This window comes from Haliotis rufescens, unplaced genomic scaffold (assembly GCF_023055435.1).
Source record: "Haliotis rufescens isolate VD_foot unplaced genomic scaffold, xgHalRufe1.0.p SCAF_5, whole genome shotgun sequence".
Taxonomy (NCBI): Eukaryota; Metazoa; Mollusca; class Gastropoda; order Lepetellida; family Haliotidae; genus Haliotis; species Haliotis rufescens.
This window is the reverse complement of record NW_025964223.1, coordinates 437,357-581,535: the sequence shown is the minus strand read 5'-3', so window position 1 is coordinate 581,535 and position 144,179 is coordinate 437,357. Positions and strand designations below refer to the sequence as shown.

Sequence of the window (144,179 nt, the reverse complement as noted above, 5' to 3'; positions counted from 1 at the left end):
GTGTCCATGGAAACAGTGACAGATGTGACCAATAGAGGCCACACTGACAAAGGTCCAAGATGTTGATGTAGAACTCTTGGAAAGATCAAATAAGTGCAAATAAGTGCAAATAAGTGCAGATACAAAGAAAGTCTACATTAAATACAGCAGGACATGATGTAAACATTGAAATATGTCTGTGCCCACACAGAACTTGGCTCTAAGGATTAGCTGGCCCAGGGATAGAAGTCAGCAAGCCTGACCACCCGACCCTGTTAGTTGCCTCTTACGACAAGCATAGTCACATTTTATGGCAAGCACAATCAATAATGAATGCAATTACTAATTCTACTCGATCTATATGTTTTGACTGTTTCTTAATATTTTAAAGTATTTATGGTACATTAAAGACATTTTGAAAGTTTTCTTATTTCATAAGGACCAGTAACCCCATTAGCCGTCAGGGGTTGTTTGGGTCTTGAGTTTCATCCCTGTCACTAGGCAGAACAAAATGAAGCTCATCTCATGACTAATGATTCAAGAAACAGAGGAAGAGAAATCCTGGACAACGTCTGTAGGGAATTGACAAAGGGAAATCTGGAATTCATCCCCGGAACCAAAGGGAGCTAAGGGAGACAACTGCGTAGGTTAAGCTTTGACACGTCTATGTACTTACAACAATAGTTCTGCCAATGATTGATTTGTCCCCAGTCAAACTTATGATCTTGTCCGCGATGTCGATTTTTGCCTCTCCTGATGGGTCAGCAGTAATGTTGCCAAGGTCACCAGCATGTCTGTGTCAACACAAGTAAAATATGAGACAAGCTCTACAGCTTATCTAGAAACAGGATTAGATTAAAACAAAATCACTGGCACTGGAATGCCAGATAATCATATGGTTTATTTTGTTTGTTTGATGTTTAACGCCGCACTCAGCAATATTTCAGCTATATGACGGCGGTCTGTAAATACAAAACAATCCAGTGATTGATATCATGAGCATCGAACAAGGCATTTGGTATACGATGACATGCACCAACCAAATCAGCATGTCTGACAGTCTGATCCCGTGGTCAGCGAATCGCGGCGCCTTAGACGACTGGGCCACCCGTGCCCCCCTACCCAACAGCCCAATACAAGTGTCTAAAGTAGTCTGATTATAGACAACTGTATCAAGTATTTCCAAATCCATCACTCAACCTCGCTTTCAAAGATCAAATCCAAATACTGTTGGAAGTCCTGAACTCGTCCTGTGGCTACTGGCCAAGAGACCAGCTGTCAAGTCGATCCATAGTGATTCATTTGAAAATGCTCAAACTTACATAACAAAACAGTGAGAACTGTTTACATATCAATAACCATCTCCTGGCATACAACCAAGGGATATTTCATACAAACTCAGTATTTGATCAAATGGCTCGTCCCGAGCAAACCCCAAACCAGGTGTTGTGATTCTGATTCCTAGTTCACTGTAAAGTAGACAAGTAGGTCAACTTTCTTCATTGCTTCACTCATTTTACTTTGTTTTTCAAAACCATTATTTTTCCTGAAAACTTCTGGGGCCCTGTTCTACAAAGCGATCTTAGCCCATTGTTGAAGCGATAATTGTCTTAGCACTAAGATTGCTTCCTTTGAGGTGAGGTGAGGTGAGGTGAGGTGAGGTGAGGTGAGGTGAAATGGGGTTTAACGTTGCGTCCAAGATTATTGCACTTACATAGTGACGTGCATGCACATGTGTGTAAGGCTGCTTGTACTAGTCCGGACTGATGCCGATTTATAGTGCTAGCCCACTGAGATACCATGCCGCAGTTTAACATGGATACCCCACTCAGACACAGTATACTGACGCCGAGCCGACCAGTCATTGTTTAAGTCCCTTAAAAAACGCCAAACGGTAAAAACAAGTACCATAATTGAACGTCTTTTGGCCTAAATATTCTTCGAGTGCTGCAGAAGTCATGATGTAAGCGCCAGTCCCTGGTTACCTGATTTCGTCTTCTGGCGCTCCATGGGTCTTGCCGAAAGGGTTGAAGTGGGACCCGGCACTGGTACAGCCTGTCATTAAGTCACAATATCAGTTCACCAAATACCACAAAACATTTTCCACATACTGTTTTCATGTAAATAAGTGCCATGGTCACTTAGAAAATACACAAAAGAGGGCACTTACTAAAACTATGCAAAGCGAGTTAAATCTGTTTTCAGAGACAGTGAATGTATATACTTAGTCGATGAAATTAATACATTTTCAATGATAATTATATACCCCTTCTGCGCTGCTATTTTCTGTACAACAATCTGTTATACCAGCATGCATAAGAAAGTAAGGACCGTCTAGAGTTGTCAAAAAAAACCCTGTAAATATTTCTTTGGAGGTGGATCATAAATTTAAGGGTACTCATAAATTTTGTCTCACAACAGCATGTGACATACAAATTGTACCGATACATCTATATCAAGATCATTAATGACATCCAAAACAATTACCATTTGTGTTGTCCCCGAACTGATGAACGTGGAAGCCATGTTTGCCCTCTGTCAGGCCCGTGATGGAGCCCGTCACTTTCACTGGACTGTCTGCATCCTGAAAATACCATCACTTGTCACAGAAAGGTCAAGGTCATTTATCTTTCATATAGTTTTGTTTTGTTGTTTGTTTGTTGTTTAACGCCGCACTCAACGATATTCCAGCTATATGACAGCGGTCTGTAAATAATAGAGTCTGGACCTGACAATCCAGTGATTAACATCATGAACAACGATCCACGCAATTGGGATATGATGACATGCATCAACCAAGCCAGCGAGCCCGACCACCCGATCCTGTATGTCGCCTTTTACGACAAGTAGTCTCTTTTTACGACAAGCATGGGTTGCTGAAGACCTATTCTACCCCGGATTTCATATAATTTAGGACCCGTGAAGATCCGGGGTGGAATAGATCTACAGCAACCCATGCTTGCCGATTCAAATACTACACTAACCGCCAAAAAAAACACGAACCATAGAAACATATAGAGAAGTCTGTATGTTAAGAAGTGGTGTTTCCAATGTGTACCACTTGATGACTAAACTAACAATCAGTCAAGTGTAACCACAGAGTGTCTTTATCCTTATAACAATATGTGGCATGTGATTTCCGAACTCTACACGCTAATCCTGCACGAGACAAACGGTTATCTTCAGTCATGGATCTATGACATCACATCTGATGTGTTCATGGGCATCGGTTCACGCAAAATACCAGTATGTTCGTTTGTGCATCAAACCAATCTGTTATCTCTTGAATATGAGTAAGTCTTCATATATTAACCAACATGTAAGGTATTCACGTTTCTTTCGGCGGTGAGTATATAAGAGCAAACATCAAGGACCCACCCATTATTTCAAACAGTGAAGCATCGCTAATTCACACTTGACGACACAATATATGACATGTCTATGCATGAATTGTTTTAATTATGTCTTGGTTTTCAAAATGTAATGATTACTCTTCAGACAAAACATGGCTAAGAAAAGGTCTTCATCAACCCATGCTTGCCATAAGAGGCGACTATGCTCGTCATAAAATGATCGGGTGGTCAGGCTCGCTGACTTGGTTGATGCATGTCATCATATCCCAATTGCATGGATTGATGCTCATGATGTCAATTACTGGATTGTCTGGTCCAGACTTGATTATTTACATATCTCTGCATATGGCTCTAATATTGCTGAATGCGGCGTTAAACAACACACAAAGAAAGAAAGACATAACTTGGCCTAATGATAACTTTTTGGGATACTAAGCATTTACTTTCTGTATCTGACTGCATAGTATTATGAGAACAAACTCACATGAACCAGTCATGCAAGTTCAGCATTTACTGGCTGATTGCAGCATCTCACTCGTCATGCCACATGGAACATGGAGAATTTCATGCAAAAAACCCCATAAATTGGGAGTCCTCATACAAATGGTTTTGTGATTTCAGTTTTGTGTTTTGTATTGATTACGAGGAAGGAATATCGTGTGATCCCTAATGATACTGATTGCATCGCTCCAGAACTTTTAAAAGACTAATGCTAAGGTCTCATAAATGAAAGTTTTTGTCAGCTATATTCCCCAATGTTTTAACCCGTGAAGATTCCATGTAAGAGTATAGGTCCCCGAGAACCAACACTTGTCGAAAGAAGCGATTAAGTGGACCTGGGTGGTCAGACTCAGCCACTTTGTTGATTGCATGTCATCGTATCCCAATCGCGTGGATCAGTGCTCATGACATCAATCACTGGATTGTCTGGTCCAGATTATTCACAGACCGCCGTCATATAGTTGGAATATTGCTGAGTGCCGCGTTAAACAACAAACAATGTTGTATCAGTGCCAACCTACCTACTTCAGTTAACTATTAACATGGTGGTGTGGCCCACAATAATATGCGTAATGACAGTCTGAATGACAGTTTGTACAGGCAATGACTCAGCATTAATCATGTTAATCTGCACTGTAATGTATCTGCTGTTCAATGCCACATTCGGCAATATTCCAGAAACATGACGACAGCCTGTTAGTGACAATAATCAAGTCTGGAACAGACAATCCAGTGATTGATATTGTTATTGATTTTGGAATCCCCATGAGGCTGGAGATTTTGTAACAACCTGCATGTGGCTGCACCTGGTGAACTACATTCTTGACAAAACACCATAGTGGCCTCAGCTCGACTGAACTAAACTAAATGTAGATTTGTGTGTCCTTGCCAGACATGTCTCACATGACAAACAATCAATGTAACTGCTGATCACTGAAATTACTGTAAACAGATGGCGTTGAAACATTGTTGAGGAGCATATTTTTACAACACTATCAGCAACATTCCAGCAATATACCTGCAATAACCCAGCAATATTAACAGTAATATTCCTGCAATGACCCAGCAAAATTAACAGCAATATTCCTGCAATAACCCAGCAATATTGACAGCAATGACCCAGCAATATTAACATCAATAACCCAGCAATATTCCTGCAATGACCCAGCAATATTAACAGCAATATTCCTGCAATAACCCAGCAATATTAACAGCAATATTCCTGCAATAACCCAGCAATATTAACAGCAATATTCCTGCAATGACCCAGCAATATTAACAGCAATATTCCTACAATGACCCAGCAATATCAACAGCAATATTCCTGCAATGACCCTGCAATATTAACAGCAATATTCCTGCAATAACCCAGCAATATTCCTGCAATGACCCAGCAATATCAACAGCAATATTCCTGCAATAACCCAGCAATATAACAGCAATATTCCTGCAATAACCCAGCAATATTCCTGCAATGACCCAGCAATATTAACAGCAATATTCCTGCAATGACCCAGCAATATTAACAGCAATATTCCTTTAATAACCCAGCAATATTAACAGCAATATTCCTGCAGTGACCCAGCAATATTAACAGCAATATTGCTGCAATGACCCAGCAATATTAACAGCAATATTCCTGCAATGACCCAGCAATATTAACAGCAATGACCCAGCAATATTCCTGCAATGACCCAGCAATATTAACAGCAATATTCCTGCAATGACCCAGCAATATTAACAGCAACATTCCTGCAATGACCCAGCAATATTAACAGCAATAACCCAGCAATATTCCTGCAATGACCCAGCAATATTCCTGCAATGACCCAGCAATATCCCTGCAAAAACCCATCAATATCACGATGATGGAAGACTAGATGTGTGTGACAATCCCAGTCCTTCAATCTAACTCTGATTTGAACAGTATTTCTGTTATGTCATCGTTTGTCAGCTTGAAGTGGGAGGAAAGCCCTAAGTGATGCAGGTCTTAGACGTTTACCACTTTGGTTGGAGTGGGGGTGGGGGTGGGGGTGGGGGTGGGGGTGGGGGTGGAGTCATTAAACTAGTAAGAAATTTATTGAAGCAAGTGTATCGTCTTGTATCAATACAAAGTATCTGGTATCATATCGTCTCATGAAAACTCACGATGCATCAGGGAGGTATTGTTTCACTCCTAACAGGTTTCTAGCATGTTTAATGGCGACAACTCTCTACAGTGAATTCTGGGGCCTTAGACAACTTGGTAACCCGTGCCTTCTCCCCAAACCAGATGACATGGTGCATGCATGGCACTTTCTCCGATGGTTGTTGGGAATGCAAGGGATTTTTTTTAAGTATTTAGATACGCAGCACATATTGGCTTACGAATATCATAGCTGTTTACATCCTACAATTCTATCCACACCTGCTACTCCTCTGCCACTTAGTGGTTGGATCAGCTTGCATTTTGTCACAACAAAATATGTCCCTTCCATGCAGTGAGTCACCATGTATACAGTCAGCATAGTTTCTTCGGTGAGGTTGTTGAAACAGGTTGACTCCTCTTACTCTTAAAGATGTAAACATTACATTTTGTATAAATGCAATCTGGCATAATCTTATAAAATGCCTACTCCAGTCCTGTAATGCAGATGTTGGCTAGTGTAACAATATAGGATAATGTCAAATATGTTTCGTTATAAAGCATGAGATTGATCACCAGCAGCGAGGTCAATGTTTGTGATTGTAGTCAAGGATGTTTATGAAATAGCATATCCAGGCATATATCTAGACCAGCTAGATCAATCCATTGTTTTCTGTATCGATACAAGACCATACACTTGCTGAAATAAATTACTTACTACTTGTTAAATGACCCCTGGCAATTTTTTCAGTCGGATATAACAAAATATGTTTCAAGTTCACTACTAAAAATAGCCGCTACAAACATGTGTCTACAGCTAGCTTTTCCTTTTGAACCTGCTCTGAAATATTTATTGTCAAGTTTCCATGCGATTTAACGTAAATATGCGTATCGTGATACGTATCAAATCGTGACCTACGTACATGTATCGTGATCTTGCTGTATCGTTTCACCCCTAAAGTAAAAAGGAATTGATATTCCTGAGTGAGTGAGTGAGTAGTAAATTTGGACATGCCCCAGCCCTCTTGTCTAGCCCCAGCCCTTTACATTCAGGGTGCATTATGGGACTGGGCAGCCTACATTCACACTTGCTTTGCAGTTTCTCTTGGGAACAAGTTGTATTATCATTGTTGGATTTATTCATATTTATCACAGGTTAGTTTATGTGTGAACTGTGGCCATTTCTCGAGATATGGTTGGAATATTTCTAAAATCAGTGTAAAATTGATTTGAAATACTGAAATTAAGTAGGGTATAATTATTAACAATTATTAAACACCATTTTGTTTTATTTATCATGTTTATAACATGTTTATACTATTTATCACAGGTTAGTTTATGTGTGAACTGTGGTCATTTCTCGAGATATGGTTGGAATATTTCTAAAATCAGTGTAAAATTGATTTGAAATACTGAAATTAAGTAGGGTATAATTATTAACAATTATTAAACGCCATTTTGTTTTATTTATCATGTAGAGGCAGCATCAAAGGTCCACTGACCATGCAGATATATATCACATCAGGGTTTTACTGGACACAACATTTTGCATCCGATACGCATATAAACTGTGAATGGACAGAAAAACGTTTCACTGTTTGAATCATTAAAACCAAAAAAGATAGTAGACTGCATGTTACAGACAACAGACATTTTTATTTAGCATACACCCAAAGGTAAGAGGGTCACTGGTTAAGTTTCTTCAGTCTAATATTGAACACATCACCACCTAAAATACACTTGGGGTTTCAGAACATGTGCCATGATAACAGTATTTTGGAAGGAAATGTAGAGAAGCGTGTCACGTCGCCATGTTCACGCCTTACACCCTTGAAATCATAACTGACTACAACCGACACACCCAGCTTGGTAAATAACAAACATATCAATAAAAGACGGATCTCATAATATGTAATGATGTTCCTTTAGAGTAAGATATGTTCAAATATTCAAAAATAATTAAAAACCTGACTGGATTGTGCTGGTAAAACACCAGGACTAAATGCATTTTGGAAGGTTGGAGCAAAATTAGCATTTCTCTGTACAAAATTTTTAATTAATACCCAAAATTGATACCCACACACAAGACAAATTACGCTATCTACAATTTGATCTAGACTCATGTCCTGTTCTGATTGCTCACGAACGAACACTTTATACGTAAATGCCTAGCCTAGTAGATAGCGTAATTTGTCTATGTTGCTTAATAGATTTAGACAAACCCAAATATCACACTCGATCATGTTTGAGGCAGACAAACTTACCAAAATCATTGTTAATGGTGACATGTCCCATAAAGTATTAATTTGGTTGATCAAAAATGAATCAAGGTTGATTTAACGTTGCGAATGCGGCCTTGTTCGGCCCAGTTTCTCGGTCAAGATTATAGGCCTAAGTTCACATGGCTCGCCAGTGCACGCTGACATTTGCTTAGATTCTAGACAAATACAATACTAAGCAAGAAATACAAATTGTCATACTCCCTGTGAGAAGTATACTGTTCCCTTGACTTCCGAATCACCTCTCAGCACACAAACTGCTTTGATAGACATGTTTCAACAGCTGAATATTTCACCGGAAAGTGCTTGTTGTAGCAGAGATCGCCGAGAATTGCACTGTAATGGTTGCCGAGGTGTCGTGTGCAAATCAAACACGCATGGGATGAACCCTATCCAGTAATTTTGATCCGCTATAACGCGTAGCTTCTAGATCAACATAACAGCTTCTGTGAGAATCATATATCATTGAAAAATATTTATTCATTTCTCAATCACACCAATAAAACGCTAAATCATAGTTATGTCCCCTTACTGCGAGGCATATTGCCTCCCTTTGCCTATGAACATTAAAATAGATCTATATTTACCAAACTGACATTGCTAAGAATAATCGGTCGTGAGAAACCATCAATTACAAAAAAATAATGAAACCGAAAATTAAAAGAAAATGCATTAGTTTATTGTCACATCCTCCTCGATTATTCAAATAAATATTGCTCCATTCTTTTGTATACATGCATACACTGGACCACATAAATACGCACCTGATCATATAGCCTATTAAATTAAAAAACATATATCATACGAGTCGGTCTCGTTTATTCATGGATGAAAACATATATTATTTTTTTCATGTTCAGTAAGTATTCCTGTGGATGGATCTATTCGCCACTGTAGTTTCGTATTGTACCGGGTTTGAATCGCACGACGCTAAAGTAGCCGTCTGATATCTAAAATTACTGTCACGAACGAGAAAATTGAGTTAGCCGGTGACGTCACTTGCGAAACGAAGCGAATGGGTCTATTTCATAATCGAGGAAGCTGTCACCTTGGCCGATAAATTTATGCAACACAATTCACATTTTCCTGGGAGTGCGCCAGCTCTTGTAATTTAAAAATGCCATGTCATACCTGATGATAGATATAGTATGATAGATGGGAAACTGTCATATTAAGAAAATAAGCTTCCTGTTGATTTTTTACAGCTGAATAGATTGAGTTGGCATATTTTTGTCATTTCTGGAGGGTGTGGTGGGTAGTCTAGTGGTTAAAGCGTTCGCCCGTCACGCCGAAGGCCCGGGTTCGATTCCCCACATGGATACACGGTGTGAAGGCAATTTCTGGTGTCCTCCGCCTTAATATTCTGCTGGAATATTCCTCAAAGCGGCGTAAAACCATACTCAGTCAATCAATCATTTTTGGAGATTAGAACTTGCCCTCGAAACTTACCCATCACCGATGGGCCCCGTCTCTTCATAAATTTATCCCAATATATAACTTGCGTGACTTGTCGACGTGCAGACAGATCCGGGAACCAGCGTGTTCCTAGTGAAAACAATCAGATGACGTCATAGTGTAGCATTGTTGTCATTTGACACGCGTGACGTAATGCATAGTGATCCTGACGTCACAAATGTGTATTTCCTGTTTGTTAACAGTTGTATGTTGAGCTAATGATGAGTAAGACTCATCGCGGAATGAAATGAGTGTAGTTTTTCCGTGCAGGAAGAGAGAATTCTTGGCTCCTTCAAAAACCCTTCAAGATCTGAAAGTAAAACTCGGTCCTGTTTATTTTGATGCTAAATTGATTGAATGTCCCCAAAATGCAGTTGAACTCGTAAAGCTCCTACAGAAGTTGGAAGAGCTTGATAAACAGAAATTCAAGAAGTTGTCGGAAAAGTCCAGGGAACAAAGAGTTTTACAGAATTCTTTATCGTCAAGGTTTGTGAGGCTACCATGTTGAAACAGTTGATACAAACGATTTACACTGGTTTGATACTTGCGTACCCCAGTACCTTATGTGTACCTGACCCGTGAAGACCCGGTTAGAATAGGTCTTCACCAACCCTTGCTTGCCGTAGAAAAACGACTGTGCTGTCATAAGAGGCGACATACGGGATCGGGTGGTCAGACTCGCTGACTTGGTCGATGCATGTCATCGTATCTGAATTGCGTGAATCGATGTTCATGATGTCAAAAACACACACACATACACACATACACACACACGCACGCACGCACGCACAACAAATTATGTGTACCTTAGTTTGTTACAGGGAGACGTACCGGTTACTGTCATGTCGGCCACTGTCCTTGATAACCATCCTTCATGTCATTCATGCCCCCTTTGACCCCCTCACATCCCCTATAAGTCTTGTAACGCAAATACACGATCATTTGAAGACGAATATACCGGTCCAATATACCGACCCTGGCCTGTTCCCCTGACACACAACGTTGGGACCCTTCGTGTCCAAAATTATAGAAGTAAAATATTCTTAGACCATCTTCTCAATGCTTATCTATCTTGTGAAACTTAAACACGATCAATTGCAAACGTAATTGACGCGTAGTGTATTTGATTTCAACAACCCAATCACTATTTATGCAATGCAGAATGCAGAAGTTATCAATACAGACCCCCGTATGATGTGTTCCCCTCTTTTTAACCCTTACTTTGAAGTCGAAAAAATCAAAATACACCAGACACACAAATATACTTCTTAGTTTTGAATTCTGCGGGAAATTATCTGTTCTGTGATATCATCCGCTGTCATTTAAGGCACCCCATGCTTATCGTAAGAGTCGACTAACGGGATCGGGTGGAACGCTGACTTACATCCCATCGTATCAACCTTTTTCTTGTTGATACTGATGAGCAACGATCTCCGCCGTCGGGGTCCGATGACACGCAATCTGCCAAGTCACTAAGTCTGACCACCTAATCCATTCAGTCGACAAGCTTCAAAAGGACCAGTCCTCACCCGGAATCCCAAGGTTCATGGATACATCATATATAATAGTGATTTGAGAATCACTATTCATAATAATTACATATTTTGGTTGGATTTAAGATGAACGTGTAGGGTTAGTAAATATGAATGTGGAATTCTCTCATGCAACCCTATGTCCTTGTGAGAGAAGATACACAATTCGCATTGAAGTAATAGTTATGCTCGATGCTAGCACATCAACCCGCTTGACTTAATTTGTTTCTTCACGTACGGCGGAGTGAGACATCGGCATATAATTATGTACAACCTGTGATTCTCTTTACGTTATGTGGGGAATCAGTTGTTTGTGTTCTATAGAAGATATTAGTGTCATGTATCAGTGGGCATGTGTAAAATAAAACCATAAATTCATAAAACACAAGAAACATACCAGTTCACATACAAATCCAATCACTCCAGCAGCTTCAAAAGAAGTAACTGGACTTTAGATGTCATGTCAGTTGCCGTGTTCATGTGATTCCCTCCATCACCATTAAATGTGCTTTCGTTCATTCATTGAACGTCAAAAACACCTCACTGTGAGAATATATTAATTTCATCATTAATCCGAATACTGAACTTTCCTCTATGCTTATAAAGCTCCCTCAGAATGCATTTCCAATTGTGTTCATATTCTACAAGGGCGGTCGGGTAGCTTAGTGGTTAAAGCGTTCGCTCTTCACGCCGAAGACCCGGGTTCGATTCCCGACATGGGTACAATGTGTGAAGCCCATTTCTGGTGTCCCCCGCCGTGATATTGCTTGGATATTGCTAAAACCATACTCATCCATCATCATCATATTCTACAAGGTCTTGTTAGGCAGCACTATTCCGGCCACACGTATGTCAGTGAGGACTGCAAATAATCATGTCTGGACCAGGCAAACACAATCACGTATCAAGCCTATCAAATATAATACTAACAGAGCATTGCAATTATATACTGTGATTACATTATTATCATGTCAGGAGAACTCGCCTGTGATATTCAAATAAATATTACACTTTGTTTTAACATTTCATTACTTCAATATTTGTGACACAAGACGTGTCTCAGTTTTGTCTGACCCTCAATTTCAAAACATAAAACATCTTTGACAATGTAGTGTATATCTTTTCCCATCAGGTATGTCAACATTAAGGACCCGTCATGTTCCTCCTTATTATCCACCTCCTCATCCGTCAAGAGTTTCTCCGAGGTCATCGACCAGAAGAAGCTGCCACCTGGCTTCCGGTTCCATGCAAATGGCGATCCGAAGTCGGGGGTCATGGCGCCCGACAGGGACGTCGTAGACTCCAGGACATCCGTGACGTCGCGGCTCTCAGCTACAGACAGGAGGGACGGCAGGTGGAGAGATGATGACGGCGGCAACGTCGATGATGACAAACTGGAAGATGAAATAACTGAAGAGAACACTCCCCGTGACCCGGGGTATGAAGAGGTAGGGTTGTCTCCCCGTGTTATTGCATGACTAAACCGAACACCTGGTGTCATATCACTGATCTTCAGTGATCCATTCATATAAATTTCACCGCTACTTTGCGGTTTACACCCATTGAAATATTTTGGGCGGATAATCGAGACTGGTTATTCTCTGGCGTTGACGTTTTGTATTGGCCTGGAATAGCAGGTAGCCCTCTGATAGTCGATGTTGCGTGAGGTTTGTTAAGAGATGCATTTTGCATTTCCTCATGAATATCTAAGAAATTGTATATCCATGCGACTGCATGGTGTGTGTCAGAGTACCGACCGGTTATGTTAAGATTGTGCTCATTGTTATTGAGGATAACAGAAATATGTCGTTTAGTTATAATATCAACCACAATATAGCTCTGAAAAAGGACAGAAAGAAAAGCATTTGGACACTGTCAGTGTTAGGAAAAAGAATGAACCTTTCTTCAAAATATATGTCGACGTAGTAAAATGGTTTGTTTCAACCACAACATAGCGGTACCAGTGCAGCCACTCTCTTTTAACACGACAGGACCTAACGAAGAGGATTTACGGATGTCAACTTCTTTATATGAGGAACACAACGTTTCGGAGGTTATACTCACTCCTTCATCAGCGGAATGACCTTAATTCACCCGATGAAGGCGTAAGTATATACTTCGATACGTTGTGTTCCTCACGATAAAGAGGGGCGGTCGGGTAGCCTAGTGGTTAAAGCGTTCGCTCGTCACGCCGAAGACCCGGGTTCGATTCCCGACATGGGTACATTGTGTGAAGCCCATTTCTGGTGTCCCCCGCCGTGATATTGCTGGAATATTGCTAAAAGCGGCGTAAAACCATACTCACTCACTCACTCACGATAAAGAAGTTGACATCCATATATTCTCTTCCTTACGTGTATCACTTCTAAATGCCTTTCAGGATTTAACACCTTACCTTGTAAAACCAACACTGTGTACTGTGCTACAGACGGAATTCAGGTCCATGTGAGTATGGTTTCACGTCGCCTCGAACACTATTTCAGTGTACACCGAAGTGTCAGCTTTACGTGAGAGTGAGTGAGTTGGATTTAACGCCGCTTTTAACTGTATATCACGGCGTGTCTGTTTCGAAGTGATGCAGGTCTCAGACGTTTACCACTTTGGTTAAACCCACGAGCACGGGTATGGTGCTGACAAACCTAGAAACATATTCGGGGCGAACCGGGATTCAAACCCACAATCATAGTTTCTGGCGTGCCCAAGGGACGCAACTCTGCACAGCGAATCGCGGCTCCTTGGACGACTGGGCCACCCGTGCCCCCTTTATGTGAGAAGAAGTCCAAACTGATGCTGGTCCTTGGTGTTTATGCCACTTTGGTGAACCCAAAGAGCACAGATGTGGCGCTGTCTATCCAATGATGACAATAATGGCGAGGTTGTTTATTGTACTTCCAGATTGATTACAGCCATGAAATAGAAGAGCTGGAAAGGGTAATAATGCAGCTTGAGGCCCAGCTCATCTCTCAGTCGGACAAGTCCACAATCTCTGACGACGAAACTGTTTCGTCTAAACACAATTTCCTCCGGGCCCACTCACACTCCGGCGAAATCTTCGAGTCGTGTCTGAACCGGACGTCGGCAAACTACGCTTACGACCCAGAACAGCAGTACAGACTGGAAAAACTGCCTGGCAGTCAGTTCCTTGGCTCCCGATTCAAACCGACAGTGTCGAAAAATTCAAAATGCCTTGCGTGTCAGTTTAAGCTGAGGCATGTCGGAAACGAGTTCCTCAAATCCAATGGCAAGGGCATCACGAAGGAAAGATGGCATATCGCACCTTCAGGCTGCTTTGTCGCGAGCCCCACCATCTCCGCCAAGTCCAGCCTCAGACTCATAGAACAGACCCAGCAAAGTAGAGAGTCAATGGTCAGAGATTGGTCTGGCGGGTTGCCAGGAGATTCCAGCAGAGGGTCCGCCAAAACACTTCCCAGGCGACATGGGAGCTCCATCGTGTTCAAGAACAGCAGCAGCTTGACGTCCAACACGTCACCAAGGAGGCGCCGAGACGGAACCCAGTCTCACACAAGCAGCATGACGTCCAACGTATCAGGGAGGCACTTAGACGGAACCCAGTCCCACGCAAGCGGCATGACGCCCAGGGTGTTATCGGGGAGGCGTTTAGACGGAACCCAGTCTCACACAACCGGCAGGGCGTCCAGCAAGTTACAGGAGAGTCGTCAGGACGGAACCCAGTCCAATACTAGCAGAAGGGTTGTCTCATCTACCGTGGGTTCCACGTCAAGTCTACGTAGATTCTTGTCACCACTACAGAAGGACTCGAGAATGCAGATGCTCAGATCTCAAGTGGTTTGTATAAACAGTTTGTATGTAGCAAGTATGCATTGGTACCGACCATTAACTATTCTGGTGTCCGCGCCAATCTTTCGACTTAACTCTGGCCGAAATAGTGCATGTCGTTTGTCGTTATTATGCATATCCATTGTCGATTGTCGTAGGATACCCGTATCTCTTACACACCTGTGGATGAGAACCCGATTTGAGATAACTGGTATCAAACATTGAATGAAATCGAAATCCAGATCCGTGATTGGCTACTCCATGGTGATGACCTAAGGTCAGATTATGACGGACTACTTTCCTCATTGTTCACGCACTCCGGCGCATAGTTGATTTAGCATAACACCACTGCCACAGGCTAATTTGCATATCATGTGACCGGACTTTTGTTTGTAAACAAACGCGCTTTTTCAGAAATCAGAATAGAACGGACTCATGCACGTATTTGGGGGCGCTTTACATATTGTTTTGCATAATTATATAGACATGTAACTACAACTGCATGACAATACATTTTTACACATCAAAGTGACCGTATCGCTAGCTCTACGCAAATGGAAATAGTTTTTCATGATTTAGGATATTTTCTCAATGAAAGTTAACCATTCTATGACATATGTTTATCTAGATATGTGGACGTGTAAAAAATGAAACAGATGAAAATCATATGCAATATCTTGAATGGGCTGTGTAAGTTGTGACGAATCGTCACATGGCGCTCCACATGACTTATGTGTCATTGAGGCAGACTGAAAGTTATTCGTAAAGTGTTATTTGGCTCACAGGAATTTGTAGCTCTGCATAGAAACTAAATTTTCGAAGGCCGAACAACAGCCCCGCACTGCCTTGATTCCATCTAAGTTTTTTATTGATTAACATTTCAGTTTGGTAAATTTGTCCGGGAGATTGCAAATATATTCAATCAGAGTGTGAGGATCTCCAGCCCAATCCTCCTCGTTATAATGAAGCTCCAGTTGTATGCTGTACTCGTGTGTTTCCATTCCTACTCGTTATAATGAAGCTCCAGTTGTATGCTGTACTCGTGTGTTTCCATTCCTCCTCGTTATAATGAAGCTCCAGCTGTATGTTGTACTCGTGTGTTTCCAATCCTCCTCGTTATAATGAAGCTCTAGGTGTATGCTGTACTCGTGTGTTTCCATTCCTCCTCGTTATAATGAAGCTCTAGGTGTATGCTGTACTCGTGTGTTTCCATTCCTCCTCGTTATAATGAAGCTCCAGGTGTATGCTGTTCTCGTGTGTTTCCATTCCTCCTCGTTATAATGAAGCTCCAGATGTATGTTGTACTCATGTGTTTCCATTCCTCCTCGTTATAATGAAGCTCCAGTTGTATGCTGTACTCGTGTGTTTCCATTCCTCCTCGTTATAATGAAGCTCCATCTGTATGCTGTACTCGTGTGTTTCCATTCCTCCTCGTTATAATGAAGCTCCAGATGTATGTTGTACACATGTGTTTCCAATCCTCCTCGTTATAATGAAGCTCCAGGTGTATGCTGTACTCGTGCTTCCATTTAGTCAAATATAGATTTCAGATTTTCACACACCCTAGTATCTTTGTGGAGTAGCACTCTGAAACCGGCATTGGTCTGGATTAGTACAAGCAGCGACGCACACACACGTACAGACGTGCAAAAGTTAAACCTCACCTCACTTCACATCATGTCACCTACAAATGATATAACCTTATCCATGTTAATCAGTTGTAATGATCACAAGACATGACATAAACTATGCTGTGTAAAATGCAGACGGCAATGACGATGCACACAGAATCACAAGCGAGATGTGAGTGAGTGAGTGAGTGAGTATGGTTTTAGGCCACTTTTAGCAATATTCCTGCAATATCACAGCGGGGGACACCAGACATGGGCTTCACACATTGTACCCATGTCGGGAATCGAACCCGGGACTTCGGCGTGACGAGCTAACGCTTTAACCACTAGGCTACCCCACCGCCCCTCATAACGGTATTTCTCCATATACATTTCCAATAATGTAACCGACTGCTATATTACATATGAACTATGTTGAATTTTGTATTTTAAGGTGTTATTTTTAATGTTCAGGAACAGGACACATACGACTGCCAACAAAAAGTGGATGCTTTCATAGATGACCTGAAAACGAAGAAACTCACAGAATCCAAACACCGAGGGGAACACGACTGAAGGATGGCATCTCTCCGTGCCCCATCACCACGCCCTCGGCATTAATATGCTGCTCAGTAACCAGTCGTATTCAGACAGCGATCCGACCTGATATGATGACTGTTAAGGAACAGAAACTGGGACATGTAGTATCGTTTTGTCGGTTATCTACTGGGACAAACTGGCTTTGTGCCTTGTTTACGAGACCCTAGGTCACGCCGTCTTGTCTGTACGGCCTTCCTTGTGTCAGTCGTGTGGTAATATGTATGCATGTCCACGTTCCGTTAGATCTAGACCACGCCATTAGTGTCAGTTTAGAGGAAATATGTATGTCAAACCATATGCATATTGCCTCTGTTCATATTGCATGTAGTAAAATCAGGACCGATGAAAATAAATTATTTTTGTAAACACTTCATTAGTTGCTGTCGCTGCTCGTATCCGAGCTTATTCATGTAGAAACAGAAGTGTACTGTGTGATAGCATAGGACCCTCCATGTTATCACCTGTGGTCATATTTAATAAAGACCAACACGCTGATCATGCTTGTGTGTGGATGTAAGCTGCAGTTATTACGTTGTTCAAGCGTCTGTGACATACTGATGAATGGAGAGTCACGATCTGTTTTTGTCAGAACGTTGTTGTTTTTCATGCACACGATTTTAGTAATAAATACATGTCACAAAAATAGTTGTGGGGGAATATCATCTGTGGATTCACACGATGACACTGTGTTGATGAGCTGTTTTGCTGCTGGCTTGTCGATGATGTCGGCCATGTCGTGATGGTGGAATTGGAGATACGGTTCTGTCATCTCTGGGGCCAGCAAACCGACCTCATTGACCTGATTGAATTTGCTCTCACGTAAGGTTGAAATATGTGAAAAAAGGGTGATCACATTTTTTTTTAACTTGTGGATTTATTTTCTAATTTTAATCACATCTAAAACATACAATGGTCTGCAATTAGCTCCTGACATGCGGCACAAGACAGAATGGAACCTGAGAAACACGTATTGCCATCAGGCTGCATCAGCATTATTTTAGTTCACAATGTAGTAAATGTTAGCATATAATTTATTTCGTTTAACAACTATACAGATATATAACTTCCAGTTTTGTTTCCCGAGATATATTTGTGAATTCAAAACAATGCAATGAGTTTAAATTTTTTTTATCAGTTTTATTTCGGAAAAGCAACTGCTCCTACGAGCGGTCTACATATACATATTACATATACTCCAAGGACGTTAACGCTATTAACACTTACATGTAAGACCCCTTGGCTGGTATGTAACATTGCTTCATATGATGTCTACACAACGAATACATACAAAAGACGCATTACACATTGTTTCACAGCTGGATACACTCGTTCGATCTATTGTGTCGGTCACAGTGTTAACTTGATCCTGTCGGAACGGTACAAGCTCCGCTACCGTGGTCGTCATTCTCGGCGGAGGTTGGTGATTTCTATTTGCTATGTTAACACTATCTACAGTTATTTGTGTAAATAATGTATGCACACTGATCGCTGTGTGTGTGTGTGTGTGTGTGTGTGTGTGTGTGTGCATGCATGCAAGACTCCACAGTAGGACTCCGTTTGACAAAGCGATCGTAGTGCTAAGACGCCCTTAATTTGAACGCTTCAATCCTTTTGTGAAAGGCTCTTAAACTTTGTGACATGTTTCCTGTCTGTGGTGGATCGTATTCTTGCATTTCAACCAACGTTACTCAGTGTGAGTTAGCACCGGTGAAGATCCGGGATAGAACAGGGCCCAGTTCCACAAAGCGATCGTAACTACAATCACTCTTAGAGACTTACGTCGATTCTAAAATTGTCTTAGCTAAAGTTTACAACCGTTCCACAAAGCGATCTTAGGGTGATTGTAACTTTACAAGTTCTTAAGTAGCCGATCTTAACAAAGATCCGAATCTTCAGCCATAAAGATACGAAATTTTCCCTTGGAGTGGCCTCCCTTGGTCATGTTTAGCAGACGACGCATTTCCTTGCACATCATAATAAAAGTCGCCATTTTTGTTGTTATGGTACAATATTTAAGATCGATTTTAGCAATCCTAAGTTGGTCCGGAGCAACTTAACATTTTGATCTTAACTTACAACTCTCTTAGTTAAGATTGCTTTGTGGAACGGGCGGCTGATCGTAACAAAAATTTAAGATCGCATACTTAGTGAGTTACAATCAACTTAGCCCTAAGATCGCTTTGTGGAACGGGGCCCAGGTCTTCAGCAACCCATGGCGGCCGGTAAGACATCGGGACACTGAGGACATGGACACCAGGCTGTGACGTGAGGTGCTCCCCCCTCCTTGCTGGTTTGTGTCTTTACGAGTAAGAATGTCTGCCCGATTGGCAGGGGGATTTGACCATGATGCTTTAGGTTTAGGTATATTGATGATCTGATATCGGTCAAATAGCCAATTCTCTTACACCGAATTACCCATCTGAACTATAAGTATGGAAAGCCAGTGTCACCGCCTCATCTTTCATATTTAGGGGTTCTGTGAATAAAACTTAAGAATGACAAAATACTCCCGACAAGGATTTTCCAAGAGGGATGATTTAAACGTTCCCTTTATGTTGAGCAACATTGCAGCAGCCCCAGCCTTTGGTGTTTTCATTTCACAACTTTGTAGGTACAATGGAGCATGCTCTTTCTAACAAGATTTCGAAGAGCGTCATACGACACTTGGTCAAAGTTTTTTTTATCAGAGTTACAGCAATCAAGATCACCGGTAAAGCTTTCCATAAGTTTATGGTAGACATGTGGCCGATAGTTCCAAATGATACCACGTGTTCGCGACAAGGTGAGCATTTACTGCAACGCCGGTGCCACCCGTCATAAATACATAGAAAGGCAAGTCACTTCTTCCCTTGACAAAGCACGGGAACATATGGTGAAAAGGGAATTACTTCAGACAAAATTTTGATCACTGATGGAAATGTGGAAGTGTGGAAATGTCCTTCGGATGTCTACCTTAAGACCTTTTGAAAGCTTTACTTAGACCGTCATAATTTGATATGATATAAATAATAACACATTTGAGCATACTACTATCCCGGTACTTATCAATAAGAAACAAAATCTCTGTTTTACATGGATTTACCTGAATTAGGAGATAAACATACTGTATTTTCAATGTAGAGCTAGGTTACCTGTAGATTTAACAGCGCTAAATTGAATTTGGAACCGAACGCGCAGAGTGAGGTTTCAAATGTTAAATTTAGCGCGTTCCGTTCCAAATTCCATTTAGCGGGGTTAAATCTACAGGTAACCAGCTCTACATTGAAAACACAGTATGCCTATCTCCTAATTATGTCTTTAGTGCACAATATTTCGTTTTGCGCATCCTCGCTCACCTCTAAAGTGTTACATCACTGAATATATTGAGCACAGGTACCTGTGGTACTGTGATCTCTGGAAAAACAGGCCCTGCACGTGCATGCTTGCATGACTAACACGACCGAACACGAAACAGACCCCAGTTGTTGTTTTTTGTTGTTGAACACAGCACTGGGCCTTATTCCAGCTTTATGACGGCGCCCTGATAAATAATCGATTCGGAACCAGACAATCCAGTGATTGATATTACGAGCCATGGCTCACGCAGTCGGGGTACGATGACATGCATCAACCATGACTCCAACTATAATAATCGTCTTAAATTGGGACTATGTTCCACGGATGAGATACACGTCCAACGTCCAACATCCAACGTCCATGCAGTTACCCCGTGGAGAATCCAGGTTAGAATTAGTCCCCAGCAACCTATGCTGGTCGTAAGAGGTGACCAAATGGTTCAGGTGGTCAGATTCGGTGACTTAGTTGAATGTCCCCACACCCCGGTGCTCGGTGACTTAGTTGAATGTCCCCACACCCCGGTGCTCGGTGACTTAGTTGAATGTCCCCCCACCCGGTGCTCTGTGACTTAGTTGAATGTCCCCACACCCCGGTGCTGGGTGACTTAGTTGAATGTCCCCACACCCCGGTGCTGGGTGACTTAGTTGAATGTCCCCACACCCCGGTGCTGGGTGACTTAGTTGAATGTCCCCACACCCCGGTGCTCGGTGACTTAGTTGAATGTCCCCACGCCCCGGTGCTCGGTGACTTAGTTGAATGTCCCCACACCCCGGTGCTCGGTGACTTAGTTGAATGTCCCCACACCCCGGTGCTCGGTGACTTAGTTGAATGTCCCCACACCCCGGTGCTCGGTGACTTAGTTGAATGTCCCCACACCCCGGTGCTCGGTGACTTAGTTGAATGTCCCCACACCCCGGTGCTCGGTGACTTAGTTGAATGTCCCCCCACCCCGGTGCTCGGTGACTTAGTTGAATGTCCCCACACCCCGGTGCTCGGTGACTTAGTTGAATGTCCCCACACCCCGGTGCTCGGTGACTTAGTTGAATGTCCCCACACCCCGGTGCTCGGTGACTTAGTTGAATGTCCCCACACCCCGGTGCTCGGTGACTTAGTTGAATGTCCCCACACCCCGGTGCTTGGTGACTTAGTTGAATGTCCCCACACCCCGGTGCTTGGTGACTTGTCTGGTTGTAGGACGCTAAACGTTCAGTGACTGATTAGTCTGGTGTAATCATTTACATGCTTCCGTGATATAGCAGGAATATGGATTCCTGCCACAGCAACAGCAAAGAGTGAGTGAGTAGGCTTTTACGCCGCTTTTAGCAATATTCCAGCAGTATCACGGCGGGGGACACCAGAAATGGGCTTCACACATTGTACCCATGTCGGGAATCGAACCCGGGTCTTCGGCGTGACAAGCGAACGCTTTAACCAAAAGGCTACCTGACCGCCCCGCAACAGCAAAGAAATAATTTCTAACGCTCTTAGGTAAAATCTCCATATTCTACCGACCCGTGAAGATTCCGGGATAGAATAGGTCTTCAGCAACCCATGCTTGCCGTAAAAAAGGTGACTATGCTTGTCGTAAATGGCGACTAACGGGATCGGGTGGTCAGGCTCGCTGACTTGGTTGATGCATGTCATCGATCCCAATTGCGTAGATGGATGCTCGTGATATTAATCACTGGATTGTCTGGTCCAGACTCGATTATTTACAGACCGCCGTCATAAAGTTGGAATATTGCTGAGTGCGGCGTTAAACAAACAAACAAACCACCCTATTCTGCCTTCGTCAATAACAATGACTGGCCACTTTCTAAAATAACGCCAGTATGAGCAGGTGAATAGGAGGATCCTATCACATCTCCAATGTCATTGCTGCAAACGAGTAGCATCTATATGCCAGCTACTGATCATATGAACAATGAACATACTGAACACAATAACATGAACTTGACAGACGATATGGAGAAGCAATAACGTACACCATTTAATATTGTGTTTTCCACGAGTGTTTGTTTAATCACTGTTGTTTAATATCGCGGCGAGTATTATTAACAGTGTTTATATATAGCTGTCCATCGGCAGCTGCTGCCGTGCTCTGTATGTTCTCAATGAAAAGATGGGTAGTGATATAACATCACAATAACCAATCAACACATTTACATTGGTTGCAACCAATTTGGGATATAATACATGTTTTCCGTTGCACAGGGAGCTTGACATTATCCAGAGTGTGTCTCATGTTCTTTTAGTCCATCTGTGAGATTGACGGCTCTGCAGCTGATTTCAAGTGGGATCTTTCCTTTGATGTGGGCAAATGAAAGACAGTATTGGACATATGGTATGTAGTTTACTTAGTGTGGGTCCCAGTGATGACTTTCACGGCCACATAAACTAGAGCCGTGTAGTGTTGCTCACCAGTTCGTGGTGGCCTGTGACGTTCTCTGCTGTGATCATCGTTGGACAGGGACGGTGGATATGTGTACGGCAGAGGTTTAGCGGCAACATTCTCGTGAATTTGTATGAATGAACTCAGGGACATTCTCATTGATATGGCCGTCTGATCTCTAACAGGGACTTTTCCGGTATTGTGCGCGTCTGAACAGTGACTTTGACAGTTGAACTCCACAGTGAATTTTCCAGGGATGTGCTATTCTGAACTCAAACACTGACATTCCCTGTGATGTGCTCGTCTGAACTCGAATATTGACATTCCCTGTGATGTGCCCGTCTGAACTCGAATATTGAGTTTCCCTGTGATGTGCGCGTCTGAACTCGAATATTGAGTTTCCCTGTGACGTGCCTGTCTGAACTCGAATATTGACATTCCCTGTGATGTGCCCGTCTGAACTCGAATATTGACATTCCCTGTGCTGTGCCCGTCTGAACTCGAATATTGACATTCCCTGTGATGTGCCTGTCTGAACTTGAATATTGACATTCCCCGTGATGTGCCTGTCTGAACTCGAATATTGACATTCCCTGTGCTGTGCCCGTCTGAACTCGAATATTGACATTCCCTGTGATGTGCCCGTCTGAACTCGAATATTGACATCTCCCTGTGATGTGCCCGTCTGAACTCGAATATTGACTTTATCTGTGATGTGTCCGTCTGAACTCTAACATTGACTTTCCCTGAGAAGTATCATTCTGAAATCCAGCAGTGACGTCCCTTGTGATGTGCCCGTCTGAACTTCAACAATACCATTCCCTCTGATATGTGCCTGTCTGAACTCCATCCAACATTGATGTTCCCTCTGATATGTGCCTGTCTAAATTCCCTCCAACATTGATGTTCCCTCTGATATGTGCCTGTCTGAACTCCCTCCAACATTGATGTTCCCTCTGATATGTGCCTGTCTGAACTCCCTCCAACATTGATGTTCCCTCTGATATGTGCCTGTCTGAACTCCCTCCAACATTGATGTTCCCTCTGATATGTGCCTGTCTGAACTCCCTCCAACATTGATGTTCCCTCTGATATGTGCCTGTCTGAACTCCGACAGGGTTCAGCTGTGGAACTTGCCCAAAAGAACCCTAATTAACCCTTTATGAATATTTGACCATGAAAGCCATGGCGATGACGACTATTATCTGAAGCAGCGGTTTGAGTTCAGTCCAACGACTTTTTGGTTGCGAACTGACGATGTTCCGTGTTTGTGTTTATGCTGTTGACGTCAAGGGTGAGACAGGGAATGCCAACCTCCACATCATCCTCCACGACGACTTTGGCGAAGCATCAGAGAAGATTACTTTACACGACATCCTCAACGGCGACATGACGCCAGGGTGTGGACAGAGGTTTGAGACAGACATTAATGTCAAGAAGAGCCTGTCCAGCGTACTGCGGAGACTGGAATTGTGGCGGGACAAGGACAAGCAACTCACTCAGTGGTTTGTGGAGAAGTTAACAGTGAGTAGCGAACAGACGCAGTCCCTGTTCGTCTTCCCCGTGCTGAGATGGTTGAAGGCGGATACTCACCACCTGTTCAGGAACGCGGATATGTGTTGTCCACCTCAAGATGAACAGCTGCTGGAACAGAGGCAGTTTGAGCTGGAGGAGACGAGGCAAGTCTACATTGTCGGCGCAACGAATACGTCACTTCCGGTCAAGGTGCGTGTTTGGAACCAAAGCAACTATCAAACTAGAGAAGGTTCTCAGGTATGTTGAGGGGGGCACGGGTGGCCCAGTCGTCTAAGACGCCGCGATTCGCTGTGCAAAGTTGCGTCCCTTGGGCACGCCAGAAACCTATGATTGTGGGTTCGAATCCCGGTTCGCCCCGATTATGTTTCTAGGTTTGTCAGCACCATACCCGTGATCGTGGGTTTCACCGAAGTGGTAAACGTCTGAGACCTGCATCACTTTCCTTCCACATTAAGCTGAAACGTTGTGATATAACTGGAATGATGTTAAAAACGGCGTTAAACCCAACTCACTCACTCACTCAGGCAGGTTGGGCGTAGATACTGGACGTGGGTTCTTGCACCTCTCGGTATTATCACTGCTGTCACGTGTCAAATTGGGAGGACCGATGGCACGGTGTTTCCGCTGTATTTGATTTTATTATGTGTTTTAATTCAGGAGTTCTTTTAATGTCTGTTTTACTGTATATGCTTTTCACAGGCTGCAGAGGTGCCGGACGATGAAGTGTTTTCCAATGAATTCAAGGTAATCGAAAAAATAATCTGAACTTTTTCCGTTAAATGTGGTTCGTTACAAACACATATGCGCCTAAAAGTGTAGAAAAGAAATTGTTCATCCATAAATTCTTATCCTTTCTTAATACTCCAACTTCTAAATGCCTATCAAAGAAGTTAAACGATTCCACAGATTATACAACAGTTCAGGATCGAGAAAGTTCACATAGGTTCTCACACTCACTGACCTTCCATCACGTGGTCAAGTAACTTTCGGACATTCCCATACTACATTCCTTCGGTGTAACCCAATGCTTTACATACAAGAAGTTTTACAAAATAAAGTCATTATCTTGGATTTATTCGTATAAATATAGCTTCTACTATACGAGTGAGTGAGTGAGTGAGTGAGTGAGTATGGTTTTACGCCGCTTTCAGTAATATTCCAGCACTATCACGGCGGGGGACACCAGAAATGGGCTTAACACATGTCGGGAATCGAACCTCGGTCCTCGGCGTGACGAGCGAACACCAGGCTACCCGACCGCCCCACTACTACTATAAGGAAACCAAAGTAGTCATGTTCACAGTGGTTGGAATGAGACTGTCGTATGACATGCTGGAAACGACCTTTCGTTCACAGAATTCCCTTGACTTAGAGGGGGCGTTTGAGAAGCTGAACGACAGATTGACGTGTTGGAGTACGGACAGTTGGGGCAGCATCCGGGACATCACATGTCTCCATCAGTCACTGGGCATAGAGGAACCGCAGGTAGGAACAGTCAGTGGGCATAGAGAAACTACAGGTAGGAACAATCAGTGGGCATAGAGGAACCGCAGGTAGGAACAATCAGTGGGCATAGAGAAACTACAGGTAGGAACAATCAGTGGGCATAGAGGAACCACAGGTAGGAACAATCAGTGGGCATAGAGGAACTACAGGTAGGAACAATCAGTGGGCATAGAGGAACTACAGGTAGGAACAATCAGTGGGCATAGAGGAACCGCAGGTAGGAACAATCAGTGGGCATAGAGAAACTACAGGTAGGAACAATCAGTGGGCATAGAGGAACCGCAGGTAGGAACAGTCAGTGGGCATAGAGAAACTACAGGTAGGAACAGTCAGTGGGCATAGAGAAACTACAGGTAGGAACAGTCAGTGGGCATAGAGAAACTACAGGTAGGAACAGTCAGTGGGCATAGAGAAACTACAGGTAGGAACAGTCAGTGGGCATAGAGAAACTACAGGTAGGAACAATCAGTGGGCATAGAGAAACTACAGGTAGGAACAGTCAGTGGGCATAGAGAAACTACAGGTAGGAACAATCAGTGGGCATAGAGAAACTACAGGTAGGAACAATCAGTGGGCATAGAGAAACCGCAGGTAGGAACAATCAGTGGGCATAGAGAAACTACAGGTAGGAACAATCAGTGGGCATAGAGGAACTACAGGTAGGAACAGTCAGTGGGCATAGAGGAACTACAGGTAGGAACAATCAGTGGGCATAGAGGAACTACAGGTAGGAACAATCAGTGGGCATAGAGAAACTACAGGTAGGAACAATCACTGGGCATAGAGAAACCGCAGGTAGGAACAATCACTGGGCATAGAGAAACCGCAGGTAGGAACAATCACTGGGCATAGAGAGACCACAGGTAGGAACAATCACTGGGCATAGAGATGCCGCAGGTAGGACCAATCACTGGGCATAGAGAGACCACAGGTAGGAACAGTCACTGGGCATAGAGAAAGCGCAGGTAGGACCAATCACTTGGCATAGAGAAACCGCAGGTAGGACCAATCACTTGGCATAGAGGAACCGCAGGTAGGAACAGTCAGTGGGCATAGAGAAACCGCAGGTAGGAACAATCAGTGGGATTAGAGAAACCGCAGGTAGGAACAATCAGTGGGCATAGAGAAACCGCAGGTAGGAACAGTCAGTGGGCATAGAGGAACCGCAGGTAGGAACAATCAGTGGGCATAGAGAAACTACAGGTAGGAACAATCAGTGGGCATAGAGAAACTACAGGTAGGAACAATCAGTGGGCATAGAGAAACCGCAGGTAGGAACAATCAGTGGGCATAGAGAAACCGCAGGTAGGAACAGTCAGTGGGCATAGAGGAACCGCAGGTAGGAACAATCAGTGGGCATAGAGAAACTACAGGTAGGAACAGTCAGTGGGCATAGAGAAACTACAGGTAGGAACAATCAGTGGGCATAGAGAAACCGCAGGTAGGAGCAATCAGTGGGCATAGAGAAACCGCAGGTAGGAACAATCAGTGGGCATAGAGAAACTACAGGTAGGAACAATCAGTGGGCATAGAGGAACTACAGGTAGGAACAATCAGTGGGCATAGAGAAACCGCAGGTAGGAACAATCAGTGGGCATAGAGAGACCGCAGGTAGGAACTAGCGTAATGTAGTGTAGACTGTATATGTAATGCTCTATATCAGTGTTGTGCTCTGTGTAAGTGTTGTGCTCTGTCTTAGTGTTGTGCTCTGTGTAAGTGTTGTGCTCTGTGTAAGTGTTGTGCTCTGTCTTAGTGTTGTGCTCTGTGTAAGTGTTGTGCTCTGTGTAAGTGTTGTGCTCTGTCTTAGTGTTGTGCTCTGTGTAAGTGTTGTGCTCTGTGTAAGTGTTGTGCTCTGTCTTAGTGTTGTGCTCTGTGTAAGTGTTGTTCTCTGTGTCAGTGTTGTGCTCTGTGTAAGTGTTGTGCTCTGTGTAAGTGTTGTGCTCTGTGTAAGTGTTGTGCTCTGTGTAAGTGTTATGCTCTATATCAGTGTAATGCTCCGTGTAAGTGTTGTGCTCTGTGTAAGTGTTGTGCTCTGTGTAAGTGTTATGCTCTATATCAGTGTAATGCTCCGTGTAAGTGTTGTGCTCTGTGTAAGTGTTGTGCTCTGTGTAAGTGTTATGCTCTATATCAGTGTAATGCTCCGTGTAAGTGTTGTGCTCTGTGTAAGTGTTGTGCTCTGTGTAAGTGTTATGCTCTATATCAGTGTAATGCTCCGTGTAAGTGTTGTGCTCTGTGTAAGTGTTGTGCTCTGTGTAAGTGTTATGATCTGTGTAAGTGTTGTGCTCTGTGTAAGTGTTATGCTCTATATCAGTGTAATGCTCCGTGTAAGTGTTGTGCTCTGTGTAAGTGTTGTGCTCTGTGTAAGTGTTGTGCTCTGTGTAAGTGTTATGCTCTATATCAGTGTAATGCTCCGTGTAAGTGTTGTGCTCTGTCTTAGTGTTATGATCTGTGTAAGTGTTGTGCTCTGTGTAAGTGTTATGCTCTATATCAGTGTAATGCTCCGTGTAAGTGTTGTGCTCTGTGTAAGTGTTGTGCTCTGTGTAAGTGTTATGATCTGTGTAAGTGTTGTGCTCTGTGTAAGTGTTATGCTCTATATCAGTGTAATGCTCCGTGTAAGTGTTGTGCTCCGTGTAAGTGTTGTGCTCCGTGTAAGTGTTGTGCTCTGTGTAAGTGTTGTGCTCTGTGTAAGTGTTGTGCTCTGTGTAAGTGTTGTGCTCTGTGTAAGTGTTGTGCTCTGTGTAAGTGTTGTGCTCTTTGAAGTGTTGTGTGTAAGTGTTGTGCTCTGTGTAAGTGTTGTGCTCTGTGTAAGTGTTGTGCTCTGTGTAAGTGTTGTGCTCTGTGTAATTGTTTGGCTCTGTGTAAGTGTTGTGCTCTACAGCCGTGCCATGATCCGTGTCGCTGCAGGGAGTCACACACTGGCAGGAAGACTGGTACTTCGGTCAGCAGCGTCTCTCTGGCTGTGACCCCACATACATCCGTCTGTGCACCCAAATTCCGGACAAGTAAGTACTGACCACAAGGTAGTAGCAGTAGTAGTAGTAGTAGTAATATTACTATCATCAGCAGCAGTGATAGTAGTAGTAGCAGCGACAGCAAGTAGAAGTAGAAGTAGTAGTAGTAGTAGTAGTAGTAGTAGTAGTAGTAGTAGTAGTAGTAGTATCCTCTGACCAGTGGCTGTGTTCATTATTGTGGAAGCATCTTCCCGAGGCAAGAGAGTTAACTGACTTTAAAAGTCCAGTTTCCACTGGACTTTTATAGTCAGTTAACTCACTTGCCTCGGGAAGATGTTGTGGAAGGTGTCGGACCATGTTTACTCTGTTATCTCCCCTAGACTGGCTGTAACGGACCATGTTTACTCTGTTATCTCCCCTAGACTGGCTGTGACGGACCATGTTTACCCTGTTATCTCCCCTAGACTGGCTGTGTCGGACCATGTTTACTCTGTTATCTCCCCTAGACTGGCTGTGACGGACCATGTTTACTCTGTCATCTCCCCTAGACTGGCTGTAACGGACCATGTTTACTCTGTTATCTCCCCTAGACTGGCTGTAACGGACCATGTTTACTCTGTTATCTCCCCTAGACTGGCTGTAACGGACCATGTTTACTCTGTTACCTCCTCTAGACTGGCTGTGACGGACCATGTTTACCCTGTTATCTCCCCTAGACTGGCTGTGACGGACCATGTTTACTCTGTTATCTCCCCTAGACTGGCTGTAACGGACCATGTTTACTCTGTTATCTCCCCTAGACTGGCTGTGACGGACCATGTTTACTCTGTTATCTCCCCTAGACTGGCTGTGTCGGACCATGTTTACTCTGTTATCTCCCCTAGACTGTCTGTGATGGACCATGTTTACCCTGTTATCTCCCCTACACTGGCTGTGTCGGACCATGTTTACTCTGTTATCTCCCCTAGACTGGCTGTGTCGGACCATGTTTACTCTGTTATCTCCCCTAGACTGGCTGTGTCGGACCATGTTTACTCTGTTATCTCCCCTAGACTGGCTATGACGGACCATGTTTACTCTGTTATCTCCCCTACACTGGCTGTGACGGACCATGTTTACTCTGTTATCTCCCCTAGACTGGCTGTGTCGGACCATGTTTACTCTGTTATCTCCCCTAGACTGGCTGTGTCGGACCATGTTTACTCTGTTATCCCCCCTAGACTGGCTGTGACGGACCATGTTAACTCTGTTATCTCCCCTACACTGGCTGTGACGGACCATGTTTACCCTGTTATCTCCCCTAGATTGGCTGTGTCGGACCATGTTTACTCTGTTATCTCCCCTAGACTGGCTGTGACGGACCATGTTTACTCTGTTATCTCCCCTAGACTGGCTGTGTCGGACCATGTTTACTCTGTTATCTGCCCTAGACTGGCTGTGTCGGACCATGTTTACTCTGTTATCTCCCCTAGACTGGCTGTGACGGACCATGTTTACTCTGTTATCTCCCCTAGACTGTCTGTGATGGACCATGTTTACCCTGTTATCTCCCCTACACTGGCTGTGTCGGACCATGTTTACTCTGTTATCTCCCCTAGACTGGCTGTGTCGGACCATGTTTACTCTGTTATCTCCCCTAGACTGGCTGTGTCGGACCATGTTTACTCTGTTATCTCCCCTAGACTGGCTATGACGGACCATGTTTACTCTGTTATCTCCCCTACACTGGCTGTAACGGACCATGTTTACTCTGTTATCTCCCCTAGACTGGCTGTGTCGGACCATGTTTACTCTGTTATCTCCCCTAGACTGGCTGTGTCGGACCATGTTTACTCTGTTATCCCCCCTAGACTGGCTGTGACGGACCATGTTAACTCTGTTATCTCCCCTACACTGGCTGTGACGGACCATGTTTACTCTGTTATCTCCCCTAGACTGGCTGTGTCGGACCATGTTTACTCTGTTATCTCCCCTAGACTGGCTGTGACGGACCATGTTTACTCTGTTATCTCCCCTAGACTGGCTGTGTCGGACCATGTTTACTCTGTTATCTGCCCTAGACTGGCTGTGTCGGACCATGTTTACTCTGTTATCTCCCCTAGACTGGCTGTGACGGACCATGTTTACTCTGTTATCTCCCCTAGACTGGCTGTGTCGGACCATGTTTACTCTGTTATCTCCCCTAGACTGGCTGTGACGGACCATGTTTACTCTGTTATCTGCCCTAGACTGGCTGTGACGGACCATGTTTACTCTGTTATCTCCCCTAGACTGGCTGTGACGGACCATGTTTACCCTGTTATCTCCCCTACACTGGCTGTGTCGGACCATGTTTACTCTGTTATCTCCCCTAGACTGGCTGTAACGGACCATGTTTACTCTGTTATCTCCCCTACACTGGCTGTGACGGACCATGTTTACTCTGTTATCTCCCCTAGACTGGCTGTGTCGGACCATGTTTACTCTGTTATCTCCCCTAGACTGGCTGTGACGGACCATGTTTACTCTGTTATCTCCCCTAGACTGGCTGTGTCGGACCATGTTTACTCTGTTATCTGCCCTAGACTGGCTGTGTCGGACCATGTTTACTCTGTTATCTCCCCTAGACTGGCTGTGACGGACCATGTTTACTCTGTTATCTCCCCTAGACTGGCTGTGTCGGACCATGTTTACTCTGTTATCTCCCCTAGACTGGCTGTGACGGACCATGTTTACTCTGTTATCTGCCCTAGACTGGCTGTGACGGACCATGTTTACTCTGTTATCTCCCCTAGACTGGCTGTGACGGACCATGTTTACCCTGTTATCTCCCCTACACTGGCTGTGTCGGACCATGTTTACTCTGTTATCTCCCCTAGACTGGCTGTAACGGACCATGTTTACTCTGTTATCTCCCCTAGACTGGCTGTGTCGGACCATGTTTACTCTGTTATCTCCCCTAGACTGGCTGTGACGGACCATGTTTACTCTGTTATCTCCCCTACACTGGCTGTGACGGACCATGTTTACTCTGTTATCTCCCCTAGACTGGCCTAGTCGGACCATGTTTACTCTGTTATCTCCCCTAGACTGGCTGTGTCGGACCATGTTTACTCTGTTATCTCCCCTAGACTGGCTCTGACGGACCATGTTTACCCTGTTATCTCCCCTAGACTGGCTGTGTCGGACCATGTTTACTCTGTTATCTCCCCTAGACCGGCTGTGACGGACCATGTTTACTCTGTTATCTCCCCTAGACTGGCTGTGACGGACCATGTTTACTCTGTTATCTCCCCTAGACTGGCTGTAACGGACCATGTTTACTCTGTATCTCCCCTAGACTGGCTGTGACGGACCATGTTTACTCTGTTATCTCCCCTAGACTGGCTGTCACGGACCATGTTTACTCTGTTATCTCCTCTAGACTGGCTGTGTCGGACCATGTTTACTCTGTTATCTGCCCTAGACTGGCTGTGTCGGACCATGTTTACTCTGTTATCTCCCCTAGACTGGCTGTGTCGGACCATGTTTACTCTGTTATCTGCCCTAGACTGGCTGTGTCGGACCATGTTTACTCTGTTATCTCCCCTAGACTGGCTGTGCCGGACCATGTTTACTCTGTTATCTCCCCTAGACTGGCTGTGACGGAAAGAATGCTGCTCCCTATGTTGGAGAACCAGGATCTTGACCGTGTCGTCGGCGAGAAGAGGCTCTTCATCATCGACCATTTCATCCTTCACCATCTTCAGCAGTACAATGGACGTGTGGTCAGTGCCATGGCTGAATACCTGATACTGGAATAAATGTCTACTATTTCAGCTGTATCGGATTTATTAAAAACTTATGTTACTTATGTTATTGTGAATAAGAAATTGTGTGAAGAAAACTGTTCAGCAATTTGTTCCATCTTCCCAATTCAAGGGCTTAAACTGACTATAAACGTCCAGTTTCCGGGCTTTTATTTTAAGGGTAACGCTATTTTTCAGGGCATTATCATTTGCAGAAGCCCGAGGTCTTCCATTATCTGAAAAGACCGCGGGCTTCTGCAAATGGCAATGCCCTGAAAAATAGCCTTACCGTTATTATAGCTAAAATGGATTGAATATGTTATCAAATAAAAAGAAAAAACAATATCGGTTTTGAAACATTTACTGCAATCAACACGAATGTCACTGACCCACGTTTACAAATATGGCTGACACGCTGTGATGTAACTGGAATACTGCTCAGAGCGGCGTTAAACTCAACTCACTTACTATTGCATTGCAAATGATTCCTTGTACGGTTTGTGTTCGCAGGTGTGTGCCCCCATTGCCTTGTTCTTCCTCAACTCAGCGAGACAGCTTGTTCCGATCGCCATACAACTGTTCCAAGACCCGGGGCTCAGGAACCCTGTAAGTGGAGTGAGTGAGTGAGTGAGTTTGGTGTAGCGCCGCCACCACTATTGTAGTTGTTTCAGCGCGTCAGCTTTGTGAAGCAAGAACTCGACGCAGACCGTCGACGTATGGAACTTAGGTGATGCCTACAAGCCATTGTGGTGACAGACAGCCAGCAAGGCAGACACACAGTCATACAGACAGCCAGCCAGCCAGCAAGGCAGCCAACCAGCCAAACAGCCAGCCAGCCAGACAGCCAGCCATACAGACAGACAGCCAGACAGCCAGCCATACAGACAGCCAGCCAGCAAGGCAGCCAGACAGCCAGCCAGCCAGACATACAGTCATACAGACAGACAGCCAGCCAGCCAGCCAGACAGTCATACAGCCAGCCAGCCAGACAGCCAGCCATACAGACAGACAGCCAGACAGACAGCCAGCCATACAGACAGCCAGCCAGCAAGGCAGCCAGCCAGCCAGCCAGCCAGACAGACAGTCATACAGACAGACAGCCAGCCAGCCAGCCAGACAGTCATACAGCCAGCCAGCCAGACAGACAGTCATACAGACAGACAGCCAGACAGACAGTCATACAATCAGCCAGACAGACAGTCATACAGACAGACAGCCAGCCAGCCAGCAAGGCAGCCAAACAGCCAGCCAGACAGTCATACAGACAGCCAGCCAGCCATACAGACAGACAGTCATACAGACAGACAGCCAGCCAGCAAGGCAGCCAACCAGCCAAACAGCCAGCCAGCCAGACAGCCAGCCATACAGACAGACAGCCAGCAAGGCAGCCAGACAGCCAGCCAGATAGTCATACAGCCAGCCAGCCAGACAGACAGTCATACAGACAGACAGCCAGCCAGCCAGCAAGGCAGCCAAACAGCCAGCCAGACAGTCATACAGACAGCCAGCCAGCCATACAGACAGACAGTCATACAGACAGCCAGTCATACAGACAGACAGCCACTAAGGCAGCCAGACAGCCAGCCAGACAGTCATACAGACAGCCAGCCATACAGACAGACAACCAGCAAGGCAGCCAAACAGCCAGACAGACAGTCATACAGCCAGACATCCAGACATCCAGACAACCAGCAAGGCAGCCAAACAGCCAGCAAGGCAGCCAAACAGCCAGCCAGCCAGCCATACAGACAGACAGCCGGCAAGGCAGCCAAACAGCCAGACAGACAGACAGAGGATAGACAGACAGACAACCAGCAAGGCAGCTAGACAGCCAAACAGTCATACAGACAGACAGACAACCAGCAAGGCAGCCAAACAGCCAGCCATACAGACAGCCAGACAGATAGCAAGGCAGCCAAACAGCCAGACAACCAGACATACAGACAGACAGAGGATAGACAGACAGACAACCAGCAAGGCAGCCAAACAGACAGACAGACAGACAGACAGACAGCAAGGCAGCCAAACAGCCAGCCATACAGACAGACAAGCAGTATGAGCTGACGTTTCCAATCGCAGAAAGTTAAACCTAGTAACATCGAACTCATGATACATCATTAAGGCTAGCGGACAAGGGTCTCGTCGGCGACTGCCACAAGCTTATCAGCTCTCCGCTGAGCTGATGACCTATGTACGAGGGGTTCCAATAAGTTTCCGGCCTCCATAAATAATTTGCGATTTATATAAAAACTGTTTTACTTATTTTTCAACGTAATATCCCTTGGCCTCAGTGCACTTGTTCCACCGTTTCTCCAGCATATTTAACCCGTCAGAAAACCACTGTTTGTCGCTTGACCCTAAAAACTCCTCTACAGCAGTGATGACTTCCTCATTTGTCCCAAATCTTCGGCCCCTGAGTACAGATTTGAGTTTAGGGAAGAGGAAGAAGTCAGAGGGGGCCAGATCTGGAGAATAGGCAGGGTGAGGCATGATCAGGCAGGATCCTGAAGCCACATTCATGTGCAGTGCTCACTGCTACTTGGGCGGTGTGAACTGGTGCGTTGTCCTGGAGGAGCCAGACACCTCGGCTTAGTTTACCTCTGCGCTTTGCTTTGATTTCATTTCGCAATCTGCGCAATTCATCTGCATAATAAGCACCGTAAATGGTGGAACCCTTCTGTAGATAATCTATCATGAAAGATGTGCTTTTGAACTTTTTGGGTGTTAGTGACGTCACATGCTTCCATTGCATGCTCTGACTTTTTGTCTCTGGGTCAAAATGATGAACCCAGGTTTCATCCTGAGTAACAATATGAGCCATGAAAGCACGTGGATCTCTCCGAAAATCATCCAGAAGCTGTTGACTAATCATGACCCTCTGACGTTTTTGTTCTTCAGTCAACATTCTGGGCACCCAACGGGCAGACACCTTGTTCATGTGTAAATGTTCATGGATTATTCGTTCCACTGATGTTTTACTAATGTCATGTGCAGTAGCTAACTGTCTAACAGTTACTCGTCTGTCCTGAATTATTGTATCAAGAACAGCTGCAACTTCATCTTGGGTAGTCACTTCACAAGGGAGACCAGACCGTGGTTCGTCTTCAGTGCTGCGTCTGCCCCTTGTAAATTCAGCACACCACTGTTTGACCGTACTATACGAAGGAGCATTGTCACCTAATGTTTGTACCATGTCATCATGAATTTGCTTTGGCGTTAACATTTTTAAATGTAGATACTTAATAACGACTCTACATTCGGTCTTCTCCATTTTTTCCAAATGTGAGGGGGTCATGCTGTTTGATAGCAATTTATAGGAACTTGTAGCACGTGGGATTCATGTTTTGCATGTCATCCACGTGCAGAGATACTGTTCCAGCAACAGGTGCAGTTTGGTTGAGTTTGGGCTATCCGTTCATGTTGAGGCCGGAAACTTATAGGACACCCCTCGTAGTCTTATATCTTTACTAGATAAAGATTATATCTTAACTTAACCGTCTCCAGGTTTCACTGTATTTGATAATAAACTGGGCGGCAAAAGAAAGTATAGGTCGAGCTCCATGATCGATAAAAAAATAACAAGAAGAGGTTTTGTTGTGAATTATAATATAATCTAGGGAGGGGTAACAAGTGATTGATCAACCACAGTTTGAATGAAATTGTGCAATCACAGGTAATGTAAGCTCAAGGTAAACAATGGTGGGGTAAGAGATTTCATTTTCAAAAGTTGTCTGAAATGTCAACAAAACATTGCCTGTACCGTTGAATCAGCCTGGCTACTGTCAATGGTGTACAACCAAACCTTCTGGCAATTTGGACCTGTGTTGCCCCCATTTCGGCCATACCGATGGCCCTCTCACTCTGTTCCAGTGACAGTCGTGGCATTTCTTTGTATGCTTTCATCACGTGTGGTTATACCCTGCAGACGAACGCATAACATGCACGTGTAGTTTATGCCATAGGCGGGAAACCTGTTTCACCATTTTTTGTCACCGCACGAGCGCCGTCAAAGGTGGCGCGTTCCTGTGAGGTGTTTTTGGTAACTGTTCTAGGCAGTCATAATCCCAATACCCACTTTCCACTAGTTATCGCTGTTTTTAGGAAAATTACAAATTGCCAACCTATACTTTCTTTTGCCGCTTAGTTTATATCAGTTGGTTGGTCTCCGAAAACTTCACATAATGAATATTGGACTTTTAGGTGTTTTTCCCAACCGACCCCGGTGGTGTGTGGAGTCTGGCCAAGCAGTGGTTTAACAACGCTGAAGCTCAGATCCACCAGGCCTTAACCCACTACAGTAAGTTGGGGTTCACTCCGCTAGGCAATACTTCAGTTGTATTACTGCGTGTTAGTGACGCAGGTAGTTGTCTGATGTCTGATGAAGATGTCTGATGTAGATGTCTGATGTTTGATGTAGATGTTTGATGTCTGTTTGATGTCTGATGAAGATGTCTGATGTCTGATGTAGATGTCTGATGTTTGATGAAGATGTCTGATGTAGATGTCTGATGTTTGATGTATATGTATGATGTATGATGTTGGATGTAGATGTCTGATATAGATGCCTGATGTATTATGTAGATGTCTGATGTTTGATGTAGATGTCTGATGTCTGATGTTTAATGTAGATGTCTGATGTCTGCTGTTTGATGTAGATGTCTGGTGTCTGATGTAGATGCGTGATGTCTGATGTAGATATCTGATGTCCGACGCAGATGGTTACCACCACGAAAGATTGTGAGATTATGATAGACTTGTACGTCGCTAGGATTTGAACTCAGTGGTCACGGCTAACTGACGCGAGTCTGCAGAGCCTTTGACCACTCGGCGACCCCCTAGTGAGTCTCGGCCAGGTGAGCCCGGACCTGCTTGTCGTAAGAGGCTCGCTGACTTGGTTGATGCATGTCATCGCATCGTATCACTATGTCAATCAGTGAAATGTCTGGCCCAGACTCGATTATTTACAGACCGCCGTCATTTAGCTGGAACATTGCTGATTGCGGCGTTAAACAACAAACAAACAAACAAAACTTCCGGGTCTTCCGGAAGTTTCCGTGTTGTGTCCGAGAGACACTTTCTGTCGACTGGAATGTTGTAACAAACAGTGCCACCAGTGGCAGATCCGGGACTACACAATTCCATTCTTCAACATCTTGTTCTCAATGTGAATATTTTTAATCTTTTTAAAAACTGTTCATCAATTAAATTGTGAACCATTGTTGCTGGTATTTTCAGCTGTGTGTCACTCACTGATGGAAGGCATTTGTGTCATGACGCACCGCCACCTGGCGGAGAACCACCCCATCTTCAAACTCCTCACACCGCACTTCCACCAACTCCTCGCCAGCAACAAGTAAGTGGAGAAACCACTGAATCATCTTCAAATATATACCGTAAAGGTCCGATTAAATTTTCAAATACCATACAATGTATATGAAGCATTACACGTAGTGCATGAAGCAATACACAATAATGAGTGAGCGAGTGAGATTGGTGTGCGGTTTTGGGTGAGTTAACAGACTTTTAAAGTCCAGTTTCACCCCTTGCCGAACTAGCCTGGAATTCCTGGGCGCAATCGTTGCGCCACCAGTGTTTATTACGAGTTACGTCCCTTCTAAACCTCCCCTATGGACCAATCAGATTCCACCTCTCGTATCACTTGCATTTGTTTCAAACGAAATGGCGGCGCCCAGTCAAGACGATCTGATCGATAATCAAGATCTATCTTGTGACAAAACGGGTCTTACATCGCAAAGTGCATCAAATCACGTGGGCACCTTGATTAAAACCATGAAAAGATTTGGAAAATACATGTTGACAACGAGTTGGCAGTGCACATGTTTTGCAAATCCTGCAATTGACCGAAATCTGCACGACAGTTTACGAACCGGTTTTCGATTTCGGTGTGCGATTTTGATTGGACAATATGCATAGACTCGTTAGTCCAGCCAAAATGTAACTCCATAATACCAGCCTAGTTCGGCAAGGGTGGAAACTGGACTTTTATAGTCAGTTAACTCTCTTGCCTCCGGAAGATGTGAGTGTGTGATTGATTGATTGATTGATATCATGGGTGTGGATTTCAATGTGGGACTGAAGAAACCAATGAGACTATTACCCTTCTGTGTATTTCTTAACTTCTTACCAAAATACAAATGTCAGCTATATATAACATGCAATCTACTGTTAATAATCAAACAGTCAAACGTTTTTGCGTCCCCCGGGACTCGCAATGTAGAATATGTTTTACGCAGCTGTTAGCAATATTCCAGCAATATCATGGGGGGGGGGGGGCTTCAGACATTGTACGCATGTCGGGAATCGAACTCGGGCCTTCCGCGTGACGAGCGAACGCCCGGGTTCGATTCCCGACATGGGTACAATGTGTGAAGTCCATTTTTGGTGTCCCCCGCCGTGATATTGCTGGAATATTGCTAAAAGCGGCGTAAGGTCCCTGTGCCTTATACTTGTCGCAATACCCGACTGACGAAAATCGGACGTGAAGAATGCATGAATTGACTTTAGTGCTCTTGCTGTCACCCGTTGGTTTGCATGCACCATATTAAATTGTGATGACTTACTGGTTGCATGAAGTACTGGTGACCTACATTGACCAAGGGATACGATATATGTTGACGAATTCCTCTTTATCGTGATGAAAAAAATCTTATGTCGTGTTCTTGTCTGTCATGGCAGGTTGTGTAGAGAGCAGATCCTGCAGCCTGGCGGACCGATGGACGCTGTGCTGAGCTGTGGGGCTGGGGGGATGAACACCATCATTAGGAGGGGGTAAATGTCCCAGACTCACATTAATAGAAAGCGAAACGTGATAAAAACATGTTGATGTGATGACATTGAATAATTATTTAATTACGTGCACAATCAATCAACTAACCGGATTAGCAAGTATCCGGATTAAAGATGTCTGGTATGAGTTAAAGCAACGTTCCAAAAAGTGTGTCTGGATTTACGTGCACGGTAAACACATGCAAGATTTAAACATGTTTAGGAATGTCTGTATATCCTATAAAGAATGCACATTTAGTATGTTCTATTTAAGCACGTTTAGCTTCTAAGCTCATAAAATGAGCTCTAGTCTCCCAGCCTAAACACCACCTAAACACAACATCCCCATTATCTAAACACGTTTAGAATGTTTAAATGAAATGAATATAACATATATTGAATTAGATGAGCAAATCCAATTCACAACCACTTGCATCACATATACTTGCTTATTTACAACGAACTTGGTACAACATTATTAAAACAAATGTACAAATAAACCAAGCTAAGTTGATGGTGAGTAGGAAAATTGACATTTATTACCGCAACAGTCTACGTAGGAATGTTGGAAGCGTGAAGGATTACACATGAAGAGTTTGCGGGGTCGAATCCCGCCGAGGTTTTAAAAGGGTTTTGTTCATATATGAGTTGTTGCAGTATGAATTATAATATTTCTATCATACAGAAAACGGTGGTGAAGGTAAGGTGAGGTGAAATGGGGTTTAACGTCGCGTCCAAGATTATTGTGTGTGTTTGTGTGGCTGCTTGTACTAGTCCGGACTGATGCCGATTTATAGTGCTAGCTCACTGAGATACCATGCCGCAGTTTAACATGAATACCCCACTCGGACACAGTATACTGACTCCGAGCCGACCAGTCCTTGTTTTAGCCCCTTAATGCCGAGCGCCAGACAGGGTAACAAGAAGTACCATCTTTTAACGTCTTTTGGTATGACGTGGCCGGAGATCGGACCCCGGACTTTCCGCTCTCCGGGCGGACGCTCTACCACTAGACCACGGAGGCGAACCCTACAGAAAACGGAAGCTGACAATGAAAGTATATATGATTACTACACTACACCATCAACTACACCGCCACATTTCTATATCCCCAATAATCGCTGAAAAAACATGTAGAAAACGCCCCTCTTTATTATTATTATTATTAGTAGTAGTAGTAGTAGTAGTAGTCGTAGTATATAATGAATTTGAGGGTGAGGGTGAGGGGGAGAGTACATTTAGACCCTACTAAACACAATTCGAAAAATGTTTAGACCCTATGCACAATATAATTATAGGACAAGGAACGTATTTAGGTTTAAGTTTAGGTTCACATTTGTAAACACATTTGTTTACAGTATGTGTCCCTGTATATTCTGGTATATTAACAAATATAAATATAAATATCGATATATTTGATATTTAATGAACGACCCAATGTGATACCATTCGTCTAAGGCGAAGCGTTCCTTAGACGTGCCAGAAACCTTTTTTCGATTTTGAGTTCGAATCCCAGGTTCGCCCAGATTATGTTTCTAGGTTAGTCAGCACCATACCCGTGCTCGTGGGTTTCACCGAAGTGGTAAACGTCTGAGACCTGCATCACTTCAGACTTTCCTCCACGTTAAGCTGATACGCCGTGATATAACTGGAATACTGTTCCAAATAGGAATACCGTCAAAATCAACTCACTCACTCACTTATCAACCTGAAGTTCTCTACTTACTTTCAGACTTCCGCTCTGGAGAATGGATGTCGAGGGCAGTTTACCTGAAGATTTAAAAGCGCGAGGGGTAAGGAGACATTAATTCATATTTACGTACACTGGTAAGGTTAGTAACCAATATTTTGCGGGAACTGAACGTGACTTTTTGATATTTTAGATACATGGCGCTGTTTAAACAGCCGGCGTACATACCGAGCTAAGAAACCTAAGCAATCGCTCTTCACGTCGATGATATATGGATATAAAGCGTGACGCCCATTTTTGATGCACCCTGATGTGATATGGCTAGATTATCGACAAAAACGGCGTAATACCTACCAAGTCACTTTGACGAGAATATACTCATGTTATATATTGTAAGCATAAGTATTGATATACCTGATGATGTTTCAGGTCTTTGACAACAATGTCCTCCCTGGCTACTACTACAGGGACGACGGTCTCCTCGTCTACAACGCCATCGTCGCTTACATCACGAAGTACATCAACCTCTACTATGGTGGGTGTATTGTCGGGCAGCCCTGAGTTGCGTCCCTTAGGCTATTATCGTTGGTTCGAATCCCAGTTCGCACTGATTATGTTTCTATTATTCGATATGGTTTGTCAACAGCTGCCCCTGCTAATGTGGTAAACGTCTAAGACCTGCATCACCTCGGGGTGTCCTCACAGATACTCATAGATATAAACATGTATTATATTATGCAAAGTTTTTAACATACACCTTGGCGGAAAACCAGCCACTTTCGACATTCGATTCCAAGTTAAGCCTGATAATTTGGGGTATTAACTTCAGTAGCTAAAAAGTTTCAAATCCTAAGCCAATCATATGCCTCTTTTTGTTGAAACCTCCTTGCATTATTGCAGCTAACATAGTTTGATATGATAAATCTGCCCTTTTCTTTTTATTATATAATACAACTACTGACTTCATTTGTGGCCAGTACCTATTTAAATGGACCTGAAAGAAACCCAGTATTGACCTCAAACTTCGTCCTCTGTCTATAATGTTTTTTTCGGGTCCATAAAAAAGGCATGTACCTCATATAATTATTTTTTTTTTATATTATTGTCTCTTGGAAAGGGCATCGGGGTAAGCAACTTTCAAATAGACGTATATATTTTCTTTTTCCAGAATATGAAGAAAAGATCGGAGAAGATTTTGAACTTCAGTCTTGGGCATCAGAGCTGACGAAATCCCGGGAAGATGGGGGCTTAGGAATAAACGTGTGTTTATACAAAATTCTTGAATGCATAGTAAACATCCGTCAGTCTGAGATAATACGTTCAGGGAGTGTACTTTATACGTACATATATCATGTATACCAGTTCAGGTATAGTTATGTTAAACAAAGCAACGAATCCAGGCATTCTACATTTGTAGACTCATGTTAGCGTTTCCCGCTTCCTCTGTTACGACCCACGAAAAATAAATCATGTCTTCATGTTCTTCGGACTTCATTAGCTGCAACTGATCTGGCGCTTATCAGAGTCACAGCTCTTAGCTGCAACTGATCTGGCGCTTATCAGAGTCGCAGCTCTTAGCTGCAACTGATCTGGCGCTTATCAGAGTCACAGCTCTTAGCTGCAACTGATCTGGCGCTTATCAGAGTCACAGCTCTTAGCTGCAACTGATCTGGCGCTTATCAGAGTCACAGCTCTTAGCTGCAACTGATCTGGCGCTTATCAGAGTCGCAGCTCTTAGCTGCAACTGATCTGGCGCTTATCAGAGTCACAGCTCTTAGCTGCAACTGATCTGGCCTGAAACCCCTACCCCCGACCCAGACATATTTAGAGGCCGGTTCTTCATTGAGGAAGTAATTATAATCGCAGTATTGTCTCTAATGTCCATGATCTGTCTGTGCAGGGCGTCCCGGGTGAAGGTCGAATTTCAACCTACGAACACCTGGTCAAGGTCACGGCGAGCGTCATCTTCACGTGCACAGCTGGCCACGCAGCCGTGGGGGATCGCACTACACGCGACCAGTACGCCTTCCCCCCTGCATACCCAACCTTTATGAGAGGGGCACCGCCTTCGGAGAAGGTGGGAATAATGACCTGTCGGACATAGATAGTCCCCAGTACAGACCTAGTGTTGTAGGAAGTGATTGCATGTGTACAGGGAGGACAATGTGGCGGTGATGCATACTGAGATGGATGGCCAACTCTCAACGTTGATCCGAATTCTGTTTGATTGTTTGTTGTTTAACGTTACACGCAGCAATATTCCAGCTACATGACGGCAGTCTGATAATCTAGTCTGGACCAAACAATCCACTGATTGACATCATGAGTACGATCTACGCAATTGGGATACGATGACACGCATCAACCAAGTCAGCGAGCCTGACCACCCGATCCCGTTAGTCGCCTTTTACGACAAGCATAGTCGCCTTTTACGGCAAGTATGGGTTACTGAAGACCTATTCTACCCCGGATCTTCACGGGCCTATATCGACATTAGGGCGATGCATGAACAGTATGTAGTATTTGAACACCGTCATCTTCAGGGTGAGGTCGCCTTGAGGATAAAGCGTTCGCTCGTCACGCTGACGGCCCGGGTTCGATTCCCCACTTCGGTACAGTGTGAACTCCATTTCTGGTGTCCCCCGCCGTCATATTGCTGGAATATTGCTGCAAGCGGCTTAAAACCATACTCACTCACACACTTTAATCGAAATGGCTGCTACCCCGATATGACCACGCGACCTGTCCTGCATGTATCTTGTCTAACGGCCTTAGCTTATATCAATACAGTAAACTACGGTTATAACGAACTCAAATGGGCCACTAGTTTTAGTTCGTTATAACCGTAGTTCGTTATAAGCATATACACAATATCGATACGGCAAATGGTCGGGATCAAAAATTAAGTTCGTAATATCCGTTAGTTCGTTATAAGCGTGTTCGTTATAAACGTATTTTACGTATCTCCAGTTGAATACCGAGAGTCGAATGCAGCAAGTTTAATTGTTCGTGTCCTGTGTATGCAAACACTGGTTCTTATTTCAATTACCATTCTGATAATTACATATGTTGCAGAAAAGGCCAAACCGCAGGCATATTATTTTGGCGTTATGTCTTCAGGGGGATCGAGAGGAGGAGGACATGCTACAGACGCTACCAGACCAGCACCTGTCTGCACTAGCCTCCGTTCTGGCCTCGAACCTGTGCGGCGTGCCAACATCGCGACTAGGAGAACCTCGTCTGCAGTATATCTCGGACCCTTCTGCCATAGATATATGTCTCAGGTGAGCTGTGTTTACAAAAAATATATTTTCTGTCAGAAGATTCCCCTGTACCTGATTCATGACATGACGTCAGGGCCGATTGCCTGTCACCGGACCAATCACTGGCTTGCCTGGTCCAAACTCGATAGCCGTGTTTTACAGGGCACCGTTCATATATAGAGAACCCACCTATGGTTTCCGATTCAGAATTGGTTCCCAGTAACTAAAGCTTTCCATACAAATAGAATGGCATTTTTTAATTTATTAGAAGGAAAAAGTAGTTCAAATAAAGTTTATTGTGTTTAAATCCATTCACAGAGGCAGTTATGGTATCTGCTCATCTACGTAATACACCTCATCTACCCCCCCCCCCCCCCCCCCCCCAATATTTGTGTGACAAATTGTTTTAAGATATAACTTTGTATCATGCATATGATGTTTATCAACTTGTTCTTGTCGCTATATGGCTAAAATAATGCCGATGCGACGATAAATTTTAATTCACTTAATCACCAATGTTCACCCACAGGAGGAAACAACATTTCAATGGGTAGTTCGATTATTAGTTCTTGGTTATTAGTTGGTGTTCCATTCCCCACGTTGAGTTGCAGTGCGTTAAGTTATTAGTCACTCAATACACAATTACAAGAACATCGTCTTAGCCGAAAAGTGATGACATATAAAATTTAGCAATATCCCCGAAGGTTTAATATTCTACTAGCCTTTAGAACACTTTTAACATTAACAAAACTGGTCCAGGCAAGCGAGGTAGTGCTAATTTCCAACGCTGCTATTGATGCAGTGTAGAATTGTTATTGATATTGATATAAATTATTGTGATAAGTCTATTCTTGGCTTTTTGTTTTTCCATCAAGGTTTCAAGAAGAACTGGAAGAGGCAAGTTATCTGATCAACTGGCGCAACAAGAAGCGTGTCTGTCCGTACACGTGTTTGAACCCCAAGTCTATTCCAAACACACCGTTCTCGTAACACCTGGTTTAAGTTGCTCCAACTCGCTCCTGCCTCTACACGTGTCTGGATATCAAGACTTACCCAACACATCCTTCTCGGAACGCTGGCCATTAGATACAGCCATGCACTAACTCGCTCCTGCCTCGACAGGGTCACGTGCAACTATGTCCGTATCACGTGAATAAGTAAACATGTCATCTGTAACGTGAATCCTGTTAATCTGGAACCTTGAAAGCAACAGACGGGGTAAACGAGTCTCAGTGAAAGAGAAATATGAATCATAATAGACTCAATAATTTCTCAAGTTTTAGATATGTTCTAATGAGGGGTACCCCTCCAACTCCCAATGTAGAAATGATCAACACCTTGAAGAAAGCGAGGACCGCCAGTCTGTTGCTAAGGTGATGCAATGAAACATGAAAGCGTTGCCATTGTTAGGTTTTAGATAATTGAAATCATCTCATTTTCGTTTTCTTGTTCATTCAGGAACCATAAACTGTCTTCAATAATAACTGCTTCCTAATGTATGGAGCCTGTGTGATACACATGGGGCGCATATGTGATCCATTCATCTAAGGCGCCGCAATTAGCTGTGCAGAGTTGCGTCCCTTAGGCACGCAAGAAACCTATGATTGTGGATTCGAAACTGGGTTCACCGCGATTATGATATAACTTGAATACTGTTATAAGCGGCGTTAAACCCAACTCACTCACTCACTCACTATGATACATATGACTACTCTGTGTATGAGTACATTAAAACTCATGAAACAACTGTTTCGATTTTTTGTCAATATTTTAACAGGATTTGAAGAAAGTTGCAGGAACGCCAAATTTGTGAAAAGCATTATGAAGCAACGCATCATAGATTCTGTATGAGAATCGTGCTGATATGTATTTACCTACCTGTCCTGATGATGACTGGCACTATCACCAAACCGATGATATTCTTATTAGCTTTCTGAAGAACAACAGTTTCTACCGCCGTTTACATTACTCACACGTAACACATGTCGCATTCTTCCTTGACCCTCCTGGGGCGGTCGGGTAGCCTAGTTGCTAAAGCGTTCGTCCGTCACGCCGAAGACCCGGGTGCCATTCCCGACCTGGGTACAATGTGTGGAGCCCATTTCTGGTGTCCCCCGCCGTGATATTGCTGGAATATTGCTAAAACGGTGTAGAACCATACTCACTCACTCACTCCTTGACCCTCTTGCGCAAAACGATCTTATCTCAAAAATCGCAAAAATCGCGATCATTGGTCTCCATTCACAGAGGGACTGTAGCGTAAGACATTGTAACCTCCAATCCACAGTAACAACCCTGGCTCACACAGTTTGCATATCCGCTTTTTGATTCATTCCTCCGCGAACCGAACGAAATACACAATCCTTGATTAAGGAAGATAATTGTGGATGTCAACTTCTTTATTATGATGAATACGTTTCGGAGTATATACTTACTGCTTCATCACTCAATCTTTAATTAAACATCTTTTTTTGTATTTTACATATATTTTTAGATAACATCAAAGAAACCTTGAGATGTCTGAAAGTAGTTTCGGCACGAAATGTTATTGCACGCTATTACACATTCAGTTCTATTTTGTTCATACATAAATTTAGTATTGTCTCAGTAAAACATATTGAAAAGGGTAAATATTTCAAACTGTACGATCATAATACAGATCACTGGATTTTCTGGTCCAGACTCGATATTTTACAGGCTATGATGATATTGGAATACAACTGGAATAGTCCTGATCCTGATTGATGCGTTGAACAACATTCACTCACTCACGCTATATTGTATCATGAACTGACCAGAAGGTAAATGGCCCTGGATCTTCTATGAACCCAACAACAGTAACACCATCTAGAGTAGGATAAACACATAGAAAGGTGAGTTTGAGAGCCATCGTTTTTAGTCGACAGCCGTACGGTCACCTAGAGTTGAAACATAAAACTGACTTTTCGGCCATTGTCGTTTAGGTAAAAAACTTTTGAATTGTCAATCACACCTGCCACTTAGTTACAACGAGTTGGTCAAAAAACTGTCACTGAGTGTTTTATGTTCGCCGTCACCTTTAACACACCTGTATATATGGAGGCGCCGGGGCGTCGCCTTAGAGGTGGCGGAATCATGGACGCCATGACGCATATCGCTGCAGTGTTAATCGTAAGTAAGATTGTGTTTTGTGATTTTACAAAGTAGATGAATGACATGTTCCCAAGTGTTCCGAGGGTTTAATGGTGCCAGGGTTTTGGCACGTTTGACTACACCAATGATGAAATGGCAGCGTGTTGTATTATCACATCAACGTAAAGTACTATAATGCTGACTCACATTGGACACTCACAGCCAGGGCCCCGTTCCACAAAGCAATCGTCGTAAGTGCTTAATCTTACGACAGTCGTACGTCTATGTTAAAGTATGGGAGTTACGATAACCTTAGCGTTACGATCGCATTGTGGAACACACCCCAGGCCTCCAAGCTTGAGAAATGAGTTTCCATCTCCAAACACATCCAATGGGATTCGAACCTTTACGACAACATTGTTGTGTTTGATTATCTCATGCCTGAATACACAAAACAACTTCACTTGATTTTGGGGGCCATTTTTGCTAAATATTACAAAAATTCGAATGAGCGTTTTCAAAGCGTTTCAGTCTATTTTGTTTTGCTATATGATTGTATAACGATGCTGTTTTCTTTCAGTAGATCAGTGATGCTGTCACGTAGCTTAACTGTTTAGGGTGCTTAAATAGTTGCGTTTTACCACGTCCGTGATGATTTTAACAGTCAATGAATACATTGAGAAGTGTTGCAATAATAACACAAACCTGTTTTGTTCAACTTTTCGCATCGAGGAGAAAATAGTAGTTTTGTTTAGTGTTACATCGATAGTAATATGCAACAGTAACTGTTAGCTGACCTCACAACGCTATATGTACCTAAATGGAAGTAGGTAGATGGGAGTAAGTTCACGTTGATTTCCAAGTGAAGTTTTAACTAAGCTTTCCGATAATAAAATATATTACGTTGCCAATCTTACGACCATCAATACAAATAAACAAGTGTCTACTGTAAGATACATTATCTTGACACTGTGGATAGTTCAAAATAACTTAATTCAATTCGGCTTTATTCACAAAGGAGTGTAGGCCAGCGACCGATATCCGAGTGTTACAACAGAGAGACGGTGTTATTTTGTTCTATCACAGCCCTTCTTAGATCTGTAGACTTATATATAGATATTGAAAGATTATTTAAATTTAGGGGCACGGGTGGCCCAGTCGTCTAAGGCGCCGCGATTCGCTGTGCAGACACGCCAGAAACCTATGATTGTGCGTTCGAATCCAGGTTTGCCCCGATTATGTTTCTAGGTTTGTCAGCACCATACCCGTACTCGTAGGTTTCACCGAAGTGGTAAACGTCTGAGACCTGCATCACTTCGGGCTTTCCTTCTACATTAAGCTGACACGCCGTGATATAACTTGAATACTTGACTTTCTAAACTATCTGCCCTATTCTCCATTTACCATAATAGTTGGAGTTGATAATCTTACGCGTAAGAAACGCGTGCATGCGAATAAATGAATCACCTCAATGTCTTTACAACTATCTAACCTTCAAATATCTGAAGCGTACATCAAAATAGGACAATTTTTTGAATATTTCTCATATGGTTAGGGTTGAATTGCTGACATTGTCCTAAATATGCCACACATAACATTTTCTGCTTGCAACGTGGCACCTGAAACAAGGTTATTCCATGACAAAGATTAAGAAAATAATATTCCAAAGTACGAATATAATGTAACACATTCTATTTGTGTGTCATGATAAAACTAATTTACATATCTTGACATAATGCCACCATTCTTAAATGTAAGTACTTTGGTTTTATCTAAATTAACAGACAAATTGTAGTCAGAATAAACACTATCCAAAGTATCAATCTGTTTCGGAAGACCATAAAATGATGGATGAAATAAGTTCTACATCGTCAGCAAACAAAAGCAGAAATAATTGAATGATGTCTGGGTGAAGTTCATCAGCATTAAAACAACATTGAGAACAATAGTGGGCTTAAAACGCACCCTTGTCTTAGGCCCAGTGGCCATTCAAAAGGGTCTGACATTATGTTGTTAGCTCTGACACATGCTTTAATACAACAACAAAAATGAATTTAAGGCATTCAAACTCCTCTACATTTTAGAACATTTGAGAACCTACCATAGTTTATTTCTATTACCTAAATCGAATGCCTTAGTAAAATCCACAAAGGCAACATAGAGCTTGCCGCGTTTTTTGACAAGTACCTCTGTATAATGGAGTGCAAAATAAAAATATTGTCTGTGGTGCTATTACCCTTTCAGAATCCTGCTTGTGATTAAGATATTCTAGCATATGCCTCTGACCAAACTGTTAATGGCTTGCTTAACATAGATGTATATAATTTGCTAAAAACACTCAACAACGTAATTCCTTTGTAGTTATTAGGTGTTTGTGTATGACCTTTCTTATGTAAAGGTATAATTATACCTGTGCTCCAAGATTGTAGAAAATACGCTAAATCAAACAATATATTAAAATGAGTTCAAGGTATGGTAATTACCAGGACACGGCCATCTTTAAAGAGTTCGGCAATCATATCATCCGATCCAGCAGATTTGGATGATTTTAACTCCATAATACATTGGTGTATTTCAGGTGGTGCATTTGGTACATCTAAAATACTGACAGCTGCATCATCAACATGGCCATCAGTGTTTTCATGAATAATTGCATCAACATTACCATTTGATTTATGAAAAATATTGTCAAAATATTGTACCAATCATCAGTAATTATATTTGGGTTGTGTAGATAACTTCCAATCATATATCGTCCCGTTTTCCAAAGCCTCTTTTGCATTATTTATGTTGGCTGTTAGTGTATCACGAATAGAATCATTATACCTTCTTTTCTTCTCCTGTAATACAATAGTGTAATCATGTCTTGCTCTTTTGTAATGTCTGAGAGACCCGCTATCTTTACGCTTTCTAAAAACCAGTACAAGTCCGTGGCATTCACATCTATAGAACTTGCATTCCTTGTCAATTCAATTCAATTCTTTATTGTATGAAAAGGCCACAGGCCCATATACAACGGAGTTACATAACATATTTTATAAAATACAAAGTCAAGGTAACAATTCACTTCGTAACAAAAAAGCATTATGTATGTACAAAGCCAGTTGATGTTGTGTTATAAGATCCTTGCAAGACAGTAATGAAGACAATCTTTTAGCATTAAAATGAGATAGAGACCACTGCGGTAAGTACTTGTCTCTTAGATTTTCGTATATAGGGCAAATAAACATGAATAGAATCATTATACCTTCTTTTCTTCTCATGTAATACAATAGTGTAATCATGTCTTGCTCTTTTGTAATGTCTGAGAGACCCGCTATCTTTACGCTTTCTAAAAACCAGTACAAGTCCGTGGCATTCACATCTATAGAACTTGCATTCCTTGTCAAACCACATTTTAGAGTGATTACCTTGATCTTTACTTTGTCTTCATTGACTCAGCTGCTGCACAAACCCAATCACTCAACAAACATGTTGTTTTATCTATATCACAACATTGCTGTAAAATGTTTGTCCCTGAATAGACCCAGCTGATTGACGTCTCATTAACCTTGTACATCGCAGGAGACGCACGTGCACTTGTCTCGTGTGGTCAGTGGCGTGTGACTGAAATGATCATGTCACAGGCACATGTGATGAATCTGACCTAGATTGGCTATTGAATTTAAAGCACCACATCAACAAGGGAGGCAAAGCAATGACATGGTCAACCTCACTTGTTCCCGAAGAGCATATAAGTGTGAAGTCACCAATACCAGCATCTTTCAAACATCTGCCATTAAATATATTCATATTAAAAGATATACATAGATCTAGAGGTTGATGTCCAGATGTATTTATTTAGTCCAGTTTATGTCACTCCCCTATCTCCTATCTGTCGTAGTCGCCAGTGTGGCAGGCTTGATGTTTGCACGTAGACGGCGTCTACGATCCCGACTATAACTACGATCCCTAGTGTGACGTGGTGTAGTGACGTCCGGTGTGGCAGAAGTCGTTGTGTATTCGTCCGTTACCATGTCGTTACTTCCTTGGTCGGTGTTTCCTGGACGGCGTTGAGGCTTGACCTGGCGATCAGAGATGAGAAGACTTCCGTTCTTATAGTAGCCGTACCATCCTGTTCCTTCAAGTCGTGTAGTGTGCTTGTTTCGTCAGGTCATTCACTATCCCTATAGCATTATCCCTAAGACTGTTCCTGAGGTCCTCCAACCAGTACATCAGAGTGCGTGGTGTCTTGCTGCTACTGGGTCGCACACTACCTGGCCTATGTGCTCCAGGTAATGCCCGGGGTGATTGGCTCCTCGTTTTCTTTAGCGCTATTGCTCAATGTATCGCACACACACACTGTCCAGTTTCATCACACCTTTCAGGCAAGTCATAGATAACACCATTATGCCGTCTACTGTATTGTTCTAGTTGATAAATATCTGTCTAAATCTCTCGTTGATTGTAAACCGACCTGATCTAGACTTTCAATACAGGTTTCCAATTTTTCTGATCGTTCATCCAGATGATCAATATCTGGCTGGAGTATTTCTTCTTGTGATTTGAGATCTTCCAAACTTTGTATTTTACTGACCTTTTATTCAGTGACAGAAATCAGTACTTCGTGTCTTTTTAAAGATGCATCACAATCATTCTTGGTGCAGGGTTTAATTCAGACTCGCCATATAAAGTTAAAAGGGCTGGAACTAGAAGTGGTGAATTGAAGAAAATGGACATTTGCCAATTGATTTTGAAGGCATGCCCATATTGAAGTCACATGCCCATATTGAAGTCACACGCACATTTTGAAGTCACACGCACATATTGAAGTCACATGCACATATTAAAGTCAGCTGCACATATTGAGGTGAGGTGAGGTGAAATTGGGTTTAACGTCGCGTCCAAGATTATTGCACTTATATAGCGACGTGCATGTACGTGTGTTTGTTTGTGTGGCTACTTGTACTCGTCCGGACTAATGCCGATTTATAGTGCTAGCCCACTGAGGTACCATGCCGCAGTTTAACATGAATACCCCACTCAGACACAGTATACAGACTCCGAGCCGACCGGTCCTTGTTTTAGCCCCTTAATGCCGAGCGCCATTCAGAGTAACAACAAGTACCATCTTTTAACGTCTTTTGGTATGACGCGACCGGGGAACGAACCCCGGAACTTCCGCTCTCCGGGCGGACACTCTACCACTAGACCACGGAGGCGGTTGCACATATTGAAGTCAGGTGCACATATTGAAGTCACATGCACATATTGAAGTCACACGCACATATTGAAGTCACATGCTCACATTGAAGTCACACGCACATATTGAAGTCACATGCACATATTGAAGTCACACGCACATATTGAAGTCACACGCACATATTGAAGTCACATGCACATATTGAAGTCAGGTGCACATATTGAAGTCACATGCACATATTGAAGTCACATGCCCATATTGAAGTTACACACAGATATTGAAGTCAAACGCACATATCGAAGTCACATGTTCATATTGAAGTTACACGCACATATTGAAGTCACATGCTCACTGACGCGGTGACGGGACGCTTGTTGCAGGTTGCGACGCTGGAGGCTGTTGACGGTACCAACTCCAGGTACTACTCCGCTGACGTCGATTTCCCCTTCCCCGGCACCTACAACTGCGACGTCTGTACTGTAAGTCCTTCATAACCACTTGTTGAGTGCGTGTGTACTTGAAACCCTGTTAGTCCGGAAACCTGATCTTTCGGACCATTTCTGGTTGAAACATTTACATCATTCAGTACATTCGGTAAACGGGGCTTTGTTGCATAATTCTCATTATGGGGGCATGGTACAAATATCAGTTCACTTTAGTTACATTCCTTGTTTACAATGACCACCACTTCGATGACGTTCAAACCTTCATAACCTTAACGGTATCCCCGAGCAGAATAGGCCATGACTTCCCTATGCTTGTATCTAGAGCTGAATAAGTGGGGCGGTTACAATGTCATGCTCCTGTAACACTGTATCCCGACTGTGTGGAATGTTTCTATAAAGCACCAACCATCGGTCTCTGTCTGGTCAGCTGCAATATATCGAAATAGACAAGTGCTGACTGTGGCATAAAATATCAAATACCCACCCACTCGAGGACATCGGACATTTTAGCTAATGTGTTTCCTTCCTTCCTTCACCCATCCTTCATTCCTTCCTTCCATCCTTCCTTCCTTCATCTAGTTATCATGATATTATTTCATTCATTCATTCATTCATTCATTCATTCCTTCATTCATGTATATATTTAGTTATCATTATTTCTTTCCTTTACACAAAGTATAGGTCTTCAGCAATTACATTCATTTATTCGTTGCATCGTTTGTTCCTTTTTCAATTCACCCATTCGGAAATTCAAATAATATATTTATCAATTTATTGACTTTTCAAACAATCAACCGTTATGATTCTTATTCCTTCCTTGTATGATATTGTCGCCTAGGCTACAGAATGTGCTCCTGGTTTCTTCTGCCGAGCAGTGGGTGCAGCAGGGTTGCCTGTTACACCGGCCTGTGTTCCCGCCGCCTCCATAGGTAGGGTGATACACTGGTTGTCGATATACATAGATTCCACATACTTGATATCACCTGTATGTAGTAACAGACACACGAGCCATTCCTTATATGTAGTATCACACATACGTGCTATCATCTGTATGTAGTATCAGACACACGAGCCATTCCTTATATGTAGTATCACACATACGTGCTATCATCTGTATGTAGTATCAGACACACGAGCCATTCCTTATATGTAGTATCACACATACGTGCTATCATCTGTATGTAGTATCAGACACACGAGCCATTCCTTATATGTAGTACACACATACGTGCTATCATCTGTATGTAGTATCAGACACACGAGCCATTCCTTATATGTAGTATCACACATACGTGCTATCATCTGTATGTAGTATCAGACACACGAGCCATTCCTTATATGTAGTATCACACATACGTGCTATCATCTGTATGTAGTATCAGACACACGAGCCATATCTTATATGTAGTATCACACATACGTGCTATCATCTGTATGTAGTATCAGACACACGAGCTATTCCTTATATGTAGTATCACACATACGTGCTATCATCTGTATGTAGTATCAGACACACGAGCCATTCCTTATATGTAGTATCACACATACGTGCTATCACCTGTATGTAGTAACAGACACACGAGCCATTCCTTATATGTAGTATCACACATACGTGCTATCATCTGTATGTAGTATCAGACACACAAGCCATTCCTTATATGTAGTATCACACATACGTGCTATCATCTGTATGTAGTATCAGACACACGAGCCATATCTTATATGTAGTATCACACATACGTGCTATCATCTGTATGTAGTATCAGACACACGAGCTATTCCTTATATGTAGTATCACACATACGTGCTATCATCTGTATGTAGTATCAGACACACGAGCCATTCCTTATATGTAGTATCACACATACGTGCTATCACCTGTATGTAATAACAGACACACGAGCCATTCCTTATATGTAGTATCACACATACGTGCTATCATCTGTATGTAGTATCAGACACACGAGCCATTCCTTATATGTAGTATCACACATACGTGCTATCATCTGTATGTAGTATCAGACACACGAGCTATTCCTTATATGTAGTAACACACATACGTGCTGTCACCTGTATGTAGTATCAGACACACGTGCCACTTCTTATATGTAGTATCACACATACGTGCTGTCACCTGTATGTAGTATCAGACACACGATCTATTCCTTATATGTAGTATCACACATACGTGCTGTCATCTGTATGTAGTATCAGACATACGAGCCACTCCTTTTATGTAGTATCACACATACGTGCTGTCACCTGTATGTAGTATCAGACACACGTGCACGCGCCACTCCTTATATTAAGTATCACACATACGTGCTATCACCTGTATGTAGTATCAGACACACGAACTATTCCTTATATGTAGTATCATACATACGTGCTATCACCTGTATGTAGTGTCAGACACATGTGCACGCGCCACTCCTTATATTTAGTATCACACATACGTGCTATCACCTGTATGTAGTATCAGACACACGAGCTATTCCTTATATGTAGTATCACACATACTTGATATCACCTGTATGTAGTATCAGACACACGAGCTATTCCTTATATGTAGTATCATACATACGTGCTGTCACCTGTATGTAGTATCAGACACACGCGCCACTCCTTATATGTAGTATCACACATACGTGCTGTCACCTGTATGTAGTATCAGACACACGAGCTGTTCCTTATATGTAGTATCATACATACGTGCTATCATCTGTATGTAGTATCAGACACACGAGCCACTCCTTTTATGTAGTATCACACATACGTGCTGTCACCTGTATGTAGTATCAGACACACGTGCACGCGCCACTCCTTATATTAAGTATCACACATACGTGCTATCACCTGTATGTAGTATCAGACACACGAACTATTCCTTTTATGTAGTATCATACATACGTGCTATCACCTGTATGTAGTGTCAGACACATGTGCACGCGCCACTCCTTATATTTAGTATCACACATACGTGCTATCACCTGTATGTAGTATCAGACAAACGAGCTATTCCTTATATGTAGTATCACACATACTTGATATCACCTGTATGTAGTATCAGACACACGAGCTGTTCCTTATATGTAGTATCACACATACGTGCTATCATCTGTATGTAGTATCAGACACACGAGCTATTCCTTATATGTAGTATCACACATACGTGCTATCACCTGTATGTAGTATCAGACACACGAGCTATTCCTTATATATAGTATCACACATACGTGCTATCATCTGTATGTAGTATCAGACACACGAGCTGTTCCTTATATGTAGTATCACACATACGTGCTATCATCTGTATGTAGTATCAGACACACGCGCCACTCCTTATATGTAGTATCACACATACGTGCTATCATCTGTATGTAGTATCAGACACACGAGCTGTTCCTTATATGTAGTATCACACATACGTGCTATCATCTGTATGTAGTATCAGACACGAGCCATTCCTTATATGTAGTATCACACATACGTGCTGTCACCTGTATGTAGTATCAGACACACGAGCTATTCCTTATATGTAGTATCATACATACGTGCTGTCACCTGTATGTAGTATCAGACACACGCGCCACTCCTTATATGTAGTATCACACATACGTGCTGTCACTTGTATGTAGTATCAGACACACGCGCCACTCCTTATATGTAGTATCACACATACGTGCTGTCACCTGTATGTAGTATCAGACACACGAGCTGTTCCTTATATGTAGTATCACACATACGTGCTGTCACCTGTATGTAGTATCAGACACACAAGCCATTCCTTATATGTAGTATCACACATACGTGCTGTCACCTGTATGTAGTATCAGACACACAAGCCATTCCTTATATGTAGTATCATACATACGTGCTGTCACCTGTATGTAGTATCAGACACACGTGCACGCGCCACTGCTTATATATAGTATCACACATACGTGCTGTCACCTGTATGTAGTATCAGACACACGAGCTATTCCTTATATGTAGTATCATAAAACGTGCTATCACCTGTATGTAGTATCAGACACACGAGCTTTTCCTTATAAGTAGCATTACTATTGCCTGAAAATTGCTAAGAGCGGAGTAAGACTCACTCACTCACTCACTCACGTGACCTGTTCTCCGATTCATATTCGAAGGTGCCGCAATTCGCTGTGCGGAGTTTAGGCCTGTGAGCATCCTATGATCGTTGGTTCAAATCCCGGATATGTTTTGGTTATGACCCTGTCTTGTCAGCACACCATGTAATGACTGAAACGTTGTATCATGCGGCGTTAAATCCAGCCTACTCCTTCAGTATCATTATTATTCATTTAACAAGGGGTCTTGTTCTTCCATTTATATAAATAGCTTCTTTAAAGTATTAGTTTTATTTTTGTATTAAAACAGCACCAACGTTTCCTACGCCTAAGTGTGCTCGTGGTGGAGGCGATACGGCAGTCTTCCAGAACGGGAGCATGATATCCTGCTCCGCCAATCAAAACTGTCCACTTAACTTCGTCTGTTCGTCAGGCGCGTGTTGTCTGGATATATCTCTATGCTGTAAGTATACTACTCAATGATGCTGATGCTGATGCTGCTGATGATGGTGATGGTGATGGTGATGGTATTGGTAAGAACATTTATTATGCCCGAAAGTGAGATTGACCAATCAGAGAGCAGAACTACTGACCCCACATGAGCCCGTATACCGTCAGTAACAGCCATCTTGGATTTTCCAACACCCACCTAACATATTTCACATGGGAATGCTGGTACCGAAATTCGTTATTTGACACCGTTTTGTGTTTTACTATCATTAACTGTGATGTGCAAGGACATTAATCTGTTTTTTAGATCACATTCTTGACTTTGTTGATAAAGATTATAGTTAAAAATTTCAACAAGGTTTGGCCTCTAAGGTTTGAAGAGTGGTCTCCCTTTGAAATCAGCAATGGCTGTTAGACGCTTTGCTAGTATCATCGATGAGGAAATCTCTGATAAAAGGCAAAATTTGCTATATGGATACCAGAAAGTGTAAACTTTTCGGCATAATAAATTCGTTATGGTGTCTTTAGTTGCCGTATTCGGTGTCATATTAGATAAGTAATATAGGTAACCTAATATGACACCCTATACGGCAACTAAAGACACCATAACTAATACTATACCGTCAGTAAAATCCAAGATGGTTTTTACAGACCCAATATGAAACTTCTTTTCTCCATTCAGTCAACATATTGGGCGGTGCCAAACTAAGGCACCGAGAACAATGGCAAGTCGGACAACTTAGTACTTGGGATGCAAGCGTGACATTTCGAAGACGAGGTCCGCATATTTGCCATGTTTTTCCTCAATCTTGTCAATCACATTAGTGTCAAAAGGGACAGAAAATTCAATGATATAAATGATTTCATTGGATTTATCGATTTATCTATTATTATTATTATTATTATTATTATTATTATTATTAAAGCCGGCGTCAAACATGTTTCATTGGTATCGTTGACTTCAGCCAAACAGGGCAACTGCCCCGCCCGTGTGAGCTGGTGCGGGGTGAACAACGACTGTACGTCGGACAGCTCCTGCCCAGGGGACACCAAGTGCTGCTCCTACCCTGAATGTCAAGGTCGACGATGTGTCAGACCTTTATTTACCGGAAGATAGAAAATCGCCATCTTTAATTCGCCTTGCCGAGAAAACCTACCAAGTTATTGTACTTCATTTAAGTGGGTATATTATTGTACAAGTCTATATGTGACATCGCTGACTTGTTGCCCTGACCCATTATGTGAGTCAGACAGATCAATAAAAGAATATTATCAGCATGAGTGGCTATATTGTCATGTGTCAGATTCAGTCGAGGGTTTTGTTTGTATGTCAAAGGTAACACATAAATTCTTTCCGGGCAGAATTGGCACACAGGACCCCATGAACTAACTAGAACGAGGATCGGATTGCTACAGTATATAGTCTGGCTAACAGTGTGTATTCGTACCCCGACGGCGTGGACTGCTCACATTGGAAAGTAAATGTCCCATGAAAGGCTTCATGTCCTCATAAATAACACCTATGTGGAACTTGGGGAGGCCATTTAAGTTGGCGGCTAACTTATATATATATATCATCTCCTCTATACTCCATCCCACACCCTTCCGTATCGCCCCCCCCCCCCCCCCCCCCGTTCATAGGAAAGGCCTCCCACATCATCAGCCGCCTCCTCAAACAGCAAACCAATATTGACACCCACTTCACCAGCTCCAACTCCCTCAACACCCTGCTAAGAGCCAACGGCAGGAACACATCTAAACCCCAAGAGGTTAAAGGTGTCTACAAAGTTGACTGCAACTGCGGGCAATCTTACGTAGGTGAAACCTCCCGCCCAATCAACACCAGACTCAAAGAGCACAAAACCTCAACTATTAAATCTGACAGTAAATCAGCCATCTCGGACCAAATCAGCAACTGCCCCAATCACATCATCAACTTGGAAAACGTCCAAATCCTCTCCAACAACCTCCATGACTTCACTAAAAGAAAACTAACGGAAGCAATCAACATTCGCCTCCTCAAGCCATCAATTAACAGAAATCAAGGCTATTTCATCCCATCCGCCTACCATTAACTGATCAAGCAATAATCACTTGTCCTGTTTAATTGGCTTCATGTCCCTATTGGCTTCCACCTATATGTTTTCTGTCCATCGTGTCCTGACAGTATTATCCTTCTGTTGTCAACACTTACTCATGTTATCCCACTCATGTATGCAATTGTTGTTACTGTTATCCTGATAGTACTGTACTGTTAATCCTCCACCTACTATATATATTCTGTACTATGTCCCTCATTCAGTCTTGCTTGACAATGGTATAGGAATCTATACCGAAACGTTGCTTTTTACAGTATTAAAGAAGTTGTTATCCATAAAATTGTGTCTACCTTGTTTACATAAGAAAGAGCGTATGTTGTAAGATTCCGACTATATCATATGTTATCACATGTTGATGTATTGATAATGCCATCAATATCTGTTCCATGGAAGGCGTGGTCCCATTGACATTACTCTGCACCAGGCCCAAAGGATCAAACAAGGGAAACACTGTAACATATTAATTCATGAAGTTGGTTGGTTACGTATGATGTATGCATCGGTGTATCTACAGCGGTGTCCATTTGGGGCGCTGTGATCATGTCCAAAATACCAAACAAGGTCCCATAGATTTGTCAACAATAGGCGTTCGGTCGACACATTTATTTCTAAACCATGTATGCAAAAAGATATCCTTGTACACTTAACGGTTTCTGAATTTGTCCCCATTGAAATAGGACAGATGGAGCTCCAACTTCATGGTGTTGGATAACTCTGGACACATGGAATCAGCTCATAGTAACTCGCAGTGCCAGACCACCCACTGGCTCTCATACATCAGTGATACGTGACGTAAAGTAAAGTGGTTCTGACATCAAACAAAGTTGCACTAATTCACAAGACATATTTACATGGTTTAGTTTCAAATTGGGCTACCGGATTGAAGCTCAATAACATATTTTGATGATGTGAGCTGATTACACAAATAAGACACACGTGTATTCTGATACATGTATACTCCTGGGGAACATGTGGCCCTGGCGTCTAAGGCTGTGCAGAGTTGCGTCCCTCGATATAATTGATACGTGATATGTATTCACACATGTGATACAAAATGTATGCAAATTTGTCTTATGACTGTATTATAGAGTCAAAATTAACAGAATAAAAGATAGCTGTGCTAAAACTACGAAGGACGAGCATACAAATAGCCTCTTCAGCAATGTTATGTACGTGGATACTACATCGTTATTTACACAATACTGCTACAATCTATGTTCTAGAGCATTCGGTGTAAATAGTGCTACAATCAATACTCACACGCAAAAGAAACGCAAGTGGTTTTAAGCAAATAGGTAACAAACACGGAACCATAAATTGCTACGAGTTTTTAGCATGTAGTGAAGCCTGATTGTGTTATCAATATTTTTGGTTTCATTTTGGAAGCCCCGAGTAAAAACGCAACATAAAAAACGAATCGCCAAAACGCACCATTTCAATGACTATGTGGGTATCATGCACCCATTTCTCGCGAAATCGAAAACGCACGAACTGTCACGAACTGTAGTGGGTATAAAACTGTGGCCGATTCTTGGACCTACCACTCCTTGGTCAACAATGCCACGCCTAACTCAAATTCAGAGAAACCAGGCTATCGGGCGTTTGGAAGCTGGAGAGTCTGTCCAAGATGTTGCCCGTCATTTCAACGTTAACATAACTACAATTTACCGTCTCCTGCATCGATGCAATGCTACACAGACCACAGATTACCTTCCTCGGAGCGGTCGTCCTAGGGTCACCACACCTCGACAAGATCAGCAGATTACCCGACAACACCAGCGACATCCGTTCCTAACTGCCAGAGAAAGTGCTCGACAGACCATAGGAACACATAATCGACACATTAGCCGGGACACTGTGATCCGACGTCTCCGTTCCAGCAACCTCAGATATCGCCGATCAGCACGTCGTCCTGTTCTCCAACCACGGCATCGACAAGCACGACTTCAGTGGGCACAGGGTCATCACAATTGGCATCATCGTGAGTGGTCGCTTTTGTGTCTCCCATGCAGACGGAAGAGTCTTAATTTGGCGGCGTCTAGGTGATCGTTTCGCTGACAGAAACGTTGTGGAAAGGGATCCAAGGGATGGACCTGGTGTCATGATATGGGCAGGGATTGGACTTAATGCGAGACTTGGACCCATTTGCTTTCTGAATGTTGGTCAAGGTCGGGGACACGGCGTCACTGCTCAGCGGTATGTCGACCAAGTGATCAGACCCCACGTTGTTCCATTTTTTGCAAAACATCAACAACACATTTTCCAGCAGGACAACGCTCGTCCCCATGTTGTCAGAGCTAACATGGCCTTTCTGCAACAACACAACATCCGTGTTCTACTGTGGCCAGCCCTAAGCCCTGATCTGAACCCCATCGAACACTTGTGGGATGAGGTTCAAAGGCGTCTGCACAATGAGCGCCCAGTCCCTACAACTGCCGATGAGCTACGCACAGCTGCTCTGGATGTGTGCAGGAGGATCCCTAGGGCCTTCACAAATCGTCTGATCCACTCAATGTACAGGAGATGTGTGGCAGTGATCAATGCTAATGGTGGTCACACCAGGTACTGACTGACATTTTAGGTATTGACCGGAAACTGTGTAAGCACTTAATATTTAAAAAAACCAATTATGTCATCTGCCTTTTAATCCATTAAACTGTCTTCAGTAAAAAAATTGTCAATCTTGCCCTATTAGTATTTCTTGTCTTTACTGTTGAAAATAAATAACATGTATACTGCATACTCGACTTGCGTTTCTTTTGCGTGTGAGTATATGTTCCAGAGCATTCTGTGTAAATAGTGCTACAATCTGTGTTCCAGAGCATTCTGTGTAAATAGTGCTACAATCTGTGTTCCAGAGCATTCTGTGTAAATAGTGCTACAATCTGTGTTCCAGAGCATTCTGTGTGTTCAAAAGCCAGGGAAGAGTTCCCCCTTATGCATTTCCATTTCACCCAGGTACTCGATCTCAGTGTCATCATTGTCGTTGGAGGATTTCTTGTCTTCTTTGAATTTGAATCTCTTGCAGATGTTGAAATGCAAAATATAACATGGAAGAATGCAGTCCTCCTCAAAGATGACAATTTCCCTGCCGTATGGATCAACGTGGCAGTCGTAGCCTGGTTCTTTTGCTGCCCCAAGTTTTAACTTTTTACACGCGAGGGTCTGAAATTCAAGAAGACTATTGTAAAACTTTCCTTTTTACAACCTATAACTTTCGAATTTATGTCAATGTGATTTGAAGGAATATCTTGACACAGTGTTTTGGAATGATTCCAGCGTTTACAAGAAGAGGACGTCTTGTATTCATGTATTGAAGTCAAAATACATCTAAAAAATGATGTCTGCTTTACTTCAATGGATAAATAATGATTTGCCAAACATTGATTTTCAGTGGATTCTGTTTATTAAACGCGGCCCCTTCTTTTGTTGACCTTTCATCATTACAGGTAAAGGGGTTCATACGCGGAGCTTTACAAGTTACATAAAATCTTCGAATGTCCGTGGAAGTCATAATTGTTTACATATAGGTTTCATAGTTTATTGAAGCTACTAACAAATTCAACGAGACCCATAATATCCACCCCAATACATGAAACAAAGGACGTTTGGGATGATTCGTGTACACGTAAAGTGGTCCTGTTACGTACACGTAAAGTGGCGCTATGACGTACACGTAAAGTGGCGCTGTCACGTACACGCAAAGTGGTGCTGTCATGCACAGGTAAAGTGGTGCTGTCACGTTCACGTTAAGTGGTGCTGTCATGCACAGGTAAAGTGGTGTTGTCATGTACAGGTAAAGTGGTGCTGTCACGTACACGTAAAGTGGTGCTGTCATGCACAGGTAAAGTGGTGCTGTCACGTTCACGTTAAGTGGTGCTGTCATGCACAGGTAAAGTGGTGCTGTCACGTACACGTAAAGTGGTGCTGTCATGCACAGGTAAAGTGGTGCTGTCACGTTCACGTTAAGTGGTGCTGTCATGCACAGGTAAAGTGGTGCTGTCACGTACACGCAAAGTGGTGCTGTCATGCACAGGTAAAGTGGTGCTGTCACGTTCACGTTAAGTGGTGCTGTCATGCACAGGTAAAGTGGTGCTGTCACGTACACGTAAAGTGGTGCTGTCATGCACAGGTAAAGTGGTGCTGTCACGTTCACGTTAAGTGGTGCTGTCATGCACAGGTAAAGTGGTGCTGTCACGTACACGCAAAGTGGTGCTGTCATGTACATGTAAAGTGGTGCTGTCACGTTCACGTTAAGTGGTGCTGTCATGCACAGGTAAAGTGGTGCTGTCACGTACACGCAAAGTGGTGCTGTCATGCACAGGTAAAGTGGTGCTGTCATGCACAGGTAAAGTGGTGCTGTCATGTACACGTAAAGGGGTGCTGCCATGCACAGGTAAAGTGGTGCTGTCACGTTCACGTTAAGTGGTGCTGTCATGCACAGGTAAAGTGGTGCTGTCACGTACACGCAAAGTGGTGCTGTCATGCACAGGTAAAGTGTTGTACATGCACAGGTAAAGTGGTGCTGTCACGTACACGCAAAGTGGTGCTGTCATGCACAGGTAAAGTGGTGCTGTCACGTTCACGTTAAGTGGTGCTGTCATGCACAGGTAAAGTGGTGCTGTCACGTACACATAAAGTGGTGCTGTCATGCACAGGTAAAGTGGTGCTGTCACGTTCACGTTAAGTGGTGCTGTCATGCACAGGTAAAGTGGTGCTGTCACGTACACGTAAAGTGGTGCTGTCATGCACAGGTAAAGTGGTGCTGTCACGTTCACGTTAAGTGGTGCTGTCATGCACAGGTAAAGTGGTGCTGTCACGTACACGCAAAGTGGTGCTGTCATGCACAGGTAAAGTGGTGGTGTCACGTACACGTAAATCGGTGCTGTCACGTACACGCAAAGTGGTGCTGTCACGTTCACGTAAATCGGTGCTGTCACGTACACGCAAAGTTGTGCTGTCACGTACATGCAAAGTGGTGCTGTCACGTACACGTGAAGTGGTGCTGTCACGTACACGCAAAGTGGTGGTGTCACGTACACGCAAAGTGGTGGTGTCACGTACACGTAAAGTGGTGCTGTCACGTACACGTGAAGTGGTGCTGTCACGTACACGTGAAGTGGTAGTGTCAAGTAAACGTAAAGTGGTGGTGTCATGTTCAAGTAAAATGTTCCTGTCACGTACACGCAAAGTGGTGCTGTCACGTACACGTAAAGTGCTGTCATGCACACGTAAACTGGTGCTGTCATGCACACGTAAACTGGTGTTGTCATGTACATGTAAAGTGGTGCTGTCATGTACACGTAAAGTGGTGCTGTCATGTACATGTAAAGTGGAGCTGTCATGTACACGTAAAGTGGTGCTGTAATGTACACGTAAAGTGTTGCTGTCATGTACAAGTAAACTGGTGTTGTCATGTACATGTAAAGTGGTGCTGTCATGTACACGTAAAGTGGTGCTGTCATGTACATGTAAAGTGGAGCTGTCATGTACACGTAAAGTGGTGCTGTAATGTACACGTAAAGTGTTGCTGTCATGTACAAGTAAAGTGTTGCTGTCATGTACACGTAAAGTGGTGTTGTCATGTACACGTAAAGTGGTGCTGTCATGTACACGTAAAGTGGAGTTGTCATGTACATGTAAAGTGTTGCTGTCATGTACACGTAAAGTGGTGTTGTCATGTACACGTAAAGTGTTGCTGTCATGTACACGTAAAGTGGTGTTGTCATGTACACGTAAAGTGGTGCTGTCATGTACACGTAAAGTGGTGCTGTCATGTACACGTAAAGTGGTGTTGTCATGTACACGTAAAGTGGTGCTGTCATGTTCACGTAAAGTGCTGAAGTCATGTACACGTAAAGTGGTGCTGTCATGTACACGTAAAGTGGTGTTGTCATGTACACGTAAAGTGGTGAAGTCATGTACACGTAAAGTGGTGCTGTCATGTACATGTAAAGTGGTGTTGTCATGTACACGTAAAGTGGTGCTGTCATGTACACGTAAAGTGGTGCTGTCATGTACACGTAAAGTGGTGTTGTCATGTACACGTAAAGTGGTGCTGTCATGTTCACGTAAAGTGCTGAAGTCATGTACACGTAAAGTGGTGCTGTCATGTACACGTAAAGTGGTGTTGTCATGTACACGTAAAGTGGTGAAGTCATGTACACGTAAAGTGGTGCTGTCATGTACATGTAAAGTGGTGTTGTCATGTACACGTAAAGTGGTGCTGTCATGTACACGTAAAGTGTTGCTGTCATGTACACGTAAAGTGGTGTTGTCATGTACATGTAAAGTGTTGCTGTCATGTACACGTAAAGAGGTGTTGTCATGTACACGTAAAGTGGTGCTGTCATGTACACGTAAAGTGGTGTTGTCATGTACATGTAAAGTGTTGCTGTCATGTACACGTAAAGTGGTGTTGTCATGTACACGTAAAGTGGTGCTGTCATGTTCACGTAAAGTGGTGAAGTCATGTACACGTAAAGTGTTGCTGTCATGTTCACGTAAAGTGGTGCTGTCATGTACACGTAAAGTGTCACGTTGTATGATGTTTGGTATGATGCTTTACCTTCCCCTTCAGGACTTTACACATGAGTAGCTTGCTGGTCTTCTGCATGTAATTCATGGCAAACCGCGGGTATTCACTGAAGTAGATGCCGTTCCCGTACCACCCGACGTCAGTTGTCTCTTCGAAGAAGGGGTGGTCTGGTTGCAAAAGTAGTCCAATATTATACTCGATAATATTTTTTCGATGAATTTGATAGATGGAACCAGCGAATAGCCCAGCATTATAATGCAGTAGCCAATGTTGAGGATCGGCAGGTTTTTTCGCAAATTTTATTAAGAATGAAAACAATCATTTACTTGAACGTAGGTGGATTGCTATGTCATGGAATGTGTTTTAGCTATTCTACAATGATAATGCACATGTGAGTTTATTTATTTTTACAATAATCTCTTTACATGATGGATGTATAGAGAAAGTTAGAAAAGAAAGAGAAATAGTCTGTAAAATACTAGTGTTCTTATACTGCATGTGATAATATGATATAGCAAATCATTTTTTTCAAACGTCTGTTGGACAACATAAAATTCCAAGATTACGTTTCATACAGGTTAAACATATTAATCAGGGGCCCAGTATCAATATCTGACAGTGAGAGGACCACACAGGGGGCTAGTATCAGTATCTGTGACAGTGAGAGGACCACGAAGGGGGCTAGTATCAGTATCTGTGACAGTGAGAGGACCACACAGGGGCCCAGTATCAGTATCTGTGACAGTGAGAGGACCACACAAGGGACCAGTATCAGTATCTGTGACAGTGAGAGGACCACACAGGGGACCAGTATCAGTATCTGTGACAGTGAGAGGACCACACAGGGGACCAGTATCAGTATCTGTGACAGTGAGAGGACCACACAGGGGACCAGTATCAGTGTCTGTGACAGTGAGAGGACCACACAGGGGACCAGTATCAGTATATGTGACAGTGAGAGGACCACACAGGGGACCAGTATCAGTATCTGCGACAGTGAGAGGACCACACAGGGGCCCAGTATCAGTGTCTGTGACAGTGAGAGGACAACACAGGGGACCAGTATTAGTATCTGTGACAGTGAGAGGACCACACAGGGGACCAGTATCAGTATCTGTGACAGTGAGAGGACCACATAGGGGCCCAGTATCAGTATCTGTGACAGTGGGGGGACCACACAGGGGACCAGTATCAGTATATGTGACAGTGAGAGGACCACACAGGGGACCAGTATCAGTATCTGTGACAGTGAAAGGACCACACAGGGGACCAGTATCAGTGTCTGTGACAGTGAGAGGACCACACAGGGGCCCAGTATCAGTATCTGTGACAGTAAGAGGACCACACAGGGGACCAGTATCAGTATCTGTGACAGTGAGAGGACCACACAGGGGACCACTATCAGTATCTGTGACAGTGAGAGGACCACATAGGGGCCCAGTATCAGTATCTGTGACAGTGGGGGGACCACACAAGGGTCTAGTATCAGTATCTGTGACAGTAAGAGGACCACACAGGGGACCAGTATCAGTATCTGTGACAGTGAGAGGACCACACAGGGGCCCAGTATCAGTATCTGTGACAGTGAGAGGACCACACAGGGGACCAGTATCAGTATCTGTGACAGTGAGAGGACCACACAGGGGCCCAGTATCAGTATCTGTGACAGTGAGAGGACCACACAGGGGCCCAGTATCAGTATCTGTGACAGTGAGAGGACCACACAGGGGCCCAGTATCAGTATCTGTGACAGTGAGAGGACCACACAGGGGACCAGTATCAGTATCTGTGACAGTGAGAGGACCACACAGGGGCCCAGTATCAGTATCTGTGACAGTGAGAGGACCACACAGGGGACCAGTATCAGTATCTGTGACAGTGAGAGGACCACACAGGGGACCAGTATCAGTATCTGTGACAGTGAGAGGACCACACAGGGGCCCAGTATCAGTATCTGTGACAGTGAGAGGACCACACAGGGGCCCAGTATCAGTATCTGTGACAGTGAGAGGACCACACAGGGGACCAGTATCAGTATCTGTGACAGTGGGGGGACCACACAAGGGTCTAGTATCAGTATCTGTGACAGTAAGAGGACCACACAGGGGACCAGTATCAGTATCTGTGACAGTGAGAGGACCACACAGGGGCCCAGTATCAGTATCTGTGACAGTGAGAGGACCACACAGGGGACCAGTATCAGTATCTGTGACAGTGAGAGGACCACACAGGGGCCCAGTATCAGTATCTGTGACAGTGAGAGGACCACACAGGGGCCCAGTATCAGTATCTGTGACAGTGAGAGGACCACACACCTGGCTGACGGAATCCTTCCTCACAGATGCTCTTTATGTTTTCCTCTGAAGTTCCATGAAAACCCAGAACAGGAACCCCATATGAAGCATCTTTTTGGAACATTTTCTCCTGGGCCGATCTGAAAATGTACCATTGTACCATGTACGTCACGTGTCTTACTGTGAGATGTTTTTGGTTTATATAAACAATGTGAGACGTGTGTATTGACCAATGTATTATTGTCATTAGTACTGTTGTATAATACTATTACTATTACTAGTAGTTTGTTGTTTAACGCCGCACTCAGCAATATTCCAGCTATATGACAGCGGTCTGTAAATAATCGAGTCTGGACCAGGCAATCCAATGATTGACATCATGAGCATCGATCCAAGCAATTGGGACCGATGACATGCATCAACCAAGTCAGTGAGCCTGACCACCCGATCCCGTTAGTCTTACGACAAGCATAGTCGCCTTTTAGGACAAGCATGGGTTGCTGAAGCCTATTCTACCCCGCGTCTTCGCGGGTTTATTACTAGTAGTAGCTATACCTTGGCAGTAGTAGTAGTAGTAGTAGTAGTAGTAGAAGTAGTAGTAGTAGTAGTAGTAGTATCGTTGTATTTCATTGTTCAAATACGCAATATCACTTACCAAGTGTGCAACAGAATACAATCTACTGCGATGTAACTTGAAATACATGACAAAACATGTGGTGATAATGAACGTTTGCATAAGGCCCAGTCTCATAGAACTGTCCACAACGCCATGATGGTGCTTACCTGAACTGTTTGACTTGTTTGGGATTCACAACGTATTCCACTTTGGTCAGTTGAAATATATGTCTGAAAATAATCGATAAATAAAGCTGAATTTAAGAAGTGGAAAATCAAGTATGAGTTTTCACAAAAGAACAACTTACATCAATGACATCACATGACTGGTTTTCCTGTACTGCATAATGTAGGGGAAGGTATTTTCATCGGAATAACCAAATAATTATACATTGGCTTCGTTAATTAACTGGAGAAGAAAGTAACTGTAAGTGATTCCTTCCAAACTGTTAGTTCTCTAAATGGTAAAATATATATGTGATAGTTTCAGTCTAAAGGATGCGTGGTTTGAGTCCTGTGCGTGCACCAAAGATCTCATTGTCACAAGGTACCTACCGATTCACTGTGTCTTTCGAGAGGTACCTGTAGAACTGACTCTCCACCAGTCTGTAATGGTAGTCTTCTGGTGTCATGCTACAGCGAGGTTCGGGCTTCAGCTCGAAGTATTTCACTTCAGATCCACCAAGCGCCTTCCGTTCTCCGGTGACATAAGATGCCCGACTGAACAGATCCTAGATGAAGGATCAAGAGTGAGTGAAACTTCCCTGTGTACATTGAATGACATTTCAGAATGTAAAGGGCAAAACCCACCATTTAACTTGCTAATCAATTTGTCCGCCTTCATAAGACATGTATTGTGATTGTTTGTTTATTGTTTAACGCCGCCCGCAGCAATATTCCAGCTGTATGACGGCGGTCTGTAAATAATTGAGTCTCGACCAGACAATCAAGTGATTGAATTCCCGAGCATCGATCCGAGCATTTGAGATACGATGACATGCATCGACCAAGTCAGTGAGCCCGATCCCGTTAGTCGCCTCTTACGACAAGCACAGTCACCTTTTACGGCAGACATGGGTTGCTGAAGAACATCGAAAAGGACATATGGTCTGAAATATTCTGTAGTTCAACGTCGTGTTAGAGTGCTAGTGGGCATACTTTTGTTGTTATGAAACTACAGACTCCGGATACTCTACCTTCTGACGGACGACCAGACCCGCCACAACATGGGTACTTCCGGTAACCGCTACCTTGGAGCCATCTGCAGAGCAAGACGTATCAAAACATTTATGAAACAATTAGGCAGTGAATATCAGCATCCTTATATGATATGAATCAACACAAACGTATGCCAATATATTTCCTTATCTTCAATATGTTTTATGAAATCTCAAGTGCACTGTGGGTAAATAGTAGCAGCAACTTCATAGATAATTAATATAAGGAAACGGGATGTTTTGTTTGTTTGTTTGTTTGTTGTTTAACGCCGCACTCAGCAATATTCCAGCTATATGACGACGGTCTGGAAATAATCGTGTCTGGACCAGACAATACTGTGATTGATATAACGATCATCGACCACGCATTTGGGATACGATGACATGCATTGACCAAGTCAGAGAGCCTGACCTCCCGAGCCCTTTAGTCGCTTTTACGACAAGGATAGTCGCCTTATGGGGACATATAGAGTGGAGTCGATTCTCATGTTAGCTATGATAAAACTGTATAATGTTCATACGACAATTATAAACAGTAACATCTCAATGTACCTGCTTGAACAATATACTTTGCCTTGTTTAACAGCTGTTCACTCTCTTCAACTTGTGATTCCACAATCTAAAAAGCAGAAAATGTAAGTGACAAAGGCAGTGGCGCAATCATAAGAAATCTCGGCTAAAAGTCGAGTCGATTTTATCACTCCGGCTATATCATAAACATGTTCGCGAATAGGTGAGCATATACTGCCCCACTAGTCGCTAACATATGTTCTCACCCGAACATGGGGACATATGGTTCAGGTCCAAACGGGAATTGCGTTGGAAACCCTTTTGTCACTGATGCGTCAAATTTGAAATTCCCTCCACATGACTGCCATAAAATCGTTTGAAACATTCACAAATGCCTTGAATGCCGTAACCGTGGTCAAACAACTTTTACGCAAGCCTCGTACATGTAAAACCCTATGTGAAATGTTGGTAGAGAGCCTGTTCCATTGTGCCTCAGACATTGTACCTCAGACATTGTACCTCAGACATTGTGCCTCAGACATTATACCTCAGACATTGTACCTCAGACATTGTGCCTCAGACATTGTACCTCAGACATTGTACCTCAGACATTGTACCTCAGACATTGTAAAATGTAGACACCAAAGGCAGGGACTGCTGGGAGAGTGTTTGGGATACAGATAAAGCTGACGCCGTCCCTCTTGTCATACAGACTTGTGGACAGTGTTTGTCACTCTGAATCTTTATGCATAGATCTAAATACGGGACAGGCGAGGCAGTTTCCTCCGTCTATTTTATTTCTATTTCAGCAGTGTAAATGAATGACATCAGATCCTAAAGTACCTAAAGCTTAAGTTTAACTTCTTGGCCACATTTTCGTGTGTTGATGGTGCCATTTCAAACAGACACAGCAATTGTTATGAGTGAATATCACCGTCAAGTAGTGGTATGTGACTTAAGCATAGAGCTGCAGGATATCCTAGACAGTTGTGGTTAGTAAGTTGTTACTAAAATTTACTGTTGTCGCCAAACCCAGCAGAGATGGTCGCACTCGTCACGTTCTGACGCCATACGTCCAGACCGAATGGAAATAAACGGCTGACGACTCCCAGCTTTGTAGGGCGTTCCTGCGTTAAGCATGCCTATTATTCGCCAACTTTCGTCTTCAGGTAATCCCCTACGAGCCATGTTGAACAAGAATTTAGACTACAGCTGCGAACAATTTTAAATTGTGCTTGGGTTAAGTGTCGATTCATGTTAGTGTCAATTGATAGTGCGCTTCTAGCAAGTCGACTGGCTTCTAACACGTGCAAGATGCAAATGCTTTGCAGCATGTACCGACAGCAGACATTTACATCTTAGATATACATAAATGTTCGTGTCCTGACGTACGATTTTAGTGATTACATTTTCGATCGCTCTGTAGTGGTTAACTTGTTCAGGGTGAGTGAGTGAGTGAGTGGGTTGGGTTTAACGCCGCTTTTTAACAGTATTCCAGTTATATCACGGCCTGTCAGCTTAATGTGGGAGGAAAGCCCGAAGTGATGCATGTCTCAGAAGTTTACCACTTCGGTGAAACCCACGAGCACGGGTATGGTGCTGACAAACCTAGAAACATAATCGGGGTCTTCAGGGTGAGCTTTATATTTATCCAGGTGTTGACAATAATGACATCGGAAATACGTCTGTTATATTGACTTTGGGGGAGTTGGTAAAATTTCTTGCGGAAGAAAAACGTTGAACATTGAGAGGAGAAGCATATCACCAATATTAAGCACTATGTGTCTTCTGAAGAAGTACAGAAAACACAGAGGAAACAGCTGGAAAATGCATAATATGTATATGTTGAGAAAAAGCATAATTTCTCGAAATGCACCAGAACCAGGCTAAATAAAGCGACAAAACCCTTTCCATATCCAAAAAAATCCCTGCATAAAGCAGTCGATTGTACAATTCCGACTATATCACGAGCATGTGTTTATGAATCACTATCAAATATATAGTAATGATACCAAGTGTTCGCGAAAAGGTGAGCGTATCCTGCCCCACCGATGGCACCCGTCACAAACACATGCAAAGGCAAGTCAATTGTTCACCGAAAATAACACACGGGAACATATGATCAAGTCAAAATAGGGAATTGCATCGGGCATCAGTTTTGTCACTGATGCATCAAACTTGGAAATGTCCTCCACGTGTCTATCATAAAACATTTTAAAAGCTTTTTACTTAGGCCTTGAACGTCTAACCTTGAACAAACAACTTCTGAGCAAGAGTTGTATGACGCTGTTTAAAATCTTGGAAGAAAGAGCATGCTCGATTGTATCTCATAAGCTGTGAAATGTAAACAGCAAAGGCTGGAGCTGCTGGAATATTGCTCGACATGAAGGGAACGTTGACTATTGGAAAGTTATCTATCTTGTCATACAGTCTTGTGGAGAGTGGTTTGGCACTCTGAATCTTTATGTATATATCTAAATATGAACCAGATGAGGCAGTATCACTGCTCTCGTATATTTCAAGTTCAGGTGGGTAAATCAGTGGAAGGGAATTGGCTATTTGATTGTTATTGAACGATCATCGATATACCTGGAGCTTAAATTCAACTTCTTGGCCAAATTACCTTGTTCTGACTTTGCCAATCCGAACATAAATTCCGATTCATATGCATAAAGAAACAGATCCGCAAGAAGGGGAGCGCAATTGGTGCCCATGGGTATGCCTACTTCTTGCCTAAATGTCTCACCCCCAATTTTAAGAACATGCCATTACAATACAATGTTTTACCACGTTATGATCACGGATAAACAAACGTTGCTTTTATAGCGTTGTTTCACTTGAATCTTTTGGCATGCAACACAAGAATATGCCCTCATGGTCAGGCAACGACGTATTCAACTGATAAACATTTAAAAGTTATTTCACTCATAGGGAATGTGAATGAACTCCAGCTTTGATAGGCATTCGGTTAATTTAAAAACAACAACATATGAAGTAGGACATGATAAAATATTTAAAAAAACTTTCTATACATAAATAGTATTTATTTTATGCAAAATGAACAAATCATGTTATTGTATTATACACCTTCCCAACACTTATCCTTACCGTATGATCAGAGAAAACGTCGTAATACTGAATATGAACCATGTTAACACTTGGACCTTGGGTCCTCGTCAGTTAATTTGAACGAGTGAGTGAGTATGGTTTCACGCCGCTTTTAGCAATATTCCAGCAGTATCAAGGCGGGGGCACCAGAAATGGCCTTCACACATTGTACCCGTGTCGGGAATCGAACCCGGGTCTTCGGCGTGACGAGCGAACGCTTTAACCACTAGGCTACCCGACCGCCCCCTAATATGAAACGAAAACAGGAAAGAAATAAGAACCTTTCTGACGACCTCATCCTTGTAGTGAACAACGATTGAGATTACTTCCAGTGATGTTTCAGAAGATTTGTTGAAGAAGTCCAAGACTGCCTTCATCATGAGCCGTGCTGATGTTTCTGCTGGGTAACCAGCATAGCCTGTCCCGAGAACAGGGAAAGCGATGGACTTGAGTTTGTGTCTCGAGGCCTCTTGCAGGCAGGTGGTAACGACTGACAGAAAGGCCTAAAAAATAACCATGAAATATAAACTTTTTCATTTCAGTGAAATTTTCTGTTTCTAAAACAAATTCCACGTTCAAAAGTAGACAACCTGTAAACTCCGTCGATGTGATACAAGATTGTGGTATTAATATTTTATTTGTTATTGGGATGCTCCTAGACAGCGATGTTCTTACTTGAATTTGGGGCGTTAATGCGAATTTATACAACTGATTGAACTCAAATATTCACCCTAATCAGTTAAACGTGTCAATACAATGCCGATCTCAATGTCATGTATATATACCTTCTCTGTTTTTTCACTCTTCTTTGCCCATTCCTCCAGCACTGTGTGGAAGACTTTCTTGCACTTGAGTTTCCCACCCTGAGTCTGGACGACAGTCCCTGGTTTGACTCCCTGCGGGTGCTGCTGTTTACACTCTGTCTGCAGAACTGGACCTCCAGTGTTCAGAAGAGAATTGGACACGGCACCAATGGACAGATTAAGGTCAGTTTGGGTGGTATTCACCAAAACATCATCCTAGATGACCAACAAGGAAAACAGTTTGTGTCAGTGAAAATCACATATGAATGTGTTGATTTCCATCAATCGTATGGATTTGTAACACTCATGAAAACGATTTGACAAAACTGTACATTAACTATATAAAAAAACCGATGTACGTACCGTGAGTTGGGCCAAATCACCAACTATTGCCCTTACGGTCAGCACTGGAAATAGTGATGAGTGACATGATTATATGTAAAACATTGTGTAGAACATGAACTGGAGCAGCCGAGAGTTGATAAAGGAAACAAATGTCGGCTCTGAGATTCATCTGAGTGAGTGAGTGAGTATGGTTTTACGCCGCTTTTAGCAACATTCCAGCAATATCACGGCGGGGGACACCAGAAATGGGCTTCACACATTGTGCCCATGTCGGGAATCGAACCTGGGTCTTCGGCGTGACGAGCGAACGCTTAAACCACTTGGCTACCCGACCGTCCCTTGATTCATCTGAGATTCACCTTTGATTCACCTTTGAGTCTTATAATGAACCAATAAACAGCAGAGTTATGTCATCTACAAAAACATACACACTTTTCAAAGTATAGGTGTGGCGTTTACCGATTCACACTTAACCAAGCCTGCTTGAGCTAAGAAAAAACATATAATTTTCCAAAAGGTATATTGGTTTGCACATTGCTTGTACATTGTACGAGGGGCGTTCAATAAGTTTTGCAACTTGGGCATTTGTGTTCACACAAACAATGTCAACTTGTGGCAGGTGTGACACTACTCATAACATCAGGTTGACACGTGTCATAACAAGTTCCAGACACAACAATAAATTAGATATGATGGCTTCATTCCCCTTAAGGGTGGTCACAATGCGCTGTAATAAAGTTCCTTACATGCTCCGGTTCACAAGTAGAGAATTGCACAGGCTGCCTTTATGTGAATGTGGATTCGAACAATTAAATCACCCACCCTACAGCCCAGACTTAGCCCCCAGTGACTATTTCATGTTCCGGCAAATGAAATCTGCCCTTCCAGGATGACGAGGACTTAAAGGCTGCCACAGAGGCGTGGTTAGAGGGCCAATCTGCGGATTTCTATAAATGTGGTTTTAAAAGCTTGAAGGGCAAATGGAATAAGTGATTTGAGGTGAATGGAGATTATATTGAAAAATAAAAGTGCAAAAGATATTCTGCAACTTGGTCTTATATTGAAGTTGCAAAACTTATTGAACGCCCCTCGTAAATATAAACTTGTATAACAATGGCAGACATGTCACCTTTACTGGCTCCAACTTGTTTCTTCAATACAACCTCCTTGCTGACAGTATTCCCATGCACTACTGGACGTTTCCCCATCCTGCCTTCAAAGTCCTATGTGTAGATAAGGAACACAAACCATTTGTAGTAAGAAACAAAACTAAATATTACTCTTGATATCAAAGAAAATGAAGAATAGTTTATGCAATATGTAATTACATAACTAGACTGAAATAAAGTGCAAAAAAAACTATTATTATAAATGAATAAATATGTGAAGCACATTAATCAAACTTTCAATTAAATTTACCTTCCTCAGCAAGACGTCAGATGATGTCTGAAGGACGATTTTGATTGACTTAATTGATGTGCCTTTATGCTTCTGTATATAACTTTCCACTGCTGTGAACATGATGTCGGCAGATCGCTTCCCAGGGAATCGGTGCAGCCCGGATCCAAGGGCAGGGAAAGCAATGGACTTGAACTGTTTCTTTGAAGCCATCTCGAGACAATTAGTGACAACCGTTTTGAGAACCTGTTGAGAAGGTGGACCACGGGGTGAGAGACAGCGTATTGGTTTGCACAGCTTTAAACAACCACGACCAATAAGATGAAGCGTTTAGTAATATATCCCTTGATATATAACTATATCACTGTTTCAACTTCTTAGCTTGCCACAATGTATGCGTTAAAGAGTATACAAACGTAAGTCAGTAATTGCGGCAGAATAAACGTATTTATTTATTATTAAAACGTATTCCAAACCTTCTCAGCGGCATCATTAGGATTCATCCATTGTCTCAGTACAACATGGAACACTCTCTTGCATTGTAATGTTCCTCCTTTGGTTTGCCCTATGGCGCCAACTTGCAGTCCAGAAGGATAGGCCTTGGTCAGTTCTTCCTGCAGCCCCTTCCCTCCTGCTTCTGGGGAAGTGACACTTCCAGGCAGAAACTTCCCATCAGTTCCGATTATGCTCACAATCACATCAACCTTGGAAAGAGATATATGGAATATTTTATTGATATTAAATTATGCAAATATTACTCACGATTACCCGATTACAAACATATTGCATGAAAAGAGTGTTGCATGAACGTTCACACATTGCACGGTACGACAAGTATGTCTGTTGACTATCTTAGCGATGCTTGAGTGACATGTCACTTACCTGTTCATGTGATATATCACCAAGTATTAGTTCCATAGGTTCAGTCTTCATTAACAGGACCATCTTTGGAACTGCATGAATATAAAATACATACTCACAGAAATAGAACATATGAGCAAAAAGAAACATTTTGCGTCAAAGAGTGATCAATAGCTCAAAACGGCATAGAATTGTAGACATTCGTTCGAGAGGTTTTGTTAGTTGATCAAGCAACTGTCAAGGGCATGCCACTACTACCACTACCACTACCACTACCACTACCACTACTTCCTCCCCGGGACGTATACAACCCAAGCTGCCTAATATTTAGACTTACCAGATACAGTTGACATTCCAGCGACTGGTGTTGCTACAGTTGGTTGTGCAGCCTGTTCTGGACAGATGTAAAATGCACATTATGCAGTTTCTAAGGCCATGCTTAACAAAGCGTTATGCACGACCCCGGATGGGAAGGGACGTGTTTGTTCGCATGTTTACATGGTCAAAATTGGCAGCACAGGCAGTAACTGTTGCGTTACAATATATGGTACAATATATGGTAGAAACAAACACGATAAAACTATTTCAGTTTAAAACACGTGCGTCCTCAGAGAAGATACTCACTAGTTCCGGTGTGATTTTGTGCCACGGCAACCGGGGAGGCGAGAGGATCTGAAAGGAAATAAGAAAAAGGGAAACAATAATTCAACGTACCGTATGCTAGCAACATGCTACTGTGTGCTACGTACCACCTTGGTCACTGGCTACTGGATATTTTGATATCGATTGTCATGGACAACATACGACCCACAACACATACTGTCCCAATTGCGTGGATCAATGTTCATGGTATCAATCACTGTATTGTATGGTGCAGACTCGATAATTTACAGACCGCCGTCATATAGCTAGAATATTGCTGAGTGCGGCATTAAACAGCAAACACAGCTTCATACATACATGAAGATAAAACGAATAAACATACCGGCAGTCTTCAGTACATTTGCGGGATCTAAAGAAAGAAATGTAAATATGTGGAAACACAACGATATAAACATTGCATTTACAATACATTATATTATTCATAATAATTAATATGAAATTATGAAATTAAATATGAAAAATTACACAAACACACGTCTGTTACAAGGCAAATGTCCTCAGAAGCTTTGAGAATCCTCCAAAACCACACATATTTGCGTTTGAACATGGCATTTTATGATGACATTACAAGTCTACATTTGAACTGCAGAATTAGCCCTACTTACGTCATCCTGCTCCCCTTTCCCCGCACACCGTGTCATCACTATTTGATAATGATTCACAAACACATGCTCATGATAAAGTCGGTGAGGTGAGGTGAGGTGAGGTGAGGTGAGGTGAGGTGAAATTGGGTTTAACGTCGCGTCCAAGATTATTGCACTTATATAGCGACGTGCATGCACGTGTGTGTGTGTGGCTGCTTGAACTAGTCCGGACTGATGCCGATTTATAGTGCAAGCTCACTGAGATACCATGCCGCAGTTTAACATGCATACCCCACTCAGACACAGTATACTGACTCCGAGCCCACCAGTCCTTGTTTTAGTCCCTTAATGCCGAGCGCCTGACAGGGTAACAACAAGTACCATCTTTTAACGTCTTTTGTTATGACGCGGCCGGGGATCGAACCTCGGACCTTCCGCTCTCCGGGCGGACGCTCTACCACTAGACCACGGAGGCGGTTTGATAAAGTCGGAATAGTAATATCGAAATGCTTTAGGCAGATGTTTGTTATATAAGTGGAAAGGGTTTTGTCGCTTTTATTCACCTTCTTTGAGTCTGAATCTCTTGACGATACCGAAGTATACAATGTAACATGGAAGTAGGTAGTCTTCTTTGTGCATGACAAGTGCTTTGTCCGGTGAATGTACGAGGGAGTAGGAATCAGGCTTATCTGTCCCTAGATCTATAGTCTGTCCCTTGAACATATGATAAGACAACAACTGATAAATACTCTTTTATAAATGGATTTACATTATATCGAAAACGCATGTGTGATACTTAAAACAAATAAAACCCCTGGCATTAAAATATGTTGGATAAATGAATCTAATTTAGAGATATTCCACTGCACATGTATCACAGATATGCTTACTAGTTAATTCTTTATCAATACCTTAAATGCATATTTAGAGAAATACTCAAAACGCAATACTTAATATAACAGATGAAAAAATACAACACAATATTAACATGCAGAAACACTTACGTTTGCTCTTAGGATTTTGCATATAAGCAACACGTTGGATTTCTGCATGGACTTCATTGAAACTAGAGGATATTCACTGAATGAAACTGTATTCCCGAAACATGGTTGCTGAAATCCGTCTTGACATATGCTTTTTATATTTTCTTTCGCAGTTCCATAAAATGCTAGTACAGGTTGTTGTTTCGGCATCCGTGCCTGCGCCACACTAGAAATGTAAGTTGTTCAGTATTGGTCAGTTCCAGATGTAGTACCCAAATTTGAAATGAGGTACAGAATTACAGAAGGCTGTTAAACTATCAATTATTGACCAACGTACGAGTGGCCACTAACCGTCCATCGTAATGAAAGAAACCAAATCAAATCATGTTCAACATACAGCTAGTATTTGCCTCTGTAATATACTCCTACTCAAGCTAGTCATTTTCATTTTGTAGCACAGAATATGACTGACGTCAGCTACAACAAGAATGCTTAATTGGAGTTAGAAAGGATTTTTTAATCGTGTTCAGCAACGCAACAGTCATGTGACTACAGCGACGCCCATTTATGGAATCCTGCACTCTGCAGAACCAGCCAACGGTCATGGTCTCGGAACAGCCATACAAGGAGTTACTTCCCTTTGCCTGGTGCGTATGTACCCACTGACAAGGCTCCCGATTCATGAACCATGACATGTTAGCATCACTACGTACGATGTTTCACCAGAGAACTATGTATAAGTGACCTATACAATACAGCCTCATATAACGTCATAATAATAATAACATATAATAATATGTGAACTGAGGAAGATAGGTGCCTAGGCCAAGCATCAGTGTTGTCAACTTTTGGCTTGACTCGGAAACTCCAAGACATGCCAATTCCTCTGTTGTACTGGATTCAAAGCTCCATAAAAACGCGTACAAATGTCATCTGCTTTTTTTCTGAGGAAACAATATGCGAAAGAGACAACATAATTTGTTAATATTGCGACTAGAATCCAATTTTTTTAAACAATGTAATTTTTGTAACAGACAATTTTCTGGGACGATATCTTTTTTCTATAAAGTCCCTTTCCCCCTGCAGTCACCAGTTTATCACATAGCTATAAAGGAACTGCAATCATATTTCAGAAAACATTTCTTAGGGACTGGTCATTTATTATAGGGGTGGGTTAGGCAGTGAGATTGGTCTGATCAGATTTGGCTGACCAACAAAATTGCTGATACATTATGTCGGCTTTTTTTTAAATATGCAAGTTTTATCAAAATTAGTGACTTTGCAGAGATACAGTATTTTCTAAAATGTTTATAAAATCCCTTCGTATGTGTTTAAGCCAAAATAAGTTTTACAACTGCTATGCTATACTAATAATTCAGCAATTGTAATAGTTGATCACTGATTTTTATAATGTCTTTTTATATTTTCTGTTTTTCGTAGACCCTGAGAGATGTTTATTAATGAACTGATATCGAATGGTCAAATAAATTTCCAACAACTGATCAGGATTTACTCACCTGAATAAGAAACTAGTGAGATCATATCATGAGTAGATCTGTGATTCAGAGTGTCAAAACACTATCCACAGTTACTTTTCCAATTATGTCAAGCTCCAAAGTTGTTTGGCCAAGTTTCCAACCTTCAAGGATCTGGCAAAGTTTTTATGTGGTTTATGGGAAACATGTGCAGGACGTTTCCGGGTATGATACATCAGTGACAGAGGGGATGTCTGATGCGATTCCCTATTCTGACATGAGCCCCATGTCCCTGTTTTTATGTATGGACATCGAATAGAATTGCCCGATGAAATATGTCCAGTATTGATGTTACTTACCTGAAAACTTCCTTTTGTTTTGGATTCACCACATATACAACTTGTGTTATCTGAAAGATGTGTCTGCAAGATACGAAATAAAACATACACAAAAAATGTCTCTCATTTTAATACTTTCTTCATTTCTTTATTGTGCTTCTTATGTCACATCATATCATATGCAAATATATCAGTCAAAACTCGCTTCCAGTTATCTCTTGGGTAAGATCAAACACTATCTCCTCGTTGATATCGTTGCAAAGACATTTATCATATTGTTTTGCAGACCATCGTGACGTCATGGAAATCGATGCTTTGTAGACAAGTGTGACATCACAATCAAATGGGATGACTAATCTCCCTGCCAGTGAAGCTGGTTACCTGTACCTTTGACACTCAATACCGTTTACCAACTGAAAAAGCTGAATGATCATTTTGGATGATCTATCAAATCTCGCCCCGTGTTATGTCATAATGAATGTATCAACAAGCATCGATATAAGTTTAAAACTCCTTGGCAATCATAGGGTGAAGCTCCTGATAAAGTCGAGTCGTACCATGCACTGTGTTTTAGATGTCTTATGCTTATGTATAGAATTTTGTAGCTTATAATTTGATCGACTCGTGTAGATATTATTTTATATCAAAGGATACTCAGGTGAGATTGTCTATATTAGTAGCCCTTTCTGTGGACAGTTTTCACTGGGCAGAGAACATAAAATGAATTTTCATAATTCATTGAAATAGGACACTCAGTTACATATTGAAAACATTAACTCGCCCAATCTTCTTTAAAATGAACACGACATTTATTGTACTTACCTATTCACCTTATCCTTTGACAGATATCTGTGGAACTGAGATTCCACGAGTCGGTAGTGGTAGTCGTCTGGCGTCATGTCGTACCTGTCCCCACATTTCAGCTTTTTGTATTTGACTTCAGTTCCGGCCATAGCTTCCTCTTCACCACTGACACAAGCAGCCCGGGGGAGGAGATCCTGGGCAATAGTGAGTGTGGTCGTTGTAACGCCAGTTTGTATTTCACGCTAACTCAGTGTGTGTCAGATGGATAAGGGATGAAAGGCACAAGAATGCAGGTCTTAGACTTTTACCACTTTGGTGATATAGATGAGTGTAGACTTTAACCACTTTGGTGATATAGATGAGTGTAGACTTTTACAACTTTGGTGATATAGATGAGTATAAACTTTTACTACTTTGGTGATATAGATGAGTATAGACTTTTACCACTTTGGTGATATAGATGAGTATAGACTTTTACCACTTTGGTGATATAGATGAGTATAGACTTTTACAACTTTGGTGATATAGATGAGTGTAGACTTTAACCACTTTGGTGATATAGATGAGTATAGACTTTTACCACTTTGGTGATATAGATGAGTATAAACTTTTACTACTTTGGTGATATAGATGAGTATAGACTTTTACCACTTTGGTGATATAGATGAGTATAGACTTTTACCACTTTGGTGATATAGATGAGTATAGACTTTTACCACTTTGGTGATATAGATGAGTGTAGACTTTAACCACTTTGGTGATATAGATGAGTGTAGACTTTTACAACTTTGGTGATATAGATGAGTATAAACTTTTACTACTTTGGTGATATAGATGAGTATAGACTTTTACCACTTTGGTGATATAGATGAGTATAGACTTTTACCACTTTGGTGATATAGATGAGTATAGACTTTTACAACTTTGGTGATATAGATGAGTGTAGACTTTAACCACTTTGGTGATATAGATGAGTATAGACTTTTACCACTTTGGTGATATAGATGAGTATAAACTTTTACTACTTTGGTGATATAGATGAGTATAGACTTTTACCACTTTGGTGATATAGATGAGTATAGACTTTTACCACTTTGGTGATATAGATGAGTATAAACGTTTACCACTTTGGTGATATAGATGAGTATAGACTATTACCACTTTGGTGATATAGATGAGTATAGACTTTTACCACTTTGGTGATATAGATGAGTATAGACTTTTACTACTTTGGTGATAAAGATGAGTATAAACTTTTACCACTTTGGTGATATAGATGAGTATAGACTTTTACCACTTTGGTGATATGGATGAGTATAGACTTTTACTACTTTGGTGATATAGATGAGTATAAACTTTTACCACTTTGGTGATATAGATGAGTATAGACTTTTACCACTTTGGTGATATAGATGAGTATAGACTTTTACCACTTTGGTGATATAGATGAGTACAGACTTTTGCAACTTTGATGATATAGATGAGTGTAGACTTTTACAACTTTGGTGATATAGATGAGTATAAACTTTTACTACTTTGGTGATATAGATGAGTATAGACTTTTACCACTTTGGTGATAAAGATGAGTATAGACTTTTACCACTTTGGTGATATAGATGAGTATAAACTTTTACCACTTTGGTGATATAGATGAGTATAGACTTTTACCACTTTGGTGATAAAGATGAGTATAAACTTTTACTACTTTGGTGATATAGATGAGTATAAACTTTTACTACTTTGGTGATATAGATGAGTATAGACTTTTACCACTTTGGTGATATAGATGAGTATAGACTTTTACCACTTTGGTGATATAGATGAGTATAAACTTTTACTACTTTGGTGATAAAGATGAGTATAGACTTTTACCACTTTGGTGATATAGATGAGTGTAGACTTTTACCACTTTGGTGATATAGATGAGTACAGACTTTTACTACTTTGGTGATATAGATGAGTATAAACTTTTACCACTTTGGTGATATAGATGAGTATAGACTTTTACCACTTTGGTGATATAGATGAGTATAAACTTTTACTACTTTGGTGATAAAGATGATTATAGACTTTTACCACTTTGGTGATGCAGATGAGTATAGACCTTTACCACTTTGGTGATAAAGATGAGTATAGACTTTTACCACTTTGGTGATATAGATAAGTATAGACTTTTACAACTTTGGTGATACACATGAGTAAGGGTTGGCACTGACAAACTGGAAACAAAATCAGGACAAATCTGGGTGAACCCACGACCATAGCTTTCTGACACGCCGAATTAACCAATAGGGCCACCCGTTCCCCTCCTGGGTAACAAAGGACAGTTTACTGATATATCAGTGAGACTGTCCTCCACTCATCCGGTTAACCTTATGGCATAAAACTAAACTATGCCTATGTCTCAAAGCCCCAACGGAATAGTATGCCAGTAAAACATGAACACAACATTGAAGCTGTTATAAGACCGTTATTAATAAACAGTTATAAAAAAAACTGAAGCATGTAATGGCTGCAATCTGAAATGAGATTGGTACAGTTGAAATAAGTAGGACATAAGGAAGTCATCACCTTTTGGCCGACCACCTGACCAGCAACAACATGGGTTTCCTCTCCTACAGGTAACTGGGTGCCATCTGCAACGGGAAGAAATATATCTGTGTGTTCCTGTGGTATATATATGGTTAAGCCAAGTTCTCAATATATCAAAAGTGATCGATCTCAGTGAATAAACCCTTTGTCAGGACAATGTATTTTCGGCAAGAAGATTATTAGTGAGACCAAACAGAACTTAACATGGTATGAATGTTTTGTAATGTCAATCGCAGTGTGATGCAATGGTTCTGATACAAGTGTACCTGCTTTGATGATGAATTTCGCCATACTTGCTAACCGTTCACCCTCTCCAACTTGGTCTTCAACGATCTGGAAGATAGGTGAGTGACCTGATAATCAGTGACAATATCAACAGAAATGTAACACAGTTCACGTCCCTGTTGCTTTTAAAAATATTAAAGACAACATCAGATAACTTGGTATTGAACTCTGAAATTGTCACCATCTTCTCGAGGAAGGGGAGTTTACTGACTGTACAAATCCCCTTTCCACCCTTGTAGAACCGGATTGGAATGTTTTAGCTCGGTCGTAGCACAATCAGTGGTTATTACGATTAATGTCCCTTCTATGTCCCTCACATTGAACAATCAGATTCCACCTCTCATATCAATTGTTTTTACTTCAAACAAAATGGCGGCGCCCAGTCAAGACGATCAGATCGATAATCAAGATAAACATTGTGAAATGACGGGTCTCACCTCGCGAAGTGCATCAAATGTCGTGCGCACCTTGATTAGAAACATGAAATTATTTGGAAAATATCTGTTTACGCCGAGTTGACGGTACACATGCATTATAAATCCTGCAATTGACCGAAATCTGCAAGCTAGTTTACGAACCGGATGACGATTACGTAACGCGATTTTGATTGGACGATGCATTACTCCAGCCAAGATAACTAAACAATTCCTGCCGAGTTCGGCAAGGGTGGAAACATACCTCGGGAAGATGCCCTAGCCCCGAAACAACTGTATTCCGTATATCAGATGGAGCAACACATTCTAGGTAGGAAATTACCTTTTTGATTGCACTGTCTTTAGGATGAACAACAACAGAGAGAACCCGCAGTGATGTATACGCGGTACACTGAAAGAAGTTAACGAATGCCTTCATCATGAGGATTGTGGACTTCTCTGCGGGAAATCCAGCATACCCCGTACCCAGGACGGGAAAACCAATAGAGGTGAACTGCTGTCGGGATGCCTCTTGCAAGGACGTAGTGACGACTGCGAGAAAAGTCTGACAAAGAGAAGCAAATAAATATTTTCTGTTCAAGGATTGGTTTCAAGGAAAGACACTTATTCGATATTTGAATAGTCTCATTTACAGTTTAGAAAAAACAAATAATAAAACGTACATCTAAGAGATATCCAAAGATTACCCTTGCGTTAAATAATTATATTGAAAGAGTGAGTTGGGTTTAACGCCGCTTTTAACAGTATTCCAGTTATATCACGGCGTTTCAGCTTAATGTGGGAGGAAAGCCCGAAGTAATGCAGGTCTTAGACGTTTACCACTTCGGTGAAACCCACGAGCACGGGTTTGGTGCTGACAAACCTAGAAACATAACCGTGGCGAACCGGGATTCGAACCCACAATCATAGGTTTATGGCGTGTCCAAGGGACGCAACTCTGCACAGCAAATTGCGGCGCCTTAGACGACTGGGCCAGCCGTGCCCCTAAATAATTAAAACAAGCATAAATTGTTAATGGATAGAGCTGCAAGCGAAGAAGTTTTCCAAATATTCTGATAATTCTAATTGACCAGTGTTTCATGCCTTCTCTGCTTTCTCGTCCCCGTCTGACCAGTCTTTTAGGATGACGTGGAACACCTTCTTGCATGTCAGTTTTCCTCCACCAGTCTGTACCACAGTGCCAGGTTTAGCTCCCAGCGGATGCTGTTGTCTACACTCATCCTGAAGAACCTGACCCCCAGCGTTAAGGAGGGAGCCTGACACAGCTCCCACAGAGAGATCCAGGTCTGTCTGTGTCGTGTTCACCAAGACATCGACCTGAAGAACAGTGTCGGTATGATGCAACTGGTATTTTACATATTGAAAATGATCACTTAAGAATTTATCCAATGAAAAAAGCCTTGTTTCGTTTATCTTAATAGAAATATTTACTACTTCTACTTGATAATAAATATAAAAAAATTGGACTTCAACACTTGTATGAAACACCGGTGCACCATAAGAAAACTGTTCAGATTACTAAAGTTGAGAAAATGTTAATTTCGTATTTGAGGATACAATTATCTCATTGAATAAAACGCTTATCGTATGACAATACTAAATGACAACAGTTATAGGCTGTATATTGTATTTTGGAGCTTATAGAATGAACGTGCTAGAGCAATACCTCCAGCTGGGTCAGATCTCCAGTTATTGCCCTGATGGTCAGTTCTGAAACACACGTGACACAAATAACTGCAGCAAGTGTGGCCACCTCTTTTTTCACATTATGAGAGATAGTTCGATTTTAGATACCCTTTAATTGTCAGGGAATAAAATAGTGTTGCTATAGATGACGCATATTACCTTTAGTTCCGGCAGTTTTCTTCAAAACAATCTCCTTGTTGACACGACTCTCATGGACTACCGACACACCATCCCTTCTTGCCTCGAAGTCCTATACATATTCAAAGAATGTTTAAATAACCTGCAGTTCGGTTATATATGATTCAACCGCACATACCCGTGAAGAACAAAAACAACCAAAAACAACAACACACACACACAAAAACACACACAAAAAACACACACACACACACAAAAACACACACACAAACACATACACACGCATACACACGCACATACACACACAAACACATACACACACAAACACATACACACGCACACACAAACGCACACACATACATTTAAGTAACTGATTATACGTGTGCCAAGCCACGTATTTTATGAACATATGTACCTTTCTTAGCATATCGTCACCTCGATGAAAGACAAATTTGACGGTTTTAAGAGTGGAGCCTTTGTTGTTCTGCAGGAATGTTTCAGTGGCAGTAAACATGATGTCTGCAGACCGTGTGCCTGGGAATCTCTGAAACCCTGCTCCAAGTGCAGGCAGGGCAATGGACTGGAAGTTTTGTTTGGAAGCCATCTCCAGGCACTTGGTGACAACATCCTTAAGTATCTGGTGTGAAAAAAAAACTTTCTATAAGCAATGCAATCGTTGTGTGAATGTACAGGGAAATATAACTCCGTGTGAATAACGCGAAAAAACCCTTTCCATATTCAATAGAAATAGTATTGATAGAGTCGATAGTACGATTCCGACTATATCATGAGCATGTGTTTAAGAATCACTATCAAATAGTGATGGTACCAGGTGTTCGCAAAAAGGTGAGCGTATCCTGCCCCACCGGTGGCACCCGCCACAAACACATGCAAAGGCAAGTCAATTGTTCACAGGAAATAACACACGGGAACATATGATCAAGTCAAAATAGGGAATTGCATCGGGCATCAGTTTTGTCACTGATGCCTCAAATTTGGACATGTCCTCCACATGTCTACCATAATACGTTTTGAAAGCTTTACTGGGGCCTTTAATGTTGTAACCTTGATCAAACAACTGTAATGCAATTGAATGATTGCTTTAAAACATGACGTATATGACGAATTGATACTGTTAACTATTAAAACTAAATTTCCAGTGTTAATGTATGAAGTCCATAGCGCGTAAGAAAAGATGACAAAATATCCCAACCTGTTCTGCCTCATCATTTTTATTCATCCACTGCTTCAACACAACGTGGAACACCTTCTGGCACTGTAGTGTCCCTCCCGTGGTCTGCGCTACGCCACCGACCTTCAGTCCAGAAGGACATGCTCTGGTCAGCTCATCCTGCAGCTCTTTCCCTCCTGCCTCCAGGAAGGTGTAGGAGACGGTTCCAGCCAGGAGGTTGACATCAGTCCCGGTTGTGTTCACCAGGACGTCAGCCTGAAACAACGGTTGTAGGATATGCATCAAGTACAACCTCCATGCTTTAAGCTAACATCAGTCCCGGTTGTGTTCACCAGGACGTCAGCCTGAAACAATGGTTGCAGGACATGCATTAAGTGTCACGTCCATGCTTCCAGGTGGACACCAGAACCGGTTTGGTCACCAGGACGTCAGCCTGAAACAATGATCGTAAGAAATGTCCCCAGTGTAACGACTACCACCAAGCTTCCAGGCTGACATCAGAACCGGTTTGGTCACCAAGACGTCCGGTTGTCAAATAGCAGATAATGTATAACCTTTGCAAATGGCGGTAGCGCTAGTATACACTCATATAGGACATCAGAGATGTAAGGTATACGTGTGTGTCATCTTAACATTGGCATTTTCATTACATTAATTGTAGGTTTTATATGATTGTACCTGTTGTTTGGCTATCTCTCCATCGACCAGTTGTATTTGACTATTTATTTGTAAACCTGAAACGATAAATGTAGATCACACGTAACAGTCAATTTCAAAAATCGGATCAGCAACAATTCTGTTAACAATTACATCAATGACTTGTAATTTGTTTCCTAAAGCAGCGTTAAGTATATACATACACAGCTGTAACACATCCTACTATATCAAGTCTTCACTTTGACAAACGATATAAAGTATAACAACATATAAAGTCCACAAGCATCAACACGGTGGCAAACTCTTTGTTCGTCAAATTAGATTTACAAGTAAATAATATTCCACAAAAAATAGGAACATAGGCAATAATTTCTTTGGGATTTAGAATAGGGAATCATTTTTGTCACTGATGCGGCAAATTTGGAAAGCTTTACTGAGGCCTTGAATGTTGTAAACCTTGATCAAACAACTTTTGAGCAAGAGTCATACATGCTAGCATACGATAATTCGGAATATCGCCGTCTCGAAAGTTAAGTTAAATACCCACTCATCTTGGAATGACTGAATCTCAGTATGATTATTTTAAAGTCAGTGGATTGTGACAGCGTAAATACTATACCTTGAGCTTCTCAATGTTCACACACGTGCAAGTGAATAACGTTTGCTTGTTGTTTGTCTAACGACGCACTCAGCAATATTACAGCTACATGACGCGGCCTGTAAATAATCGAGTCTGAGTCAAGACAATCCAGTGATTGACATCATGAGCATCGATCTACGCATGTGGGACATGATGACATGCATCAACCAAGTCAGGGAGCCTGACCACCCGATCCCGTCAGTCGCCTCTTACAACAAGTATAGTCGCCTCTTACGGCAAGCATGTCATGAAAGTGGTTAAAGCGTTCGCTTGTCACGCCGAAGACCCGGGTTCGATTCCCGACATGGGTACAATGTGTGAAGCCCATTTCTGGTGTCCCCCGCCATGATATTGCTGGAATATTGCTAAAGCGGCGTAAAACCATACTCACTCACTCACTCATGAAAGTAAATGTTAAATGCCCTATATTAGGAACTTCACCAAAAGAAATATTTCCTTATTCCCCATCTTGGAATAAGAACAACAACTGCAATTTCTGCTGAGAAGGAAAACCTTAAAAACATTTCTCCTCACCGCCTTTTGTCTTCACCTTCTTGACAACCGGTAAAGCAGGAGGTAGACCTGACATTAACACAAGTAAAGAAGTCAGAAAATAATCAAGTAATTCATCAACAAGTATACAAGAGAAATAGAGATGATTTATTTACAGATGGATCAAAGGATGGTGAAGCAGTTGATCGTGCCACTGTCTTTGGATACAAAGCCATATCGTCCAGATTACCAGGTGATAATCTAGTTATTGTGCTGTCCGTCGACGACAGGTTTGTATAGTCTAAATGTATCTAATATAAATGTGTAACTTGTTCTCGTCACGGTATGGGTGCAATATTGCCGATGTGACGTTAAATATTAACTCACTCACTCAAACACTTAGCTATACATTCATATCTACCGTTTCCCCGTGTTTTGTACTTGCCTTTCGGTGCCCAAAGCTTCTTCATAACTGCCTATGTTGTCTGCGAGCTGGACATGAAACATAACATACGTGTGTGTGTGCATGCAGATATATAGAAAGGGATATGTGCTAGATCAACACAAATAACCTATGAAACGTATTGCTGAAAACATGTTACCAAATGAGTTGTCTAGTAAAAGTCAGCTTGCACGTTGCTGGCCTTCCCATGTGCTTTCCTTGCCGTAAGTGTCGTTTAGGACGTCAATACGCGTTTACTTCATTTACGGGGCGGTCGGGTAGCCCAGTGGTTAAAGCGCTCGCTCGTCACGCCGAAGACCCGGGTTCGATTCCCGACTTGGGTACAATGTGTGAAGCCCATTTCTGGTGTCCACCGCCGTGATATTGCTGGAATATTGCTAAAAGCGGCGTAAAACCATACTCACTCACTTCATTTACGCATTCTGCAATTGTTTGTATGGTTTCATTGTTGGTAAAGTTCTGTTGAGAATGTGAAGTGAAGGCCTGGTATTTGTGGGAGTTTGTTGTACGAGGGGCGTTCAATAAGTTTTGCAACTTGGGCATTTGTCAAACAATGTCAACTTGTGACAGGTGTGACACTAGTCATAACATCAGGTTGACACGTGTCATAACAAGTTCCAGACACAACAATAAGTTAGATGTGATCGCTTCATTCACCTAAGGGTGGTCACAATCATGGATTCTCTCAAACATGAACAACGCGCTGTAATAAAGTTCCTTACCAAGGAGGGATGCAAAGCAAAAGAAATCCATGAACGCATGTGTAAAGTGATGGGTAAGGATGCTCCTGACTATTCCACAGTTTGCCGTTGGTCTCTACAGTTTAAAAGGGGTAGGGAGTCCATAGACGATGACCCAAGGTCAGGCAGGCCTTCAGATGCCACCCAACCGGAAACCATTGCTGCTATAGAAAGAAGAATTTTGTCTGACCGACGAAAGTGTCTGAACTTTCTAGGGAATTCCAAATATCAGTTGGAACTGTTGTTACCATTATTCATGATCATCTTGGTATGTCAAAGGTATCTGCAAGATGGGTACCTGGAAACGTCAGAGCTCAAGATCGCCATCAGGGAACTGAAAGTTGTCGAGACCGCCTGGATCTCTATACTGCTGGTGAAGCCGGATTTCTTTCTTGTCTGGTGACAGGTGATGAAACATGGATCCGCCACTGGGACCCAGAAACTAAATTGGAATCCATGCAATGGAAACACCCCAATTCTCCGCCTCCGAGGAAGTTTCGCACTCAACCATCAGCTGGCAAGGTAATGGCCACCATATTTGTGGATGCAAGAGGCATATTACTGATTGATTACATGCCACTAAAAAATACAATCAATGGACAGTATTATGCTAATGTAATGGAAGAATTGCGAAAATCTATTCGCCAGAAGCGCCTATGGATGTTAACATGTGGCATTCTACTTTTGCATGACAACGCTCCGGTTCAGTCGAGAATTGCACAGGCCGCCATGTGTGAATGTGGATTCTAACAGTTAAATCACCCACCCTACAGCCCAGACTTAGCCCCCAGTGACTAATTCCTGTTCCGGCAATTGAAATCTGCCCTACGTGGAAGACGCCTCCAGGATGACGAGGACATAAAGGCTGCCACAGAGGTGTGGTTAGAGGGCCAATCTGCAGATTTCTATAAAATTGGTATTAAAAGCTTGAAGGACAAATGGATTAAGTATATTGAGGTGAATGGAGATTATATTGAAAAATAAAAGTGCCCAAGATATTCTGCGACTTGGTCTTATATTAAAGTTGCAAAACTTATTGAACACCCCTCGTATGTGTGCATGGTGTGACTGTGTATTATTCTACTATGAGTATGGCTTACGTTGTGTGATTGTAAGTGATCCATTCATATCACAATCACCTCTATTTTGCCTTTTATGCCCAATTGGGTATTCTCTGGCGTTGACTTTTTTATGTTTACATGTAGTGAAACAAAAATATAAGCATGTGCTGGACTTGTTCTTTTTGTTTATCGGTTGTCTTAAGCCATGTATCGTGCGTAGCCATTATGTTGTATTTTGTTAGGAAAAGTAGACTTGTCATCCAGCTTGTAACAACAGGCATTAAGTCACCAATAATTTACATGAGAGTTTGTTAAACAACTTTTTTTCTACTCTTCATGACAATGACAATACCTATTGTATCATGAGTATGCGTTTATGAATCATTATCAAATAGTGATGACACCAGGCGTTCTAGAAAAGGTACCCTGCCCCACTGGTGGACTCGCAATAATCAAATCACGTGTTTATTTACAATTAATTATAAATTTCAGGTATCTGTTTTTCATTTCACAAATGCATATAATTTCATATTTTGTATGTAAACATCGTTAATTCACTATTGATAGAAAGCTGGTTGAACTGTTGTTTGTATATAGGTCGTATACCTTTGTACGACATGATTACATATGATATGTTCAATATTCAGGATCCCATCATCAACATGTTCTCATTGCTGCAGATGGGGCCAGTGTGAGACAGCAGATTTGTTATTTATCTGGGCCCACTTGCACAAGGCGATCTTAGCGCTACGACTATTGTAAGTCTGTGTTAAAGCATGGGAGTTACGATCGTCTTAGCGCTAAGATCGCTTTGTGCAAGTGGGCCCTGAAGACAACCAGCAACACATGAATTTAATCAATAGCAAAGCCAAATCACCACCATTCCAAATACCTTAAACTTTATATAGTTGGATTTATATTTCTGCCGTGTTACATGGGTGAATTGAATATTTTGCCATGTATATTAGTGTACATAAATAATTAACGTTAGCCCGTTGTTGAAGTTAATTCATTGCGAGATAGGGTGATATAATAGATATAATAGAATTACACTATTCATATCTGATGATAAATGTCACTGAACTGAATAATTCCGTCTGATATTCATTAGACAGCTTTACCCGATTTTGTCCATAGTAACATCGTGGTATATGTGAGTGAGTATGATTTTCGCTGATTTATACACGACAAAAGCGTACCTCACACTGCACCCGTATGGGGAGTAGTACCCGGCGTCCCGACCCCTGCTATAACCACCCGGATACCCTTCTATATCTGCCCTGGCCCAGAGAAAGACACACTTCGGTATTACGGGTCAACAAGATCTATTTACACAAGCAAAACAATCTGGGAGCAGTAGTTGTATTACAGTCCCGCGGCCGTTGAGTTGATCTATATGTGCCGACAAACCTGTTCATGCTGGCATGTTAACTAATACAACATGAAATCAATATGGCGTCGTCGATATGTGTGTGTGTGTGTGTGTGTGTGTGCGCGCGTGTGTGTGGCTGCGATGTGTGTGTTTCTGTGTGTGTGTGTGTGGGGGGGGGGGGGGGGGGGGGGGATGCTGCTGGATAAACATAATTTGGCCTCAGGTGTTTACAAGAAGAACAAAACTTACAAACTTGTATGTCCTTAAACGACAGGTGTTATCGACAAAATTGTTTTGTCCCTCGCCCCTACCCCACACCACCAAATACAATATTAACTGGTCGGTCCCACAGTGATACAATCATTGTATTACATGTGTATAAAGACAATACTACCATAGACCCACGTCATAACAAGGTACACAGAGAGGCCTTGACAATCAGATACACAGTACTACAGCCACTCACCCAAAAGACATCCAAGTGAAGGTTACAGCAGCAGCATCAACATCAGCAACAACGGCGGCAGTGGAGGAGGACACAGATGGCGTATATATCCCTCACAGCTGAGGCCCACTGATGATCACTCCAAACATACCTATGACGTCATCCTAGTTTCGCTTTCGTTTCTCGGTACGTGGTATATATTTGTTGCTGAAAACATTGAGTGCAACACAGGGTCATATCTGGAAAAATCATAACACTGGTGTGACAAGGATGAGATACCTGGCTGACACACAAATAATTGTATTTAATTTCCCTTGCTGACCTGGATTATCTCCCTTTACTGTTTTACCACCGCATGGTGGCTTCTCTTTCGCATATTCGGGAAATAGTCTGCAAACTATAGTATTATGTGACATTGCATATGCAATCTATATCATTGCAGCCGACTTTGTTTTTCCCGTAACCGCAACCAAAACAGCTTCACCGACACGTCTGAACATCAGACATGCAGTTACCTCCCTTTGATCAGTCCACGGTCCGTCGACGTTCAGGCAGCTGTTCAACATCCAGTTGTGGAAAATATATTTTTAATATTTCGACATCAGGAAATCTGGCGAAACTGAAAAAAAACAGCAGACGAGAACGCTTATATTATGAAGGTAATGGAAACAAATGAATAAAAAAAATAAAAAATGACATGAGCAATATTTCTACAGCAGAAAATTAAATCATTCAATATCACAGGATATATACAAAAACGAAAGACATAAAATTAAGTTTAAGGGACCTATTATTATAGGTATTCGCATGATTTTAAAGTTAAAAATATTGGTTCAGTAAAGAAGAACTGCACTATCGGTATATAAAGCTGAACCGCTTATACATGGCTTTTAGGTTAAATATATATAATTTCATACTTTAAAGTGTACACTGTTTCTTTCATGCTGATTGGCTGAATGGGTAGTCACGTGATCTCATATTTGGAGTTCACACACCTGTGAACGGACAGAAAAGTTAATGAACTTTGGCCGGAACTTCTTTCCGGGGTTTCCCCGAACTCTCGATCGGTGTTTACAATCAACTCGTTTTTCTATTTCCTTTTCCCTGCATTTAACAGCAATAAAATTAATTTAGTATTTCGCCTGGCCTTGTAACAGTTTATCTGACTTTAGAATAAATAAATGCTTTGGTTCTGTTGTTTGATGTTGTCTGCTAGGTAGATATCTAGGTGAGGTGAGGTGAAATGGGGTTTAACGTCGCGTCCAAGATTATTGCACTTATATAGCGACGTGCATGCACGTGTGTGTGTGGCTGCTTGTACTAGTCCGGACTGATGCCAATTTATAGTGCTAGCTATAGCACACTGAGATACCATGCCGCAGTTTAACATTAATACCCCACTCACGCACAGTATACTGACTCCGAGCCGACCAGTCCTTGTTTTAGCCCCTTAATGCCGAGCGCCAGACAGGGTAACAACAAGTACCATCTTTTAACGTCTTTTGGTATGACGCGGCCGGGGATCGAACCCCGGACCTTCCGCTCTCCGGACGGACGCTCTATCACTAGACCACGGAGGCGGTCTCCAAGTTTTAAGACAATTGCGAATGATAACAAATTTGTACCCTGCTCAGATGTTGCCGCGGACACAGATCAAAGCGACTGCTCCTGATCTATTTGGTTTGACACATGAGGAAGGACGGGGCACAGAAATGAAGCTGGCATCAGGTCATACAGCAAGTCCATCTCAGGTGACAAGAAACACCAGGTGAGCAAAGTATTACAGCACACGCGACAAATCCAAAACTCCAAATATAACACACCCTGACGTTGAAAATTAACACAAACCACACAAGTTTCAGAGCACTCCGTTCGATCCCCACCAGTCCATTCCACATCGTCCGAATTTGTTTGCGATTATCCAAACACAAGCAACACCTTCACAAATTAGTCATATTCCCAATTTGCTGGTGCCATGGGAGGGTTCATGCCTCGGGGTGTTTTCCATCACTGTTCCATTTACTTCATGTTAAACAGCAGTTAGTGTAGATTTCGTCCCCATCCTGCCGTTCGACTCGAAATGCACATAGCTACACTTATGTGACGTCATATATAAATCCGCACTTGAAGGTTGACCTCCTCCCCCCCTCCCCCCCAAAAAAAAACTACCCCAAAAAACCCAAACAAAACAACAAAAACAAACAACAACAAAACACAGTCAATCCTTAATTATTAAAGGAGCGTCACTCGTGATTTGGGTATCTTGAGTATAGCTGGAACTCAATAACGATGGTTTTATGAAAAAAAGTATTGATATCATGAAAGAGGTTTTACTTTGTCTTTGAAAAAAAACTAGAATCTTTTTACAAAAGGAATACGGAAGTTTTGCTTTGAAGGGAATACTCTGATCGGGAGAGGTCATGGCTTATATATCCAAACCAAAATATGTTCCTGGGCTTCCCAAGGCATGGTAGCTCCCAGCACTCCATTCTTGACACAAGGGACCAGTTCATAAGTTTAAGGGGGTACGGGTGGCCCAGTCGTCTGATGCGTCGCCATTCGCTGTACAGAGTTACGTCACTGGGGCACGACAGAAAACTGTAATAGTGGGTTCGAATCCCGATTCGCTAACATTATGTTTCTTGGTTTGTCAGCACCATACCCGCGCCCGTGGGTTTCATCAAGTGGTAAACGTCCAAGACCTGCATCACTGTCCTCCCACATTAAGCTGACACACCGTAATATAACTGGAACACTGTTAAAAGCAGCATTAAACCTTACTCATCCATGAATGTAGCTGTCGTCCAGTATAGGTGTCAGGAGCCATGGTCTGCACCCAAAACTGTAACAAATAACATAACTCAAACATATTACTCACATTGTTTATGAGTTGACCTAGCTCAAAAATACATTTCACGATCACTGCTTCTATCGGCTGAAGATAACAACTGGATATGACTTGCATGGGCTGTATTTGATATATATTTGTATATATCAGGGTTTGTAAGTCAGACTAACTGGACTTCACAGTCCCGTGAAGGTCGCCCAACTCAACGAAACAAAACCCTCACCTAAATATCAAGAAACATTGTACGGTTTTCAAGACTATCCAGAAACGAACCCTACACCCATTTTCAGTCTAAGTCAAAGTCGTTGCCATGGAAACTCGATAAATATTGCTTTTAAAAGATCCACTATCAAAAGGCACCAGTTCACCACAAGACCTATCTGTATGCCAAGTTTGGTCAAGACATCTATCATGGTTTTGGAGTTCTCCGGAAGAAAGTGACAGACGGACAGCACCCATTTCTATATCCCCCTTCCACTTCGTGGCGCGGGATAATAACAGTAATTCATGGTCTCGGGGATTATCAGTGGGGGTCAGCGTCATATAAACAATGGCAATGAAGTTAGGGAGTCATATACGTGTACGTTCATTCTGACGAAGGTTTCCCAAATTGGTCGCAATGACACTTCTGTCATCAGAGTCCGCACCTTGTCTCCTATTCCAGAACATTAATTGAAGAGTCTGTAACCTGGTTTGGTGTTGACACAAGTTTACCACCTTTTGAAAAAGAATGTTTTAATGGATTTTCGGTTTGTTTTCTTCAGTTCTTGCCTTCGTTTCAAAGTTAAGTCATTTCAACACCATATCCCTTTGACCTTAGGGACAAATTATCCAAATCATTATAAGAATCATCTAGCTTTTGATAGACAGCATTTACATCAAGTTTATAATATCTTGTTCACACTTATCCCTGTGCAGAGATGCGTCCACTTTGAGCACATCGGAAAACTATGATCGTAGGTTCACCTCGATTATATTTCAAGTCAGCACCTTACCCGTTCTCACACTCACTCTTAGGTTTCGTAGATTGAGTGACGTCACAACGTAATGCTTGTAATTCTTTCATTGAATTTCTTTCAATAGTTTATCTTCAGATGCTTTGATTTGTTGGATAATTGCCGATTTCATATCTACCAAACCCTTACTGCATGGACTAGGGTTCGATTCAACATCACCTGGCAGGTGTTTTCACAATGACAGCACAAACGTACCCCTCACCCTCACCCTCGCCCCCACCCTCGCCCACACCCTTGCCCTCATCCTCGCCCTCACCCTCGCCCACACCCTTGCCCTCACCCTCGCCCTCACCCTCGCCCTCACCCTCGCCCTCACCCTCGCCCTCACCCTCGCCCACACCCTCGCCCTCACCCTCGCCCTCACCCTCGCCCTCACCCTCGCCCTCACCCTCGCCCTCACCCTTGCCCTCACCCTCGCCCTCATCCTTGCCCTCACCCTTGTCCTCACCCTCGCCCTCACCCTCGCCCTCATCCTCGCCCTCACCCTTGTCCTCACCCTTGTCCTCACCCTCGCCCTCACCCTCGCCCTCACCCTCGCCCTCATCCTCGCCCACACCCTCGCCCTCACCCTCGCCCTCACCCTCGCCCTCATCCTCGCCCTCACCCTTGTCCTCACCCTCGCCCTCACCCTCGCCCTCACCCTCGCCCTCATCCTCGCCCTCACCCTTGTCCTCACCCTCGCCCTCACCCTCGCCCTCATCCTCGCCCACACCCTCGCCCTCACCCTCGCCCTCACCCTCGCCCTCATCCTCGCCCTCACCCTTGTCCTCACCCTCGCCCTCACCCTCGCCCTCACCCTCGCCCTCATCCTCGCCCACACCCTTGTCCTCACCCTCGCCCTCACCCTCGCCCTCACCCTCGCCCTCATCCTCGCCCTCACCCTTGTCCTCATCCTCGCCCTCATCCTCGCCCTCATCCTCGCCCTCACCCTTGCCCTCATCCTCGCCCTCACCCTCGCCCTCACCCTTGTCCTCATCCTCGCCCTCATCCTCGCCCTCACCCTCGCCCTCATCCTCGCCCTCACCCTTGTCCTCATCCTCGCCCTCATCCTCGCCCTCATCCTCGCCCTCACCCTTGCCCTCATCCTCGCCCTCACCCTCGCCCTCACCCTTGTCCTCATCCTCGTCCTCATCCTCGCCCTCATCCTCGCCCACACCCTCGCCCTCACCCTCGCCCTCACCCTCGCCCTCACCCTTGTCCTCACCCTCGCCCTCACCCTTGTCCTCACCCTCGCCCTCACCCTCGCCCTCATCCTCGCCCTCACCCTCGCCCTCATCCTCGCCCTCATCCTCGCCCTCACCCTCGTCCTCACCCTCGCCCTCACCCTCGCCCTCACCCTCATCCTCGCCCTCACCCTCGCCCTCATCCTCGCCCTCATCCTCGCCCTCACCCTCGCCCTCACCCTCGCCCTCATCCTCGCCCACACCCTCGCCCTCACCCTCGCCCTCACCCTCGCCCTCATCCTCGCCCTCACCCTTGTCCTCACCCTCGCCCTCACCCTCGCCCTCACCCTCGCCCTCATCCTCGCCCACACCCTTGTCCTCACCCTCGCCCTCACCCTCGCCCTCACCCTCGCCCTCATCCTCGCCCTCACCCTTGTCCTCATCCTCGCCCTCATCCTCGCCCTCATCCTCGCCCTCACCCTTGCCCTCATCCTCGCCCTCACCCTCGCCCTCACCCTTGTCCTCATCCTCGCCCTCATCCTCGCCCTCATCCTCGCCCTCACCCTTGCCCTCATCCTCGCCCTCACCCTCGCCCTCACCCTCGCCCTCACCCTTGTCCTCACCCTCGCCCTCACCCTTGTCCTCACCCTCGCCCTCACCCTCGCCCTCATCCTCGCCCTCACCCTCGCCCTCATCCTCGCCCTCACCCTTGTCCTCACCCTTGTCCTCACCCTCGCCCTCGCCCTTGTCCTCACCCTCGCCCTCACCCTCGCCCTCATCCTCGCCCTCACCCTCGCCCTCATCCTCGCCCTCACCCTTGTCCTCACCCTCGCCCTCACCCTCGCCCTCATCCTCGCCCTCACCCTCGCCCTCATCCTCGCCCTCATCCTCGCCCTCACCCTCGCCCTCATCCTCGCCCTCACCCTCGCCCTCACCCTCGCCCTCATCCTCGCCCTCACCCTCGCCCTCATCCTCGCCCACACCCTTGCCCACACCCTTGCCCACACCCTTGCCCTCATCCTCGCCCTCACCCTTGCCCACACCCTTGCCCTCATCCTCGCCCTCACCCTCGCCCACACCCTTGCCCTCACCCTCGCCCTCATCCTCGCCCTCATCCTCGCCCACACCCTTGCCCACACCCTTGTCCTCACCCTCGCCCTCATCCTCGCCCTCATCCTCGCCCTCACCCTCGCCCACACCCTTGCCCTCACCCTCGCCCTCATCCTCGCCCTCATCCTCGCCCACACCCTTGCCCACACCCTTGCCCACACCCTTGCCCTCATCCTCGCCCTCACCCTTGCCCACACCCTTGCCCTCATCCTCGCCCTCACCCTCGCCCACACCCTTGCCCTCACCCTCGCCCTCATCCTCGCCCTCATCCTCGCCCACACCCTTGCCCACACCCTTGCCCTCACCCTCGCCCTCATCCTCGCCCTCATCCTCGCCCACACCCTTGCCCACACCCTTGCCCTCACCCTCGCCCTCATCCTCGCCCTCATCCTCGCCCTCACCCTCGCCCACACCCTTGCCCTCACCCTCGCCCTCACCCTCGCCCTCATCCTCGCCCTCACCCTCGCCCTCATCCTTGCCCACACCCTTGCCCACACCCTTGCCCACACCCTTGCCCTCATCCTCGCCCTCACCCTTGCCCACACCCTTGCCCTCATCCTCGCCCTCACCCTCGCCCACACCCTTGCCCTCACCCTCGCCCTCATCCTCGCCCTCACCCTCGCCCACACCCTTGCCCTCATCCTCGCCCTCACCCTCGCCCTCACCCTCGCCCTCACCCTCGCCCACACCCTTGCCCTCACCCTCGCCCTCATCCTCGCCCTCATCCTCGCCCTCATCCTCGCCCTCATCCTCGCCCACACCCTCGCCCTCATCCTCGCCCTCACCCTCGCCCTCACCCTCGCCCAATTTGGTCGCTTTTTACAAACAGCATTGGTGTGCTGGGGATACATTCTACCCCGGGTCCCCACGGGGATTCAACTTTCAGTATAATGCGAGTAATGTTTTTGAAAAACCTACATCTTCAACAGATCAAAAACATCCTCATAGCTAATCAACGATACTGCTAGTTCTGCCTTCTCACTAGGATGTAAATGTTCTGATGATGTTTGTGACAGTTCAGCCATGGGGCCTAGAAGTGTAATCGGTGGGATATCTTCCACTCTGAGTACATGTAGTTCAGAAGTGTCATCATCCACTTCGGTTTCCTCGCTGTTGTCAGGAGAGGTGGTGTCTGTCAACTCAAAATCTGAAAGCTCACCTAGATGGGTACCTTCTTCCTGCAATGTGTCCTGGTTTTTGGGGTTGAGGATCTTTACTGATATATTTCTAGTCTCAAACAATGCATTGTTCGATAACACACTTGATACCCTAGCTGCTGATCAAGTTCTGATCTTGCTGGGATACTCACTTTTTTGTCCAAGGTCACAACTCCTGGTGTTGAACCGTTACTGCATATACCTGGGACCACCAGCCCGTTGATAATGACATCCCCTTGTCTGGCAAGTATCATAGCATCTGTCTCCTCCAGGAAATCCATCCCAAGTAATACCTCGTATGGCCACACCAATGTTGTGTTGGCGACTGAGAGTGTCATTGCGACTCCTGCGACTGCCCCATCTCAGGACCGTGCACAGCATTGCACAAAGAAGCTTTTTGATCTCATCCTTTTTATTCCTATTTCAGATGCAAACCACGTAGCGATGATCGTTTCATCAGTTCCAGTATTAATCAGGGCCTTAGTTTTGACTCCATTCACTGACGACTCCGCAATGATACTTCGACTAGCTTTATGAAAATGTGTACAGTGTCTCTGCTGAATAACCATCTCCAATGATCTTCACTGAGAAGGTCACTTCCTCCTGTCCATACGTTTTCATTAAACTGAAAGCAAAGCAGCTGTGACAAACGATGACATATTCGTGAGGAGGGTTTTACCCTGCTTTTAGCAATATCCCGACAGCAACACGACAGGGACTCGACGAGTGTGTGCAGTGAATAAATATAAAACGTCAACGTCAGAGAATAACCGGTCTCGATTATCCGACGAAATAGATTCCATTGGGCGTGAAAGGCAAAAAGGTGTAAAAAAGAATATGAATGGATCACTGAAAATCAGTGATGACAGTGGTGTTCGCGAAAATGCATCATAACACATTATTATATCATCAGACGATGTTTGGTCCGCCAGTAGGCCTGAAACACAAGTGTATTGCCTTTACTATTTAACACCCTGTAAATGACCTGAAATGTCTATGTGGGTAGCCCTGTGAAGGTCACTGTAGGATTGTAAAGTAGCTAATGATAAACAACGGTATTGATAACACCTGTGTTATATACTATACCATTTAGCGTACTCACAAAGTGTACAAACCGCTAAGTGAAGTGGTGCAGGTTTCAAATGTCTACCACTTTGAGGAAACCCACGAGTTCATTTCAACCAGGTCGCCCATGAACCGCTCGCACTCTTCCTGTTGCGGAATCATCGAACTATCATGGCTGAAATTGGGGAACTAGTTTGTAGGAAGTAATGTATTAAACGGTAATTAGCTCACAGATTGTAGTAAATATTCCATATTTTACCTAAGAATATAAAATAAGTTGACAAAATGATGAACTATTGTAAACGTCAACGCCTAAAGATAATCAGTCACGATCATTTACCGAAAAAGATTCCAAAGGGCGTAAAAGGTCAAATAGCGATGGAAATATTGTGATGTATTTTCATAGACGCACTGTAGGGACCCCGGCGTTCTTGAGGTAGCTAGATGTATCTATACTTAAAAAGCGTCATTTTACCTGGCAGATTCGAGATGACAACTTTATTCCAAACTCGGCCGCAAATGAAGGAGACATGACATCAAACGAGCGTCGTTTCCAAGATTGGGAAATTGATGATTTATTTCACACATAGATGTTAATAAAAGCAATATGTTAATGTAGTCAACCAATGTATCTCATATCATTAAAATCTCATATCTTACAAATAATTTTCGAGCGTTTTGAGGTGAGATTGACAAGATTAGATAAATTCCATCAATTAATTTTATCGTGTTTTTCACATGAGAGATAAAACTGTTGTAAACCTCGTTTAGGATGAAGAATTTGACGCATGCGCAGGATACTGAACCCCTGCCTTTCAAGGGTATACAACATGACCTTTTATCCGAGAAACGTGTTTCGTGCTTCCGATGTTTGCCGATCACGTGTACCCTGTGGTCAAGCCGGATGTATATGTACAAGCACAGAGAGTTAATGTAAGAGTGTATTTATTACCGGTATATCAAACATCCGCTTCAAACAGTGTGGAGAGATGTGGATGTTTGACAGACGAGCTAAGTCCTCTTGGAGTTGTATTATATTGGTGTGAGTTATTTTGTTTAACGGCGCTTTGATTAACAGTATTTCAATTATACTAGTAGTAGGGGACACTCGGAAATAACTTTAAATTTCCAAAATTGTAAAAGATATTAGTTTCTGGTAATAGTTGCTAAGCACAAACAACATTGAATGACTTCTGCCAGTTGTTTTCATTCTGCCAATAGCCCGCAGACGCTCTGCTCATGATGTCAATCACTGGATTGTCTGGTCGAGATTCGATTATTTACAGACCGCCGTTATATAGCGGGAATATTTGCTGAGTGCGGCGTTAAACAACAAACAAACAACAAAGAAACAAAGAAACTTGTAGAGTTACATGGATACAGTGGAGAACCCGTGGGTGAGTGAGTGAGTGAGTGAGTGTGGTTTTACGCCGCTTTTAGCAATATTTCAGCAATATCCCGGCGGAGGACACTAGAAATGGGCTTCACACATTGTACCCATGTCGGGAATCGAACCCGGGTCTTCGAGCGAACGCTTTAACCACTAGGCTACCCGACCGCCCCCTTGATGCTGCAGAGACCTTGCAACAAGCGGTGGAGCACTTTCTAACTCTGTCAATGTAATAGAGTTATAACAAACATACTTTGTGGTGGTTTTATAGAAAGTCCCAGTAATATTCATTGTGGGTAAAGGAACCTTGATCTCCGGCGTGAGGAGCGAACTCTTTAACAACTGGACTGCAACAACTCACAGAATGTTTTAGTACAAGACTTAATATCGTCTAAAAAGTAGGCATCCCCATGGGCACCAATTGTGCTCTCCTTCTTGCGGATCTGTGTCTTTATACATGTGAATCGGAATTTCTGCACGGATTGGCAAAGTCCAAACAAGGTAATGTGTGATTCATAAACACATGCTTAGGACATGATCGAAATCGTACTATCGACTCTGCTGTTCGAGATTTCTTATGAATCCGGGAAAAGGTTTTGTCTTTATTTGCTCCTTGATCACAGCTGAATTCACCCAAGACGTGTGTATTTGATCACTTTGGAATGTGATCAACCCGTCAATCTACGGGTCGATCTGACAAATATTCCGGGTGTCGGGTAAGCTATATGTTTACAACTGTTACGTCACGTGTTCGGCTGCCGCTTGATGAACATTAAAGCTTCACGCTCAGAGTTGTGGCGAATACGAGAATGCGGATATATGAGAACTAAATTAAATGAAATCCGCGCCTGTTGAGGCAGATTTAAGTATATTATGTCGCCTACTTTTAATGCTGTTCAGTACTGTACCAGGTGTTCGCGACATGGGTCATCATGCCCTGAAAAGAGTAAGTCAGGAAAGTCAATCGTAACGCATGTATTACGTCACTACTTTGAAGACGTGTGCGTGTGCGTGTGCGTGTGCGTGTGCGTGTGCGTGTGCGTGTGCGTGTGCGTGTGTTGCATGTTTTGCGTTTCACCTTGCAGAATACTGGATAAAACTAATGTGCCTGAGGTTTTATGAAATGAGTCCCCTGAAAAAAATCATTGTTTGGCTCGCCTGTCAGTGAAGGGATCAACATGTCTTGACGCAGTGAGCGAAACAATATTCTGTCTCTGACCAACTTTACAGCCCCACCATCCCTACCCCCATCCCACCTAATTTTAATCTAATGTTTTTATTTTTTTCACGTTTCAATTTACAACAAGTGCATCATCAATCAACAAAAGATACATAAATTACATTTAGAACATAATAAATCATACTATTTTCACCTATATATTTTTTATGGATCAAAATCAATGAAAAATGTACATTTTGTAAGCCAGGGGTCAACACCAAGTTATCCACGAAAATTAGACACATAATGGATAAGGTAGAAAGGCCTTCCATTGACCACGTGTTATCGCGCGTGGCAGGAAGGCAACAACAGTACACTTGAGTGGTATCCTTGTCACCTGAAGGAGCGTGTTGATCTGTCATAATATTGTAACAAAATTAATCATACCCTTTGGAAGCTAGCACTGACCCACATCATCAAATGGTGTCAAAAGATATCTGCCGCTGACGTCTTCTATTCATTAGGCATTTCTTTGATATCTCCCTCACGTCTAGGACGCCGGTTCTCCAGATACACCATCACAACGACGCTCCAGCAGGGGAAACGTGTCATACTGTCATGATCAAGGTTGTCCATATAGTGTTTTTAATAGTTTCCATGGCAATACGTGTTCATTGTCTGATTGACATTTATCTATTTGGGTTGTTCCCCATGGAGGGTCAGTACGCCGGCGGGCGAGCTATGTTGCCTTCAGCCACGATGGCCGTGGACGACATCAACAAACGCCATGACATTCTACCTGGCTACAGGCTGCATATGAAGTGGAATAACTCCAAGGTAGGGACTATGTTTGAGCTTTAAGAGACTAAAGATAAATATATATAATATAAATACATATATATATGTTATGATTAAAACGTATACAGCGTATCTGTCTGTTGCATTAAATAATCGCACCATTTTAGTTTAGCATCGAATCGATGCATAGTTTGACCATTCTCAGGATCGCATGGATAATTAATGCATAACCCAATGGTCATGAGTGACCATCACCTGGCTTACTGCTCACTACTAATGCTCGTGTGTCCTTCAACAAACAGTTTCAGCTTTATCTGTGGATTATCAGTGAGTGAGTATTGTTTTACGCCGCTTTTAGCGCTATTCGAGCATTATCACGGCGGGGGACACAAGAAATGGGTTTCGTACATTGAAACCATGTCGGGAATCGAACCCGTGTCTTCGGCATGACGAGCGAACGCTTTAACCACTAGGCTACCCGACCGCCCCCTGTGGATTATCAAGGCGATGATGATAATGCAAACGTGATAAGGTCAAAATACACGTATTACACTCTCCAAAACCATACCGTTTCTACAAAAACGTAGCTGAATTCGACCTATTTATGGGGAATGCCGTCATAATGACCTTAGAACATCACCACTGGGATGTGTTGAGAAAAACACAGTTGCCCTCGTTCTTTTTTAATATTAATATTCTGCATGCTTCCCCAAACCAAAAATAATTCTTGCAATGTCTAGTTTTAGGTAATACAGTTAACATCCTTTCAAAATGGTATTATTATATGTACTACAGTTAAATCGTTGACTCTTTCAGTGTGACCAAGGTATTGGTATTAAGGCCCTCGCTGACAACCTCAACAGTGCTGACAACATTCTCATGGTGATCGGCGGGGCGTGCTCTGGTGTATCCGAGGCAACAGCCAAGGCCTCACACCTGTGGAACCTCGTACAGGTAGGCACCTACAGTGGCCGCAATTGAACAAGGGCAAGTATTACGCGATATATTACAGTACACAGGGACAAGGATAACATGTGCATCTCGTGCGCGCAAAGTTAGAATTACACGTGCATCTTGTACAGGTAGAGTACATCAGACTCAGTATTACACGTGCATCTTGTACAGGTAGAGTACATCAGGCTCAGTATTACACGTGCATCTAGTACAGGTAGAGTACATCAGACTCAGTATTACACGTGCATCTTGTACAGGTAGAGTACATCAGACTCAGTACTACACGGGCATCTTGTACAGGTAGAGTACATCAGACTCAGTACTACACGGGCATCTTGTACAGGTAGAGTACATCAGGCTCAGTATTACACGTGCATCTTGTACAGGTAGAGTACATCAGGCTCAGAATTACACGTGTATCTTGTACAGGTAGAGTACATCAGACTCAGTATTACACGTGCATCTTGTACAGGTAGAGTACATCAGACTCAGTCTTACACGTGCATCTTGTACAGGTAGAGTACACCAGACTCAGTATTACACGTGCATCTTGTACAGGTAGAGTACATCAGACTCAGTACTACACGTGCATCTCGTACAGGTAGAGTACATCAGGCTCAGAATAACACGTGTATCTTGCACAGGTAGAGTTCATCAGGCTCAGAATTACATATCTTGTACAGGTAGAGTACATCAGACTCAGAATTACACGTGTATCTTGTACAGGTAGAGTACATCAGGCTCAGTATTACACGTGCATCTTGTACAGGTAGAGTACATCAGACTCAGTATTACACGTGCATCTAGTACAGGTAGAGTACATCAGGCTCAGTATTACACGTGCATCTAGTACAGGTAGAGTACATCAGGCTCAGTTTTACACGTGCATCTAGTACAGGTAGAGTACACCAGGCTCAGTATTACACATGTATCTTGTACAGGTAGAGTACATCAGGCTCAGTATTACACATGCATCTTGTACAGGTAGAGTACATCAGGCTCAGAATTATATAATTACACGTGTATATTTTACAGGTAGAGTACACCAGACTCAGTATTACACGTGCATCTTGTACAGGTAGAGTACATCAGGCTCAGAATTACACGTGTTTATTGTAAAGGTAGAGTACATCAGACTCAGTATTACACGTGCATCTAGTACAGGTAGAGTACATCAGGCTCAGTATTACACGTGCATCTTGTACAGGTAGAGTACATCAGACTCAGTATTACACGTGCATCTTGTACAGGTAGAGTACATCAGGCTCAGTATTACACGTGCATCTTGTACAGGTAGAGTACATCAGACTCAGTATTACACGTGCATCTTGTACAGGTAGTGTACATCAGACTCAGTATAACACGTGCATCTTGTGCAGGTAGAGTACATCAGACTCAGTATTTCACGTGCATCTTGTACAGGTAGAGTACATCAGGCTCAGAATTACACGTGCATCTTGTACAGGTAGAGTACATCAGACTCAGTATTACACGTGCATCTTGTACAGGTAGAGTACATCAGACTCAGAATTACACGTGCATCTTGTACAGGTAGAGTACATCAGACTCAGAATTACACGTGCATCTTGTACAGGTAGAGTACATCAGACTCAGTATTACGCGTGCATCTTGTACAGGTAGAGTACATCAGGCTCAGAATTACACGTGCATCTTGTACAGGTAGAGTACATCAGGCTCAGAATTACACGTGCATCTTGTACAGGTAGAGTACATCAGACTCAGTATTACACGTGCATCTTGTACAGGTAGAGTACATCAGACTCAGTATTACACGTGCATCTTGTACAGGTAGAGTACATCAGACTCAGTATTACACGTGCATCTTGTACAGGTAGAGTACATCAGACTCAGAATTACACGTGCATCTTGTACAGGTAGAGTACATCAGACTCAGTATTACACGTGCATCTTGTACAGGTAGTGTACATCAGACTCAGTATAACACGTGCATCTTGTGCAGGTAGAGTACATCAGACTCAGTATTTCACGTGCATCTTGTACAGGTAGAGTACATCAGGCTCAGAATTACACGTGCATCTTGTACAGGTAGAGTACATCAGGCTCAGTATTACACATGCATCTTGTACAGGTAGAGTACATCAGGCTCAGAATTATATAATTACACGTGTATATTTTACAGGTAGAGTACACCAGACTCAGTATTACACGTGCATCTTGTACAGGTAGAGTACATCAGGCTCAGAATTACACGTGTTTATTGTAAAGGTAGAGTACATCAGACTCAGTATTACACGTGCATCTAGTACAGGTAGAGTACATCAGGCTCAGTATTACACGTGCATCTTGTACAGGTAGAGTACATCAGACTCAGTATTACACGTGCATCTTGTACAGGTAGAGTACATCAGGCTCAGTATTACACGTGCATCTTGTGCAGGTAGAGTACATCAGACTCAGTATTACACGTGCATCTTGTACAGGTAGTGTACATCAGACTCAGTATAACACGTGCATCTTGTGCAGGTAGAGTACATCAGACTCAGTATTTCACGTGCATCTTGTACAGGTAGAGTACATCAGGCTCAGAATTACACGTGCATCTTGTACAGGTAGAGTACATCAGACTCAGTATTACACGTGCATCTTATACAGGTAGAGTACATCAGACTCAGAATTACGCGTGCATCTTGTACAGGTAGAGTACATCAGACTCAGAATTACACGTGCATCTTGTACAGGTAGAGTACATCAGACTCAGTATTACGCGTGCATCTTGTACAGGTAGAGTACATCAGGCTCAGAATTACACGTGCATCTTGTACAGGTAGAGTACATCAGGCTCAGAATTACACGTGCATCTTGTACAGGTAGAGTACATCAGACTCAGTATTACACGTGCATCTTGTACAGGTAGAGTACATCAGACTCAGAATTACACGTGCATCTTGTACAGGTAGAGTACATCAGACTCAGTATTACACGTGCATCTTGTACAGGTAGAGTACATCAGACTCAGAATTACACGTGCATCTTGTACAGGTAGAGTACATCAGGCTCAGTATTATACGTGCATCTTGTACAGGTAGAGTACATCAGACTCAGTATTACACGTGCATCTTGTACAGGTAGAGTACATCAGACTCAGTATTACACGTGCATCTTGTACAGGTAGAGTACATCAGACTCAGTATTACACGTGCATCTTGTACAGGTAGAGTACATCAGACTCAGTCTTACACGTGCATCTTGTACAGGTAGAGTACACCAGACTCAGTATTACACGTGCATCTTGTACAGGTAGAGTACATCAGACTCAGTATTACACGTGCATCTTGTACAGGTAGAGTACATCAGGCTCAGTATTACACATGCATCTTGTACAGGTAGAGTACATCAGGCTCAGAATTATATAATTACACGTGTATATTTTACAGGTAGAGTACACCAGACTCAGTATTACACGTGCATCTTGTACAGGTAGAGTACATCAGGCTCAGAATTACACGTGTTTATTGTAAAGGTAGAGTACATCAGACTCAGTATTACACGTGCATCTAGTACAGGTAGAGTACATCAGGCTCAGTATTACACGTGCATCTTGTACAGGTAGAGTACATCAGACTCAGTATTACACGTGCATCTTGTACAGGTAGAGTACATCAGGCTCAGTATTACACGTGCATCTTGTACAGGTAGAGTACATCAGACTCAGTATTACACGTGCATCTTGTACAGGTAGTGTACATCAGACTCAGTATAACACGTGCATCTTGTGCAGGTAGAGTACATCAGACTCAGTATTTCACGTGCATCTTGTACAGGTAGAGTACATCAGGCTCAGAATTACACGTGCATCTTGTACAGGTAGAGTACATCAGACTCAGTATTACACGTGCATCTTATACAGGTAGAGTACATCAGACTCAGAATTACACGTGCATCTTGTACAGGTAGAGTACATCAGACTCAGAATTACACGTGCATCTTGTACAGGTAGAGTACATCAGACTCAGTATTACGCGTGCATCTTGTACAGGTAGAGTACATCAGGCTCAGAATTACACGTGCATCTTGTACAGGTAGAGTACATCAGGCTCAGAATTACACGTGCATCTTGTACAGGTAGAGTACATCAGACTCAGTATTACACGTGCATCTTGTACAGGTAGAGTACATCAGACTCAGAATTACACGTGCATCTTGTACAGGTAGAGTACATCAGACTCAGTATTACACGTGCATCTTGTACAGGTAGAGTACATCAGACTCAGAATTACACGTGCATCTTGTACAGGTAGAGTACATCAGGCTCAGTATTATACGTGCATCTTGTACAGGTAGAGTACATCAGACTCAGTATTACACGTGCATCTTGTACAGGTAGAGTACATCAGACTCAGTATTACACGTGCATCTTGTACAGGTAGAGTACATCAGACTCAGTATTACACGTGCATCTTGTACAGGTAGAGTACATCAGACTCAGTCTTACACGTGCATCTTGTACAGGTAGAGTACACCAGACTCAGTATTACACGTGCATCTTGTACAGGTAGAGTACATCAGACTCAGTATTACACGTGCATCTTGTACAGGTAGAGTACATCAGACTCAGTATTACACGTGCATCTTGTACAGGTAGAGTACATCAGGCTCAGAATTACACGTGCATCTTGTACAGGTAGAGTACATCAGACTCAGAATTACACGTGCATCTTGTACAGGTAGAGTACATCAGACTCAGTATTACGCGTGCATCTTGTACAGGTAGAGTACATCAGGCTCAGAATTACACGTGCATCTTGTACAGGTAGAGTACATCAGGCTCAGAATTACACGTGCATCTTGTACAGGTAGAGTACATCAGACTCAGTATTACACGTGCATCTTGTACAGGTAGAGTACATCAGGCTCAGAATTACACGTGCATCTTGTACAGGTAGAGTACATCAGACTCAGTATTACACGTGCATCTTGTACAGGTAGAGAACATCAGGCTCAGAATTACACGTGCATCTTGTACAGGTAGAGTACATCAGGCTCAGTATTATATGTGCATCTTGTACAGGTAGAGTACATCAGACTCAGTATTACACGTGCATCTTGTACAGGTAGAGTACATCAGGCTCAGAATTACACGTGTATCTTGTACAGGTAGAGTACATCAGACTCAGTATTACACGTGCATCTTGTACAGGTAGAGTACATCAGACTCAGTATTACACGTGCATCTTGTACAGGTAGAGTACATCAGACTCAGTATTACACGTGCATCTTGTACAGGTAGAGTACATCAGACTCAGTATTATACGTGCATCTTGTACAGGTAGAGTACACCAGATTCAGTATTACACGTGCATCTTGTACAGGTAGAGTACATCAGACTCAGTATTACACGTGTATCTTGTACAGGTAGAGTACATCAGACTCAGTATTACACGTGCATCTTGTACAGGTAGAGTTCATCAGACTCAGTATTACACGTGCATCTTGTACAGGTAGAGTACATCAGACTCAGTATTACACGTGCATCTTGTACAGGTAGAGTACATCAGACTCAGTATTACAAGTGCATCTTGTGCAGGTAGAGTACATCAGACTCAGTATTTCACATGCATCTTGTACAGGTAGAGTACATCAGGCTCAGTATTACACGTGCATCTTGTACAGGTAGAGTACATCAGACTCAGAATTACACGTGCATCTTGTACAGGTAGAGTACATCAGACTCAGTATTACACGTGCATCTTGTACAGGTAGTGTACATCAGACTCAGTATAACACGTGCATCTTGTGCAGGTAGAGTACATCAGACTCAGTATTTCACGTGCATCTTGTACAGGTAGAGTACATCAGGCTCAGAATTACACGTGCATCTTGTACAGGTAGAGTACATCAGGCTCAGTATTACACATGCATCTTGTACAGGTAGAGTACATCAGGCTCAGAATTATATAATTACACGTGTATATTTTACAGGTAGAGTACACCAGACTCAGTATTACACGTGCATCTTGTACAGGTAGAGTACATCAGGCTCAGAATTACACGTGTTTATTGTAAAGGTAGAGTACATCAGACTCAGTATTACACGTGCATCTAGTACAGGTAGAGTACATCAGGCTCAGTATTACACGTGCATCTTGTACAGGTAGAGTACATCAGACTCAGTATTACACGTGCATCTTGTACAGGTAGAGTACATCAGGCTCAGTATTACACGTGCATCTTGTACAGGTAGAGTACATCAGACTCAGTATTACACGTGCATCTTGTACAGGTAGTGTACATCAGACTCAGTATAACACGTGCATCTTGTGCAGGTAGAGTACATCAGACTCAGTATTTCACGTGCATCTTGTACAGGTAGAGTACATCAGGCTCAGAATTACACGTGCATCTTGTACAGGTAGAGTACATCAGACTCAGTATTACACGTGCATCTTGTACAGGTAGAGTACATCAGACTCAGAATTACACGTGCATCTTGTACAGGTAGAGTACATCAGACTCAGAATTACACGTGCATCTTGTACAGGTAGAGTACATCAGACTCAGTATTACGCGTGCATCTTGTACAGGTAGAGTACATCAGGCTCAGAATTACACGTGCATCTTGTACAGGTAGAGTACATCAGGCTCAGAATTACAAGTGCATCTTGTACAGGTAGAGTACATCAGACTCAGTATTACACGTGCATCTTGTACAGGTAGAGTACATCAGACTCAGAATTACACGTGCATCTTGTACAGGTAGAGTACATCAGACTCAGTATTACACGTGCATCTTGTACAGGTAGAGTACATCAGACTCAGAATTACACGTGCATCTTGTACAGGTAGAGTACATCAGGCTCAGTATTATACGTGCATCTTGTACAGGTAGAGTACATCAGACTCAGTATTACACGTGCATCTTGTACAGGTAGAGTACATCAGACTCAGTATTACACGTGCATCTTGTACAGGTGGAGTACATCAGACTCAGTCTTACACGTGCATCTTGTACAGGTAGAGTACACCAGACTCAGTATTACACGTGCATCTTGTACAGGTAGAGTACATCAGACTCAGAATTACACGTGCATCTTGTACAGGTAGAGTACATCAGACTCAGTATTACACGTGCATCTTGTACAGGTAGAGTACATCAGACTCAGTATTACGCGTGCATCTTGTACAGGTAGAGTACATCAGGCTCAGAATTACACGTGCATCTTGTACAGGTAGAGTACATCAGGCTCAGAATTACACGTGCATCTTGTACAGGTAGAGTACATCAGGCTCAGAATTACACGTGCATCTTGTACAGGTAGAGTACATCAGACTCAGTATTACACGTGCATCTTGTACAGGTAGAGTACATCAGGCTCAGAATTACACGTGCATCTTGTACAGGTAGAGTACATCAGACTCAGTATTACACGTGCATCTTGTACAGGTAGAGAACATCAGGCTCAGAATTACACGTGCATCTTGTACAGGTAGAGTACATCAGGCTCAGTATTATATGTGCATCTTGTACAGGTAGAGTACATCAGACTCAGTATTACACGTGCATCTTGTACAGGTAGAGTACATCAGGCTCAGAATTACACGTGTATCTTGTACAGGTAGAGTACATCAGACTCAGTATTACACGTGCATCTTGTACAGGTAGAGTACATCAGACTCAGTATTACACGTGCATCTTGTACAGGTAGAGTACATCAGACTCAGTATTACACGTGCATCTTGTACAGGTAGAGTACATCAGACTCAGTATTATACGTGCATCTTGTACAGGTAGAGTACACCAGACTCAGTATTACACGTGCATCTTGTACAGGTAGAGTACATCAGACTCAGTATTACACGTGTATCTTGTACAGGTAGAGTACATCAGACTCAGTATTACACGTGCATCTTGTACAGGTAGAGTTCATCAGACTCAGTATTACACGTGCATCTTGTACAGGTAGAGTACATCAGACTCAGTATTACACGTGCATCTTGTACAGGTAGAGTACATCAGACTCAGTATTACAAGTGCATCTTGTGCAGGTAGAGTACATCAGACTCAGTATTTCACAAGCATCTTGTACAGGTAGAGTACATCAGGCTCAGAATTACACGTGCATCTTGTACAGGTAGAGTACATCAGACTCAGTATTACACGTGCATCTTGTACAGGTAGAGTACATCAGGCTCAGAATTACACGTGCATCTTGTACAGGTAGAGTACATCAGACTCAGAATTACACGTGCATCTTGTACAGGTAGAGCACATCAGAGTCAGTATTATACGTGCATCTTGTACAGGTAGAGTACATCAGACTCAGTATTACACGTGCATCTTGTACAGGTAGAGTACATCAGGCTCAGAATTACACGTGTATCTTGTACAGGTAGAGTACATCAGACTCAGTATTACACGTGCATCTTGTACAGGTAGAGTACATCAGACTCCGTATTACACGTGCATCTTGTACAGGTAGAGTACATCAGACTCAGTCTTACACGTGCATCTTGTACAGGTAGAGTACATCAGACTCAGTCTTACACGTGCATCTTGTACAGGTAGAGTACACCAGACTCAGTATTACACGTGCATCTTGTACAGGTAGAGTACATCAGACTCAGTATTACACGTGTATCTTGTACAGGTAGAGTACATCAGACTCAGTATTACACGTGCATCTTGTACAGGTAGAGTACATCAGGCTCAGAATTACACGTGCATCTTGTACAGGTAGAGTACATCAGACTCAGAATTACACGTGCATCTTGTACAGGTAGAGTACATCAGACTCAGTATTACACGTGCATCTTGTACAGGTAGAGTACATCAGGCTCAGAATTACACGTGCATCTTGTACAGGTAGAGTACATCAGACTCAGTATTACACGTGCATCTTGTACAGGTAGAGTACATCAGGCTCAGAATTACACGTGCATCTTGTACAGGTAGAGTACATCAGACTCAGTATTACACGTGCATCTTGTACAGGTAGAGTACATCAGGCTCAGAATTACACGTGCATCTTGTACAGGTAGAGTACATCAGGCTCAGTATTATACGTGCATCTTGTACAGGTAGAGTACATCAGACTCAGTATTACACGTGCATCTTGTACAGGTAGAGTACATCAGACTCAGTATTACACGTGCATCTTGTACAGGTAGAGTACATCAGACTCAGTATTACACGTGCATCTTGTACAGGTAGAGTACATCAGACTCAGTATTACACGTGCATCTTGTACAGGTAGAGTACATCAGGCTCAGTATTACACGTGCATCTTGTGCAGGTAGAGTACATCAGACTCAGTATTTCACGTGCATCTTGTACAGGAAGAGTACACCAGACTCAGTATTACACGTGCATCTTGTACAGGTAGAGTACATCAGACTCAGTATTACACGTGTATCTTGTACAGGTAGAGTACATCAGACTCAGTATTACACGTGCATCTTGTACAGGTAGAGTTCATCAGGCTCAGAATGAGGCGAGTAGGAGTAGAGCAGAGTCAGTGTTACACGTGCACATCGCGTGAGTACAATATAGGAGGACAAGCATTTCACGAGCACCTGCATAGATAAAATATATGTTCATCATCAGATAAAGTAAACCAAAAGCTTTTGGTGAGGTGAGTAGAAACGTTGCGTTCAAGATTATTGTACTTATATCGCGACGTGCATGCACTTGTGTGTGTGTGGCTGCTTGTACCAGGCCGGACTAATGCCGATGTATAGTGCTAACCCACTGAGATACCATGCCGCAGTTTAACATGAATATCCCACTCAGACACAGTATACTGACTCCGAGCCGACCAGTCCTTGTTTTAGTCCCTGAAAGCCGAGCGCCAGACAGGGTAACAACGTCTTTTGATATGACGCGGCCGGGGATCGAACCTCGAACCTTCCGCTCTCCGGGCGGACGCTCTACCACTAGACCACGAAGGCGGTCCAAAAGCTTTTGTAACTGGCAATTGTTCAGTAAAGCGACATACGGCATATGTTATGTTTGTTCAGTTTTCAAACACTAAACTATTTCTTCAGATCTCCTACGGTTCTGTGTCGCCTTCATTATCGGACAAGAAACAATATCCGAAATTCTTCCGGGTTATCGCCCCTGAATCCCAGATAAATACAGTGCGTGTGAAATTATTCAAGCACTTCGGATGGAACACAATATCGATCATCTCTGAGAATCTAGAACTTTTTTCTTCGGTAAGTATTGAAACAGTATTAATTCAAGTAATAACTTAACTGGCAGTGAACGTGCATCCCCCAATCCTCCGAGTGATCATAAATTGATTTTGTCACTCACTGACTGACTTGTTGATTAACTCATCCACCCATCAACCCACTCAACCACTCAACCACCCACCCACCTACCACCCACTCACTCAATTACTCACTCAACCACCCACCCACAAACACATCCACTCACTCACTTACTCATTCAAACACCCGCCCACCCACCAAAACACCCACCCACCCTCTCACTCACTCACCTACTTTAACAACCCACCCACCTACCCGCCCACTCACTCCCTCACTAATCAACCCACAAACTCACACACTCACTCCAGAACGAGTGGATACTATTTGCCTTCAGTATACGACATATGAGTACTGTCTACTCTCTCCTTGTACGTACCACGCAACAACTCGTTAAATCATTCTGAAAGTGACAGAACTAATGTTCGTCTTCCCAGATGAACGAATGACTTGATAACAAGTTCTAATAATGGGAACAACGGTTACTTGCACAAATCAATCACCGAGAAAATAATCAAGGTATGAAGTGTAAATGAAACAATGCTCTTTACAGGCAACCGAAGATCTAATAAAGCAGCTCGATGCGGAGAACATGACCGTCCTGACGCAGCAGCAGTTCTTCAGCGACCCTACTCTTGAAGTACAAGCACTGAAGGTAATTGTAACAGTGGACACCAGCAAGCACTGAAGGTAATTGTAACAGTGGACTCCAGCAAGCACTGAAGGTAATTGTAACAGTGGACACCAGCAAGCACTGAAGGTAATTGTAACAGTGGACACCAGCAAGCACTGAAGGTAATTGTAACAGTGGACACCAGCAAGCACTGAAGGTAATTGTAACAGTGTACACCAGCAAGCACTGAAGGTAATTGTAACAGTGTACACAGCAAGCACTGAAGGTAATTGTAACAGTGGACACCAGCAAGCACTGAAGGTAATTGTAACAGTGTGGGTTGATAAGCAGGTGATAGGTGGCTGGGTGGTAGCTGGCTGGATACGTGGAAGATAGATGGAAGGTGGGTGGTGGGTTGGGAGATGCGTGAGTTGATCAGCACAAGTGGTTGGGTGGTAGTGGATTGCAGATGGGTAGGTGGATGGATTGTTGGATGGTAGCTTGTAGGTGGATGGGTCGTTGGATGTGTGATAGGTGGATGGGTAAGTGATCTGAATTGTATACCATCTATGATATAGTTCAAACCACTGTGACCTTCAACCCGTGAAGATCCGGTGTAGAATAGGTCTTCAGCAACCCATGTTTGTCTCCCCCTGTGAAGATCCGGCTTAGAATAGGCCTTCAGCAACCCATGCCTATCTCCCCCGTGAAGATCCAGGGTAGAAAAGGTCTTCAGCACCCCATGCTTGTCGTAAACGGCGACTATACGGGATCTGGTCGTCAGGCTCGCTGACTTTGATGTATGTCATCGTATCCCACTTGCATGGATCACTGGATTGTCTGGTCTGGTCCAGACTCTAATATTTACAGACCGACGTCTTATAGCTGGAATATTGCTGAGTGCGGCGTTAAACAACAAACAAACAAACTGTGACCTTCAACCTGAACATCATCGATCTGTTCCAGCATCACGATGCGAGGGTCATCGTGGGCAACTTCTACCCCCAGCAAGGACGGCGTGTCATCTGTCAGGTATGTCTCTCCCTGAACACGACCAATCAGCAACAGAGCAATAAAAACAGCAAGCGCCGTACACTAACTTTGGAGATGTGATGCGTCACCAATGAGTTTAAAAGGCTACTTTTTTCAAATGCATTTGTGTGTTTTATGTCTGACATGCCAGCAATTACCGGCACCAACTATTCTGTAATGAATCATTTCACTGACAGACACGTTAACACCCCAGGATAAATACAACATACTCTCTTTTATCGAAAATAAAGGGCCTGGTAGCTATTCTTCGAGATACACATATACTGCATTTTGCATGTCTATTGTGCAGCTGAGAACGTCGCCATAAGTATTATTTGGGGAATAAGAGCGTTGACAGGATTTTCATAACTTAGGATTAGTTCTATTAATTTCTAAACAGGAGCTTTATTTGTACGTGGGCGTTTGGGTAATCTGGTGGTTAAAGTGTTCGCTTGTCACTCCGAAGGCCCGGGTTCGATTCCCTACATGGGTACAATATGGGAAGGCAATATATGGCGTCCTTCGATGTGAAAATGCTTGCTGTATCACTCTCTCACTTGTACACACTAACTCACTTGTACCATTAATTGTCAATAAAGTTATCAAAATTCTCATTGTTTTTAGGCGTTCAGAATCGGTCTGTACGGAAGGAAGGTGGTTTGGTTACTCCCAGGCTGGTTCGATCCCCATTGGTACACGGGATATAATGACACTGCCAACTGTACCACCCAGGACATCCTGAAAGTGATAGACAACGCCTTCAGCCTAGACAACGTCTACTACAATCCGAGCGATGACGTGTCAATCTCCAACATGACGCCATCGCAGTTCCGGTCGCAATACACGGATTACATTAACCGGACGGCAAACAGCACGTTAATATCCGGGCATGAGCGAGCACCTGTTGCTTATGACGTGATGTGGGCAGCGGCCATTGCGTTGAATCAAACCAACAACTATCTACAGAGAATTGGTGAGGGACTGGTTTTGTAAAATTGCATTGGTTTTGTTTTACCAACACTCAAAAATGCTAAATATGCCAAAATGTTCCCTTTTGTGTGTCTGAAACAGGAAACTGACAGTGAAAGTCATCCTCAAATATCATTGTTATATTTACATTATATTGTGATAAATACCCGGGACATATTCACTACCATAGCTTCGTTTTGAGATCAATTCGAAAGGTTCGATGCTATATATAGGCGTCCATTAAATTACTCCGTTGAGCCAGAGAATATCTGTGCTAAGATAGGGAGACAGGACCGATGGAGGTGGTGACGTCACTTCTCGAATAACGGTATGTATGAATTCCATGGTGCGCGACGTTGAGACAAGGGGGGTTAGCTGAAAATGTCAGGACATGACTACGTAACTGGAATGTTATTATGTAATGGTCAGCATGAACATTGTTTTGTTCAGATGACCCCCGGAGAATCGAAAACTTCACCTACACAGACAGAGAACTAGGTCAGCTGATATATGATCACACCCGTCAACTTAACTTCTCGGGAATAACCGGACGGATCCAGTTCGATGACCGCGGGGATCCCAGGAGCTTTGTCAGCATCCGGGTATTTCGAGGCCAGTGCTTACACAATACTCTTTTTGATCATTATTGTTTGATTTGTTCGTTTGTTGTTTTACGCCGCATCCAGCAATATTCCAGCTATATGATGGCGGTCTGTCTGTAAAATTATCGAGTCTGAACAAGACAATCCAGTGACTGACATTATGTGCATCAATCCAATTGGAATACGATGACATGCATAAACCAAGTCAGCGAGCCTGAACACCATCTTAGAATGTGACATTAAATATACGCGGTAAATTTAATGTCTAACAAGCTTGAGTCGACTGATAAACATTGAACCATATATCGAAACTTGTCCCGACCAATAGCATACCTTGTCGTGTCCATCTGAATTTATTTCTCGAACTCCAAAATTTGAGTCTTTGACCTGGCACCGGAGCTTGGTGTCTACATTAGACAACCTTGAGGTACAGTCAAGCATGCTCTTTCTACCAAGATTTCAAAGTGTGTCATTTGTTTAATCACTGTTACAACATTCAAGGCATCAGTTAGGCTAATGGTAGACACGTGGAGGACATTTCCAAGTTTGTCGCTTCGGTGACAGAGGTTGTGTCAGATTGGATTCATTATTTTGACTTGTACCATATGTTCCTTGTTTTTTACGGGTGAAAAGTTGACTTGCCTTTGCATGTGTGTGTGACGTGTGCCACCGGTTGAGAAGGATACTAAGCTCACCTTTTCGCGAACACTTGGTATCATCAATACTTAATAGCGATTCATAAACTCGTGTTCATGATATAGTCAGTGGTGCCTTTTGGGGGAGAATTCTTATGAATATGGAAAGGGTTTTGTCGCTTGTTTTTATAAGACACTTCTTTGTTTGGATACATAAATGGGAAACTGTATATTTGTTTTTGGATGCATTGTATGTAAATGTGGAAGAATCTCTCTGATTTGTCTGTAAGAAGCCCCTGTTAACGTGGCCCCAATACTGTGTTACAGACGCCAGGAACATCATCATCGGAGTAAGTGACATCACTGAGGAGGACATCCGGTGGACAACTTCATCTACCAACTGCTCTGTGTTCCCAGGTACGCCTAGACAGGATATTATGTCGTACGGGTGAGTGAGTGAGTACGGTTTTACGCCCTTTTTGCAATATTCAAGTAATATCACAGCGGGGGACACCAGAAAAGGGCTTGACATAGTGTACCCATGTGGGGAATCAAACCCGGGTCTTTGGCGTGACGAGCGAACGCTTTAACCACTAGGCTACCCAACCGCCCCATTATGTCACACGGATGTAGTGATGTCGTTCAGTCACATGCGTTTATCATAGTGAGTGAGCGAGTGAGTATGGTTTTACGCCGCTTTTAGCAATATTCCAGCAATATCACGGCGGGGGACACCAGAAATGGGCTTCACACATTGTACCCATGTCGGGAATCGAACCCGGGTCTTCGGCGTGACGAGCGAACGCTTTAACCACTAGGCTACCCGACCGCCCCCGTTTATCATAAAAACCTCCAAGTGACAGGTAGGGGTATAGCATACTGACAGGTAGGGGTATAGCATACTGACAGGTAGGAGTTTAGCTTTTAGTGTCCCTGGTGACAGTGCAAAGCCCGGGCCCGTTTGCACAAAGTGATTGTAGTGCAACGGTCATGTGCGTGACTGTGTAGTGTTTAACGCCACTTTGAGCTGTGGGAAGTAACAGATTGATGTCAGTTTTAGCGCTATAGTATGACGTTATATATATTCATGGGCGTGGTATTTGTAGATGGGCGTGTCCCTGTGGATGGCGTGAGGGTGGAGGAGAGGGTCATCACGCTGCTGGTATGACATCACATATATTGATGGGCGTGGTATTTGTAGATGGGCGTGTCCCCGTGGACAGCGTGAGGGTGGAGGAGAGGGTCATCAGGCTGCTAGTTGACATCACATATATTTATGGGTGTGTTATTGTAGATGGGCGTGTCCCCGTGGGCAGCTTGAGGGTGGAGGAGAGGGTCATCACGCTGCTGGTTGACATCACATATATTTATGGGCGTGGTATTTGTAGATGGGCGTGTCCCCGTGGACAGCGTGAGGGTGGAGGAGAGGGTCATCACGCTGCTGGTTGACATCACATATATTTATGGGCGTGGTATTTGTAGATGGGCGTGTCCCTGTGGACAGCGTGAGGGTGGAGGAGAGGGTCATCACGCTGCCAGTGCCTGTGTACATCGCCATGTGTTGTCTGGCTGGAGCCGCCATGGTGCTGGCCATTGTCTTCCTGGCGTTCAACATTGTCTGCAGAAATGAAAGGTAAAGATGGATGCATTGAAAAACGCCTCATACTTGTTTGGTTCGTATTAACAATGCCTTAAGATAAATTAACGCCTGAGACACTGCGTCACCTTGACATGTCATCATGAAGAATGTGTTTACACAGGGTGCTCACGGGTACAGGAAACAGGCAGTTACCTGGCTACAATACACTGACGTATACATCATGGTTGTTGACACTTCGATCGATGCTTCCTTAACGAGCGCAACTTTCAATTCGCACGTCTTACACACCTGCCCCTACAACCAGCATGTCCTTCACACCTGCCCCTACAATGGCTGTGTGATATACATTGGCTCCTTCGATAATCATTTCCCTGTGGCCTCGTTATCCTTGATAGTTTACTGATTTACGTTTAGGATCATTAAGATGTCCTCCCCCAACCTGAACAACGTCATCCTCAGCGGGTGTGTCATCACCTACATAGAAGTGTTCTTGGCGGACCTGGACGGTAGGAGCAGCCAGTGCAAGGTACGCTACACACTCCCGAGATGCCAGTAGAAACTGATTCTATAATACACAAGTGTAATAATCACCACCACCACCACCACCCTCACCACCACCACCACCACCACCACCACCATCATCATCATCATCATCATCATCACCACCACCATCATCATCACCACCACCACCACCACCACCACCACCATCATCATCATCATCATCATCATCATCACCACCACCATCATCATCACCACCACCACCACCACCACCACCACCACCATCATCATCATCATCATCACCACCACCACCACCACCACCACCACCACCACCACCATCATCATCACCATCATCATCATCACCATCATCATCATCATCATCATCATCATCATCACCACCACCACCACAACCACCATCATCATCATCACCAACAACATCATCATCATCATCATCATCATCACCATCATCATCATCATCATCATCATCATCACCACCACCACCACCACCATCATCATCATCATCATCATCATCATCATCATCATCATTATTATTGTTATATGATAATGATGAAATTTCGAAATGTCATTCTGTTTCAGCTATTTAAGGTTAAGATCTTTGTCTTGACGATTGGTTTCTCGATGACGTTTGGTGCCCTGTTCGCCAAGACCTGGAGAGTGTACGCCATATTTACATCCAAGTTTACAATCACAAGAAGGGTAAAAACTACCTTTGCATCAACTATCATATCTTATTTTTAGAAGGCTGTTTTGATGTATTGTTTTACATCTGCATGTAAAGGGAACTTTGAATGACTTAACCTTGAAAGTAAGTCATGTATGTATTGGAAGTAGAAAGTAATTGTGTCGTAATCGAATCTATAATCGATGGGGCAAGGAATTAAGTAACTTTAGAGTAGAAAACGGTTTACAAAACTATTTTAGATATAAAACAGCATTAATATAAGGCTAACGATAACAACAAACGTATTGTTACAATTCACATAGTGAAGTGATGTCGTCATGTTGGTGTTGTATTGGACGTATTGTACAATCAACTATACAGGTGTACAGAGACTGGAGCCTGTTTCTGCTGGTCGGGGTACTGGTTCTGGTGAACTCTGGAATCTTGCTGGCCTGGATACTCATGGACTCTATCGCCATCACCCATCAAACACTGAGACCTGAAGTGAGATGTAGTTATTATCCCCCATCACAAACCGACACCTGAAGTGAGATATAGTTATTATCCCCCATCAAACACTGAGACCTGAAGTGAGATATAGTTATTACAAACATCATGCACTGACACCTGAAGTGAGATATAGTTATTATCCCCCATCACAAACTGACACCTGAAGTGAGATATAGTTATACTCATCCATCACACACTGACACCTGAAGTGAGATATAGTTATTATCACCCATCACAAACTGACACCTGAAGTGAGATATAGTTATTACAAACATCATGCACTGACTCCTGAAGTGAGATATAGTTATTATCCCCCATCACACACTGACACCTGATGTGAGATATAGTTATACTCATCCATCACACACTGACACCTGAAGTGAGATATAGTTATTATCCCCCATCACAAACTGACACCTGAAGTGAGATATAGTTATACTCATCCATCACACACTGACACCTGAAGTGAGATATAGTTATTATCCCCCATCACAAACTGACACCTGAAGTGAGATATAGTTATACTCATCCATCACAAACTGACACCTGAAGTGAGATATAGTTATTACAAACATCACACACTGACACCTGAAGTGAGATAAAGTTATTATCACCCATCACACACTTACACCTAAAGTGAGATATAGTTATACTCATCCATCACACACTGACACCTGAAGTGAGATAAAGTTATTATCACCCATCACACACTTACACCTAAAGTGAGATATAGTTATTATCCCCCATCACACACTGACGGCTGAAGTGAGATGTAGTTATTATCAACCATCACACACTGACGGCTGAAGTGAGATATGTTATTCTATCTCTGTTTTAAGACATACAATCTTCTTTGACTGAAATGAGAACCCAAACATTTTTTTATAATTTTATAATTTTTCCATGTGAAGTTTACACGATATACGGCTTTTCCGTCGGACCAGAGGCCGGTCACATGATAGCGAAATTGACGTTCATAAGTGTATGAACGACATAATGTGACGTTTATACGTTTTTAACGTGCACGTATTCTTGAAATGACGTAACACATTCCTCGGGGAACCCCTGGGAGTTCCCCAACGAATACATACATTAGCGTCGTTTCTGATAATTTAGGCTCTTGGACTAAGCGCTTTAGCAAACATTGAGGAAGGCCAGAGAGTTCATTAACATCTTCGGAAATCTCTCCTGTCACGTTTATCGTGTCGGCCATTTTGACGCCTTGTACTTTATCTATTACGACGCGCTGTCATTCTGACTGATTTACTGAGGTCGTTCTTAACACACCTATCTCATCCAATGGTGATATTATTCGAACACAATTGTTGTAAACAAACTACAACAGATGTTCATGTGGAGCAAGTTGAGCATACATACTCTCACGTCACCTCTCGTTTTGAGGAATTATTTTATTCCGCGACACAGCTGGTTGTTGTGTGGCTCTCAGTGTAGACATGACGTCACACGTACTAAATGAATTGTGTATAAATCTAGGCTTATGTCTTTCGAGGTAAAAAATAGTGACATAAAAAATATAAGAATTGACTTTCACTTTGTGTCAGTTCATTGGAGTATGAACCTTCATAGAGTGATCGCCAAACATTGTATGAATGAGGACGCAAGCTCAGACGTTCATACAGTTTGGCCATCATTCTGTAAAGGTTCATAGTTCAGTGAACTCACACAAAGTGAAAGTCAGTTCTTAATTAGAGACAAAAAACACTCAGGACATGCATGTCTTGTGGACAGTTGATTTTTATGGTAAAACACGAGGCCATTCTTTTATTTCCAGCAATGGTCGGTACCTAAGTAGACATTTCCATAACGAATACCGAGTTTAGTGCAAATATGAAAATAAATATGATAATTAAATGTTACCTAAGAGCTGTTGCGCAGATGAATTTGATAGGATCCCGAAGCTATCCTTCAATTAAATGTGTATGCTCAGTTTCTTCAAATTTGGTTGATTTTGTTCAGAAACCCTCTCCCATTGCCATGTGATGATGATTTAATGGTCCATATGACTTCCAGACAGTGACAGACTCCGATGTCATCATCCAGCCCGTCGTGTACCTTTGTAGCTCACCGAACAGCAAGTACTACCTGGGACCCATCCTCGGTGTGCTGGGGACACTTTTGTTCTTTGGGGTCTTCCTAGCCTGGGAGACGAGAAAGGTATAGTAATGAACACAGAGTTTTGCGTGAGTTATGTGACGCAGGTTGTTTTGTTTGTTTGTTGTTTAACGCCCCACTCAGCAATATTCCAGCTATATGACGGCGGTCTGTAAATAATCGAGTCTGGACCAGAGAATCCAGTGATTGACATCATGAGCATCGATCTACGCAATTGGGATACGTTGACATGCATCAACCAAGTCAGCGATCCTGATCACCCGATCCCGTTAGTCGCCTTATACGACAAGCATAGTCGCCTTCTCCGGCAAGCATGGGTGGCTGAAGACCAATTCTACCCGGTTTATGCACGCCAGAGCGACATTGGAGTGAAAATAGCTCAATTTAACTCGACTTGTATGTCGCTCTCGCGTTTCATTTGCTAACGAACCAATTGAGTTCGGATTTAGTGCACAATGCGTTTAAGCTCCCATGTCTAATCCTAATGAAAACACAATAAGGGTTTTAAAACAACACAGTAATCCATATCATATTTCACACCACAACCGTATGACACATAAATAAGATATCTTTCTTCTTTTAATAATAAAATAAGATAATAAAAAGTTTTGTCACTTCATTTTATTCACAAAACAACCATCGGCAAGCCTCGGAGTTTTCCCACTTTTATCAACTCGTGTTGATATATTTGTTCTCAAAAGACACTCGGGTGAGATTCTCTATATCTCTTTAATATGAGTAATTCTACATAAATTAACCAACATGTATGGTATTCGCGTTTCTTTTGACAGTGAGTATATACAGATAAAAAATTATTTTGGTCCTGTTTTGGTGACCATGAAATACATGAAATGATGACCAACGTATATCAAATAAACCACATTATTACTATTTAGGCCTGAGGTTACGTCGTGTTATAGGATGTGTCGTGTTATGAACCCCACGCAGGTTGTGATAATTAGCGTTATCCGTGACAATAACACTGAGCTCGTCAAGTCTTGGCGGAAGTTGGTGCTCGATCCATTCAAGGAATAGCTCGCCATTCATTTCCTGGTGATAGTCACCGGTCCAGGTTTTGGCTAGGAACACAAGTTCGCTCCCGTTGACGAAGCACGATCAAACGTTTATCTCTCCCCAACGGTAGCCACAGGTAATCCACGACCCATAAAGATAAACTACTTGACTGACCTGAAGTCATTTGATCTCAGAGAAAGAATTGAATATTTCCGTGAACACCTGTGAACACCTATGTGTCCTGATCATTGTATTGACCCATCTCGTGTACGGCAATGATGACTGGTTGTTTGTTTGTTTGTTGTTTAACGCCCACTCAGCCATATTTTATGACAGCGGTCTGTAAATAATCGAGTCTGTAACAGACAATCCAGTGATTGATTCCATGAGCATCGATCCACACAATTGGGATTGATGACATGCATCAACCAAGTCAGCGAGCCTGACCACCCGATCCCGTTAGTCGCCTCTTACGGCAAGCATGGGTTTCTGAAGACTTATTCTACCCCGGATCTTCACAGGGGACAAGCATGGGTTGCCCAAGACCTATTCTACCCCGGATCTTCACGGGTCGGCAATGATGAGGGTTGGTCGGGAAACAATCATCGTATCTTGTGTCTCCTCTCTGTTCCCCTCTCTAGTCGGTGGTATCTTACACTCATACATGACAGGCCATTCATATTGCGCATATTTCCACAGGGGCATGCTCAAAGCGCTATTATTACCCCCTCACTTGATCAGTGCTCGAGAATCATTCTCTTCACTCAATTCTATGGAATCCTAGAATGGACATTGTCGCGTTGTCGCCCTTTGGTAAAATAGAAAATATCTTCAAAGGGCGACAAATGGTCAAAAATGTCCGTTGTAGCATTGTCGCGCTTTGGTTAATTTTGCCATTTTTCTTTGGTTTTTGTAAGGACGACAATGCGACAACGCGACATTGTCCCGTCTAGGATTCCATACAATTCTATTTCCAATTCCTGGCCTCAGACAACAAGTTATTTCCTTCTTTGCTATCTACAGTGACATGACAGCCCACCATAATTATTATTGGTCGTAGGCTGTTCTCCTGTTGCATGCTGACCACCCAGCCACTTGTCACTTAAAACGCAAAGTATCCGCCTGAATCCACCAGCTAGCTGTAGCAGTAACCATTGTCAACAATGGTCACCAGAAGTTTCGAGCCGAAACACACACAGTGGCCTTCAAGTTGGGGTCAAGTCATGGGAAGCTAGAATCAATACCTTCACAGATTGTGGCTAACAAAACATTGGCAACAAACTACAATGTCTAATCTTTCATTTAAGCTATCACAGATTCACTCAAAAAAGATGGCACAGGCTGAACAGCCAATTTAAACAGGGGCCCATATTCTCCTATTTTCCATCCGGTTCATAAACTAAGAGGGAGTAACTGTGTTCCGAGGCCTCCTCCTGTAATCATACTTTTTACTGTTGACGCTATCGATGCACTTAAAATCATTTCAATGATTCAAAATCGCATCTTGTAAAAGCGATTTTTAAGGCCAGAAAAAAAGAAGATTCTATTTCTATTTTTTATACCTTTTTGTCTTTGTGTTCCAGGTGAGCGTGGAGGTGATGAACGACTCTCGCTACATCGGCATTTGCATCTACAACACCGTGGTTCTGGGGGTGATGGGGGTGGTAGTGAGCCTCTCCCTCAGCCAGGAGGTCCTCATCCACTACTCCCTGGAGTCCACCATCACCATTCTCACCACCACCGTCACCCAGACCCTCATCTTCGTCCCCAAGGTAACGACTCTAACTTGGGGATGTAAACACATCTGTCTCAGCATTACTATTGTTTGGTTCTGTTTAACCCCCTGGATGCCAGGGGGACACATATGTCCCTCCACTTCAACCCTCACTTTGAAGCCGAATAAAATTCAAAATACATCACGCACACAGATACACGTCACAGTTGTGAATACTGTGGGAAATTCCGTGTACTGTCATATCATCCACTGGTATTTTAGGCCAAGCAACAATACTGAAAATGACCTCTGACAATTAGGTACATCGTAAATGTCGCCATTGGTTACACATTACTAAATCACCACACGCGGTGTTATTTACAGCATGTTTTGAAATCTAAATTTCGAATATTTGCTCGGAGAAATGAATTGCAAAACAGGGAATTTCCCACAGAATTCAGAACTGTGACGTATATTTGTGTGCGTAATGTTATTGAATTTTATTCGACTTCAAAGTGAGGGTTAAATCAATACCCCGAGCCATGCCGTCATCCGTCTCATAAGGCATGTACAGTAAACTACGTTTATAACGAACTCAAAGGGACCACTTATTTTAGTTCGTTATAACCGTAGTTCGTTATAAGCATATATACAGCATATAAACAACAAATGGCCGGGACTAAAAAATAGGTTCGTTATATCGGTCAGTTCGCTATAAGCGTGTTCGTTTTAACCGTAGTTTACTGTAACAGCAAATCGCTGACAGATATGTTTCCCATTTTTCAATTTAATGATTTGGTGTTGACTCGAATTGTTCCACAAGACAAAAGTATTTTCTGTTATTTAAGAATATAGGTTGAAAATGTATTTAGTGATGAAATATGCTGCAACCATGACAAGGGGTTTCAGTAAGATAAAAGAGGTTCAATATAAGCCAAATATCACCGCTATGTTTAATCGGCTTTTCACGAATATATACTATTATATGTAGCCTTTGGCAATACATTTCACTCCTCATTTTTTAGCACATTGTTTATTTAAGAATTGACCTTCACTTTGTGTGAGGTCATTGGAGTATGAACCTTCACAGAGTGAGGGCCAAACTGTATGAACGTCGGAGCTTACGACGACGTTCATACAATGTTTGGCCCTCACTCTATGAAGGTTCATACTCCTATGACCTCACACAAAGTGAAAGTCAATTCTTATAATTTTTTATCACAATTTCTTTCCTCAAAGGATGTAGGCCAAGATCTAAACACAATTTTATTTAGTACGTGTGAGAGGTGACATGAGCGTATGGATGCACAACTTGCTCTTCAGAAACATCTTACGCAACCCATGTGTTCAAATCATATCCCCATTAGATAAGAAAGGTCTGTAATGCACTACCTCAGTAAGTCAGTCACTATGACAGCGCGTCGTAATACATTTACATCAAGTACAAGACGTAAAAATGGCCGACACGATAAACGTGACGGGGGGATTACCGAAGTTGTTAATGAACATGTGGCGGTTACATGTGTTAGTCATCATTGATCAACTGACCGATTTTTTAAAGGTGATTAAAGATGCGTCAAACAGACACCAAGGTAAATTCGTAGATTGCTGAGGACGGTCACTGTCAGCCTAGACACAGATCGAGTCGATACTGTCGATAGTTTGGATGTGCATTTTTTCGTTTGTTCATTAGGATGGGCCGTAGCGAGGAAATTCGTGAACAATCATGCAGTCACGCTCTCTGACATTTCTCAATGTTTAATGAAAGTCTGAGACCAAGATTAAAGGTTCTAAATGATCAGAAATAATGCTTATGTATGTTTTCGTGCTAGGGAATTCCCAGGGGTTTCCCGAGGAATGTGGAAGTAGTCCGTCGGTGTTTACGTCATTTCAAGAACAAGGTCTCGTGAAAAACGTATGAACGTCAAATTGTGTCGTTCATACACTTATGAACGTCAATTTCGCGGTCATCTGACCAACCTCTCGTCCAATGGAAAAGCCGCATATCGTGTAAACGTCAAATTAAAAACATATTTAAGAAATAAACGACGAGTGAGAGTTGTTTATCGTACAATAAAACACTGCTGGGAGAATAAACCATGAGAAGCGCAGCCCCGAGTGTTTTATTCTCCCTGCAGTGTTTTATTGTAGATAAACAACGACCACGTGTCGTTTATTTTCTTATATGAGATATCAACATTACGTACAACCTCTTCAAGGATGTTAGTAAAAAGTACACGCTTTAAAAATATCTACCCGTATTTAAGTAACGGTGACTCCCTGATTAGAATCCGACCGCGGCAATGTCGGACAAGTCCAATTTTTGAACAGGGGGGGTAACTTTTCACGTCGATTATCTGTACCTTTTTTCAGAATAACCGATTGTCATATCTCTTCCACTATGCGATCATACGTTCACTGCGTTCATCTGCGCTGTCCAGCTACATCTGGGAGGAACAACTCAATAGACACTTCCCTCTCAAAAATAACGTTGTCCAATTTACGACGTCATCAAGTTGCGAGCGGAAGTCCGAATCTCCAGAAATGACGTCATGATAGAACAATGTTTTATCGTATAATACACCACGCGTCGTCCGTCATTGTTCTTTGCGATTTATCGCGTAGCTATCATATATTTCATAATAAATCTCTGGTTACACAGGATTTATATTTCACTCATATTTCTTGTTTCATGGTTATATTTATTTCATATTTGTTATTCATTTGTAATACTTTCTCTAAAACCGAATTTCCTTCTATGACCCGTCTCTGATTGCCAATGCTGTTGTTGGATTCCACTCTGATTTATTTATTCATTATTGTATACAATTCAAATGTTAGCCTCTTGTGCTTAGTGGTGATGTCGTGTGTTTATAGATCACTGCATACTGGAGTCAGAGACGCCGAGAGAAAGGAACATCTCGCCCAGTGGTGAAGACTATTCTCTTGTAGAGACGCGGATACCCCTTTGTTGTAACCTCACGGTGGACGTGACTGCTCATAATGTAACATAGGAGATGCCCAGGTCAATACGCCCGGCACAGTTGGGATGGATGGTAATTGAGAAGTCTGAATATGATGAACATGTCGCTGTGGAGAACAGCACCTCTGATACTAAGATGACGTCACAGGGATTTGGGACATATTGCCCATAACGGTACGGGTATTCCTGGAAGTATTTTCAGTAATTCTCAGTGAACATCAAAACTTTTGCTGCCTGCTGATTGGCGTTTAACGAAGATTGTTCCATTGTTTTGATTGTTTGCGAGGGGGCCCAAAGCATTGATGCAAATAATTGAATATGACGTCGTTCATTGTTCTGACATCATTGACAATTTATTGTGCCGTCGTCCCAACAATAGACTAATAGAGTTGATGCCTCCGCTTTTTTTCCATTTTCTCAGATAAATGTTTTCTAGGTGATATGAAGCGGTCTACGAGTATCGTAAAATTATATTAAAGTATGGGATACACGATAGTCGTAGCCGTAGAGTTGTTTTTTGGAATAAGGCCTGGTTTATAATAATTAGAAAACAAACAATCCCCAAAATAAAAGTGATATAATTGATATTATTTCAAGGAAATTCACTGGCTCACTCAGTAACTCAAGTGGCCACTCACTTCGTCACTAACTGGAGCACTCACTTTGTCACCCATTCGCTCACTCACTTTGTCACTCAGTCACGAAATCACTCGCTCACTCACACACTCCCATGTACATGGTCACTCACTCACTCACGGTCTCAAGATCACACATTTGGCCACTCATTCACTCACCTACTCACCCACTCACTCATTCAGCCACAACATCTCTCACTCACTTGGGCTCTCTCCCACTAACTCTTTGAGTCAGTCAGTCACTAATTCACTCACTCATCTACAGGATCACTCTCACTCGATCTCTGACTGACCACCATAAGAGTGTATATTTACGTTCCAATACAGTGTATGTTAATTTGGAGCGTATAAGATATGATTTTCTCAAAGGAATGTTACTGCCGACTGCCGTTCCATTTTTGTTCTAGCGTATCTACATATAGACAAAATGTATGAAAGCGTATCTTGACAGTAAGAAATGGAATATTTTGTTCACTCGAGGTTAAGAAGCGAACAGCGACATTTGCGGTGTTGAACTCGACCCTCGGCAGCCAGTGGCGGGATTTTGGTTCTCAATGAGTGGCAACAATCTGTATTAAATATCAGTTGACAATGGGATATGTGTTTAGAATTACAGCGTATTGTTGTGTTATGTTATAGCGTTATTTAGCCATCAACTACAACTGTAAATACGTGTTTATTTTGCACAACGATTACATTGTTTAGTGTACTAAAACCACGTGGTTACATAAAGGGCGGCTATTGACCAATGGATCACGAGTTTGTGGTGGCACAGCGCACAGGTCGCTAATCAGGGTGAGTGAGTGAGTTGGGTTAAACGCCGCTTTTAACAGTATTCCAGTTATATCACGGCGTGTCATTTTAATGTCGGAGAAAAGCCCGAAGTGATGCAGGTCTCAGACGTGTACCACTTCGGTGAAACCCACGAGCACGGGTATGGTGCTGACAAACCTAGAAACATAATCGGGGCGAACCGAGATTCGAACCTACAACCATAGGTTTCTGGCGTGCCCAAGGGACCCAAATCTGCACAGCGAATCGCGGCGCCTTAGACGACTGGGCCACCCGGGCCCCCTCGCTAATCAGGCGTAGTCAAGAAACGTTGATGATGGCGAGAAATGTTTGATGGGTTATGTTCCTCTGCTTGGCTACTGAGAGTTAGAAATCACACAATATTGATTTGCAATAAATAAATTATGTTTGAACACACAGTTTTAGGTTTACAGCCACACAGGGGAACACGATGGGGCAAATAGGCGGTAGCAGCAAATGTCTAAAAAGAGGCCGAGCTCCGTTCTTAACTCCAGAGTAGGGTTGGAAGCGTGCAGGAAATCGCTGTTTCAGATAAGTAACCAATCCGCACTTGACACGTAGATAAGGCGCAGGTGGATTAGGCTTCGAAGTGCTCTATGTTTATCAACAACGAAGGGGGGTAACTCCAATTACACTTCCTGTTAAAATCAGGGCTCGGCATTTTACGAGCGTTTCTGTCATATGCTGCCACTGACAAATTACCACAATTAAACCTACAACAATCACTACTGCCACACAACATTTTGTGCATGACATGTGTAGCAACATCACTGATTCTGCTGACTGACATGAAGGTTATACAGTTCCTTTGTTGGATGTGTCATCATTGAAGTCTTGTCGTAGAGGGCGACTAACGGGATCGGGTGGTCGGGCTCGCTGACTTTGTTGGATGTGTCAGCATTGAAGTCTTGTCGTAGAGGGCGACTAACGGGATCGGGTGGTCGGGCTCGCTGACTTTGTTGGATGTGTCATCATTGAAGTCTTGTCGTAGAGGGCGACTAACGGGATCGGGTGGTCGGGCTCGCTGACTTTGTTGGATGTGTCAGCATTGAAGTCTTGTCGTAGAGGGCAACTAACGGGATCGGGTGGTCGGGCTCGCTGACTTTGTTGGATGTGTCAGCATTGAAGTCTTGTCGTAGAGGGCGACTAACGGGATCGGGTGGTCGGGCTCGCTGACTTTGTTGGATGTGTCAGCATTGAAGTCTTGTCGTAGAGGGCGACTAACGGGATCGGGTGGTCGGGCTCGCTGACTTTGTTGGATGTGTCAGCATTGAAGTCTTGTCGTAGAGGGCAACTAACGGGATCGGGTGGTCGGGCTCGCTGACTTTGTTGGATGTGTCAGCATTGAAGTCTTGTCGTAGAGGGCGACTAACGGGATAGGGTGGTCGGGCTCGCTGACTTTGTTGGATGTGTCAGCATTGAAGTCTTGTCGTAGAGGGCGACTAACGGGATCGGGTGGTCGGGCTCGCTGACTTTGTTGGATGTGTCAGCATTGAAGTCTTGTCGTAGAGGGCGACTAACGGGATCGGGTGGTCGGGCTCGCTGACTTTGTTGGATGTGTCAGCATTGAAGTCTTGTCGTAGAGGGCGACTAACGGGATAGGGTGGTCGGGCTCGCTGACTTTGTTGGATGTGTCAGCATTGAAGTCTTGTCGTAGAGGGCGACTAACGGGATCGGGTGGTCGGGCTCGCTGACTTTGTTGGATGTGTCATCATTGAAGTCTTGTCGTAGAGGGCAACTAACGGGATCGGGTGGTCGGGCTCGCTGACTTTGATGGATGTCATTTTATCCATTTGCGTGGATCGATGCTCATGGTGGTAGCCACTGGATTGTCTGGTCCAGACTGGATTATTTACAGACCGCCGTTATGTAGCTGGAATATTGTTGAGTGCGGTGTTAAACAACAAACAAACAAACACAATGTGGGTCAGGTAGGAGGTAGACGTGTGTTTTGAAATTTTAGCAGAGCATGGACCGGCGATTGTGTGGCCCTGGCACAGTGGTATTTGTGCGTTTACTTATTCTTGTGAGTGTTTCAATACCGAAAGTGTACCCAGTTCTGTGGCTGATCGACATGCAGTGTTATATACATCGACATGTGGACGATGAATAGATCGAAGTATTAATGCCCAATGTTTCCGTAAAAAGACCTGGTAAGTTTGAGGTAACTTAAAGAATTAGATATTCGATTTTAATCTGTTTAGAATCAAGCATTCTTCAATGTCATGGTAAATTATGCTATTAATCCCACCGGAGTTTAAGAAGCTCAGTGACGTTGTGGAAATACAACAGTTGCATCACTACGACCTTTAAATAACCTTGCCTAGGTCATGGGCACCACCATATAACAATAAAAGGAACTCACGACAATGTGTTTTTGTCTGTACGTTTGTTTGTATGTTTGCTATACTCAGCAATAGTCAATCCTGGACCAGGTTTGTTTGGTTGTTGTTTAAAGCCGCACTCAGCAATAGTCCATATGACGGCGGTCTGTAAATAATCGAGTCAGGACCAGAGAGTCCAGTGATTGATATCATGAGCATCGATCCACCAATTGAGATACGATGACATGCATCAACCAAGTCAGCGAGCCTGACCGCCCGATCCTGTAGTCGCCTCTTACGACAAGCATAGTCACCTTTTACGGAAAGCATGGATTGCTGAAGACCTATTCTGGTCTCCTGGACCAGATAATACGGGTGTGGAGTGGACAAGCGGTCTAAAGCTGGTGACCGGATTGTTGTTCGGCATGTGGACCAACACTGTTTACAGGTCTTTACAGTGTTGTCACTACCCCTAGTGTACAGGACCGCTTCGGTTTAGTGGTAGAGCGTCCGCTCCGAGAGCGGAAGGTCCGGGGATCGATCCCCGCCTGCGTCATACCAAAAGACGTTAAAAGAAGGAACTTGTTGTTACCGTGTCCGGCGCTCGTCATTAAGGGGCTAAAACAAGGACTGGTCGGCTCGGAGACAGTATACTGTGTCTGAGTGGGGTATTCATGTTAAACTGCGGCATGGAACGCTATATAAGTGCAATAATCTTGGACGCGTCGTTAAACCCAATTTCACCCCACCTCACCTCGTGTACAGAACATTCGCCCTGTGCACTCAAAAGAACTCACTCATCCGATGGTAGATGAGCAGATGGTGGAAACACAAATACGTTCATCATCATCATCATAATAATAATAATAACAACAACAACAACAACAACAACAATAATAATAATAATAATCCATACATTTTCCAAAGAGAATGAACCACAAAAGGGAAATAAACAAAATCTTCCAAAGAAAAACAAGGAAAGACATATCCTGGATGGAACTTTGCCTATATTACGTTCCTCAGGGCAATCAATGTCAAAACGGCAAAAATCAATTTGGAAAACTTTAAAAACAAAATACAAGACAACAAACGAGAAGATTCTTAATCAAATTCTTGATTCTCTGAAAGCAAAATTAAAGGTTTGGACAGAAAGAAAAAGAAAGTGGGACAAAAAATAATTTCATCAGACAAAACAAATTGTTTAAATCAAATGAAAAGCAATTTTACAGGCAACTAAATACATCCTATGGCAGTGATGAGAAAAGACCCACCATGAATTCCAGTGAAAGGTTTTGGAAACAGTTGTGGCCTATACCCGGCATCTGTAACCTCGAGGAACCATGGGTAGAGGAATATAATGATTGTGAAAAAATAAAATCACCATTGTTGTGTTTCATTATACCTGATTGCCAGAAAAATGTCATTAAAAAGTCCAAATCAAATACCACGCCAGGACCTGATGGTATTCGAACCGGTTTTGGAAACTGTTTCCTTGTGTCCAAACACCATTACTTCACTGTTTTAATTCTCTTGTGGATACAGGGAATGTTCCGCCTTAGTACTGCTGGACGGTACAGAAATGAGTGACAGTCAAGCGAAATGCCATATCAAATCGGCCCAGACTCAGTTTTTCAAGGAGAGGCTTTCTGAACGACCACTGCATCGAGTTTATGTGTCTTCGCCATGCTTGTGGTTTTGACACAGAGGTCCATCCATGGTACGACCCGGAATATGTATAGGGCGTCATGAAAAACGATAAATACAAAATCCTTTGGAATAGGCCCGTATACTGCCTCAGACATATCCAGGCCAACAAACCTGATCTTGTCCTTTTGATAAATCCAATGAAATCGTTTATATCATTGTATTTTCTGTCCCTTTTGACAGTTATGTGATTGACAAGATTGTCGAAAAACATGGCAAATATGCAGACCTTGCTTTCGAAATGTCACGCTTGCATCCCAAATACCAAGTTGTACGACTCCCCATTGTTCTCGGAATACCCACAGGTCGACTTGACTGGGTCGAGCCTTGATCAGAGACACCAGTGATATCAACTTTGCTGGGTCGAGCCTGGATCAGAGACATCAGTAATGTCGACTTGGCTGGGTCGAGCCTTGATCAGAGACACCAGTAATGTCGACTTGGCTGGGTCAAGCCTTGATCAGAGACACCAGTGATGTCGACTTGTCTGGGCCGCGCCTGGATCAGAGACACCAGTGATGTCGACTTGGCTGGGCCGCGCCTGGATCAGAGACACCAGTGTTGTCGACTTGGCTGGGCCGAGCTTGGATCAGAGACACCAGTGTTGTCGACTTGGCTGGGCCGAGCCTTGATCAGAGACACCAGTGATGCCGACTTGGCTGGGCCGAGCCTTGATCAGAGACAGCAGTGATGTCGACTTGGCTGGGCCGAGACTGGATCAGATCAAGAGACACCAGTGTTGTCGACTTGGCTGGGCCGAGCCTGGATCAGAAACACCAGTGATGCCGACTTGGCTGGGCCGAGCCTTGATCAGAGACACCAGTGATGTCGACTTGGCTGGGCCGAGACTGGATCAGAGACACCAGTGTTGTCGACTTGGCTGGGCCGAGCCTGGATCAGAGACACCAGTGATGTCGACTTGGTTTGGCCGAGCCTTGATCAGAGACACCAGTGATGTCGACTTTGCTGGGCCGAGACTGGATCAGAGACACCAGTGATGTCGACTTGGCTTGGCCGAGCCTTGATCAGAGACACCAGTGATGTCGACTTGGCTGGGCCGAGACTGGATCAGAGACACCAGTGAAGTCGACTTGGCTGGGCCGAGACTGGATCAGAGACACCAGTGATGTCGACTTGGCTGGGCCGAGACTGGATCAGAGACACCAGTGAAGTCGACTTGGCTGGGCCGAGACTGGATCAGAGACACCAGTGAGGTCGACTTGGCTGGGCCGCGACTGCGAGACGGTCACAGTTACTGTATCATGGTTTGCAGTCACTACAGTTTGCTAACATTAGTCGCAGAAACAGGAGTTTTACGAGAGGTGCATAGAGGCAATTTTGGTCGAACAGCAGGCAATTAATTCTGTTCGAGTTTTTTTGCAATTTACGGCGCCGGTTAATACAGACTTGATTGGAAACCCATCTCCAATAACAGTCTTTAATTCAGCGCCCTTGTGATTTAAAAAAATATTTCAGGGCACAACTGTGCTTTGTGACACTGCCCATTGGGGCAAAGCAAACTGTACGTCTAAAATGCAGTTCGGGTCTTGGCTTACTTTGGCTGTGATAGTATGGTCTGAAACACAGGCTATGAAACACATGGTGTCTCCTTAAATATGTTGCCGTTACCCTAGCACCGAATAGATAAACAGCATGGTGAGATGGCTACAAACCATCAAGTCCCCAGCAGGTGTATTCTCCCCAGCAGTTAATAACACGCGCTTTGAACATGCCTCGCTGTGACGTCGGTCAAATGACATAGTGCCACTAATGCCATATACAGAATGAATATTGATGCCATTTTGTAATGCAATTCTCTTTCAAGGTTTGGAAAATGATTATTGATCGCAAACCACAATTCACTCATGATATTCCAAGTATATTTTATGAACATGCTTGAGACTGTCAGGCTTGCTGCCTGGCTATAGGTCGACATGCACTAATTCATATACAGGTATATTGGGTAATTGTTCCGATATATAACACCTCTGTGTTTGTCCTTACTGTTTGTCGTCACACGTGAACAGAAATATTCTAACGAATTGGACGTTCGGTGTTATTTCGGAAAATCACATGTTTTTCATTTTAAGAATGATATAATTCACTCTTTTACCAACATAACTCTTATGTAGATTCACAGTCACTGCATACGTATACCTTTCTGTGTGTGTAGATATGACCTTGCGTCTTTTTCGACACAATACGATTTCCAGTTTCATATCAAGTTAAACATGTTATCTATGTACACATAGAAACTAAGGTAAATATGACCACCGTCATATAGCTGGAATATTGCTGAGTGCGGCGTAAAGCAACAAACAAACAAACGAACAAACAAACAAATAACTTGCTGTGATGTTTGACCTTTATGGTTACACAATACGATAACTAGAGTCACATTTCATGAAGCGAAATGACAAGCGTAAATTATATTTATGTCAAAAGCTAACCGTTACGGTGAATGATTGAGGACTTGACACAGCTCCTGGGGCGGGCCGACCAATAACATCTGCACAGGTTGTACCAAGGTGAGGAATCATCCCGATCGACACTCCCACCAGCTGGGACTTACTGTGTAATGCATAGGAAGCGGCAGGCAATGCAGGATAATTCATGGTACTTCAGGGCAATTAATGGTATGTCAGGGCAAGGCCTGGTACTTCAGGGCAATTCCTGATACTTCAGGGCAAGGCCTGGTACTTCAGGGCAATTCCTGATACTTCAGGGCAAGGCCTGGTACTTCAGGGCAATGTATGGTACCTAAGGGCAATTCCTGATACTTCAGGGCAAGGCCTGGTACTTCAGGGCAATTCCTGATACTTCAGGGCAAGGCTGGTACTTCAGGGCAAGGTATGGTACCTAAGGGCAATTCCTGATACTTCAGGGCAAGGCCTGGTACTTCAGGGCAATTCCTGATACTTCAGGGCAAGGCCTGGTACTTCAGGGCAATGTATGGTACCTAAGGGCAATTCCTGATACTTCAGGGCAAGGCCTGGTACTTCAGGGCAATGTATGGTACTTCAGGGCACGGCATGGTACTTCAGGGCACGGCATGGTACTTCAGGGCAAGGCATGGTACTTCAGGGCAATTCCTGGTACTTCAGGGCACGGCCTGGTACTTCAGGGCATGTCCTGGTACTTCAGGGCAATGTATGGTACTTCAGGGCAAGGCCTGGTACTTCAGGGCAATTATTGATACGTCAGGGCAATTATTAATACTTCAGGGCAAGGCATGGTACTTCAGGGCACGGCATGGTACTTCAGGGCAATTATTGATACTTCAGGGCAATTCCTGGTACTTCAGGGCACGGCCTGGTACTTCAGGGCAAGGTATGGTACCTAAGGGCAATTCCTGATACTTCAGGGCAAGGCCTGGTACTTCAGGGCAATGTATGGTACTTCAGGGCACGGCATGGTACTTCAGGGCACGGCATGGTACTTCAGGGCAATTATTGATACTTCAGGGCAATTCCTGGTACTTCAGGGCACGGCCTGGTACTTCAGGGCAAGGCATGGTACTTCAGGGCAATTATTGATACTTCAGGGCAAGGCCTGGTACTTTAGGGCAATTCCTGATACTTCAGGGCATATCCTGGTACTTCAGGGCAAGGCCTGGTACTTCAGGGCAATTCCTGATACTTCAGGGCAATTATTTTTACTTCAGGGCAAGGCCTTGTACGTCAGGGCATGTCCTGGTACTTCAGGGCAATGTATGGTACTTCAGGGCAACGTATGGTACTTCAGGGCAATTATTGATACGTCAGGGCAATTATTAATACTTCAGGGCAAGGCATGGTACTTCAGGGCACGGCAGGGTACTTCAGGGCACGGCATGGTACTCAGGGCAATTATTGATACTTCAGGGCAATTCCTGGTACTTCAGGGCACGGCCTGGTACTTCAGGGCAAGGCATGGTACTTCAGGGCAATTATTGATACTTCAGGGCAAGGCCTGGTACTTCAGGGCAATTCCTGATACTTCAGGGCATATCCTGGTACTTCAGGGCAATTCCTGATACTTCAGGGCAAGGCCTGGTACTTCAGGGCAAGGCCTTGTACTTCAGGGAAAGGCATGGTACTTCAGGGCAATTCCTGATACTTCGGGGCAATGCATGGTACTTCAGGGCAATGCATGGTACTTCAGGGCAATTCCTGGTACTTCAGGGCAATTCCTGGTACTTCAGGCCAATTCCCGATACTTCAGGCCAAGGCATGGTACTTCAGGCCAATTCCTGATACTTCAGGGCACGGCCTAGTACTTCAGGGTAATTCCTGATACTTCAGGGCACGGTCTGGTACTGCAGGCCAATTCCTGATACTTCAGAACAAGACCTGGTACTTAAGGGCACGGCATGGTACTTCAGGGCAATTCCTGATACTTCAGAACAAGACCTGGTACTTTAGGGCACGGCATGGTACTGCAGGCCAATTCCTGATACTTCAGAACAAGACCTGGTACTTTAGGGCACGGCATGGTACTTCAGGGCAATTCCTGATACTTCAGAACAAGACCTGGTACTTTAGGGCACGGCATGGTACTTCAGGGCAATTCCTGATACTTCAGAACAAGACCTGGTACTTTAGGGCACGGCATGGTACTTCAGGGCAATTCCTGATACTTCAAGGCAAGGCCTAGTACTTCAGGGCCACCCAGTGCATTAAGTTTTCTAAACATATCGATTTGATCAATCAGACAAGACGATATTTACCCTGGCCATGGTCACCATAGTACCGTAGCAAGAAGTTACCAAAACATGTTTTAATGTGTCGTCAGAAGTATGTTTGACAACTGTAACTAAGAGAAAGTAATCAAACTGCGAAACGATTGATATTTTTTGTTATTTTATCTGCGCGAAAATATAACAATAATGCTAGTTTCATTATAGAGGCATTTGCATCTAAAGTATCGTCGCAAATGCTAGAAAAATGCTTTTCTGGCTTCATTTAATAAATACGAGTCATAGGACTATAAAACGAGCATATATCAAAATAATGCAAAGTGCCCTAATCTAGCATGTCCTAACTGGCACTGTGATTACCCTTAAAATGTACTTTACAGGTAAAATGATGATCAACTTAGAAAATATTCGTTTGTTGTCATGCATGTATGAAATGGACCTAACCTGAAGTAATTATCTAACACCCGTCCCGAGGCGATCACCTAACACCGTCCCGTGCATTCTCACAGGTGCAAATGTCACCGAGTTGGGGGTGGTCTCAAAAATTTTGCGGTTATTGTACTTAATTGACATGTGCGTTGATTGGGTAGAAATTAAGGATATGAACTGCATTATATTTGCTTGGAAACATGATAGAATAGGTGAGAGCTTTGAAACGGGATAAGTATTGGAAGGTTGCGGTTTTGGAATCCAAAAGTATTTGTTGTTCTACAGATGATTTCTTGAGGTAGCATTTATCTCCTCTGATGGCCAATATGAATCTGTACTTTTGAATGTTGTGTTATGTCTTGCCACGAAACCTTTACACTTAGCCAAGATGGGCACAGCAGGGTTGAGCTCACAATGTCTGACTGCCGTACGTAAGACAACGTAACCGTGTTGTGCCGCCAGCACATATCTCTTGTACTTTACTGCTTTCTGATTCAGCCGAATTTTCTCCATGAGTTGAACGCTCGTTTCAAATGGTCTGAAGTCGACAATGTCATATATTCCTGTATGGTCGCCTTCAGACGACTCATGGTTTGGGCGATAGTATCTGATTCCCGGAAGTTATATTAACTGGACTTATCTATGACAATGACACTGACGTTGTTTAAAATGGGCAATAGCTGAAGTTCCAACCAACCTATGAACACATCACCTCCTATGATTTCCTTATGGAAATCATCAGTTTTCTTTTTCGCCTCGAAAACTAGCAGACATCCATCAATAAGCCCCATATCATCAGCGTGCAAAACAATGACACGATTACCTTTACCTGGTGGTACCCTGGGTGTTTTTTGTCCATCTGCTGATAGCCACATGTAGTCAGTGGAATGATTCATCAAGGTTAATCTGGACGCCCTTTCTGTGATAGTTATGAATGGTTCGGTGATAATGTGACCTCATAGACAGGATGGAATATTTTCCCCTGAAAAGTGCCAGGTCATCGCCACGAGCAGTGTATCGAAATCCCGTCTCTTGGAAGTCAGTAGTTAGTGCAGTTAACATTAATTGTTTCTTTAATTACTCCCAAATTCTACTACAAGTCAGGGTTACCTTCTGCTCATTAAGCTTGTACACT

General features: G+C 43.2%; 9 protein-coding genes across 11 annotated transcripts in view; 6 read left to right on the top strand and 3 right to left on the bottom strand.

The window, feature by feature from the left end:
* The window catches only part of LOC124111843 (superoxide dismutase [Cu-Zn]), an 11,128-nt gene extending 2,514 nt beyond the window's left edge, over positions 1-8,614 (bottom strand). The window contains exons 1-4 of the mRNA XM_046471697.2: positions 8,439-8,614; positions 2,467-2,563; positions 1,965-2,034; positions 656-773 (exon numbers count right to left, since the gene is read on the bottom strand). Of these exons, the coding sequence (XP_046327653.1) occupies positions 656-773; positions 1,965-2,034; positions 2,467-2,563; positions 8,439-8,510 (357 nt within the window). The 5' untranslated portion in view covers positions 8,511-8,614. The remainder of the gene's footprint in view (positions 1-655; positions 774-1,964; positions 2,035-2,466; positions 2,564-8,438) is intronic.
* A 1,275-nt stretch (positions 8,615-9,889) lies between these two features.
* LOC124111844 lies at positions 9,890-17,600 on the top strand. The gene is made up of 4 exons (XM_046471698.2): positions 9,890-10,178; positions 12,357-12,672; positions 14,120-15,031; positions 17,107-17,600. Exons 1-4 carry the CDS (start codon positions 9,940-9,942, stop codon positions 17,206-17,208), a joined length of 1,569 nt encoding a protein of 522 aa, XP_046327654.1. The 5' UTR covers positions 9,890-9,939; the 3' UTR covers positions 17,209-17,600.
* Positions 17,601-22,735: 5,135 nt separating this feature from the next.
* On the top strand, positions 22,736-46,200 carry LOC124111845 (allene oxide synthase-lipoxygenase protein-like). Of its 2 annotated transcripts, none has more exons than XM_046471700.2 (15): positions 22,736-24,685; positions 25,196-25,240; positions 25,853-25,981; positions 28,907-29,004; positions 32,567-32,699; positions 33,231-33,326; positions 36,921-37,017; positions 37,956-38,073; positions 39,417-39,509; positions 41,239-41,299; positions 41,626-41,731; positions 42,365-42,456; positions 43,097-43,273; positions 44,272-44,480; positions 45,335-46,200. In XM_046471700.2, exons 1-15 carry the CDS (start codon positions 24,218-24,220, stop codon positions 45,447-45,449), a joined length of 2,037 nt encoding a protein of 678 aa, XP_046327656.2. In that variant the 5' UTR covers positions 22,736-24,217; the 3' UTR covers positions 45,450-46,200. The 2 variants fall into 2 exon arrangements, with proteins under 2 accessions (XP_046327656.2, XP_046327657.2); XM_046471701.2 differs by having other exon boundaries at positions 22,739-24,685; positions 44,317-44,480.
* A 1,370-nt stretch (positions 46,201-47,570) lies between these two features.
* Positions 47,571-59,113, top strand: LOC124111826 (perlwapin-like). Its single transcript, XM_046471655.2, has 5 exons — positions 47,571-47,609; positions 53,133-53,231; positions 54,037-54,127; positions 57,597-57,749; positions 58,702-59,113. Exons 1-5 carry the CDS (start codon positions 47,574-47,576, stop codon positions 58,851-58,853), a joined length of 531 nt encoding a protein of 176 aa, XP_046327611.2. The 5' UTR covers positions 47,571-47,573; the 3' UTR covers positions 58,854-59,113.
* Positions 59,114-62,275: 3,162 nt separating this feature from the next.
* On the bottom strand, positions 62,276-94,877 carry LOC124111846. Of its 2 annotated transcripts, XM_048383732.1 has the most exons (34): positions 94,590-94,877; positions 90,933-90,979; positions 90,530-90,577; positions 89,377-89,432; positions 88,720-88,953; positions 87,922-88,143; positions 87,528-87,618; positions 87,349-87,392; positions 86,766-86,999; positions 86,005-86,226; positions 85,230-85,296; positions 84,943-85,007; positions 82,390-82,565; positions 81,589-81,651; positions 79,776-79,980; positions 79,335-79,485; positions 78,510-78,536; positions 78,149-78,196; positions 77,862-77,918; positions 77,546-77,616; positions 77,140-77,367; positions 76,685-76,909; positions 76,395-76,488; positions 75,284-75,327; positions 74,903-75,136; positions 74,399-74,620; positions 71,052-71,118; positions 70,479-70,543; positions 69,838-70,013; positions 69,451-69,513; positions 68,689-68,807; positions 66,404-66,540; positions 62,721-63,000; positions 62,276-62,682 (listed from the first exon to the last, which is right to left on the bottom strand). In XM_048383732.1, exons 2-33 carry the CDS (start codon positions 90,955-90,957, stop codon positions 62,746-62,748), a joined length of 4,035 nt encoding a protein of 1,344 aa, XP_048239689.1. In that variant the 5' UTR covers positions 90,958-90,979; positions 94,590-94,877; the 3' UTR covers positions 62,276-62,682; positions 62,721-62,745. The 2 variants fall into 2 exon arrangements, with proteins under 2 accessions (XP_048239689.1, XP_048239688.1); XM_048383731.1 differs by having other exon boundaries at positions 62,276-63,000.
* Positions 94,878-96,175: 1,298 nt separating this feature from the next.
* Positions 96,176-100,706, top strand: LOC125372976 (mucin-5AC-like; the record flags this gene model as incomplete). Its single annotated transcript, XM_048383754.1, has 3 exons — positions 96,176-96,336; positions 98,617-99,580; positions 99,612-100,706. Coding segments are annotated over exons 1-3 (2,220 nt in total), but the record flags the coding sequence as incomplete, so codon positions are not given.
* LOC124111853 (protein qua-1-like) lies at positions 100,707-102,200 on the bottom strand. The gene is made up of 3 exons (XM_048383753.1): positions 102,065-102,200; positions 100,747-101,520; positions 100,707-100,711 (listed from the first exon to the last, which is right to left on the bottom strand). Exons 1-3 carry the CDS (start codon positions 102,198-102,200, stop codon positions 100,707-100,709), a joined length of 915 nt encoding a protein of 304 aa, XP_048239710.1.
* Positions 102,201-106,187: 3,987 nt separating this feature from the next.
* Positions 106,188-123,483, top strand: LOC124111854 (gamma-aminobutyric acid type B receptor subunit 2-like). Its single transcript, XM_048383752.1, has 10 exons — positions 106,188-106,313; positions 107,091-107,228; positions 118,030-118,131; positions 119,056-119,121; positions 119,746-120,094; positions 120,541-120,702; positions 121,655-121,744; positions 122,529-122,705; positions 122,810-122,960; positions 123,342-123,483. Exons 1-10 carry the CDS (start codon positions 106,188-106,190, stop codon positions 123,481-123,483), a joined length of 1,503 nt encoding a protein of 500 aa, XP_048239709.1.
* Positions 123,484-129,360: 5,877 nt separating this feature from the next.
* On the top strand, positions 129,361-133,107 carry LOC125373480 (gamma-aminobutyric acid type B receptor subunit 2-like). Its single transcript, XM_048384578.1, has 2 exons — positions 129,361-129,536; positions 132,356-133,107. Exons 1-2 carry the CDS (start codon positions 129,363-129,365, stop codon positions 132,428-132,430), a joined length of 249 nt encoding a protein of 82 aa, XP_048240535.1. The 5' UTR covers positions 129,361-129,362; the 3' UTR covers positions 132,431-133,107.
* The last annotated feature ends 11,072 nt before the right edge of the window (positions 133,108-144,179 follow it).

What these genes read in the sequence shown, in the direction of transcription:
- LOC124111844 (XM_046471698.2), top strand. Translation starts at nt 9,940, where the DNA reads ATGAGTGTAGTTTTTCCGTGCAGGAAGAGAGAATTCTTGGCTCCTTCA. An exon ending in GTGACCCGGGGTATGAAGAG is followed by an intron (nt 12,673 to 14,119) that starts GTAGGGTTGTCT and finishes TTGTACTTCCAG; the next exon opens with ATTGATTACAGCCATGAAAT. An exon ending in AGATGCTCAGATCTCAAGTG is followed by an intron (nt 15,032 to 17,106) that starts GTTTGTATAAAC and finishes TTTAATGTTCAG; the next exon opens with GAACAGGACACATACGACTG.
- LOC124111845 (XM_046471700.2), top strand. Translation starts at nt 24,218, where the DNA reads ATGTTCCGTGTTTGTGTTTATGCTGTTGACGTCAAGGGTGAGACAGGG. An exon ending in ATACGTCACTTCCGGTCAAG is followed by an intron (nt 24,686 to 25,195) that starts GTGCGTGTTTGG and finishes TGCTTTTCACAG; the next exon opens with GCTGCAGAGGTGCCGGACGA. An exon ending in TGGGCATAGAGGAACCGCAG is followed by an intron (nt 25,982 to 28,906) that starts GTAGGAACAGTC and finishes GTGTCGCTGCAG; the next exon opens with GGAGTCACACACTGGCAGGA.
- LOC124111826 (XM_046471655.2), top strand. Translation starts at nt 47,574, where the DNA reads ATGGACGCCATGACGCATATCGCTGCAGTGTTAATC. An exon ending in ACAACTGCGACGTCTGTACT is followed by an intron (nt 53,232 to 54,036) that starts GTAAGTCCTTCA and finishes ATTGTCGCCTAG; the next exon opens with GCTACAGAATGTGCTCCTGG. An exon ending in TGTTCCCGCCGCCTCCATAG is followed by an intron (nt 54,128 to 57,596) that starts GTAGGGTGATAC and finishes GTATTAAAACAG; the next exon opens with CACCAACGTTTCCTACGCCT.
- LOC124111846 (XM_048383731.1), bottom strand. Translation starts at nt 90,957, where the DNA reads ATGAAGAAGCTTTGGGCACCGAAAG. An exon ending in AAAATGATGAGGCAGAACAG is followed by an intron (nt 88,144 to 88,719) that starts GTTGGGATATTT and finishes TTTTCACACCAG; the next exon opens with ATACTTAAGGATGTTGTCAC. An exon ending in AAATGTACTGAAGACTGCCG is followed by an intron (nt 78,197 to 78,509) that starts GTATGTTTATTC and finishes ATTTCCTTTCAG; the next exon opens with ATCCTCTCGCCTCCCCGGTT.
- LOC124111853 (XM_048383753.1), bottom strand. Translation starts at nt 102,200, where the DNA reads ATGACACTCTCAGTCGCCAACACAACATTGGTGTGGCCATACGAGGTA. An exon ending in CAACGGGCTGGTGGTCCCAG is followed by an intron (nt 101,521 to 102,064) that starts GTATATGCAGTA and finishes GTTTGTAAAAAG; the next exon opens with CGACCAAATTGGGCGAGGGT.
- LOC124111854 (XM_048383752.1), top strand. Translation starts at nt 106,188, where the DNA reads ATGGAGGGTCAGTACGCCGGCGGGCGAGCTATGTTGCCTTCAGCCACG. An exon ending in TGAAGTGGAATAACTCCAAG is followed by an intron (nt 106,314 to 107,090) that starts GTAGGGACTATG and finishes TGACTCTTTCAG; the next exon opens with TGTGACCAAGGTATTGGTAT. An exon ending in ACCTGTGGAACCTCGTACAG is followed by an intron (nt 107,229 to 118,029) that starts GTAGGCACCTAC and finishes TGCTCTTTACAG; the next exon opens with GCAACCGAAGATCTAATAAA.
- LOC125373480 (XM_048384578.1), top strand. Translation starts at nt 129,363, where the DNA reads ATGAACGACTCTCGCTACATCGGCATTTGCATCTACAACACCGTGGTT. An exon ending in CCCTCATCTTCGTCCCCAAG is followed by an intron (nt 129,537 to 132,355) that starts GTAACGACTCTA and finishes GTGTGTTTATAG; the next exon opens with ATCACTGCATACTGGAGTCA.